The 144,179-nt window shown below is 43.8% G+C and overlaps 1 protein-coding gene across 1 annotated transcript; it reads left to right on the top strand.

Annotated features, from left to right (window-relative positions):
- The first annotated feature begins 98,045 nt into the window (after window positions 1-98,045).
- Window positions 98,046-143,854, top strand: ADRA1A (adrenoceptor alpha 1A). The gene is made up of 2 exons (XM_033171880.1): window positions 98,046-99,761; window positions 142,909-143,854. Exons 1-2 carry the CDS (start codon window positions 98,873-98,875, stop codon window positions 143,430-143,432), a joined length of 1,413 nt encoding a protein of 470 aa, XP_033027771.1. The 5' UTR covers window positions 98,046-98,872; the 3' UTR covers window positions 143,433-143,854.
- Window positions 143,855-144,179: the final 325 nt, after the last annotated feature.

Below are 144,179 nucleotides of genomic sequence, written 5' to 3'. Positions count from 1 at the left end.
GCCCCTTCATCTTTTGCTCCCTTGTACCCGTATCTGAGCAAACAGACCTTACCACATGCCCAGATGACTTATAAAAATGAGTCAGGCAGAATGAAGCTTTGGGAAGAGTTCCACTCTGAGAGTTTAAATGGGCATTTGATTAATTTTTCTCACCTCAGATTCTCCTCTTCCCCCACCCTCCTCGTTTCCATCATCTGCATTCTTCTGCTGACAAAATTGGGTATTACCTCTCCTTCCTCTTTTCATGGAATGCTAACTGCTTCATAAAGAATCATAAATATGGAGGTATGAGGTAGACTTAGGGACAGGTGTATCTTTTTTTAAAAAAAGTTTCTGAAGGTGTTTTCCAGCTGCTCACAGTGCCAGAGAACTACTGGATTTCCTTTAAGTCTGTTCTCCTAGGTAAACATTAATTGAAGTATACTCCACCATTGATGACAGCAGTCACGAAATTAGAAGACGCCTGCTTCTTGGGAGAAAAGCAATGACAAACCTAGACAGCATCTTAAAAAGCAAATACATCACCCTGCCGACAAAGGTCCGTATAGTTAAAGCTATGGTTTTCCCAGTAGTAATGTACGGAAGTGAGAGCTGGACCATAAAGAAGGCTGATCGTCAAAGAATTGATGCTTTTGAATTATGGCTCTTGAGAGTCCCATGGACTGCAAGAAGATCAAACCTATCCATTCTCAAAGAAATCAGCCCTGGGTGCTCACTAGAAGGACAGATCCTGAAGTTGAGGCTCCAGTACTTTGGCCACCTCATGAGAAGAGAAGACTCCCTAGAAAAGACCCTGATGTTGGGAAAGATGGAGGGCACAAGGAGAAGGGGACGACAGAGGATGAGATGGTTGGACAGTTCTCGAAGCTACTAACATGAGTTTGGCCAAACTGCGAGAGGCAGTGAAGGATAGGCGTGCCTGGCGTGCTCTGGTCCATGGGGTCACGAAGAGTCGGACACGACTGAACGACTGAACAACAACAACAACCACCATTGGAACAATTTACAAATACTCTCAGAAGCAACCAGTTGGCACAGCATTGCACATCTCAACAAATCAGCCATCAATAATTACAGCAATGGACAATGCCTCATGATAAACATTTGGATTAATGTGGCTCGGTGCTCTGTGAAAGCAGAAATGTGCTTAGCTTCTGATTTTTAAAGCCTCTTTTAAGTTTGAAAAGAAGCTGCAACTTATCGGAAGCAGAAAGAACAGAAAAGAATGCAGGTATTTTTCACCAGCCTGGTAATCTAAGTAGAGGCAGCAGTACTAATAGGAATAGTAGGGAAGTAGTAACATGTACAAACTCTCCCCCCACCCCCATTGCATATATAATATATTCAAAAAATGTTTACAAAGTATATACACCACTGCTCAGATTTCTGAAGAGCAGCTTTTGTGATGGATGTTATGCTACAGCTTTTATTATAGTTTTGGGGGTATGGTTTAGATAAATTGCATGTGAATTTTAACATTGGGGTGTGACAGCAAAGGGGGGGGAACCCCAAAATGATAGATTGCTGAAAAACAGCCATCCAATTGATGGGGGGATGGACATTTCTGTTACCCACTTGCAGCTATTGCTTTCTTTGATCTGTAAGAAGCCCAAACTTTAAGTGCTTTACTAACAGCAGTAACAATAAAATTCCCTAAAACAGCTCGGTTGATTCCAAATGTTGCTTTGACACATCAGCTTTAATCTTATGCCCTAAGGAAGGTTATGATGAACCAAAATGTGTTGTTTCACAAACTGTATAAGCTCACTAAATCTTCAGATGCCTTCTAGGGTCAGAAACCTCCAAAATTATGCTATTATAAGGGCTGTTCAGGTGTTTCTGAAGTTCTGCTCTGGCCAAAAGTGGAAGGGTGTTTGAGCATGCTAACTGTCCTAGTCTCTGCCATCTTTGCATACTCAAGTTGGAATCAAACATCACCATTATAGCATGTGTGCTAAAATGCCATATCAGAGTATCATGGATTAGAGGACAACATTCATCTTTGTCCCAGAGGCCATTGAGCTCTTGCTTAAGAATTCTTATCATGCAGTCTTGTGCTTTCCTGTATCTTGCAAGTCTCTAGCTGTGAACAGCTTGCTTACTGAGTCTGCCTTAACCGTTGTTCCTGTAGTAGAATGTTGAAAGTAGCAGGCAAAGATGATATTGATTTATTCTCATCTTAAATTTGATTCAGTCCCATTGGTTTTTCTGCCTTTTCACTTCATTATTAGTCAAGTCAGAGTTTCAGAGTCATAAAACAATATTTGAACTTTACCTAAAGATCCTTGTGGCACAAAACTATTGACCGATAAGGAGTTCAGCTCAGAAGAAGACAAGCTCTATTTTTAAAAAAAATTAGGAACATGACAAATGGGTTCAGAAGAAGACTGGTTGATTAACAAGTAAGGTTGATTAACAAGTAACCGTAAACCAACTGACCGACAAACATACCTACATACTTCTAGCACACGGGTGTCAAACACAAGGCCCGGGGGCCTAATCCGGCCCGCCAGACCTCGTCATGTGGCCCGCGCGCGCCTCCCTCCCGGCGCCCGCCCGCCCGCACCGGGGAGGAAGGGCCCACGTGCTCACTGCACGCACGCAAACACACATGCACAGGCGCGCGCACACAGAGCAACCTCCTTCCCCTTCCCCCTGATCACGTGCCCCACTGCTGCCGGGACGGTCACCAGCACCACCCCCTCCCTGCATCTACACAAACACACACACACAGCCGCGCAGCTGGCCTCTCTTGTTCCGTCCGCAGCCGGCACAGGCGCTTCCTCTCCGGGAGCCTCGCAGAGAAAGAGGCGCTGCGGCGGGGAGGAAGAGAGAAGTAGCAGCCGGCGCCGATCTCCTCCTCCTGTTTCGCCACTGGCGGAGGATCCTTCTCCTTCCTGCTCCTCTTTCCTGCCGCCACCGCCACCGCCTGGAGGTAGCTTTTCTCCTTGGCGTTGCCGGCTGGCTCTCCTCCCTTTCCCCGTGCACCCTTGCGCCACTCCCTCGGGGGGCCATGGGGCTCCTGTCGCAGGGCTCCCCGCTGAGCTGGGAGAAGACACAGCGCCACGCGGAGCACGTGCGCAAACTCGGCATCCTCCAGTTCCTGCACATCTACCGGGCGGTGGGCGAGAGGCACAAGGACATGCTCAAGTGGGGCAACGAGGTGAGTGAGGGCCGGGGAGATGGAGCTGAAGACCGGATGGATCCAAGAAGCTGCCTTCCTTCCTTTCCTCTCCTCTCCTCTCCTTCCTTCTTTCTTTTTTTCTCTCTCTTCTTTTTTTCGTCCACCCACCATGGCGCGCTTTTGCTGCTGCTGCTTCAACTTCAACACAACAACCTTGGGAGGTAGACCGCTGGCGGCCCTGCCCTCGCCCAACTCCACTGCACGGTGCACATGTTCATAGCTGTCAACTTTTCCCTTTTCTTGCGAGGAATCCTATTCGGAATAAGGGAATTTCCCTTTAAAAAAGGGAAAAGTTGACAGCTATGCATGTTGCATGGGGAGCGAGTTTACTGGGCGTCGACGGGGTTTGCCCTGAGGAAAAAGTTTGGGGTTGTTATGGTTGTTATTGTTATTTGTTAAATTTGTTTGCTGCCCTTGGATCTCAGGATAGTTCATGACATGAAAAAGCACAACATACATAATAAAGCAAACCAATAAGACACACACACGTGGGTTCCCTTGCACCCCCAATTCTGCTGGTTCACACTCAACCGAGACCATTTTTTGCAGTGTGAAACCTGTGTCACCTTGGAAAGCCACAAGCACATCCGATTTAAAGCTTGTGTCTCACATTCGGTTTCAGAAGTGGTTTAAAAGGCTTGTATAGCATCACTTATGAAAATGCCCTTCAGCTTCCCTCCTGCATGTAACAGATTGCTTTGTGCCTGGGTCTTCTCACATGGTGACTATTCAGTAGGCATGGTGCTTGTTTACTAATTAATGTGTTTGTGTATGCTAGTCCTATCAGAAGGGCCATGATTTACACCAGTGCCACCGTGCTCTCCTTTCACCCCGAGTTAAAATGATTGAAGTAGTGCACGGAGTGGACACATAGTCCTACAGATAAAACCGGCCCTTTGAGGGTGACCAAACTGCTGATGCAGCCCCCGATGAATTTGAGTTTGACACCCCTGTTCTAGCAGGAGAACTCCCTGATAGTCAGGAAATCTCCTAGTTTCTCCTCTTCTCCATGGAAACAGCTCAGGGAGATTGGGTAATACTTTTAAGGAAACAATAAGCTCCTTAGAATTTTCAGTAAGCTTCTGAAAAATCTATTTGTGTTTTTCTATATGTTCTATGCTCTCAAAACATACCTTGTTATTATGTAAACATCATGTTTTGAAGTAAATTTGTATAAAGGCCTTTTCTCATGTCTGATTTCCTGGAACACCTGTTATAACTCATAATAAAGGACAGACAGGTACACATGGGAGATAGGAAGCTGCCTTATACTGAATCAGACCAATGGTTCATCTAGCTTCTGACTGACAGAAGCTCTCCAGGGTTTCAGGCAGGAGTCTGTCCAGCCATGCCTGGAGATGCTGGGGATCAAACATGAAACCTCTTGCATGCAAATCAAATGTGCTACCACTTACATTGCCTAATAATCTAGTATTAACTAAATACCTCTGGTGTGAAACTTTCCTAAGGTGGGTGGAAATGTGACAAGACACTTGAGGGAAGAAGGTCCAAAAACTGAGCACATTCTTTTGACTAATGGAGCTCTCTGTGTATTGTATGGCTCTGACCCAAATAGAAGAGCACATTGAGTGCCCTGTGGATATTTGCCAACTTTTTAAATTTAAAAAGCAAGCTATACATTCATTTTTGTCTCTGATGTGGAAGAAAATGCTGCCACAGCAATTCACTTGTCAAGCTCCAGCAAATGTACAGTCTCATATCCAGATTGTATATCTGTGTAGTGGATTGAAAGTGGCTAATTTCATTCTCAGCCATACTTGGAAGAAACAGAAGGCACATCAATGATTTGGATGAATGTGCCATTGATCTATTTTGGCCTGTATTTACCTGCCCTGGCTCTTGGGAACATAGGAACCTGGCATGCATTGAGTCACACCATTGGTCCATCTACTTCAGTACTGTCTACATCAACACAGCAGTTCTTCAGGGTTTCGGGCAGCTAACATTACAATTCCTACCTGGAGATACCAGGGATTGAACCTGGAACCTTCTATATGTAAAGCAGATGCTCTACCACTAAGCTAACATCTCAACCACTGAGACAGCATTAAATAGTATGCTTCCCTTCCACCTTGCAGTCATGTGGTATAAATGGGCTTCTATTTCTGTTTCCAAAAGTATTTCAAGGCTGAGTGACGAAGTAACTCATGACAACTAGTGCTATGGGGACATCCTGTGTTCATTTCCAGACACTCTAGCTAGAAGAGTACGTAGAACCCCTGGCTGTTGGGACAAAAACAACCCATAAACATTTCCTGGGCAAGAGAGTCAGCTCAGCTCCCTGCTTCCTGGCGCGGTGGTCTGTACCCTTCTAGAAGTCAGCATCTGAATCTTGAAAGTGAGCAGGATTTTGCAAGCAATAAAGCTCTTCATGAGGTACGATAGTAGCAGGTACCAATATTTGAGAAGGCTTACAAGTCACAATTGTGGCAAAACAGCAATTATTTTCGATGGAAATATCTGAATGTATTTTGAAAGAGACATCCCATGCCTGAGGAAATAATTCAGGAAGCACATACTGGTAATTAATTTGTGTGTGTGGCAGTACAACTGGCATATAATGTCTGGAACAAAGTATGGAAGAATGCACATCTGAGAAACTTGGGCAAATGAGACTTCCCAAGAACTGTTCAGCTGACAGGTTCCAATGAATGAACATGTATTTCTGCTTATTTGGATCTCACTCACTGACCTACCCCCATGTTTTGTTTTGTTTTAAATCATTTCTTTAAATTAACAGTATTCTGCCCTTTTTCAGAATACTGTGGGGCAAATAGCAACATTCTCATAAGAAAAGCCTGCTGGATCAGGACAATGGCCTATCTAGTCCAGCATTCTGACTTTATAGTGGCCAAACAGATGCAAGAGCATTTTATCCACTTGTGATTCCAACCAACTGGCATTCAGAGACATTCTGCTTCCAACAGTGGAGGTAGCCATTGAATCCCCTTACCTTCTTTGAATTTGTCTTGTCTCCTTTTAAAGTCATCCAAGTTGGTGACCATCACTGCCTGTGGGAACAAATTTCATAATTTAGCTATGCTTTCTCATCAAAACAAGAACTACATTCCTTAAGTCAAAGATCTCATTACCCAGAGACTTCACAGAAGAAGAACGTCTACAGCTGGTAAAGTTAACTGGAACCAGGTTCATGTTTGAGAGAATATTCCAAAGCCAGAGGGTTCAGCTAAGCTCTATGGATAGCAAATTATGTGTCCCCAAGAAAGAGAATTGATCAAAAGCCCAGTCCACCCATCAATGTATCATCTGGGTTTCTCTACTCTTGAGCACTCTGCACTTGAAAATGTGTGAAGGCTAATTTAATAGAAAGCACCATTTCTGACTTACTAAGTTTTGTGAACTTCTATCTGGTTCAGTGAGTAACACACTCAAGTCACCACCTAATGGTATCATGATGAAGATGCATGAGCAAACCATTGTCAAGTGGTCCCTTGACCAGATTTTAAAGAATAGCGGTTGTTGAACCTCTGATTATCTTGATTATATTAATCACCATATAATTATCTCTGCAGATGGAAGTGCCAGCAGATGATATCCTAGTCTGCCTTTTCCTCTCTGGAAGTCCCCCTCTAATTCTTACTTTCCATTAAACAAACATAGCCATCCTTTAGCACTTTTCTGATGTTTGCAATGCAGTTCTCCAGCCAAGCAATAATAGTATAAAAATGTTTATACTAGGGTAAAGTGTACATAAAGGTAAAGGTACTGTAAAGGTACCCCTGACCGTTAGGTCCAGTCACGGACAACTCTGGGGTTGCGGCGCTCATCTCGCTTTACTGGCCGAGGGAGCCAGCATACAGCTTCCGGGTCATGTGGCCAGCATGACTAAGCTGCTTCTGGCAAACGCCGTTTACCTTCCTGCTGCAGCAGAACCTATTTATCTACTTGCACTTCATGCTTTCAAACTGCTAGGTGGGCTGGGAAAGTGTACATAAAAATGCATATATTAGTGCAAATAAAATGCAAAAAAATACACTGTGTTAGGCAAAATTGCCTTGCGAAAATGTGAATGTTAGGAAAAGTTGCACACAAAGATATGTATTGTAGGAAAAACACTAAAATGCTGAATAATTTTCACGAGAACTTTTAAAAATGCAAATTGATATAGAGAACTGAATTTATGATGGTGGAAATGAGAAACTGAAATTGACAGATTCTACCATCCCTACCTAGATCATGTCAACAGAGTACTTTGTCTGTACACCTGGCATCCATAAAGGGATGTAGCAGGAGGGACAGAGTCAGGTCCCGTCCCCCCATGACCATTCACTGGACTTGCAAACTGAACGCCCGCATTGAAAAAAATGGGTTGTATCAAGTGCTAGTTCTACTAAAGTAGACCCATTAAAGTTAATGGACATAAGTACCGGTAACTTAACTGGAAGCAATCCAAACTTGTGGTAACACACACACACACACACACACACACACACACACACACACGTGCAGACATTAATTTCCTCTCTTTGTATGTTCCAACAAATCAATACCTATGTGTAGACTACAATTATCTTAAATTTTCAGCTTATGCTGAAAAACTGAACCATCTACTGGAAAACAGGTGGGGTGACCATCTCATCAGGGTCTTGTCCAACGAAAATGAAACAAAAGAAAAGTGACTCAGGGTGCTTCTCACAGACTTAAGAAATGCTGGTTGCTCCAAATTGAAGGTAGAAATGGGGGGGCATACAATTTATATCTTGATCTGATTTTTTCCTCAGCTAATCTTATTTCAGTGCTGCTTTGTATTGTCTGTGATAATTAAATCAGTTTGAATGTCTGTAAAGTAATTCTATCAAATGAAAAGGTTTGATTCTCACAAGAGAAAACAAAACCAAGCTGCTTTTGGCAGAAGGTGACACTTTTTGCATTCTTATCAAGATGCTGTATTCTTTTCAGGAAGACATGAAAGAGGTGCCACAGCTTTGTTTATCGGTTGAGTGTGGGGGGGCACACATGTGCATATATAATGTGAACCATAGCAGCAACACAAAATGCTTGTTTAGACCTTTTACCTTTCCCCGAAATAAATTCACACAGGAGTCAGATATTTGGTTTGGTTTTTGGCAGAAATTTAGGCCACAACTTTATTGATTACAATCAAGTGAGTGGTTGCATAGGTTCTGGTTCGACTAGCTCCAGAGCCACGTTCGTAGGACAGCCATGGATGAACACCAGGGACAGCTGATGGAGGGGACACCAAACAGCCTCCCTGATGTCCCCTGGACTCGGGCGCAGGCCGAACCCCTTCTGGGGGACGCCAATCCAGTCCCTGGATTCCTTTACCGGAATATCCTGTCATTGCATAGGCGTGGCCACATCACATGCCACACCTATCACCTGAACCAGAGCCTATGCACAACCTTACAAGTTGTGACAATTTGCTGCGCAGCAGGCGAAACCCAAATGGCACCAGCCAATCAGCCAAGTGGGGGAAATTCCTACCGTGCCCCTGCCCCAAAAACAGACGACACACAACGGCATAGCAAGGTCAAGCACAAGCCCTAAATATAGGGAGAGTTGGGTGGGTGTTCCGATGCGATAGCCCCAAAGAGGAAGCTCGTAAGCCTTGCATGGGTTTATATAGGTCGCACGTTGCTGCTTCTTGAAGGCACCCCATTGGCCAGATTGCACCCAAACAACATGGGACCCACCTATCAGGAGTTGTGGCTGTTCCAAGATTACCCACCCACAACACCGGGTCAGGTGGCCAGGTCACACCGCAACACGTGCCCTCTTTAATGGAGGACCCGATTTAAAGCACATGACTTCCCCCAATGGTACTTGCTCCCAGGTACCAAAGATATAAGGGGGGAAGAAATGTTTTCAGTGTGTGTGTTCTGCAGATTCATTTTCCCTTCTCTCATACCTGGACCACTGTTTCCCAACCTGGTGCCATCTGAGACTTCTCCCAACGCTCAAACTCTTAGATTCAAGAGGTATAACCTTGGGTTCCATGATCACTGCAGACGGTGACAGCAGTCACGAAATTAGAAGACGCCTGCTTCTTGGGAGAAAAGCAATGACAAACCAAAAAGCAGAGACATCACCTTGCCGACAAAGGTCTGTATAGTTAAAGCTATGGTTTTCCCAGTAGTAATGTACGGAAGTGAGAGCAGGACCATAAAGAAGGCTGATCGCCAAAGAATTGATGCTTTTGAATTATGGTGCTGGAGGAGACTCTTGAGAGTCCCATGGACTGCAAGAAGATCAAACCTATCCATTCTCAAAGAAATCAGCCCTGAGTGCTCACTAGAAGGACAGATCCTGAAGTTGAGGCTCCAGTACTTTGGCCACCTCATGAGAAGAGAAGACCTGATGTTGGGAAAGATGGAGGGCACAAGGAGAAGGGGACGACAGAGGATGAGATGGTTGGACAGTGTTCTCGAAGCTACTAACATGAGTTTGGCCAAACTGCGAGAGGCAGTGAAGGATAGGCGTGCCTGGCGTGCTCTGGTCCATGGGGTCATGAAGAGTTGGACATGACTGAACGACTGAACAACAACAACAACAAACCTGAATCAGGAGTTTGTGTCAGGACTTCAGAATTCTTTCTCTCATTTATCCTGGGCTATGAACCTGGTTAAAAGGTCTAGGAGTTTACATTGGAAACCATCAGATGATGTGGATAACACAAAACCACAGAACCAGAACCTTCTTTTAAAACTTGAATCTACTACAAAAATTAAATTGGATTCCATGAGTTGTCACAACAACTGTGGGGAAATGCAATTTTAGAAACAAACAGAAGAATTACTTGCACGTTTTTTCCCCTGTTTTTCTTTTTTGTCTGAGTTGCAGTCACCACCAAGCTATGGGAATTGAGAAAGGCAATTTGTTTCTGTCCTTGAACACTTTTCAGCCCTGACATCATGGCAGTCTAATCAGCCCCCACACACATAAATCGTCCCATCAAATTTAAGCCAAGCAAAGCCCCCGTAATCTTTTGCCAAAGTACATACCCTGTTTCTCCTAAAATAAGACATAGCCATAAAATAAGCCATAGCAGGATTTCTATGCATTTGCGAAATATAAGCCGTTCCCCAAAAATAAGCCATACCCCGAAAATAAGCCATAGTTACGTGGTACCTCCCATTGAAACAGCCTGGAGAGGCATGGCTATGCAGCGTACCGATGCGACGCGGTTAAAATAAGACATCCCCTGAAAATAAGCCATACTGTGTTTTGTTGGGCGAAAAAAAATATAAGACGGTGTCTTATTTTAGGAGAAACACGGTATACATGCTTCTAGCCTGAAACTGAAATTTGAATCGGGTCATTACAACTCCTCTCAGTACCTTTCATTATTCTTTCCCACCTTTGTGCAGTTGACCTCTATAAAAGTTAATCTTCATATAAAACTTGCTGTCTTCATGTCATAGTGTTACATCGTTAATTCCCCCAGTCTCTTACTAAGGGGATCCAAGTTGCTAGATAACAAGGTTTTGTGGCATCTGGAGATACACAAACCTTCCATGGTGTAACAGTAATCCTTAGGCTATGGAGTTCACAGACCCTTAAAAATGCATGATTTATAGCAAAATCATTGGACAAAGTGCTGAGCTTAATAATCCTGGTGTCAAAAAGTACAACTGCTGTGCTGGTGAGACTGGATAGAGACAGAAGTACCATTGAGTGTGGACTTCAGATTTGATCGTGTTGTGGAGGCTGGTGGTGGCAGTGGGAGTGCACTGGGGTTAAGTAGCCCAGCTGAGCTACTAGCCTCTCCCAGGCCATGGCTTCAAGAAACAGCAGAAACAGCAGGGAAGAAAGAAGGAGGCGTTGGGGGGGGGGTAGTTTTATAAGTTGTGTGTCTTTGTTTCTCAATTTGATCCTTTTATATGGTTTTGTATGTATTGTGGTATTTTATGCATTGTGACTTATTTTAATTGATCATAGTTTAGTAGTTAATTGTTAATTTCAGTTTAATTATTATTTGCTGATGTTTTGAGAGTTAACTTTATTGTCTAATATTATTCTCTAATAGATTGTTGTACATTACTTTATTTGATATGAATTGTCCCATTTTAAAGTTATGTTTATTGTGACTTTTTGTATTGGATCAGATAATTATAAGGTATGTGTTCTTTCTTGTATATTTTGTCGTTGTAAACAGCCTTGTGTATAGCAAAATATAAAGATGGTATACAAATTAAAAGTGGAATGAAAAAATGAAAATGAAATAGAGATGGTTATTCTCACTTACCCAACAGGCCCCAAGTTCATTGCCAATCTCCACCAAGTAACAAAAGGCCTTCTCTTAATCACAATCAATTAATTGCGTCAACTAACCTATTAACACTTGCCCAAAGTGGGCTTGCTTTAAGCACAAATATTAATTTGCTTCATAGGATCTTCCTCTGCAGTCACAGCTCAAGGTGTAAGTCAGGCCCACGGAGGACTTTCTTTTAGTTTGGCACTTCTGATATCACTGTGATGATATACGACTGGCAGGGGGGAGGCCTCACCTATCTGTCAAAATGGAGGGTGGGGGAGGTCAGGATTCAACCCGCTGGCCAGATCCTGTTCCCCACCCCTTGCAGCACTGCTAAGAGGTATGGGCTTTAGTGGACATTAACAGCTGTTCCATTTTTCATATCCATTATTATAGCACTGGGTATTTTAACTTGTTGGTTTCAAGTGTGTGTGTTTCAAAGTGTGCTTACCAGCCCAGCCTCTAAGAACATAGGACTGAATCCAACTAAATTCTTCTTAGAGTTGACTCATTTAAATTAGTCATATATATTAATTTCAATAGATCTACTCTGAATATGAGACACACTGGCTACAACCCATAGGAAGTCCATTAAAACAAGTAAGTGTTTGAGGATTGGAGCTTTTCAGACAGGAATAGGATGCAAGCAATCACATCTAATCTTTGAACTCATTGCTGTCCATCTGTCCATCTGTAAGGATGGGCAGCAAAGAGTTGAAAGATTAGATTTTAAGGAATTTCTACTCCCAAGTGTTTTTCTCTTGCTGTTGTTGTGAAAGCATGTAAGGTCATTAATTATATTGCCAGATTTTGAAAGCTCCTTTTGTCAGTTCACCTCATGCTGTGAGTTATCTGTGACATTTATCCAGTTATCTAGGACTATTACGATGTTTCATAATTGTCCTACAGAGACTCCTCCACATTCACAAGCATGCCCTACTCCTTAACTGAAATACAACTTGCAGACCAAGAATAAAATGATGTAAAATGGCATCTCATCCATCAAAGAAGAAAAAAAGTTAAATGAAAGTTAAAAGGAGTTACGGGTAAGTGTCTGATATGTGTTTTTAAAAAAATCATTTTAGTTTCCCTTAAGCAGTAATAAGAAAGTGTATTGCAGGACCTCAGAAACTAGCAAATTTAGTATGGCACAAGTTTTGTGGGTTAGATTAGAAACAAACAGGCAGTAAAGAGGTCCAGCTCTGAGGGCCTTCTGGCACTTCCCTCACTGTGAGAAGTGAGGTTACAGTGAACTAGGCAGAGGGCCTTCTTGGTAGTGGTGCCAGCTCTGTAGAACGCCCTTGAAAGATACTCGGAGTCCAGTGTGATTTTCATGCTCTTTATTCAGCTCATAGTAGTGAGGAATGAAGTTCCCCCAAAACGTTTGCTTTATATACACTATTTACACAATGGGCCCCACGTGATTGGCTAATTCCGGGATACTCCTGTATGCCAATCAGAGTGCGGATTCACTTCCACCTGGAGCTGGATTGGGTGGCTCCTGCAGACCAATCAGACTGCTGCAATCTCAATCCTATTGTTCTGGGACCAATCAGACTGCTGCAATCTCAATCCTATTGTTCTGGGACCAGTCAGACTGCTGCAATCTCAATCCTATTCAACTCAGTACATAACAGCCCTCCTATCAGATGTCAAGGGAATAAACAACTATCTGACTTTTAGAAGACATCTGAAGGCGAACCTGTATCAGGAAATTTATAATGTAATGTTTTACCAATTTTTAATATATGCTGTAAGCCGCCCAGAGTTGCTGTGGAAACCCAGCCAGATGGTCAACGTATAAATAATAAAATATTTTATTATTATTATTGTTATTATTATTATTATTATTCATGCTACAACCTCTTATCAAGCAATATGGGAAGTCAAAGAAGAACAACAATGATAACTTGTGATACACTTAAGATGGGCTATGTGAAAAGTTAATACAAGTTAATCCCCTTGTCCTATGCCCAGAAAGTACAAGTTTGAGTAGTTTTCTGCTTATCCTGTACTTTCTAGGCATGGGTCTGAGTAGTTTGCCATTTGCCCTGCTGCTTTCTCTGGGAAAACCCACTCTTTACTGCTAAATCAGAACAAACTTCAGTCCACGGAAAACTTAATTGATGTTTGCTCTGATTCAGCAACAAAGAGTGGACTTCTCTGAGGGAAAGTAGTGGGACAAGCAGAAGTGTGGAAAAGCCCCAAACTCAGATTAAAAGGTAAACTTAGCTAATTCACAGTTTCCAAAACAATCGTCTATTTTAAGTCTGCAGATTTGAATTCTTCTTGTTTGTTTGTTTTTTTTTACTTTTGAACACTATTTTATTATTGATTTTATGTTTCCTGCTTGAGTATTCTCTGAATGCAGAGTGCTTTATACATTGTGAAATGAATAAACATAGGGTTCTCTGGGCAATCAAGTTCTTCTCAAGGGATTCTTAGTCTTCCCAGGAAGCTCAATTTCAGTTCCCTTGGCTGCTCTTGTAACAACAGCACTGGCAGAAAAACACCCCAAAGGACAACAGTTGTAATTACACTGGTGAGCGTGTATTTCTTTAATGCCACAAGGACCCTGCAGGCAGGCGTCTACATGACAAGAACTATCATATGCAAGGTAGAGCAATGCAAATCCAGAGGCAGAAGAAGGCTTCAGTTACTATCCTTAAATTGATTATGAAGTCAGCTTAATAATTTAAAAATAAAGGGAAAAAACACATTTCTAGCTCTATCTGGCATTGCCCCGTCTCCCTTTTCCATTTGTGAGTATATGGGCAGCACCAGATGACAGAACAACTCAGCCCCAGGGGCAAAGGGTCAGACCTATTAACTGAACAAGTTAGGCCCCAGTATGCGTTTGACAACAGAAATAGGACTCTCATCTTCTGATACTAAATCACTGCTTTCCAAATAAACAAACCCAATGGTTTTCAACCAGTGTGCCTTGGCACCCTGTGGTGCCTTGAATGATGGTCAGGCATGTCACGGGCAACACTCTGGCCTCTAAACCTCTTTCCTTTCCTCCTTTCTCAGATTCACTCTCACATCTCTGCCTTCCAAAGGCTGTTTATTGCAGCAGCCCTGGCTATAAGCTCTGCAGGCAAATGGTGCCTCTTGGAGGCACCTCTCTTTGGGGTGGGTGGGAGGGAGGGCAGCTCAAGGACCAGGGATGGCAGCAGTGGCTGCCCAGAGGATTCCCAAGGAGAGGGGAGAGGAGGCTGAGGGAACACTCCACAAGGGAGGGTGTTGGAAAAGGGGTGAGAGGCTGCCAGCTCTCCAGGCAAGAGGTGATATAACTGGGCTCCTGAGCCACACAGCGGTGCTGCAGAAAGAATGTAGTTGGTCAAGGGAGCTGTGAACCCAGAAAGGTTGAAAACCTCTGAACAAACCCGTAAAATACTTATTTATTATTTATTATTCATTTCAATCACACTTCAGTTTATTGACCACTGAACTTTGTAGCTTCTATGTAATGTACAATGAGATTACCCAAAAATTTACCATAGAGATAAAATCAGTTAAATGAAGTATTTTTCTTTCTTTCTTATTTTACAGTTAATTTTATTTTAAACAAGTAGAAAGTAAAAACCCAGAAGGGATGTGGGGGCCATTCAAAGGTGAATACATCAAATTTGCACTTACTGGAACATCAAGAAAACCCAAACAACAGTCATCCTTTGATATTTACACTAATCCACATTTGGAGGTGCAGCTCTCCAACCAATGTTTACAAAAATGCCTATATTAACAGAAAGTGTGCATTAAAAAATATGTTGATGAAAAATGTACAAAAATGCATTATATTGGGGAAAGTGCTCGCAAAAGTGTGTACATTAGTCAAAACTGCATTAAAGGTGTTTTTGGAAGAAATAAGGAATTTTCATGAGGATCTTTTACTTTTTTTAAAAAAAAATCTCAAGTTGCTGCAGAAATGTGGGGAACTGAGTTTAAGACTGGGAAAATGAGAAACCAAGGGAAATGAAGGTGGCAGGTCCTTCCATCTCTGCTGGAGGCCAGGGTAGCTGAATTGGAAAAGCTGAGTCCACGGCTCCCTTAACCAACTACATTTTTTTCCTGCGGTACATATGATGTACCTCCCACCAGGGAAGAAGGGCTGAGTGAATAACTACATCAGGAACAAGGGGGTAAATAAAGATCAACATGGGGGAAAGCAAATCATATGCCTTACACTCAAACATTTAGCGGAACAATCGAATTCCTTTGTTACAGAGATGATTAGGAAGAAGACCTACTTTGAGCAGAGGATGGATGGCCTTCTGCCAAGGATGAAGTTGTTGAATCCTGAATTGAAGAGTCTTCATTGAGCAGGGGGGTTGAAATAGATGAGCCACAAGGTCTCCTCCAACTTGATAGGTCTATTATTTCTAGAGCAATTAACCAGTGGTTGTTAATGGCAAGCCTCTGAAGGGTAGCAGTTTGGACAGAAACCAGCAAAAATTACCAGTGGTATTTCCCCCAATAAAAAGAAGAGACAGATATTAAACATAGCATAATCTAAAACTACATTATAAGTATGCCAAGTTACTGTCTTCCTATTAGAGCAGGATAATCCCACAAATGCAAAAAAGAAAAGAAAAGTACAGTTAAGGATTGACTTTAATGTTCTTTTTGGATAAAGGTGTTCGTCTTAGATAAGCCCAGACACCACATTATTCAAGAGATAATTTCAGGGACCACCAGATAAGGTCTTGTATGTTTTTTAATCTCTGTTCACCTCCATCATTCTCCATCCAAATTGTTCTCCAGTTATAAATACTCAAGTATCAGTGGAACAAGTTGACACTTGATTTAGACTTTTGTTGTTTTGTTTCTGAGAAAGACTTGAATTGATGGTGTGCTATATGCTATTCATTTGTCTCTTAGCCTTTTGTCATTAAAATTAGCAGGCAGAAGACACAGATATAAAAATAAGAAAGCTAAAATGCTTCTCCCTGCCACTTCCTCCTGCTGCCAGTGAAAAATACTGTAAGATCATGATTAGTGCATAAGGTTATTTTAGTTTGAAAGTCACAAGCATGGAATGTAGGCAGGGGAACTAGATAAATAATGGCCATTGCCCAGAAAATCACAGAATGTGCTCCCCACTATATAATTTAGTAGTTTCCAGAGTGTCACAACATCGTTACTTTAAAAATAACATTCTAGTCCTCATGGTGGCAGGAAAAATAAATATGAAAATATGCAGGAGTGTCAACCAAAGTTTACCTTAGATTACGGAGGGAGACATCACAGAATATGAGAACTATAAAGAAAATATGTACAGTTGCAATTGAATTCAACCCCTGTTGCAAATTGGGTTGAGCTATTTCCATTGCATTTGTTTGATTTGCTCATTGCAAACAGCTGAAAGTCTGTAAATTTTGGTCATATACCTGATTTGCAATGGTGGATGAATAATTTTGATTGCAACTGTACAATCAGAGTGTCATTCTCCATGATGATTGGACCAGTGGAAAACTGATGACCCTTCTGATATTCCATGGGACAACATGGTCAGCATTTTTTCCACTTCTTAGTACTGTTTGGATGATATAATTGGCTGTTTTTTTCTCTTGGTCACAACTGCAGATGATGCACACTTGTAAATCAGGCTTCACATGTAAGCACCTAGTAGGTGAAGCAGGGGCACCAATTTGGGTCCCTGATTATGGGTGCCCAATAGCACTCACACTTTAATGTGATGTCATGACATCAAGTTACATTGGCATGCTGCAGTGGTACTTCCGAGGCCTTGCAGAGCCTTGGAGGTCATGTCTGAGGCCTCATGAGACCTTCAACACGACTTCCAGTTTCTACCGGAAGTTGCATTGGAGGCCTGACAGGGCCTTGGACGTTGCTTCCAATGCCTCATGGGGCCTCAGAGGTCATGTCCAAGGCCTCACAAGACCTCCAACAGAACTTCTGGTTTCTACTGGAAGTCTCCTTGAAGGCTTCACAAGGCCTCAGACTTCACCTCGGAGGTCCCCCTATAGTTGACGCCAGTGAGGTGAAGGGACCCTATCCTAAGTTACCTCTTAATACTACCCAACTTGAGCAGATGTGGGAAGGGCCCCTAGCAAATGACAGCTCACCAAACACTGACTGGTCACATCTGTCGTATCTGTTGAGGTCAAATGGAAATACGTTTTCCCTAGTATCCATGTATCATTTATAACAGGATGAAGACATAAGCATGAACTTGTGCTATTCGTCTTCCCGGTAGCAGCCATTGTGGTGTTGCAAAACCATACAGCCACTCTCCCGAAAATGGTGTCACTGCAGCTTTCTTGGATGGGGTGGGGCAGGATGGCGACAAGGTTATGGTGACATGTGGCACACCAGGAGACATGACTGGCTTCACTGGGGTGCCCATGCAGTCAGTCTTAACCTTAATATCACCCTTCTCCATTGCAACCAGGGATGCTGCAGTGAGAATGGTGTTGAGCTGCACAGCTCTGACTCACTGCAAAGGCTATAAACATCACCATCATCCATCATTATCAATTGTTCGCTTTTATTCAGAACCAGGGAAGCTGCAGTTACTCAAAGCAACTTAGAAAAACAGACGTTAAAAACGAGTTTAAAAACAAGAGTAAAAATAATATAAGATGTTCTAGTGCATCTCCTCTAATTTCAGATGGAATGCAGTGGAATTAACAATCTTGCCAAATGTCTCAGATCGTGCCTGCAATCCATATCCTGCTTTATGAGGTGTATAACAAGTAAAGAGACCTCCCAGCATTCTCGCAAGATCAGCGTAAACAGTTGGGCGGATGAGCACTTACTTTTCCCAACCGTAACCCTGCGGGAAGCCATCTAATTAGACTTTAATCTGATTTTGACCTGTTTTTAGGAGGTAATTTAATTGTTTGATTTTATACCAATGTTATATATCTGATGTTAGCCGCCCTGAGCCCGACTTTGGCCGGAGAGGGTGGGATATAAATAAAAGTCATTATTATTATTATTATTATTATTATTATTATTATTATTATTATTATGCAGCTTTAAGGACCGAGATTTCATAATGCAGTGTGACTTCAGGTTAACCACAATGTAGGAGACTCCTGAACAATGATGCTCAGCAATGACTAAGGACCTCTCCATACATCCCTTTTATTGCACATCATTAATGAATTGTGATCACAATGCTATTGGGGCCGTCATACAGGATACTGCTTTCAATACTAATTGTCTAGCTATGCTCTAGACAGCAATAATGTGGTAACACTGGGGAAGCATTGCTAAACTAACAAAGCAGAATAAACAAAATAGAAAATTCTTTCCAGTAGCACCTTAGAGACCAACTGAGTTTGTTCTTGGTATGAGCTTTCGTGTGCATGCACACTTCTTCAGATACACTGAAACAGAAGTCACCAGATCCTTAAATATAGTGAGGGAGTGGGGAGGGGTATTACTCAGAAGGGTGGTGGGAATGGGTGATCAGCTGATAGGTGTGGAAAACCTGTTGACGACTCTTAACAGCTGCAATTAGTCTTGCAGGGAAAGGCAAGGGGTGGGATGGCTAAAGATAGCTTTGTTATGTATAATGAGATAAGAATCCAATGTCTTTGTTCAGACCAGGTTTCTCCATGGTTTTAAGTTTGGTGATTAGTTGCAATTCAGCCACTTCTCTTTCCAGTCTCTTTCTGAAATTTCTTTGTATTCAGACAGCTACTTTGAGAGCTTTTATAGAATGTCCTGGGAGATTGAAGTGTTCTCCTACTGGTTTCTCTGTCTTGTGATTCCTGATATCAGATTTATGTCCATTTATCCTTTGGCGTAGGGTTTGGCCTGTTTGTCCAATATAGAGAGCTGAAGGGCACTGTTGGCATTTGATTGCATACACAATGTTGGAAGATGAGCAATTAAATAGTCCTGAGATGGTATGAGTCGTCAACAGGTTTTCCACACCTATCAGCTGATCACCCATTCCCACCACCCTTCTGAGTAATACCCCTCCCCACTCCCTCACTTCTGTTTCAGTGTATCTGAAGAAGTGTGCATGCACACACGAAAGCTCATACAAACTCAGTTGGTCTCTAAGGTGCTACTGGAAAGAATTTTCTATTTTGTTTCGACTATGGCAGACCAACACGGCTACCCACCTGTAACTGAAAGCAGAATAAATTATCATCTGAGAAGACAGATAGGTTTTGCTTAGCAATCTGAAGCCATCAGACAAAGAAATGGAATTTCCTCTTGGGGTTAACATTTATATACATGTCTTAGTACAAGTGCTTTTCTTCTAGGGGAAAAAGGTCCTGGTGTTGCATACTCTCGAGTAACCCCAGAAAAAAGCACTGCTTAGTACTCAGAACTGTGGGGAATTCCATGCCCTTTGGATAATAAAAAAGGCTTTCCAATTTCCAAATCTGTAAATCCAGCTGCAAATAGTATGTTTTAAATGAATATTTAAAATGGACATCCTCCCTTTTCTTGACTTGCAGATGGGAATTAAAAATGTAGAGCAAGAGTCATTCACATGAATGGATCTGGAGACTTCTCTTTCAGTTTCCATAGAAATATTGTCAGGTGGTGCAAGTTGTTTTTCCATGTGCACAAAATTTGGCTTTGTTCAGTAAGAAGCCCAGTGGGCCAGGAGCCAGTTCGTAAGGTTTTCCAAGAAGTAGATAATTCTACGAGGATTTGAAACATAAATATAGTTTGTAACTTCCTTAAAAAGTAAGAGGCGCCTTCCTGGGTTGGAGTCCGGGCAACATTATGCAGATTTTTGTACACAGCAGGGAAATAAATAATCAGCAGCCTGTACAGTTTCATTTTGATTGCAATTTATCAAGGTCCATGCCCCTGCAGGGAGGCCACGGCTGCCCCCTGGAGCCTCCACTTCCAGCTTCTCTTGCTCTTTGCTCCAATATCTCTTTACCTGCTCTCTCTGAGTAAGGAAGCAATAGCAAGAGTTAGGAGACGGAGCAGTATCCTTATGATCTTCCCCAGATGATTGTTTGCTGGTCCGAGAGCCAGTGTGGTGTAGTGGTTAAGAGCAGTAGACTTGTTATCTGGGGAACCGGGTTCGCGTCTCCACTCCTCCACATGCAGCTGCTGGGTGACCTTGGGCTAGTCACACTTCTTTGAAGTCTCTCAGCCCCACTCACCTCACAGAGTGTTTGTTGTGGGGGAGGAAGGGAAAGGAGAATGTTAGTCGCTTTGAGACTCCTTCAGGTAGTGAAAAGCGGGATATCAAATCCAAACTCTTCTAGAGCATGGGTAGGCAAACTAAGACCCGGGGGCCGGATCCGGTCCAATCGCCTTCTAAATCCAACCTGCAGATGGTCCAGGAATCAGCGTGTTTTTACATGAGTAGAATGTGCCCTTTTATTTAAAATGCATCTCTGGGTTATTTGTGGGGCATAGGAATTCATTCATTCCCCCCCCCAAAAAAAAAATAGTCCGGCCCCCCACAAGGTCTGAGGGACAGTGGACTGGCCCCCTGCTGAAAATGTTTGCTGACCCCTGTCCTAGAGGGAGCAAGTGAGGTGTGTGCAGTGGTTAAGAGTGGAAAGGAGACAGTGGGTGAACTCAGAAAGGGAAGAGCTCTGTAGGTATCTTGCCCCAAGCAAACAAAACGTGGAGCCAGCACTGCTCTCTACGCAGGTACTGATCTCCCAACTTGAAATTTCATGATTATTATTTCTGTCTGTTCAGAGTGAAAGTTAGGAATGTAGGAAGCTGCCTTATGCCAAGTCCATAGCCTCCAACATCTTGGTGTAGCATCAGTTCCTTTAGTGACAGTACAATGCAGCTCCACAGCTTTGCAGTTACATACAGTTGTAGTTTACAGTTATTCCAGCAACATACAGTCTGTTTGCAGTGTTCTGACACAGATTAGGCTCTAGCCAAGGGCAGAGATTCCAGGTATCAGATATGGGGCCTTCTGCATGCAAAGCAGATGCTCTACCACTGAGCTATAGCCTTCCTCCCCCAAAAGTTATGCGGGTTTATTTTTCAACAAACAGGAGGTATTTGAAACAAAATTTCAACAAAACTGTTGAACTGGCAACAGTTGACTGGCAACACAACTGCTCCAGCAAGTGAAGCAATATAATCCCAGAGGCAATGGTCCCCAGATCATCCTTTGACGGGAAGTACATAAAATAGTGGAAATATCTGCTTGAAATGCTACAAGAATAGTAATCCTTCCCACACAATTCCTTCACAAAGGGAGCCGTTGCCAAGGCTTAAATTTCTGAAATGAATGCCGTCAGGTTTCAAGCCTGATTACCTTCACTTGGAGAGTCTTCCCTATAATTCTGTATTTTTATGATCCGCTTGTGATTATCCAGTGATGGCAGGAAGAGCATTCTGTACATGCTCTTTGGCAAAGCAAGCTAAGGACAATGATGCTTTCATTGAGACACAGTATTTAAAGCAAGGCATTTGTCAGAAAAGAAGTTCCTAGCACATTTTCTTTGAACACTTTCTTTTTCATGCTTTCCCTGAAATGTAGGAGGATTTCAGTCCACCCCCTTCAAGTGTATAATTGGCAAAATATTCCCCCCACTCACAAATAGGGTAGAGTATTTAAAGGACAACTGTGGATCTTGTTTTAATTATGCGTGGAAAAGGAAGTTTGTTCAGTGTGCATCGTAAAGCAAACTGCATTATTCACACTTCCCAGACTAACACATGGATTAGAAAACAGTTGTTCAGGTTGTGTAATTCTCTGTGTTGCACACTGTTCTCTTGGCTGAAAGAATAAATAGAAAAATATTTATTTTACGAGCGGTTCAAATCCCCATGACGGATTGAGCTCCCGTTGCTTGGTCCCTGCTCCTGCCAACCTAGCAGTTCGAAAGCACGTCAAAGTGCAAGTAGATAAATAGGTACCGCTTCGGCGGGAAGGTAAATGGCATTTCTGTGCGCTGCTTTGGTTCACCAGAAGTGGCTTAGTCATGCTGGCCACATGACCCGGAAGCTGTACACTGGCTCCCTCGGCCAGTAACGCGAGATGAGCGCCACAACCCCAGAGTCGTCCACGACTGGACCTAACCGTCAGGGGTCCTTTTACCTTTACCTTTTACTGGATTTTAGAAAGGGCTGCAAGACATAGTCCCCCACCTCTTGACCCCCATCCAGCAGTTTGTCTTGCTGACTAGTAAGTCCCCCCCTCCAGAGGACGCTGTGTTATTTTTCTGTTCTTTTACATTTCTTTAAGGTTTATTTTCTGATGTTGCCCTGAGTCTTGAAAATCTGCCAGATAAATGTTTTAATTTTAAATAAATGCAGATGGAGACATGTTTTAATGGCCTCAATAGCTTTACACAAGATGGAGGGAATTTGTTTTGCCTACTTTGCAGACCAATCCGCAGATTAAAACATTTCAGGGAAATTCATATTTAGAAATGTGGCTTTGCTTTGCAAAGAAGGGTTTTGTTCCTCAGCAAGAACTCTGGAGTCAGCATTGTACAGATTATATCTAAGATCAGATCGCTAATAGCATTCTTCAAATAGATAAGTGGCAATACCTTTGAAAGGATTTGGTAACAAACATCAGTAGAAAGCAGTATTCTGAACAACACTGACATTGTAATTGCTCAGTTTTACGTGTTCAACCAAAATAGGCAATATATTGTTCCTGATAAAGATGGTTTGCCGTCGAGTCTTGTTGGGCCACCTGTTTCAAGGCTCATCCACACTTTGTTTCATGCCTAGGCTCCAAGAGTTCTCCTGTGCTTTCCAGGCATGACTCCAAACAGTTTTCTATTTGCTCTGCCATTTTCCCACTGATGTGGAGTAAATATTAATCCGTGGGAAATGCAATTGACATTTGCTCTGATTCAGTGGTAAAGAGCATGTTTCCTCAGGGGGAAGCAGCGGGACAAGCGGAGGTGTGCATGAACATTGAGTTGTGTTTTGCTTCTGTTGCAGATCTGAGGTAACAGAGTTTGGGGGTGCAAGGGCATCCATAACCTCTAGAGTTAGTGAATGTTAGAAATTAATAAATGGTAGAATTTAGATAATATTTGGAGTATTGAAGGAAAGATGATTGGCCAGTGGGAAAATACAGGCTACCCTCCCTTTCCAGACCAGGGCCTCACCTGGGATAGAAGTCATAAAGCAGGACAAAAGGTGTTGACAGTGGCGTAGGGAGGGGGGCGAAGGGGGCGGGGAGCCCCAGGTACCACCCTGGAGAGGGTGACACTCTGGGCGCCCCTCCCTGGCTCGCCTCCGCCCAGACGGGCTTGCTCGGGGCTCGCCTGTCAGCAGCGTGCCGCTATGGAGCGCTGTGCGCCACCGGCGAACCCCAAGCAAGTCCGTCCCGGGCTGGCTCACCAGCAGCGCACCGCTCACAGCACACAGGTCATACACTGCACCTGTGCATGCGTCGCACACTGCACCTGCGCACTGGGAGCGGCACACTGCTAGCGGGCCAGCCTCGGGCGGGCTTGCTCAGGGCTCTCCTGCCGGCAGTGCACTGCTACGGAGTAGTGCACGCTGCTGGCAGGCCCTGAGCAAGCTGCAGAGTGGAGCCGCCCCACCCAGGGTTTGCCCACCGGCGGCACACCACTCCCAGCACGCATGCGCAGTACGAACACTGCGCATGCGTGCTGGGAGAGAAACCACGCCCCCCGGTGCTTCCGGGTTTGCCGCCCCGGGTAGCCGGGCGGCTTCCTCCGTGCCTGGGTGTTGATGGCATTTGCAGGGAAATCCTTGGGTCTGTGCTAACAAAGACTGCCAAGGTTACATTGAGCAATGATGTAGGTTATAGGAAAAGTATCACCTTTCAAAACTAGGCTTGGAATAGCAGACAGAAGGGGAGCAGTTGCTTGGCAAGGGGTTTTCTGGAAAGGAGAAGCAGGAAGAGGGGAGAATGCCATGGAGAGTTCACTAGCTTTTTTGTTCTTTGGTTGGTCTTATCCAATAGGCCTTACATGAGGCTGCCTACTGGGAGTGGGTGGCGCTGTGCTCTAAACAACTGCTTTGTTGCTCTGTCCCAGCTCCTGCCAACCTAGCAGTTCAAAAGCATACCAATGTGAGTAGATAAATAGGTATCACTGCGGTGGGAAGGTAAACGGCGTTTCCGTGCACTCTGGCACTCATCACATTGTCTCATTGTGCTAGAAGTGGTTTAGTCATGCTGGCCACATGACCTGGAAAGCTGTGGACAAACACTGGCTCCCTCAGCCTGAAGTGAGATGAGTGCCACACCCCATAGTCAAGTTTGACTGGACTTAACAATCCAAGGGTCCTTTATCTTTCCCTTTCCCTTACATGAGGCTGCCTAGACTTCTGTGTGCGGAGTTCTGAAGAGCTCTAGGTTTGTTTGTTTGTTTGTTTGGTTGGTTGGTTGTTGTTGTCAAAGCAAAGCAATGTAAGATTATTATTTTTTAAAACACCTAAATGAAGGTTTCAACTTTTAAAAAAAAAACTTTGTTGCTGTGCTAAAACAAAACAAAAAATTTAGAGCTTCTCAGTGTTTTGCAGATAACAGCCTCGCTTCCTGGGTTAACAACTTGTTGCAACAAAGGTTTAGAGCAGATCTTTTAAAGCCTACCAGCCCAGCTTCGTCTCCCACACTCTGTCCCCTTGTCAATAACTTCTGTTCTTAAAGGGTCAACTATCTGCTCTGAAGATGGGCACTGTTCCTTTGTTCCATGGCTTCCCACCTGGTGCACTTCCTTTAGGAGGGTTATGTTTCCCCAGGCTCAAGGGAAGACAATCCTGAGAGTCCCATACAGGCCCTGGTGGTATGGGAGGTTCTTCTCGGGGCTATTCTTTGCCAGACTCAGGCTCCGACTCTGCCAGACTCAGACCACTGCCTCCCAAATCCCAGAAGCAGATTCAGAGCCTTCGACCTGGACTGACTTCTTGTCTGACTCCTTAGCTGGAGACTGCAGCCTCCAATAGCTCTTGGACTCCAGGGAGGGGTCATGTTACCTCCAGTCCACTCTCAGCTTTACATGAGCTGGATTTGAGGGGAGGGGGAGGGCTAAGACCATTCTCAGTCTCTAAGCAAAATGGCAGAGGTCACCTGGTGCCAGACGAGATCCCTACATTTGAACTTACGCTCTGTGCAGTAAGAGCAGCAGCACACAGGATCAGGCTGCTAAGAGGGGTGTGTATTCCCCCCCCCTCTTTAGAAGTGTCATCATTGGTGCTTTTCATCTGTGAACAGCTGAAGAGGCTATTGGATGTCACAACCTCCCGAAAAGTGAGATGCATAAGTGCCTGAGTGAAGTATACCCTTTGAAGTATTCGGCCAGCACATCGCAGATAGAACAAAAACAACGCCAGTGATGCTGTCTTGAGGAGGGAGCCTTTTGCCCACTGTACTAACAGACAGCAAGGGATTAAAAAGCAGGGGGGATAAAGTTGCACTCCCCATATGTGCTCCTTTTAGGATGGACGATGAGCCTTGGCAACACCTTGACATTCCTTTTACATGAACTCTGCTTGTTTACACTGTTGCTCTGCCACGCATTGCCTAATGAATCAAAGCCAGTGTGCGTTTAATTTTAGCTCTACTCACTTGTTATGATTAATGATCTTTTTCTTTCTTTTTTATCATCCCCTCTCAAAGCCAAAATTCTGGGAGGATAACCTCAAATTAAATGCATTTTTAATTGAACCTCCTCCTCCTTCCAAATTAGAGCACACACCAAACAACAGATCATATATCTAAGTTGTAATATGACCCACATCTCCAGCTAAGGTTGAGGCACAGGCTTTGCATGCAGAAGGGTCCAAGGTTCAATCCTTGGCAACCCCAGGTTGGGCTGGGAGAAACCTCTGCCTAAAACCTACTGCCCCAGAATGACTTGACTTCAAGGTTATTTGGAGCAAATTCAATAAACTGGCCAGAGGTTCCCTGGTGCAAGAGTACCAGATTTATTTATTTATTTAATCTTAAAAATGAGACCCAAGGTAGCATAGGAGCCAACTCCATACCCAACCATGCCATTTTTACCAGGAAATCCCAGATCATATTAGCAAACCTAGGCTCCTGTTTTGATCTCAGAATGTCCCGTTTTGGGGGGTTTGGTGCTCTTTCAAGAACACCCACAAGCCATAGAAGAGCTATGAAAGCATTAGCAGTATATTGCAAGGAGGGCAAATTAGAACTTAACCATCAGAAAACTAACACCATGGCATTTGCCAAAAGGCCCAAACCCCTCCTATGGCACATTGATGGCCACAAGACTGAGCAGGTTACTTGCTTTAAATAACTGGGGGTAGTCTCCTGGTAGTAATGTATGGAAGTGAGAGCTGGACCATAAAGAAGACTGATCACCGAAGAATTGATGCTTTTGAATTATGGTGCTGGAGGAGACCCTTGAGAGTCCCATGGACTGCAAGAAGATCAAACTTATCCATCCTTAAAGTAATCAGCCCTGAGTGCTCACTAGAAGGACAGATCCTGAAGTTGAGGCTCCAGTATTTTGGCCACCTCATGAGAAGAGAAGACTCCCTAGAAAAGACCCTGATGTTGGGAAAGATGGAGGGCACAAGGAGAAGGGGACGACAGAGGATGAGATGGTTGGACAGTGTTCTTGAAGTGACTAGCATGAGTTTGGCCAGACTGCGAGAGGCGGTGAAGGATAGGCGTGCCTGGCGTGCTCTGGTCCATGGGGTCACGAAGAGCCGGACACGACTGAATGACTGAACAACAACAACAACAGTCTTCTGGAAGGGAAAAAAGCCCATGGTGACTGTGATGGTGAGAAAGCACAGAGAAGTGCAGCTGCCATACTTAAATATCTTAGAACCAAAGGTGGACATTATATAGTATACCCTTAACCTTTAAACTGTTTGAAGCCAGGGGTCCTTTACCTTTACTCAGGGGTGTAGGTAGCACCTCCAGCACCCAGAGCGACGGGGGAGGGGTGAGCCACCCACAGGGACAGCACAGCGATCTGCGCACAGGGGAGGGGCGTTGAGCCGCCAAGGGTGGTGGTGCGGCGAGCTGCCCACGGAGTCCACCTGGTGGATGCAAGCCCCACGTTGCCATTTCGGGCAGCGTGGGTCCCCGAGCCACCGCGTCACTCCCAAGAGAGACGCATGGCTCGGGTGCGCTGCAGGCCAGGTCCCGTGGTAAGTGCCGCCCCCCGTGGTGTGCCATTTTGTCACCCCCCTCAAGGATGATACCTGGGGTGGACCGCACCACTGTACCCCCATCTTATGCCCCTGCGTTTACTACCTCACCCCCCCCAAAAAAACTAATCTTGAAATACCAAAACAGAGAAGAACTTTCACTCTGGCTCATTGCCTGGCTCTTGCCTCAGCCATCCAGGAAGGTTATTTCAGAAAGACACCTTGTGAGGAGAGAAAATGCCCCTGCAGCTCTAGACACATAGAAACAATCGAACACATTCTCTTCCATTGCCAGCATTACACAGACATATGTGCTATGCTTATTCTGCCAATAACACACAGATTTCCACGACACACAGGGCAGTTCCATATCTCCTTACTGCTGTAATTCTGTTATAATCAGTTGCCAAATATTGTGCTGCCATTACTGTATTGGCATACGCCAGAGGATGTGCCACACAGCAGGTCTAAAATCGAAGGATTGATTTACCTGTTTTATGTGTTTTTATCTTAAGCTGGTCTACTGCATCTGAGAGTACGAGTAGGTGTACCCTCTACTTCTGCAGTTACCTTACTGCCTGTCTAGTATATTTCATTTACAGTATGTATAGAGGTGCTTTTATCTTTTTCTGGTCTATGACCGTAATAAGGATTTGGATTGGTTTGGTGCTCTGGTGCGAGCGCTGGACCAAAAGACGTTCGCACACCAAACTTCCGTCCCACGCAGTGCTGTGGTGTGACTCTGCTGGTCACCAGAGCACTGGGCTCTCTGGGTGGGTGAGTGGCACAAGCAGGTGGCAAATGTGGGGAGGGCAAGGGTGAGCGGCCAGAGTGGGCAGGGGGGCAGCAAGGGGGATGTCCCAAATTTAATTAGGAAAAAGTTGGAGCATATGCAGCTCCTAGGCTCCAAGGTCCCTTCGCCGCCCCCCATAAAATATTTGAGGGGGCCTGCCCCCCAGTTGATATGCCTTGCCATTCAAATGGTGTGAGTGTGCTGCATCTTGTGACTGATTATGCAGAGCATAGGGACATGTTCTGTCAGGGCACCTGAGCCCATCAGTTCCCTGAGTGTGATTTGTGCAATCACAATACCCAAACTGAGTCTTTAAAAGGTATGTCAAAAATTCACTTATTCCTTCTATTTATGCCACCAAGGTCCCAGAGAGTTTTCACAGCAGAACAAAAAGTATTCAGCATTAACAGCCATTATATGGTAATGCTAAACGAAGGACATCAAATGACTTTTTAGCTTCCTAATATGTAGATGCAGCAGGCTTCACAAGCTCATGAAAATGTGAATTCCAGAAACACAATTAGGTACAGATGAATATTGTTGACTATCAACATCAGCCCACCATTATTTTCAATTCTTGGTTTGCAAAGGCTGAGTCATTTTACAGTAATTGTTATAGCTGGGAAGGTTTATCATGGAATTCGTTGTACAGTTCAAAGTGTCCCTCATTTTCAGCAAAACACACTGTACTCTTCTAGAGTATTTATTGAAGTAATCATGGAGAGGATGGAGTGATGTGCAAGGAGAGTACAATTGGATATGGTGACATTGTTCATTTGCTGTTTTGCATACGATTATTTTATTTTACTTTACTACTTATGTATATCGTTTAGAGAGATTTGTTGCTTAATTGTGTTATTTAATATGTAAAATTGTTATTTTTTGCAGTTATGTCAAAGTTTGTGTCTCTCTGTGTGTGATCCTCCTGGAAACTGCAGCTAAGGGTGGAAGGTAAAAGTAGCATTACTCCAGGAAGATCATTCCCTTTTAGCAATTAGACTTGAAAATCACTAAGGAGGAAGAGGAGGAGGAGGAGAAAAACTTCAAGCATAATTGCTGGGGTCAAGGCTTCCTGTGTGTGAATATGTGCAGGGATGTAAGTGTGTGGGATGGCCACACCTACTTTTGTCTTTGCCACTCCCACCATTGGCATGTGGCCCTCAAAGTGTTGATTAAGAGAGAATGCAGCCCCCCACCTCAGTATGCAAAACACCCCCCTCTCCCTATTATAGGGGATTGAATAATTGAGGTTACCCTCTTGGTGGCTTGATAGAAAGAAACTAGGTCTCTGAGAAGTGGAACTAATGGGATAGTGATTCATAGCTGACCGTCTAATTAATTTATCTCTAAGCATCTATCTGTAACAGCTGCCACTGACATTGTTCTTAATCACTTCCAACCATTCATAGGCATTACGGTAAATGGAGAAAAGTTTATGTGCTGTTATTTTTAAATTGTTTATTCTCAGTGAAACAACTGCCAAAGATGATTTGTATATATCTCCTAGGCTGGATGCAATGGCTTATGGCACCATAATGTGGTACAAAAGGGGGAGGAGAGGTTAACTTGCCCCACCAGAAAAAACATTTATGGCTGTGTAACTAAGACCTATTTGAGGAAGCACAAATATTTAGGGATGCCTTGGTTTCTGCAGTGTCTTGCAGAGTTCACACACACACACACACACACACACACACACACACACCCTGGGTGTTGAAAGAACATATGAGGGAAATTGCACAACCATGAGGGCTAGTTCCACTCTTTGGGATGGACAAATCTGTTCATTTCCATTCCTCTCATTTTCTTGATTCAATATTGAAATCAGCTCTCCACAGTTTTGATTTATTTGTTTATTTATTTGTTTATTAACAAATAACCCTAACCCTTAGAAAGCCTTGCTAACAACAAGGCCAGTGGAAGTGATGATATTCCAGCTGAACTACTTAAAATCCTAAAAGATGATGCTGTTAAGGTGCTACACTCAATATGCCAGCAAGTTTGGAAAACTCAGCAGTGGCCAGAGGATTGGAGAAGATCAGTCTACATCCCAATCCCAAAGAAGGGCAGTGCCAAAGAATGCTCCAACTACCGCACAATCGCACTCATTTCACACGCTAGCAAGGTTATGCTTAAAATTCTACAAGGCAGGCTTAAGCAGTACGTGGACCGAGAACTCCCAGAAGTGCAAGCTGGATTTCGAAGGGGCAGAGGAACCAGAGACCAAATTGCAAACATGTGCTGGATTATGGAGAAAGCTAGAGAGTTCCAGAAAAACATCTACTTCTGCTTCATTGACTACGCAAAAGCATTTGACTGTGTCGACCACAGCAAACTATGGCAAGTTCTTAAAGAAATGGGAGTGCCTGATCACCTCATCCGTCTCCTGAGAAATCTGTATGTGGAACAAGAAGCTACAGTTAGAACTGGATATGGAATAACTGATTGGTTCAAAATTGGGAAAGGAGTACGACAAGGCTGTATATTGTCCCCCTGCTTATTTAACTTATATGCAGAATTCATCATGCGAAAGGCTGGGCTGGATGAATCCCAAACCGGAATTAAGATTGCCGGAAAAAATATCAACAACCTCAGATATGCTGATGATACAACCTTGATGGCAGAAAGTGAGGAGGAATTGAAGAACCTTTTAATGAGGGTGAAAGAGGAAAGCGCAAAATATGGTCTGAAGCTCAACATCAAAAAAACTAAGATCATGGCCACTGGTCCCATCACCTCCTGGCAAATAGAAGGGGAAGAAATGGAGGCAGTGAGAGATTTCACTTTCTTGGGTTCCATGATCACTGCAGATGGTGACAGCAGTCACGAAATTAGAAGACGCCTGTTTCTTGGGAGAAAAGCAATGACAAACCTAGACAGCATCTTAAAAAGCAAAGACATCACCTTGCCGACAAAGGTCCGTTTAGTTAAAGCCTTGGTTTTCCCAGTAGTAATGTACGGAAGTGAGAGCTGGACCATCAAGAAGGCCGAAGAATTGATGCTTTTGAATTATGGTGCTGGAGGAGACTCTTGAGAGTCCCATGGACTGCAAGAAGATCAAACCTATCCATTCTCAAGGAAATCGGCCCTGAGTGCTCACTAGAAGGACAGATCCTGAAGTTGAGGCTCCAGTACTTTGGCCACCTCATGAGAAGAGAAGACTCCCTGGAAAAGACCCTGATGTTGGGAAAGATTGAGGGCACAAGGAGAAGGGGACGACAGAGGATGAGATGGTTGGACAGTATTCTCGAAGCTACTAACATGAGTTTGGCCAAACTGCGAGAGGCAGTGAAGGATAGGTGTGCCTGGCGTGCTCTGGTCCATGGGGTCACGAAGAGTCGGACACGACTGAACGACTGAACAACAAAATCCACTGCTGGTACTGAAGCCTGCAGTGGCCATGCACACAGTTGCTGGCTTGCACAGTCACCATCCCATCATCACTAATACCAACTCTGCTTTTGACCCATGTATGCAGGAGCTAATGGGTGCACACACAGTTCCTCTAAGCAAGAGGGGTTTGGACCAGGGAGGAAAAAATAGAAGCTTATATTGAGGTATAAACTGGCATACTATATAAGACTTTGGGTTGATAGAATTAACTCAGGTTGTGTGCCACAGAGAACAAGGGCTCCACTTTACTTTACTGGAACCATGTGAAACTGTCTGATACTGTTGATATGATTTTATAATATATTTTGATTTAATTTATATTGCATTTTGGTCTATACCAAATGCCACAGTTTGCATCAGGCTTCCCCCATTTGGTACTCTCCAGATGTTTTGGACTTCATCAGCTCCATAAGCTTGACAAGGCCATTGGTCTGGGGTGATGGGACCTAGAGCCCAACAACATCTGGAGGCCCCAGGTTGGAGAAGGCTGGTTTTGGATGATATATTGTGATGTCTGCTGTGTGTGTGTGTGTAATTTCTTCTTTTTCAAATAAAATATATTTAAAAATGGCAGAAAGTGAGGAGGAATTGAAGAACCTTTTAATGAGGGTGAAAGAGGAAAGCGCAAAATATGGTCTGAAGCTCAACATCAAAAAAACTAAGATCATGGCCACTGGTCCCATCACCTCCTGGCAAATAGAAGGGGAAGAAATGGAGGCAGTGAGAGATTTCACTTTCTTGGGTTCCATGATCACTGCAGATGGTGACAGCAGTCACGAAATTAGAAGACGCCTGCTTCTTGGGAGAAAAGCAATGACAAACCTAGACAGCATCTTAAAAAGCAAAGACATCACCTTGCCAACAAAGGTTCGTATAGTTAAAGCTATGGTTTTCCCAGTAGTAATGTACGGAAGTGAGAGCTGGACCATCAAGAAGGCTGATCGCCGAAGAATTGATGCTTTTGAATTATGGTGCTGGAGGAGACTCTTGAGAGTCCCATGGACTGCAAGAAGATCAAACCTATCCATTCTCAAGGAAATCGGCCCTGAGTGCTCACTGGAAGGACAGATCCTGAAGCTGAGGCTCCAGTACTTTGGCCACCTCATGAGAAGAGAAGACTCCCTGGAAAAGACCCTGATGTTGGGAAAGATGGAGGGCACAAGGAGAAGGGGACGACAAAGAATGAGATGGTTGGACAGTATTCTCGAAGCTACTAACATGAGTTTGGCCAAACTGCGGGAGGCAGTGAAGGATAGGCGTGCCTGGCGTGCTCTGGTCCATGGGGTCACGAAGAGTCGGACACGACTGAACGACTGAACAACAACAACAACAAAAAATGAAAGAAGAGAACTGGGCTCCAAGTTCTCTCTGTTTCAAGACCCATAGAATGATAGAGTTGGAAGGGACCCTGAGGGTCATCCAACCCCCTGTAATTCAGGAATCTCAGCTAAAGCATCCATGACAGATGTCCATCCAACCTCTGCTTGAAAACTTCCAAGGAAGAAGAGTCCACAACCTCCTGGGGGAGGTTTAAAACATGAAATACTTTAAAGTAGTGCTTAAGTGCATATAGAAACTAGCCTACTGTATAAAGATAAATTTCACATTTATTGTTCTGACCTCTTTGCCTCTGCTCCTGCCCACGGTTGTCATGTGGCCATGGAAGGTTTGCAACATGGGAGTTGGAATTCAACATCAGCCGGACGGCCCCAGCTTGTAAGGTGATATAATGATGGGAATCACTATATTGTTGATATTTGCTTATTTTTCTGCTATTGAAAGGGAAATGAATCTGTTGATGGAGGGCCTGGCCTCCCTCTCATACAGGAGATTCTCAACAGAAACGGGTAAGATGTATGCCTACCTCTTCAGGAAAAGCTATCAGGTCCTTTAAGTTCAACATCTAGTTGAAAATCCAAGGGCATCTGAATGGCAGCTCAAGGTGTTATTTGCCTCCTGCCGTTAGTCACAAAATCAGTGCTAATGAATAATGCATAGGGGGGGGGTGCTGACAACCTGGCTTCCTTCACTGCATAAATGATAAATGCCTTGACTTTACAAAGTGGTGGTACTTAGTGCAAAATTAAGTCAGTGGGAACCATTGTAATGCAAATGACTGAACTGATTCTGATTTGCATAGCCTCTGAGATGTAACATGCCTAATATGTCTGCCCCCCCCCCCAAAACACATTGATGAAATTGTATTAGTCTTAAGTGGAGGGACATTTTTATGACTACTTGGAGTTTTGCATCCCACCCCCTTTTGTTTTTTCACCACAGCATAATCCAGAAGATGTTTAGCACATTTCAGACCAGTTGGAATGAATGAGACTAACACAAGAGGCCCTAGACAGTGGCGTAGGAAGGGCGGGGCATAGGGGGTGCTCCGCCCCAGGTTCCAGGGGAGGGAGTGACACTTAGCCGCCCCTCCTGCCACTCCCTGCCACCTGGCACCCCGTCCGTGCTGCTCCACGGATGGCTGGGGCAGCCCCACAAGCCGCCACTCGCCCAGCGGCTCCCCTGGTCACCGCGGGAGCAGCGGCACCAGACGGGATGCACTGCGCATGCCGGGAAATTCCAGGCATGCACAGTGCATCTGAGTCGGCGCTGCTGCTCCCGCAGCGACAAAGTGAACTGCCAAGCGAGCGGTGGCTCGTTGGGCTGCCCCATCCGTACAGAAGCACGGCCGGGGCAGCCCACAAGCCGCCGCCCACCCGGTGGCCTGCCCGGTTGTCACGGGAGCAGCAGCGTTGGGGTGATGGACTGTGCATGCGTGGCATCTCTGCACATGCGCAGCCTGCCCCGACGCATGCGCAGTGACGTCGCAATGCCCTGCCCCCAGAGTGGTGCCTCCGCACGCCGCCCCGGCCAGCGCAGAGGCTTCCTCCGCCACTGGCCCTAGACATTATGCAATTGCACTGTGCTCATGCCCTCTTTTCTTTGGCCCCTTATAAAAACTCGGGTCTAGCTTCCCACCCTTTAGAATTCTCTTCCATTAAATATTAGACAGGCACCATCTCTGTCATCTTTTTGACACATACTGAAGACTTTCCTTTTTCTTTTAAGTGCAGATCTTTGTCCCAGCCCGCATCTACATTGGGATTGTGTTTGAGATGTAGATGTTCTAATAGCAGAGCTGATCAGGCCCATGGGTCCACAGTTTCCTGTTCCCACTCTACATAAATAAACAGTGAATTGATTAAACATGTTAACAATAAAAATAGATGACATTCAAACATTGCCACAAAACCTCAGATTCACTCCCAGTGTCTCATTCTATCCATCTTATATGGGTTTTATGTATAATTTACTTTTACTGTATGTTTTAGTGTAAACCCCTCTGAGTTGTCTCAGGTTTTTAAAATTTGTATGGATGATTGTGTTCTGACTGACGGTCGAATAAATTGTTATTGATTGATTGATCTATCCATCTTATTCAAAATGTCTTCATGTAAATCCAATCTTACATGTCAATATTTTTGTGTCTTGCACAAAAAAGACACACACCAAAATAACATGAGAAAGATAGTGATGGGTGAATTTGTATAATTTGCAATCTGCTAACCGAATTATGAATCCAATACAGTAGAATCAACGCTGATGAAAGTCAGCCCTTGTCATGAGATTTTGCAGTATCTTTGAATTTTTGCAAATGTGTGGCAGCTCAGCAAAATGCATTTTAGAAACTAGTGTGTATAATGTGGTGTTCTTTACCACAGTTCTCTGACCGGGTGTTATTACCGGTACATGAATTTTGTCTTTTGTTGCATGAATTTTGCTTACAATAGTAGACTGAACTGGAGTGGGAGATACAAGCAAAGGCATTTGCTGTGAATGCAGACCAAACACCAGCAATGAAATTGCATATCACTGGACTCATTATGTTGCTGGTACTGTCAAGGTGAAAACTCAAGAGTTAAACAAAATTCATTTTGTGCCTATATGCACAGAGGTTAGAGCAGCAGTCCCCAACCTGGTGACCTCCAGATATTTTGGACTACAACTCCCATCAGCCTCAGCTAGCATGATCAGGGAAGATGGGAACAGAAATGGGCAAATCTGTAAATTTCAGTTTCTCATTTTCCCATATTTAAGTTCAGTTCTCCATGTCCCTACATCAGTCTGCATTTCAATGAAGATTTCTTCTGTAATTGGCTTCTGGTCGATCCACACAAGAAGTGACAGTTGAACTCCTAGCAGATAAACATCCCATGGAGGTTCCCCAGCCTCCCACCACTGCTCTGCACCCAGCCAATCCATGACATCCAGGTTTGTGAAGGTTGAGTTACAGCCAGGGCCGTCTTAAGCCTATCCGACGCCCTGGTTCAAAGATCCCTCTGCCGCCCCCCCCCCCGCGCCCTGTCAGCTTGGCACTTCCATTTTCACTCATGGACCCTGCACTGAGCTCCTGCATCTTCATCCACTGCAAAGCAGGCAGCAGCTCGCCAGGTGCAGCTCCCCCCTTTCCCCCGTTGGTAAACAGCCTTCTCGTAAGGCGCAGCAGGCAAGATCCCGCACACATCCGTGGCTAAGTTGGCATCGATGGTGACAGACAGGAAAAACGGGCTGACCTCCCTGGCCGGCTGCTTGGGCAGCTGAAAGCTTAGCACAGCCGCCTCGCCTTGGAGGAAACGGGTGAGGGCAGCACTGCCAGCAGGGTTGGAGGGCACTCCTTCGGCAGGGGGGAGGCTCGCGGCATGGCGGGGCATCCGAGGGACTCGAGGCGGGCGGCGCAAGCACCCGGCCGCCCGTGGGGGCGGGGGGAGGCCGCCAGCGGGGCCGTGCGCCCCCCCGCTCGCTGCGCTCGAAGACAGGGCTTGGGCGGCCGGGGAGCAGCCGGCCAGGAAGCAGCATGGGCAGCAGCGGCTGTGCCGCCGGTGCACGAGCACGCGCCCGCCCGCCCACCCGCCCATGGGGTCGGGTTGGGGAGTGGGGCGCCCGGTATGCCGGCGGGTTCGCAGGGGCGCCCCTGGGGGGCCCGGCGCCCTGGTGCGCCGCGCCACCCAGTCTCTATGACGAGACGGCCCTGGTTACAGCACAAACAACTGGCTGCTACATAGGTGCAGAAATATAAATTATTTTAATTATGATCCATTACAAAAGTATTAAAGTTCTTGATTCAACGTCGGGACGTGTAACACATTTGAGAATTGCATACGTACAGGATTCAACTTCCAATCAATTCAGCCACAGTTTCATCAACATCACTGCATAAAAGTTTTTCATAATTCACCAAGAACAACAGAATAATCCTGTTTACTCAGAAGTCCTGCTGTGGTGTAATGGGGTGTTAGAGAAGGGGTAGCACCTCTGGTGGAGGACACGTTGTGCTCCTGCTGGGGAAGTTTGTCCACCTTTGGTCTCCATCATGCACTTAACTCTCGTCTGTGGCTCCTAGAAGCTGTCAGAATGTGACATCAGCTGCACCCCAGGAACAGCTTTGACTGGATAGCTAAACCAGGTGAGGGTAGCCAATAGGTCTAAAACCCTTGGTGAGTTAGGGACTTCCCCTGCATGTGAAGACAGGCTCCAGTAGATTGTGCAGACCAGACCAATAATTGGTCTAATGGTCAAGAAGCTGGTTTCTGATGTAGAGGGAAGTGAGGGGCAGATGATTTCTCATCACATGGGAAGGTAGCCTATCTAGGAGTAGGAAAACTCTTATCCTAAACCTCTGCTGCTTTGTGGGAGAAGAAAAAAGCTGGAGAAGAAAAGCTAAGGAGCAACCATACACAAATCGGAGTGGAGTCCCTAAGATGGTTTGATAGTGCCGGCAACTCCTGCAGCCAACCTGGTGCTAAACATGTTGCTCTTGTTTTCCCTTTGGACACCATCAGCGAAACCAAGAGAGGGGATATTGGCACCTGGGCAAGCCCAGGACCTTCATACACAATGCCAAGGCCTTGCACCTTGGCGGACGTGACTTCGGTGCAGCTAATGCGGTGGTTTGACTTCACCCCTGGTGTATCTCCACTGTATCTTACACTCCATCCAGATGGATGCCAGCAACAAGTCCTTCTGTGTCTGATGGGCCTTACTCCCAGAGAAGTATGCATAGAACTGCAGCCTTTAGGAGGTAAGATTTATATTTGCTAAAAGGAAGGAAGCTTTGAGAACAATGGCAGCATTTGATGTCATGCTACAGTATATCTTTTCCCCAGAAGGAAGGTTTTTTTTGTTTTTTTTTTACATATACAGTAATAATAAAACACACAAGAGCTGATATCAACCAGCTGCAATAAAAATGGCCCACTTTGGCATTTAGGAGATGGCTGTCAAAGCTTTTAGTGACACCTCTGAGGTAAAATTGAGGTGCTTCAGTTGGAGAAATATGCCAAAGGGTTAACTCTGAACATCAACACACAAGGAAAGAAACATATCAAAACCAAGATTAGATCAAATATTTGCAGAGTGGTGTTGGGCCTGCTGATTAATATTTACTCCAACTTTGCAAATGTCACCTAGACATGCTGTGTGTACAAAGATGTGTCAGGTTATGTGTGAGAGAAAGTGAGAGATTTCCCATAAAGTTTAATCTATTCATTTTTTAAAGTATTTTTATTAAAGATTTCTTGATTTACAAAAGTATGTGCAATGTCTCTCTCTCATATGTATAAAGCTTTTGTTGTCTTGTATAGATGATTCATGATCCAGCACAATTCCTTCTGAATACTTGGGTTACCATGTGTCCTTATCCCCACATGCAAATGCTTGCACACATACGTGTGTACTGAACTTAATATGCATACGTTTCGGTCTTCAGTTCAGAGTCAAGGCATGCCACTGGGCAAAAAAAAAAAAAAAACACATTAAGAAGTCAGAAGAGTCCCACTAGAACAGGTCAAAGGCCCATCTATTCCAGCATCCTGATCTCACAGTGGCCAACTAGATGCCTATGGGAAGGTTTGTTTCCTGTCTCCTTTGCCATAAATTTGTAAATTCCAGGTTTAAATATAGGTTTAGAGATTGATTGATTGATTGATTGATTGATTTGGTGGGGGAAAGTAAAGTAGTATAGAAATGCTTCAAATAAAATGATTTATTTATTTTAAAACTATTGTGCCAAATGTTTCCACCACCACAACAAAGGAGGCACTGAAGGAAATGACAAAAAGATACAATGTTAACATTTAAAATAAATAAATAATGTGGAAACAGAGAGGAAGGGGGACATAAGAGAGAAGCTGTTATGGAAGGATTTAGTATGTTTCTAAGTACTGCTCGAAGCTACTAACATGAGTTTGGCCAAACTGCGGGAGGCAGTGAAGGATAGGCGTGCCTGGCGTGCTCTGGTCCATGGGGTCACGAAGAATCGGACACGACTGAACGACTGAACAACAACAACAAAAGTACTGCTTTTTTCTGGCGGTACTCAAAAGTATAGGGACGCGGGTGGCGCTGTGGGTTAAACCACAGAGCCTAGGGCTTACTGATCAGAAGGTCGGTGGTTCGAATCCCCGCTACGGGGTGAGCTCCCGTTGCTCAGTCCCAGCTCCTGCCCACCTAGCAGTTCGAAAGCACGTCAAAGTGCAAGTAGATAAATAGGTACCGCTCCAGCGGGAAGGTAAACGGCATTTCCGTGCGCTGCTCTGGTTCGCCAGAAGCAGCTTAGTCATGCTGGCCACATGACCCGGAGCTGTACGCCGGCTCCCTTGGCCAATAAAGCGAGATGAGTGTCACAACCCCAGAGTCGGACATGACTGGACCTAATGGTCAGGGGTCCCTTTACTTTTTACTCAACAGTATGCAGTACTGGCATCTTTTTTCCTAGAAAGAAAGAACTGATCTTTACACTCACCAACAGCAAGGAGGGAAAGGGCAGCTGCTCAGCATGCTGTATGAATGCCAAATAGGACCCTTGTTCCCTCTGTTAAGTGGCACATCTGTCTCCCCGAGCGAAAACCTCTTCTCCCAGCCTCTCAGGTGGATTGGAGGCAAATCCATGCACCAGAGCAAGCGTGAAGTTTGGGCCGGGGCACTGCTGCTGAATGGACTGAGCATGCTGGTGGGGGGGGGGGAGCACAAGTGGTCCTCCATTTTCCCACCAGAGAAATTGAGCTGCAGAAGCATTGAGCTGCAGAAGTGCGCTCATAGAGGGCAGCCAGGTAATGTTGCTCATGGAAGGGGCTGCCGGGTGGCAGGAAACACTGATTTGCAAGCGGAGGTCAACTGCAGGCTGGATGAGGGCAAAATCAGTGGGCACTCTTAGGAATAACACCCTCCAGCCTGCCTGTAATTGGCATGCTTCTGGTGACCTCGCAAAGCCATTCCCAAAACCTGTGGTCCATTTGTCGCTGGCCTGTTCATCGGCAAACAAGTGACGATCTTGGCTAGGGAAAAGAGTGGTGTGCCTCTGAGAACATGCAGAGGGCCTCCTCTGCCCCCTGCTTGCTGCTAAGCAATACTGACAGGTTTTTTCCAGAAAAAAGCACTGCTTTTAAGAGTCATTGTGTAGCTTATGAGTAAGAAGTCATGTGTTGCCCCAAGCCCATCGGCAGAGCAATTGTGTGTTACAAAGATGTGTGCAAACATGACATGAATGGGTCTACAACTCCTGAATATAACATAGGATCCTCCACCACCCAAAAATGGCAATGAATTATTGGGGCACCTTTTATCAATAGGCTGAATGTTCTCCCAGCTCTGTTTCCATGCTTTATGTTCCTGAAGCTGGTCTCTTTCCCCCTCCTGGTTTTTCTTTTCTTTTTTCCAAGCAGATAGCTATTTGTAATGAAGGAGATTAATGATTTGCCCTTTAGGCAAGAAAAAAATGGGAAAAACAACCTGGCACCTGATTTGCATTTATTTATTAAATATATATACAACAGAGTTGTGGGAGGGAGGGAGCAGAGACCACTTGTCACCTGCTATTGTTTGCCTGGCAGGGAAAAAAAAAACTTGACAGCTGATACCCTTTTGTTTTCACATTTGCAGACAGGCATAAAGGGAAACACGTGCTTTGGATTTCTAATCCACCACAAACTCTAAAATCACAGCTCTTTTTATTCTGACTTGGTGTGTCAACACAGAGCAAGTACACAATTATATGCAAACATTTGGAAACATTTGCTCTAGGTAATTTTGCTTTTGTTCTTGTTTGCTAGTTTTGACGGACCATTTTGTTTTCCGCCTTCCACTCTCCCCCATCTGATTTTTTCTTTTTTTTTTAATAGAAAAGATGAAACGCTTTGCCAAAGGAAGTAGAATGTGTGTCTACATGATCAAAGTTTATGCATTTTTCAAAAGCACCATAAGCAAGCTCATTGAAGGATGAATTTTAGAGACCACGATTTATTTACAGCACTTAGAAAGGAGTAGTATTTTATGTCCAGTATTGATTTTATCTGTTTGGGTTGTAGTCTTATGCACACTGACTTTGCAGAAAGCCTAGCTAGACTCAGGGGGATTTATTTCCAAGTAAACATGAGTACGAACAGGCTTCTAATCTATCCATGGAAGGGGCAAACTATCTGCTTTGTATGCAGAAGGTACCAGATTCAGCCCCTCGTTTATCCAGTGCTGACAAAAAAAGCCCACCCCCACCTTGTGCTGAGTTTGACAACGAACAATTTCCCAAAATATAGTAGATATGATATAGTAAATATAGTAGTTATAATTGTTTGGTTCATCTTTGTTTGCTTTGGTTTTCTTCTACATCTCTTTGGTTTGCTTGCAATTACCAAAGTTTATCTCCTTTTCTTCTTCTCTTCGTTTGAACAAAACTTCAGTTTTCAGAAGGAAGTCTTCCTGGAATAATTTCCTTCATTCCGCTCATTAGCCATCCTCTTGGGCCTGGTGGTACCTTTCGTCATCTGTGGTATACATTATATTACTATGGATTTTTTGAACAACTGCCAAGAATTCTGGCACCTGGTTGGTCACACGATTCTGGACCAGATGGGCTTTGGTCTGATGTAACTGGGCTTCTCCTATGTTCTTCCAGGTTGTTTTCCCATTTAAAAAGAAATCAGGCCCATGAATCGTGGAATGCTCATCACATGTACAGTGGTACCTCGGGTTAAGAACTTAATTTGTTCTGGAGGTCCATTCTTAGCCTGAAGCTGTTCTTAACCTGAGGTACCACTTTAGCTGATGGGGCCTCCCACTGCCGCCACTGCCGCGAAATTTCTGTTCTCATCCTGAAGCAAAGTTCTTATCCCGAGGTACTATTTCTGGGTTATCAGAGTCTGTAACCTGAAGCGTTTGTAACCCAAGGTACCACTGTAGTTCAGCCTTTAGCTTCATTCTAAACGAAATTGTCCTTGATCACTTGAATAAATACTCTAGGAGAAGCACTGAGTTTTTTAATGCTTCACATTTCTGATCATCCCAGAGATAAGCACTGTTAGGAATTGATTGCTAGATGTAATGCCCCAACTTTTCTAACAACAAAAATATAGGTTGAACTAGAAAAGTAATCACATGTGGGAATAATCTGTAATGTTTGTTTGTACATTGAAAATAGATTTAGTAGACATGACCTGATTTTAACTCGCTAGGAAGATTTGTTCGGGCTTTATTAAAACTCTTGAGTTTGTTTGTTTGTTTATTATACTTCTAGCCTAGTCTTCCTTTTAGAAAGCTCACAGTGGATTATACAAAGCTCCTACTGGTCTCTCTACCTTTGCACCAGAACACCCTAGAAATCTTAGAATCATAGAATCATAGAGTTGGAAGAGACCCCAAGGGCCATCCAGTCCAACCCCCTGCCAAGCAGGAAACACCATCAAAGCATTCCTGACAGATGGCTGTCAAGCCTCCGCTTAAAGACCTCCAAAGAAGGAGACTCCACCACACTCCTTGGCAGCAAATTCCACTGTCGAACAGCTCTTACTGTCAGGAAGTTCTTCCTAGTGTTTAGGTGGACTCTTCTTTCTTGTAGTTTGAATCCATTGCCCCGACGCCCCGTGTCCGCTTCTCTGGAGCAGCAGAAAACAACCTTTTCCCCTCCTCTATATGACATCCTTTGATATATTTGAACATGGCTATCATATCCCCCTTAACCTTCTCTTCTCCAGGCTAAATATACCCAGCTCCCTAAGCCGTTCCTCATAAGGCATCGTTTCCAGGCCTTTGACCATTTTGGTTGCCCTCCTCTGGACACGTTCCAGCTTGTCAGTATCCTTCTTGAACTGTGGTGCCCAGAACTGGACACAGTATTCCAGGTGAGGTCTGACCAGAGTGAAATACAGTGGTACTATTACTTCCCTTGATCTAGATGCTATACTCCTATTGATGCAGCCCAGAATTACATTGGCTTTTTTAGCTGCTGCATCACACTGTTGACTCATGTCAAGTTTATGGTCTACCAAGACTCCTAGATCCTTTTCACACGTACTGCTCTCAAGCCAGGTGTTAACTCCATTCAGATAGGTTCCAGATTAGCTTAATATTTTTTCTGGGGGAACTCTGAAAAGAAGTAATGGTGCCTCAACAAGACTGCTAACACATTTGCAAAGCTAAGCAGAGTCTGTTATGCTTTTAAATTGGATGGGGGACTGCATGCTGATATTCCTGCATTTCAAGGGGTTGGACTACCTGTAGATGACCCTTGGGGTCCCTTCCAACTCTACAATTCTATGTCCCTGCCTCAAAAAAAATGTTCTTTTCCTACTCATAATGTTAGTATATATGTCACCATGGTATTGCATGGGTGCAGTTTATTATATTCCAATGAACTGTAGCATTCTACAGAAGTGTGCATTGAAGGCAGACCAGTGAAAGACTGGGGGGGTGGGGGGGTTGGCATAATGCCAGTGATGGACCTCCATCACCACCCCAACCAGCATTGTGGGCAAGAGGAATTTATATGAGGAAAATAACCTAGCACCACAGCCCTGATCTGAAGTGTTTCCTTTTATCCCCCCATATCATTTTTATTAGTTTTACAAGAATACTTTCCATTGCAATATCTCCTCTTATATTATACATTTTGGCTTTTTAGGGCCCAGGCTTCCTTCAAACCTTCCTTATAATTTTCTATCTTTCATTTCAAATTTCTGCATTTTCACTATTTAACCACTGCTTTAAAATCAAAAGCATTAAAACACCATACATTCTTATTCTTATCTGCAGTGGTTTTTGTACCTTTCCTTACAAAGCTTCTTGCAATCCTACCAACGTAGTTGATTGAATACAAGAATCTGAGAACAGCGGGACCAGAAGTTCATCAAGGACTGGACCAAATTTGTAAATTATTTGAAAGACAATTGTATTTGATCTGAAGTGTTTCCAGGCAGTGGCAGAGCATCCCCTGCCTGTGTCTGGGGCGGGGTGTGCCATGGGGGCAGGACCATGAGTGGGGCATTTGTGGGAATGATTAGGAACGTGGATGAGGATATATTGTCAGATATATCCTATCCCAGCTTGTGTTAGCAAGCTCCAAACTTAGCAGAGTTTCATTCCCTTTTAAAACACACACAGCAGACGCGCTTGCAGAGGCTTGCTAAAGCCTAAAATAATATATATATATTCCTGGTATAATTCCCCTATATCCCTCTTTAAAAACTGCACACGACACAATGTCTCTTAAATGAATAAAAAGAGTTTACTCACATTACTTCCTGAGTTACACAGCGTTTCTCAGAAGGCAGGCATGCTTAGTAAAAGTATTTACATGTGGTTGCTACTTCCATAGGGAAAAAAGTAGTTTCCTTTGTTTTCTTGGCTGAGAGCCATGAGAACATGCTTGTTGCTCATTGAAGAGATAGGAGAGAATGGTGACTGATCTTGGGATCTTGTTCCCAGGTGAGACCACACCTACTTCTGGTTACAGAGGAAGTTAACTCAGTCCAGGTAGCAGGAAGTTATGCCTGGAGGACTGAGTTACCTTCATGTCCACTCTAGCAATGTTGAGTTTGACTGCTCTCTGTTTACATCCCACAGCATGCACACAAACAACCCTTGCCCACTGCTGCAAAGTGGGTGTGAGCCCAGCGTCCCTTTGCAAGAAGAAGAAGAAGAAGAAGAAAAGAAAGAAGAAGAAGAAGAAGAAGAAGAAGAAGAAGAAGAAGAAGAAGAAAGAGGAGGAGGAGGAGGAGGAGGAGGGGAGTTTGGATTTGATATCCCGCTTTATCACTACCCAAAGGAGTCTCAAAGCGGCTAACATTCTCCTTTCCCATCCTCCCCCACAAACACTCTGTGAGGTGAGTGGGGCTGAGAGACTTCAGAGAAGTGTGACTAGCCCAAGGTCACCCAGCAGCTGCATGTGGAGGAGCAGAGACGCAAACCCAGTTCCCGATTATGAGTCTATATACCGCTGCTTAACGGCACTACACCACACAAAACGACGTGGGACGCCCTGAGGAGGCATTGCCCTGGCCCTGGCAAGCGCAGCGCTGCTTTTGTGAGCTTCAGGGAGGGCACTGTGAGAAGGACGCAACACAGCACCATAACACCAGGTTCACAGAGGCCAGGGCACACATCTGTTGTGTCCTTCTCAGTTGCCCTCCAGCTGGAGGTACAACTGCTCAAGACAGGGCAGGGCATCATGAGCGGAGGGATTGGCTAATTGGTCTATAGCCAGTTAGAATAAAAGGCAGCTATTTTTCTTGAAAAAGATACTGGAACTCACCATGAACATCTCCCTTGTTCTCTTATAATGGCAATGGCGCCTATCTGAGAGGTGCTGGGACTGAGTGAGTTCCAATTACAATACACATTATTGTGATTTGTTGTTGTGGTGCACAATGTACAATGTATTGGACTGTGTACAAAGTACCAGTGCCTATAAACTTAAACCCAACCCACTAGTCTAAAGTGTTAGAATGACAGACACAGAAAATCCACAACAAGCTAGACTGGAAGCACCAATCCCTGAACCTGGATACCAAGACTTGAAGAATTCAGTCAAAACATTTTAGTGTGTGAGGGGGCAAGTCTTGAGTTATATTCACTGGGTGATGGAGGTTGTGAATTCCTGAGGAAGTGAGGCCAAAACAGCTCCCATTATTGGCTTCCTCACTGCTTTGCAACTACTTTTGCATAAACATGGACCCCCAAAAAAAAAGGAAAAATATAATGTTAAAATATGCTTTTTAAAAAGAACGAGGGTGGTGGAGGGGGGGGGAAGTGAATCCTCCCACTTCAGTTTGTTTTGCAGTTGAAAAAGTCTGGAAACATCATCTGTCTAGTCTGAAGCCAAATGGTCCAAGTTTCAAGTAGGTTTGCATTCTCAGCACCCGTTGTAATATATCGTAACCAAAGAAAAATGCAGTTCAAGATCCCAAAGCTTGAAAAATGTAAAAGGGGCTCAAAAAGTACTCCTTTATCCCTTGTTTAATTTCCTGATTAATTTCCTGGGTTATTCGGTTTCAGTTATTGGTAACCTTCTTTGGGCAATCACTCATAGTCCAAGTTGTCTTCTATGAACACAGTCTTAACAGTGAGTCCGTAAGTGACTTGTAGAGGCCAATTCGGATTCACACATCCTTCCACAGTGGGGAAATAGGTTTTCCAGGTGGAACTGATTGATCGTGTAAGGGTTTTGCCAAATGTGCCTTCCTCTTACTCATTCATCATCCTGAGTTCAAGCGTCTTCAAAGTCCCTGACACCTTTGGTAAAGCTGTGTCTCCAATTGGAGCGCTCGCAAGCCAGTGTTTCCCAGTTGTTAGTGTTTATTAATACTCATTTTTTTTGTTTAGATTGCCTTGAGAGAGTCTTTAGACCTCTTTTGATTGACCCACCAGCATTACACCTTCCATTTTTAAGTTTGTAATAGAGTAGTTGCTTTGGAAGACAATAATCAGGCATCTGAACATGACCAGGTCCAACAAAGTTGATGTTGAAGAAGCATTGCTTTTACACTCGTGACTTTGCTTCTTCCAGTACAACTGACATTATTCGCCTGTCTTCCAAGTGATGTGTACAAATTTCCGGAGACACCATTGATGGAATATTACTGATTGCACAGCTTTTAGCAAAGTAATATCCTTGTGCGCTAAACCACTTGGCAGTGGTGTATCATAGCCAACCCACCCACAAGGGCTACTTCAGTCTTAGTGTCTTCCCTTTTTTCTTTTCTTCACTACTCCCTGCTTTGCTTCCCCCTCTTTCTATCTTCTCCCAAAACCTACAATCCAGATTGACTCTGACTTACTTGGCAGTGAGTCCCACTAAGTGAGTGGAATTTACTTCTGATAGAGATGGTGAAGGATGCAGTGTCCTGTCAAAGCTAAGCTCCCACCCCTTCCCATCCATGCCATCCCAACGTTTTGCCTCAAGACTTGACAGAATTCTGATCCGCTATCTCTAGGTTCTTCTCTCTCTTCTCTCATCTCTCCCATTTTTTTAGGCAATCCTAACTTTTGACGAGGGTGGCGCTGTGGTCTAAACCACTGAGCCTAGGACTTGCCGATCGAAAGGTTGGCGGTTCGAATCCCTGTGACGGGGTGAGCTCCCCGTTGTTTAGTCCCAGCTCCTGCCACCTAGCAGTTTGAAAGCAGGTCAAAGTGCAAGTAGATAAATAGGTACCGCTCCGGTGGGAAGGTAAACGTGTTTCTGTGTGCTGCTCTGGTTTCACCAGAAGCATCTTAATCATGCTGGCCACATGACCCAGAACTGTAGGTAGCTGTAGGCCGCTCCTCGGCCGTAAGGCGAGATGAGCGCCACAACCCCAGAGTCATTAGCAAGTGGACTTAACTGTCAGGAGTCCTTTACCTTACCTTTTAAAACTTTTGAATGTGTTAGTTTTCTGCCCAGGAAGCTACTTTAAAGGGGAGCGAACAAATTTGGAAGTGTGCTTGCAGTGCAGAAAAGCTGTTTTGCTGTCTTGAGAAGTCCGGAGGAGGAGAGAAAGCTGGGGGTGGAGTTGGAAGCGGAGTTTGAGAATACGGCTGTGGGATGATCACAGAATCACAGATTTGGAAGGGACCTCTGAGGGGCATCTAGTCCAACGCCCTGCAATGGAGGTGTCTCAACTCAGGTAGCCTCAACTTAAAAGAACATAAGGCTTCCCTGCTCCATTTACCCCTATTGTGACACAGAAGGTACCCCCCCCCCCCAAGCCCCATCCCACCAACCTCTCCCTTTTTATCAAAGGGAAGGGGAGGCAAGCAAGCAGAGCTAGCCTCCTTTAATTTTTTTAAACCTTCCCTTTAATTTTATTAAAGGTTCCTTTTTAATATGGAGGTAACAGAAAAGCTAAACACCCCCCCCCCAAAATAAAACATTCCTCTCCTTTTCTTTTTTGCTGGTGGGGGTGGGTGCAAGTGAAGCAAACTGAAGCAGCAACACATAATGATGTATAGGATTGGGGAACCAAATGTGTAAAAAGACAAAGGGAGAATTGGAAAGAGTTTATGGGTAAAGGAAGGGAAAATGGGGAAACAGACAATAACACAGAGAGAAAGGAGGGAGGGAAGGCAGTCCAATGTAGCTCACAAACACGCAGAATGGAGGAAAAGAGGTTTTAAAGAGAGCCAGTGTGGTGTAGTGGTTAAGAGCAGTGGACTCGTAATCTGGGGAACCGGGTTCGTGTCTCCGCTCCTCCACATGCAGCTGCTGGGTGACCTTGGGCTAGTCACACTTCTCTGAAGTCTCTCAGCCCCACTCACCTCACAAAGGGTTTGTTGTGGGGGAGGAAGGGAAAGGAGAATGTTAGCCGCTTTGAGACTCCTTCGGGTAGTGATAAAGCGGGATATCAAATCCAAACTCTTCTTCTCTTCTTCTTCTTAAAGGCAAGACAATTTCCCACCACCACCACCACGCTTAACTTTTAAGCAACAGCCTCTGTCTGGGAGAGTGAAGGGAAGGCTCAAGGCAGCATCCTGCTTTCTGCCGTCTGGGTAGCTCAGCTCACAAGCAGGCACAATGCAGCAAAGGCATGAAAAAGTGCTCCTTCTTCCTCGTGAGCAAGCAGGAGAGACAGGGTGGCTTGCAGAGCTGTCGTGCAGGGAGGCTTCTTCCCTGCACCTCAGCTCTGCCGGTCCAAAGAGCAGCCCTGCCTCTCCGGCTCAAGCAAGCAAGCAGGAGGAGCAAGGCTGTTTGCAGAGCTGAGGCAGAGGAAGGTTTCTTTCATCAGCTGTTAGGCGGGAGAGTTGCAGCAAAGCTCTCCTACACCTCAGGCTCCCGAGGAGACCCTCTCTGGAGCTGTAGCGGATGATTGCTTCGGCCTCTGGGGAGCGTCTCCTCGTGAGCCAGAGGTGCAGCGGGGTTTTGCTGAGGCTGCTCGGGTCTCTCCCCCGCTTCCCGGCCCCTTGAGAAGTTCTGGGGCGTTCCGTCTCAAAAACAAAAAAGCCCTGGAGGGGAAGAATCATGCACTGTGGGTGAAGCCATGCACTTGAACTGTATGGCTATGACCCTCCAGCTTCTGTCTGAAGTGGTGCAGCCTGGACAGAGTTTTGCCAGCCACTGATTTTCATTTGTTGATGAAAATCATAACTATAAGGGGCGACAGACAATTCCTGTGTTTACAGAGAATGAGAGTATTATTCCCACAAGTATGTGGTGGTTATTCTGCTGCTTTTGCAAGCCTTGGTACAGTGGAAGTGAAAAATAGATCTGACCCACATTTGAATAATTAACAGAAGAATCGCTGGGTGCCTAGATTCAAATCACAGGGCTTTGCATTTCTTTCAAGAAACTATAAGTATCCAGCAAAGGGGGTTGTTTGCTGAAGAAGCTACTTGTCTAACACTTTCCCTGCTCTGGTGCCAACAGTACAAATACACTATGCACATCAGGAAAAACAAACTTCTAATTACCGGTAGGTATAGGCAATCTGTGCATTTTAATTCTGCACAAGTTAATTTATCTCTGCACATCAGCAGATGCAATTTTGCAATGTCATAATAATATAAGGAAAGCCCTACTGGATCAAACCAAAGGCTCATCCGCTCCACCATCTTGTTTTCTTTGTGGTCAACCAGATGCTTATGGGAAGCCCACAAGGAAGATATGAGGGCCCTACTTGTGATTCCCAACAACTGGTATTCAGAGGCCTGGTGCCTCTGACAGTGAAGGGACAACATAGCCATCGCAGCCAGTAGCCACTGACAGCCTTACCCACCACGATATCTCAAAAGGACCTAGGACACACACAAACACGTAAACACAACCTTGCCAATTTTACCATACTGTAATATAAATTCACACTTAGTTCAATTTGTATGAACAGCCTATCTCACTGAAACTTGCTGTAGGAGCAAGCTAGTGCTCCTTTTTTCTTAAGCTTCTCCTACATGAGAAAGAAAGTGTCAGCTATTTTGCGTGCACACACACACAGAGAGATCTATATTCTTATCAGATGATGCAGGCAATTATATTAGATAGCTTAATTAGTTTAGGAAAGCAAAATGAGCCTGGAATGCACAAAGTTCCCAGCAGCCCAAACTTGGTATGGATGATACAGAGTAGTCCAGAGGAGTTGATTAATGTTGGCTGTTATTGAGTGATCTCTTTCAAGAGTGTAGTGTTGTGCTACTGGGAGGCCATTTGATGCTAGATCTAAGAAAAGACTCAATTTGAAAAGGAATAAGAACAATATTAAAGCCTAGTTTTTTAAAAGAATATATATGTGAGCATATAACTCACACTGAAATGTGAACTGAAGAGTTGAAAAATGAGAAATTGAGAGAAACTGAAATTGACAGATTAGCCCTTCCCTAGTGCTAACATCAAGTGACTCCGGCATTGTGCTATCTATATAAACCCAAATGTTACAACAACAACACCACAGATCTCATGGAATTCTTTCCTCTGGAACTTTTTGCCATTTGAACTTTGTACAGTTTTTATGAAGCAAGGTAGTTTTTGTTTTTTTGTTTAAAGCTGATTGATAAATCTTGGTTGCCCCCAGCAGGGGCGGAGGAAGGGTGGTGGTGGGGGCAGTTCTCCCCGGGTGTCACCACTGAGGGGGGTGACAAAATGCCGGGCAGCACTCACTGCGGGGCCTGCAGCGTGCCCGAGCCACACGTCTCTCCTGGGAGTGACGCGGTGGCTTGGGCGCTCACAGGCTCTGCGGTGCCCCAAATGGTCTGCCCACCACCTCCCCCTCAGCTGTAGGGCGGCTGAGTGGGAGGAGGCAGGCAGACTCCTCAGAGATCCTGTGGAGTGATCTGTCCTGGCTTGCCTCACCCCGAGGGCGACAGGCCCTGGCTCCACCCCTGTGGGCAGCTGGCCCCACCCCTGGGCGCAGGGCACGCGTGCCACCCCACACGTCCAATCGGCTTGCTCCACCACTGGCCCATAGTCTGAGTGGTCCAGGCTATTAAAAGCTACACAAGAACAAAAATCCCTTACACCTCCGTGGATTAAGCTCTACTCGCTTCACTTCACTGGATCATCATTGCCACTCTCCTCTTCTTTGTTTTATTGCTACATTACTCCTTTTAATATATTCCTAATGGTTTCAGGAGAGGACAAAATTTACACATGACAGGTCTAATTTGTTTTATTGAAATATTTATCTTTGCCTTTCAAAAGAAGATGACATTCACAGGGGCATAGCAAGGGGGCGGACCGTCCCAGTTTCCATAATGGAGGGGGTGATAAATTATCAAGGAACAATTACTGCCCTACTAGGGCAGTTTATAAAAAACTTTTTTTTAAAATGCCTGCTTCGAAGGTCTTATCTTACTATACTAGGGATTATATACCTATATATGAAATTTCATGCATATCGGTTAATATCTTGACCCTCCTCCACCAAAATAGCTGTTCACTTGGCTGTTTTCCTATGTCGTGAAGGTTGAAATTTCAGTTCAGTGGAGCACTTACTGTTCCCAACCCTAACCCTGTGGAAAGCCATCTAATTAGACTTTAATTTGATTTTGAGATGTTTTTAGGAGGTAATTTAATTATTGTTTGATTTTATACCAATGTTATGTATCTGATGTTAGCCACCCTGAGCCCGACTTCAGCCTGGGAGGGCGGGATATAAATAAAAAGTTTTTTAATTATTATTACTTGTTATTATTCCTTTGTAAGAAAATATGAAATAACGCAAAACCATTTTTGCAGGTGGGGGAATCAATGGGGGGGGGGTGACAAGAAATTTTCCGCACCGGGTACCACCTGACCTTCCTACACCTCTGGACATTCAGAACTTTCTGAACAGTTAACCTTTTTTTGAACTTGATTAAGCACAGAGATGATATAAGTAGACTGAGATTTAAATGTTGACATTGCTGGCTGAAGAGTGAAACAGGAGCCTAGGTGGAGCAAATGTCAAGCTGTATCCCTGGTAGTCTCAAATTGCTTTGCTTGTGTAAATATTTATTTACTTGTGATCTTTCTTTATCAAAGATATGGAGAGACGTTCCATAACCTACAATCAGCATTTATGAATATGTGTATATATAAGGTTAGGGTAAAGAATGTTCGGAAATGTTTTCTATAGTGTTGTTACTATACTATGATTATAATCCAAATGTAATCTCAGTCTAGCTATAAACTCTTGGACCCTCCAGATGACGTCTTTATTGAGCTTTCATCCTGATTTCCTTGCACATGGAGGTCAGACTATCACTGGCCTTTAAGGAGCATTCACGATGATTTGCTAGCATTGTGCTTATACTGTACATCTTCCAGTTAACCATTTGTTCATCCTCAATGCATTTCCCCTTCACTTTTCTAATCACAAAAATGTGTCATTTTTTTTCCAAAAAAGTGAATTTGTTGGGCTGGGGTGACAGACCACTTCAATTCACATTATTTGTGTGCACCTACAGTTACGCATGGTGGTTTGTGGGCAGTCTTTACTTCCCTTGCAATATCCCTTCACTTTGATTATTCCTTTAAAAAATTCCCTCCTGTTTATTAAGAACTCATATGGGCAAAACCTCCCACATGGTAGTTTTTATATTCCAGTTCACATGTGCCAAAGCACATCACTATCAAACACTTATTTAAGCAGAAGGGCAGAGGAAGGAAAGTGTGTTATACAGCAGTTTCCTAGGGATTCGGTCAAAGAAAGGTCATTCCCACCACTGGCTCCCTGATCCTTTCAGCTGCAGGTGCGTGTCAGGGATTGAACCTGGGACTTCTGCATGTGAAAACTGTCCTCTAGTACATGTCTACCCTGCCCAAGACACAATGGAACTTCTTAAAGTGCAACACCTCCATTTTCAGGGTCCCCCCTCCCCCGTTTCAATGAATACGGTTATCTATAATGAAAAAATATCGGCCCGGTTATCTATGTTGCCAAAATAAAAATGCATCTCTAGAGTAACAGCTTAAATGTTCATGCACCATTTCCACAGTGTGCCACAAATTAAATAAGGGACACAGTTCTTTTTTTCTTTTTGTTCATGTTTGCACTAAAACTTTAATACAAAATTGCTCTAGCTCTAGCTAACTTTGATGCTAATAGATTCAGCACAGATAAGACTGTGCTTGCAGCAGCCCAATTCTCACAGAAAAGATAATTGCCTGAGCTCCCTCCCAACTCTGAGTACTTGCTGCGCTTGCAACACACTGTCCTGCAGTAGTTTCTGAAGCAGGTGCTACAAAGCAGTTTCTTTCCTTTCTGTTAGGTAGGTAGGTAAGTAGATGAGACCACCCGGGAGCATAACACTTTAACAATGCAAAACAAATTGAATCTGGACTCAACATCTCAATAGGCAGTTCCAGTGTGCAGGGTGGGCTGGGACACAAGGGAAGCCAGTGTACTCCATAGTGCACGTATTCCTAGTGGTAAGCACTGTTTGGCAGTAGAAAAGAGTGCCTCAAAAGGAGGTGGCCATACCTTCATTGGAAACATTTAGGTAAAAACCATCCCTCATAAGGGTTTATGGAGGGAAAATGAATACGTTTTCCTTTCTCCACAAAAATCCCTAGACCCATTTGTCTGCAATTTGGCAGGCTTAATCCATTCTGCTAGAGCCCAGTAGGCCTGTAAATTTCATCCACTTTAGCCAAAAGGGGGGAAAGGTTATATCTGTTTTTAGATTTCCTCATTGTAGTGAATGGAGACCAAAGAGTTTTATACAGAGTAGTTCAGAACCTGAAATACAGACTGAGATGGAGAGATCACACAGTAACTCAGTCTGCATACACTGAATGGTTTGTTTTCAAGTGTATATACTAGGGGGATAATGCAGAAACAATCTAAAATGAACTTTTATTTTAGGAATAAAACCAGTCTGCCAAGAAGCACTTTTCAGAGGCAAAAAATGTGCTAGAGGTCTAAGATTGCTGCCTATCAACTAGTTCTGATAACTGGCAAAGTACCTCCCAGGCTACATGTCAAAACTTTTTGTTGTTGCCCTTGGTAAAAAATGCATGCCGATATAACATGTCTTGCTTGTTAAAAATGAGTAGAATCCCCTTGCATGCTTTTATTGGACTAGGTTTATCATCATTTCCCTGAAAGTCCTCTTGTTTGAGTGCAGTCTTAATTTTAGGCTAATAAAACTGACATTGCACACCAATAAAATCTACCGTGAAGGAAACACAGAAAGAGAGGCATCAAGTAAATACATCAAGACCTTGTTCAAATTAATTCTTGAAGCTGAAAAGCTCTTTAAAAATACTTCTTGAGCAGTCCCTGAATTGGTATCTTCCATTAATGGAAGAGGGGACACTTTTTTCACCCAATGCCCATTCTTCCTGCGCCTCCCTCAGTGCCATCCACCATGCTGTCAACCCTCAAAACTCATTTTTAGGGCACTAAGGGCTGCAGGGGGAGTAGCAATCATTTCCACCTGAACAGCAGTTTGGAAGCTAAGAAGAACCCTAATAGATCAGAGCAAAGTCCCATCTAGACCAGCATCCTGATCTCACAGTGGCCAACGAGATGGGACTCTTGCGAGCAGGACCTGAGTGTGACAGCAACCTCCCCTCTTTTGATTCCCAACAACTGGTATTCAGAGGCATGGTGCCTCCAGCGCAGGAAGTAGAACATACAGAGGCTTCATGCCTTACACCCATTGATAGCTGCATCATCCATGAATTTATCTTTAAAGCCATCCAACCTGACGGTCATCAGCATCTGCCTCCTGTTAGGATTTCCTACACCCCTTCTGCAAACTGGAGGGAAGACAGTATCTAGGCTTGCCCCCAGGGAATGGCTGCTTCCATCTCCTTGCCCCATGCTTCAGTCATAAAGGAATTCATGCAAGAACATCTGGGTCTAGGTATGAAAGTTGGAGGCTGTTGCTAGGCACTATTGCCATGAGCTTCAGGGTGACATTGGGATGTGAAAGTCTTGGAGATTCAGACATACAGTATGTTGTTGTTGTTGTTTTGTTTTAAAAACCTGTTAATTGTTAAACAGTTAATGCTGTGGAGATGTTGGGTTGTACCCAGTGCTTTTTTTCCTTGAAAAAGAGGTGCAGGAACTCCCACCTTTTTTTTTTTACAGACAACCCTAAGTTGTTGAGCTTCTTTTAGGAGGACGCCGAAGTGAAAATGAAATAATGGAATCTGTTAAAATCAATGGATGTCTATACTCTTGCTTATGTAATTTGACCACCGGTGTGTAATTCCCTGCACATGCATAATCTTGAAAAGAATGAAGGAAAGCAACACGTTTTCCGATTGCTGCACCAGCTTGCCTTGGCTTTAATCCACAGTTGGTTCCCAGATACACAGATGCCTCTGGGAACATTTATGGAGGTGCGCTGAATTCAGAGCTGAGAAATTGATTTATGCTGTCATCACATACAAGCTTTGTGGATACAGTTTCCAAAGTGAAAACCTGCATGGGGTGAGAGTGCACATGGAGGAACAAACAGTAAGGAATTAAAAGTGCAAAGCAGATTAACCCATCACCACCTCTGCATGTTCTCAATTATAGAGAGAGATAGAGAGGTGTGACAAGGGTGAGGGAGTTGATGACTCAAAGCAACAGTTCTCTGCTTAAATGCTTCTCTCCCTCTCCCACTGGGGCATCATAGAATAGCACAGGCAGAGAAATCGCTGCAGAGAAATGTCATTCATTTTGCATTCAGATTCAATACCTTATCTCTCACAGCAATGACACCATATTATATGTGTCAGTTTCCTATTAGGACGTCATCCTAATTTGCAAAAGACCACTTCCATCATCCAATTGATCCAAATTTCTTATAACTGTTGGAAGCTTCCCATTTTCAAAAAAATGGCAAGATTCTTTGCCATTGTAATGTAACCTTTATGCGTCAGAATAACTAAACACTCATTTGAATGTTTCTGGCATAACAAACACAAGTCCCATAAAAAATGGTGCCACTACAGGGTCAGTCATAGCACCAAACAATTCATGTTTCCTCTTCATTGGCATTATTGGTAATTTGCTGCCTTTCTCTGAAGCAGACGCCAGCAATCTCGACTTTCCACAATGATGATGTTTCAGCCTGGTGATATGCTCAGCTTTTGTTCCTTACACCACTTTCCTGAAAACAAAGAGACATTTTAGTGTCAGAAATGTTAGAAATCTTGCATATTACAAGTAAAAATTAGGTTGTGGCCTAACAGAGTCTCAGGTCATTGCTTAAAGGCTGGAATGGAGGTTTTATGGTCATATTTGCAGGGGATGCAGAGTCTGTATGCAAAGTCCAGTCCAGTCCTAAGGTCAGGAGTATCTCAGTTAATGTAGTCAGACAATCTGGGGATCAAGAAAGCCAAAAGTCCAAGGTCACATGGGATAACATGCTTTGAGCCTTCAGAATCCTAGTTTTTTGTTTTTCCTGAATCATTGAATCATAGAATTGTAGAGTTAGAAGGGATCCCCAGGGTCATCTAGTCCAACCCCTTGCAATGCATGAATCTCAGCTAAAGCATCCATGACAGATCGCCATCCAACCTCTGCTTAGGAAGGGGTCTGTTCAGGGCCGTCTCATCATAGGGGCTGGGTGGCGCGGTGCACCAGGGCGCCAGGCCCCCCAGGGGCGCCTCCGCGAGCCCGTCGGCATACCGGGCGCCCCCTCCCCAACCAGCGCCCGCCCCGATGGGCGGGCGGGCGAGCTGCAAGCCGGCTGCCCTCCGGAGCCCCAGCTGGAGCGCTGGGAAGGGCGCGCAAAGCCCCGTGCCGCTCCAGTACCATGCCCCCATCCCCCGCTCGCCCACCTCCCTCCCGCGCTGGCTGCCCCTCGGGGGATGAGGGGCGTGGCGCTGGAGCGGCGCGGGGCTTTGCGCGCCCTTCCCAGCACTCCAGCTGGGGCTCCGGAGGGCGGCTTGCAGCGCCACGCCCCTCATCCCCCGCTCGCCCACCCCCCCCCCAAGGGGGGCCAGCGCGGGAGGGAGGTGGGCGGAGAGACGGCCCACGGGGGGCACCGAGGGATCGTTGCACCAGGGCGGCCGATCCCTTTAAGACGGCCCTGGGTCTGTTCCACTGCTGAACAGCTCTTACTGTCAGATAGTTCTTCCTAATGTTTAGTCAGAATCTCCTTTCTTGTAACTTGAAGCCATTGGTTCGAGTCCTACCCTCCAGAGCAGGAGAAAACAAGCATGTTCCCTCTTCCATGTGACAGTCCTTAAGATATTTGAAGATGGCTATAATATATCCTCTCAGTCTCCTTTTTTCCAGGCTAAACAGACTCAGCTCCTTCAAGCATTCCTCATAAGGTTAGTTTCCAGACCCTTGATCATCTTGGTTGCCCTCCTATGCACACGTTCCAGCTTGTCAACATCCTTCTTAAGCTGTGGTGCCCAGAATTGGACACAGTACTCCAGGGGTGGTCTGACCAAGGCAGAATAGAGTGGTACTATTACTTCCCTTGATCTGGACACTATACTTTTGTTGATGCAGCATAGAGTAGCACTAGTTTTTTTTACTGCTGCGTCACCTTAGTGTTGAAGACAGGAGTGCCTGGTGTGCTCTGGTCCATGGGGTCACAAAGAGTCAGACACAACTAAACGACAACAACACCTTAGTGTTACTGCTCCCATAAAGTTGTCTTGAATGCTTTTCAGGGTTGCTGTTTTAATAAATACCATAAGAAAATATTCTCATTGGGGAATTTGTGTTTGTTAACTTGTAGTTCCACCCACTAAATGTCACCACTATTCCAGCTCTTTTAGGATATCTCTCTCTTTTATGAAAAGTTCAAAGTCTTGATAACTGTGACATGATTGCACAGCCTATATGAAGTATTATCAATGCAAGTGGAAAAGTATGCTCAATGTAATATGCAATGCTACCCATTCCACCCCCTCCCAGACTATTGCTAAATCCTTCGGCTGGCTTTGTCTCCCACACCCCTCCATTGAACAGACTTTCTGCAATAATTAACAAAGGTTCCTGGCAACCTAAAGTCCTATGTCAAAAAGGTATACATTGTAATTAGAGTAATTATAACTATTTAGGAACACTTATTCTAACTTTGAATCACAAAGCGCAAACAAGATCAGGAGGCATCAAGCGGTAATTATGGCCTTTGGATTGCTGTGCTGTGGGTGAGTGGAGGTGGAGAACAGCAAAGGATGGAAACCAAGTATTACTCTGTATGTGAAAAATAACCTTCCAAAAAATTGTAAGAAATCGGAACGCACAAGGATTCTGTGGTGGGACAGAAGAAGTGTCCCTTACACATAATAATTTTGTTACCTACAACTCTTCCAATTCTACAATTCTATAACTCAATCTACATAAATGCATCCCTTGAGTGGGTGGGACTTTTGTCTTTAGCCTGATAGAACTGTTTTCACTGGTCCTTGATCCATTCTTGAATCAATTATCAGTCTGAAGCCATATGATAATAATAATAAAAACCTTTCAAATTATCCAAGACTAATTACAGGATAAGCTTTCATAGACTAGACCAGGGATAGGCAAACTACAGCCCTCCAGATGTTTGGGACTACAATTCCCATCATCTCTAGCTAACAGGACCAGTGGTCAGGGGTGGTGGGAGTTGTATTCCCAAAACATCTGGAGGGCCGAGTTTGCCTGTGCCTGCTCTACTTCAATAGGTGCATGGTGTGGCAGCTTCAATGACAATATGCAGGGGTGAGGGATTATTATTATTATTATTATTATTATTATTATTATTATTATTATTTCTGGCATTTATCCAATGTGGCATTAAGTAAACCATAACATCAGTGCAAGGATTTACTCTCTCCGCACGCACTCTGGGTCCTACCCAAATTGAGTCCAAAGATTTGGGAGGAACCTGGAAAAAGGGTAAAATCTGATCCATTTTCCCAGGGAACTCTGGGGATGGTATTTCTGTGAAGGGAATATGGGTCTTCTAACAACTTTAGCCACCCTTAACAAACTACAGTTCCCAGGGTTCTTTGGGGAAAACTATAACTGTTTAAAATGGTATGAAGCCACTTTAAATGTGTAGTGCAGATGGGGCTGAAGGAAAGACCCACATGATCAGTGTCCTACCATTGTGTTTGAATCTTTTAGATGTTTTCCCAGTTGATAGTTATGCATAGAGGTATAAGGAAATCTGAGATTTGTGGATCTGCAAGTTTTGAGATGCAGTTCTTCAGGAAAATAATGTGTGTATTAGGAGAAAGTTTGCATAAAAATGTTATTAGAAGTGAAATTAGGGTACCAAAATGATTATAGTAGGGGGAAATCACTCCAGAATTGCAAAATAAAATATGTACATTAGGAAAATCCATACTAGAATGCTAATAAATTTTGATGAGAGCTTTAAAAAAATGAAATTGAAAATTGATGTGGAAATGTGGAGAAATGAGAAACTGAAACTTTCAAGCATGATGTTGATTAGCTGAATGATATTCTGCCTGGATTAATATCTTTCTTACTCTGTTGCATTGTGTATATAGTTCTTTTTTATATAGGTCTTTTTTTATTTAAGAGGGTGCAGGTGGCGTTGTGGTCTAAACTACTGAGCCTCTTACACTCGCCAATCAGAAGGTCAGCGGTTTGAATCCGCATGACGGAGTGAGCTCCCGTTGCTCTGTCCCACCTTCTGCCAACCTAGCAGTTCGAAAGCATACCACTGCAAGTAGATAAATAGGTATAGCTGTGGCAGGAAGGTATATGGCATTTCTGTGCGCTCTGGCACTCGTCACGGTGCCCTGTTGCACCAGAAGCGATTTAGTCATGCTGGCCACATGTCCTGGAAAGCTGTCTGTGGACAAACGCTGGCTCCCTTGACCTGAAAAGCGAGATAAGCACAGCATCCCATAGTTGCCTTTGACTGGACTTAACCTTCTAGGCATTTGGGTAGGCATTTGCCCAGAAAAGCAGCCTAAAAAAACTTAAAATAAATAAGTAAGTAAAGAGGCTGCAAAGCTAACCCCATTTACATGGTAGCAAGCCTAAACCACTGAGCCTCTCGGGCTTGCTGATCAGAAGGTCGGCGGTTCGAATCCCCGGGACGGGGTGAGCTCCTGTTGCTCAGTCCCTGCTCCTGCCCACTTAGCAGTTCGAAAGCAAGTCAAAGTGCAAGTACAGTCGTACCTCTTGTTACGAATGCTTCAGGATGCGTACATCACGGGTTACAAATGCGCCGAACCCGAAAATAACGGAAAGCGTTACTTCTGGGTTCGGCTGTCCGCGCATGCGCAGATGCGTCAAATGATGTCCTGCACATGCGCAGAAGCGCCGGATCGCATCACACACATGCACAGACACGGCGCTTCAGGTTACGAACGGGGCTCCGGAACGAATCCCATTCGTAACCAGAGGTACCACTGTAGATAAATAGGTACCACTCCGGCAGGAAGGTAAATGGCATTTCTGTGCGCTGCTCTGGTTTTGGTGTTCCGTTGTGCCAGAAGCGGCTTAGTCATGCTGGCCACATGACCCAGAAAAACTGTCTGCGAACAAATGCCAGCTCCCTCGACCTGTAAAGCGAGATGAGCGGCGCAACCCCAGAATCGTTTGCGACTGGAATGAACTGTCAGGGGTCCTTTATTTTACCTTTAAGCCCTACTGAAATCAATAGGACTTAATTCTGCTTAGACACGGTTAGATTTTCACTGTAAGCCAGAATCAAACATCTTGTTTCAGACCTTATAATTGCTTCCCTGAATCATGTAACCTTCTTGACTCTCATAATAATTTTCTTTTCTTGGATGATTGTTTCTGAGATCCTGATTTGTTCCAGATGCATTTTTTCCGTTTCAGAAAGGAGAATGGCCAACAAACCTGCAAAGGATACCAGGAAACAAGTTTGTGAGTGGCAGCTGACAGATGAGGATGGAACTGGCACAGAGTGAATTATCTGAATAGATTTTTTTTCCTGCTTGTGCATTCACTGTACTGGGATGAGGTCATCATTCGCAGAATGGGACGCATATTCTTGAGCTAAGGTGCTATTTACAATTGGAACAACATAGAACAAGTTAGGAAATGAAGGCAATGAAAGCAGTAACTCAAAACAGATGCATATTCCCAGAACTCCCTGGGAACTCAAAGGAAACTGATATGAGTGTATGTCAAGGAAGCAAAAAGAAGTTAAAAAACAAATTCTCTCTCTCTCTCTCTCTCTCTCTCTCTCTGTGTGTGTGTGTGTGTGTGTGTGTGGAGGGAGAGGAAAAATGAATATGCTACATTAAAAAAGAATTTTCAGTGGAGCATGAAAGCATTAGCATTCTTATATTTAAAAAAAACAAGAGTAATAATCACTATAATAACCAGCACACTATCAAGGGATGAATTGACTTCTTGGTTGATCTGATTTTCAATTATTCACAGACTTTTTAAACTTACTCATCTTCCACTCAAGGAATTCTTTGCTTACAGCATCTTTCCAAATAGATTTATTCATGCCTTCTGTTTGGAGGGAAGAAACCTGAACCATAATCTAAAATGAGTTTAATCTCGCCATTAGAAAGGAAAACAAAATCTGCGGGATCAGGCCAAAGTTCCAAAATTGCATCAAACCTAGCCTTCATCCTGTCATGGTGGCCAACAGAGAGGCTTCTGGGAAGTTCATAGAAGTAGCTCTCTCCCTCTATTGTTTCCCAGCAACAGCTGTGGATTGGTATTTTGGCTTCTGAAGAAGGACATTCAGTAGCACTAGCATGGCTAACAGCAATGGATATGCCAATCCACCATGAATTTATCAAATTATTTATTTGTTTAGTTAATGGGCTTCTAGGCTGCTTTATCAGACACAAAGGCTATATACCAGGGTATAATAAAATTATGTTATGCATATCAATACAAATACAGTTCATTTATGGTCCAATGGCCAAAAATAAAATGTTGCAGAATTTAAAATATGTAACACCACAAACATACACACACCAAAAACCATCAGAAAGCAAACATTAACCATCCAAGGGAAATTGCAACATTGAGAAGTGCATTTGATGGTAGTCAGAGTATCTACTTCAAGAAGGACTAGCAGTAGATATCACCCTTAGAAGCTTTACAACTTGCTTAGTAATTAAAAAATTAGAGCCATTCAATAAAATGATCCATAAAAACGATCAGGAGGCTTCAAAGAGACTCCGAAGAACTGTTTAATAGGATACATGATTGTTTCTCTAGCCCCCTGATGAAAACTTCATTTTAAAAGAGCACACGACATTGACTTCACCTCTTTGTTATTACAAGGGCAGCATCTGTTGTTGATAGGAGCATTGTTTGATAGCAGCAAAAGTTTGGAGGATAAAGCAATGTTTTGAAAGAAACTGAAGAGGCGTTTGTTTTCTCTTAGTTGGACTTACTGCCCATCAATGCCATTGGGGTAACCTCATTTATGTCTCATTTATGGAACACCCTCCCCACACTGCTTTTCTCCCCCACTTTTAACAGACATGAACAGTGATGATGAGAATGTTGTATGATACTGCCTAACACTGAGCTTTGTTGTTATTCCAAGTGGGACCTGCAACAAGAATTCCAGTGCAGGGTGCTGTTACTCAAGACTCCAGCCACCCCATTCCATTACCCCTTTCCCAGTTCTCTATCCACAGCAGCTTCCCATGGCCAACATGCACACTATTCAGTATACCTGAAGGAGCATCTCCACCCCCATCGTTCTGCCCGGACACTGAGGTCCATCTCCGAGGACCTTCTGGTGGTTCCCTCCCTGCGAGAAGTGAAGTTACAGGGAACCAGGCAGAGGGCTTCTCAGTAGTGGCTCCTGCCCTGTGAAACGCCCTCCCACCAGAGGTCAAGTAAATAAACAACTATCTGACTTTTAGAAGACATCTGAAGGCAGCCCTGTTTAGGGAAGCTTTAAATATTCGATGAATTATTGTATTTTAATATTTTGCTGGAAGCTGCCCAGAGTGACTGGGGAAACCCAGCCAGATGGGTGGGGTATAAATAATAATTTATTATTATTGTTATTATTACTTACTCCTCAATAGGCAGTTTGGAAGGTATCGCTCACCTTTAAGATCCCCCCCCCCCACACACACACCTTTTTGAGTGTGTACTGTTGTAACTTGTGGGAGAGATTCCAAATACTTCTCTCTTAAAGCATGGGTGATGCTTTTTGGCTTAATAAGCACATTTTGAATATTATAATGAATTGAATTATTTCACATGGGTTTTGTGCCATTGTTGGTTTATGGTTTTAGTTTTAGTTTCATTCTTTCAATATTTTTAAATAGCAGTTTATGTTAGGCAATTTGTGCTTAAGGAATTGAAGAAATGTCATGAACATGGTTCATGAGGGATGCCAACTTAGACATCCATATTTCCTCATTTATCAGTAGCATGGGATGGAGCGGGAGATTGTTCTTATCTCAGTTCATTAAGCATCTTGTCCCTGGAACCTAGTCTTGCCATGGGTGAGCTAAAGAGGTGCAATGCTGCATCATGCACAACAATACAGTGAAAATACAATTTCTGGTGTGCCATATGCTCCTAGTTACCCCTTTCAATCTGGAAAAAAACTTAACGTTATTCAGTGATTGTCCATAGATGTTCACTACACAATGGAGAGAAGGGGAAAACATAAGGCAAAGAAAGAGAAGTGTTGCATTTAGAATAAATAATGCAAAGTCTGCACATCTTCATAAAAGTCACAGCATTTGGTCTGACTATGGGATGGTTTGCACAGTTACTGCTACTGATTATGCAAATCACTTACCCTTCACAGGAATATGTGTGAAAAAACATCCAAACAGCAGTGTACCCTATGCAATTATTTTTATAGGTGCGGTATCTCATAAATTCTGCTGCGATCTTGGAAATTGCTCCAATTCAGTTACCTTCAGCTTACACTATGGGGGAGGTATTTAATTCACTTCACATTTAAAAGTCAGTTTATCAAATATGAGAGCCAGGCAAAATGCAGTCATCCTTCAAAATTTGCACTTATCCAAATTATTTTACATTGCAATTCTCTGTCCAAGCTATGTGTAGTAAAATGCAGATATTGGGGGAAAGTGTACATTAAAAAAGGATATATTCATGAAAATAACACGCAATAGTTCGTTTGCAAGTGCTTGCAAAAAAAAAGGACCTTAGTGAGAACTGCATACAGAAATGGTTACAGGTAGGTAGCTGTGTTGGTCTGCCATAGTCAAAACAAAATTAAAAATTTAAAAATTTAAAAAATCCTTCCAGTAGCACCTAAGAGACCAACTAAGTTTGTTCTTGGTATGAGCTTTCGTGTGCATGCTACTGGAAGGAATTTTTTTATTTTTTTTTTGTTTTGCATACAGAAATGTTCTTAAATGGGAGAAATTAAAAACAACAACCACAAATTGCTGCAGAAATGCAGAGAATTTAATTTAAGCTTGGAGAAAAGATAAATTAAGAGAACCAAAATTGACTTAGCCTTTCAATCATAGTTTACACCCCACTTCCCCCCCAGCCCTCTGTCCCATAGAAAATTATGTGCTGAAAGCTAACATCTTCCCCAGCTACATCTTCCCGGTATTTGTTTGTATCCCTTTTATGCCCCATGAATCAAAGTGTCACATATCTGCTTCTTAGGTCCCTAGGATTCTCAGAGCCCCCTCTGCCATGTTTATATGCATGCAAAATTGTGTACTCAGATGTGTTATGTGCAGGCTGAAAAACTCCGCTAGAGACAGAACCAATCACTACTTTGGTGTTGTGGCATAGAGCCCTTGTGGGGTGGGGAGGGATTAAAAATTCAAAACTGTCATGAAGACAGGAAGGCTGCTTTCTCCCTGCTTGCCTCTGAACTGAAGACTGGGGAAAAAGAAACTGAGAAAAACCGAAATTGACAGATTCTCCTACCTCTATCTCTGCCTGAGCTTTGTGCAAACAAAGCAGGATGAATGCTCAATAAACAGGTCATCTGGAAGTGCCCTTTATCTGAATGGATGCACACTCATGCTGAACTTTTGCATTTGTTAACATATGTTTATGCAATGGGTGCTACCCCACCCACTCCATCATTGCCTTATGATGCAATGATCAGCGTTTAGCTGAAGCAAAGCTTCTAGACTAGGGAGCATAAAGGGTATGTGCCAAGTACTTGTGGGAGTAGTTTGGGTTTCCCATGGATTGCTGTTTGCTCTGATTGAGCAGTAAAGAGTGGGTTTTTGCAGGGAAAGAGGTAGGACCAAAAGAAGACGAAGAAGCTCTCAAACATGGAAACCCCAGATCTATGCCTAAAGATGCAAAACAAAGGTCAGTGTGGACGAACCCTATGACTCCTCAGAAGACTTTAGTGGTCAGGAACAAATATAAGGGATTAGGTGGTCTTTGAGGTATATTACACCAAGTTTTTAAGGGCCTTGTAGTGTATGGGCCACCAGTGCTAACGTTTGAGCTTTTCTGCAATGTCTAGTGTTGTTTTCACACTTTTATTGCATTATCTTCGAGGCACGTTGCTGAGTTGGTGGCTGACACCCATGTATTCTCATGAGCAATGACTTTTGCAGTCACTCAGGTGATCAGTATGAGTGATATTGAAGGGGACAGTTCAAATAGCTAAATATCCCATATTGATTATAAATGCCTTAATTGCTTTTCTAACCTGTTTAAAATATAATTTTTCTGTATTGCTGAATATTAAGAGAGACAGTCTCTTAGAGGCAGAGACCTTGGAAAAGGAATGTGCCTAATGTTGCTTCTTCAACTATTTCTGGGAAATCAGCCAAAACTAGCCAGCAGCTTCAAGGTTGTGATAAACAATGGCCTGTTAATACAGAAATAGCACCTTGGCTGTTACCATAGAAACACCATCACGAGAGAGGGGGACGGAAAGCCCATTTTAAGGAATGTGCCGTTAATTGTGGTTAGCCTTTAATGGGCTTAAGAGCTGGTCTTGTTGATTGATCATACTGGAGGCATCAGGCTTGTTGGAGTTGTGTATCCATTACATGTATTGGTATGTATTGATTTATATTTGTGTATTGTTCCTATGGGTCTTTGGGAGAGGGGCAGCTCTGAGTTGTGTGAGCAAGGGGGGGCTCTCAGCCTTGGACGGGATGTATGCGCTTTCTGAGCAGACAGGAGGAATGCAGCTGGAGTTGGCTCCTGCCACCTGTATTAATATTATGTTCAGTCCATTAAGATGTAAGGTATTTCCTAGTTAGTAGACTCATCCCCCTGCAGGGTATTATTGATTTATGCTTTGGTAATTTTCCTATCTAATGCAACAAGTATTATTGGCCGGGTAACTGAAGTTTATGCTTTCTTGCTGATTAGGCACACACACATGCCTTATGAATAGGTTCAACCTTCAGCATACAATAGCGGATCTGTGTGCTACAAGCTAGGTGATGTTGCTATATTTCTGGGAAAGTCTGCCAAGTACATTCAAAGCTCGCCAGGTACACATTCCAAGCTGGGAGAGCGAGTTGGGGAGGCTTTGGAGGTTGTACTCCTAAGGAACTGTGAACCTTGAGCAATTTCGGTTTCTATTTTCGGTTTCTGTATTGTCTTTATAAGCAGTACGCTCCAGTCTCTCAGTGCTCAGTCCCAACTTTTGGATTGTGCCTTTTGCTTTACATATGTAACTCAAAATAAATCCTGCTGAACCCTGCATGGTGTTTTGCCTCTTCGTGTTCCTGAATCCACCGCTCAACGAGCTCAAGAGCCCATTATGGTCTTACATTTGGCGTCCCTGGGTGGGCCAGGGCTCTTTGAGTGTTGGATGCTGACATGAAGGCAGGTCTGTGCCTTTTCTGGTCTGGCTTGTGGTCGCTGTAAACACTTGAAGTTTCTGTGCACGCCAGGCTACCTTTGACTGGGAAACTGAAAGCCGTTTCTGTGGCCACTGCCTTTCCGCGAAGGGACAGACACAAGGAACAGGAGAAGGAGCAGCGCTGAAGGGCAACCCGCGGGAAGGGTAAGTAAGGAATCCCCCTGGGAGAGGGATAGGGAAAGAAGAATTGATCATTCTTCTGGGAGGTGGTATAGGTTTGTACGAGTGGACCCGATCAGTCCCATAAGACAACTGAAAGCCACTCCCTAGGGTAAGGGTGGACGTTTTGAACACCCAGAAGGGAACTAGGACGTCTTGGAATGTCTTAGAAACTGGGAGAGGGCTAGTGGGCACGCACAGGTATAAGACGTGACCCAACGCTGCTCTCAAAAGAGGAAAGGGAACTGGGAACGTCTTGGATGTCTTAGAAACTGGGAGAGGGCTAGTGGGCACGCACAGGTATAAGACGTGGACCCAACGCTGCTCCCAAAGGAGGAAAAAGGGTTGGACGTAGGTGAAACGTCCAGAAGGGAACCAGAGATAGGTTTGGGAAGGTGGTGTGTGAGGCGCCTGTGTGGTTGTAAAAGAGTGTATGAGTGGGGGAACGTAGAGGAAACCCAAAACTGAGTGTGGATCTCTGCCTTGGCAGAGACGGGCCTGGCAAGTAGTGAGATTCCTGTGTGCAGGAGACTGCCCAGGCCCGAAACCCCGGGTGGCGATGTGTGTGTGGCAAGCACGTTTGAAAGGCGCGGGAAATGGGGGGAGTTCTTCGACCCCACTGACCCCCGCTCCAGTGCATTTTGAACAACTGGAAGTTAGCTAACAAAGGCAATAACTATGATATCAAGCTAGACAAGGAAAAGATGAGAAGTCTTTGTGAAGTGGATGGGCCAACACTAGACACCGGATGGCCATCTGAAGGATCCTTTGATCCTGTGAAAGTGAACCCACTGTGGGCAGCAGTAATCCAAACACGTTTGATCAGATTCCATATGTAAATATATGGAAAGGGTGTATAGACCAGAACCCGAAGGAACAATTGCAAAAAGAAGATAATGCCATGCTCTGGAGAGAAAGCACCGTTGCAAGTAGCAAGTGATCTCGACAGAACAGATGTAGACATGTTCAGCAGACAACCCCTTATGTTCCCAGTGCTCCATTCCAACCCCCACCGAGGTCAATCGCCGCGAGGCCAGGCTCCAAGGGCAGTAGAGGAACAAGGAGGAGAGACAGAGGCAACAGACCCCAAGGCAGTTCTTCAAACGCCTAAGAAAAGTGTGTATCCCACCCATGAGTTAAACCAAGAACCAGAGGATTTGCCATGTACCCCTGGCATCCATGCCAGAACCCCAGAGGACACTGCAGTAAATTACCAAAGGGCTAGGCTGATCATGAAGAGGTGGCAGGCTGCTGCAGGTGGGTCTGATGGCTTTTGAGGGCTGGCTCAGATAAAATTAAAGAATCTGAGGAGTATTTAAGAGCCTTCCTGAGCACAAGCGAGCTGGTGCTAAATTATGAGGAACAGCGGAGACTAAAAGAAATGGAAAGAGTGAAGGGAATAACGTCTAATTTAATGCCGCTCCGCCAGGCATGGGATGCGCCTGGGCCTGCCCCACAGGAAGGGGAACCCCTGCCCAGAACTAGTACTTTCCAGCATATCCCACTTTCTACCACTGACCTGAATACTACCCCTACTTGGGAAGATTGCCAGCAGACATTGCAAACAAGCGAAGAAGTGCAGAGAGTACGTACTGAGGCTCGTCGCCTTCTGGCAGACGACAAAGTAGACGAGGGAGAAAGATTGCTTCAATATCCTCTCACAGATCCCAACTGGGACTACAATGAGGCAGATGCCAGGCAGAAGCTCAAATCTTATAGGAGCACTTTGATCCAAGGGCTCATTAGGGATGCGCGAAAGCCCACCAATATGGCAAAGGTTTCTGAAATTATCCAGAAGCCTGATGAAAGTCCTGCCATGTTCCTGGAAAGACTGAAGGAGGCATTTCGAATCTGGACACCCCTAAATCCAGAGGAGGGGAATAATGAGATATTATTAAAAACTACCTTCATAGCCCAATCAACCCCAGATATCCGCAAGAAAATACTGAAGAAGGGTGGTTTAGAAGGCCATTCATTGGAGTGGACGATAGCAACTGCTCAGCGTGTATATGATAATAGAGATGAGGAAAAGGAAAGGGAACAAGAGAAGTACAGAAAGAAGGAATTGAATATGTTGGCACTGGCTATAGGGGAGAAGCAACAAGGAGAAGAGGAAATGAGGAAGGGAAGAGGACGTGCAACTGAAGGAAGAGGCAGAGAGCGCGGAAACTGGTTTAGGGAGAAACCAGTGTGCGTTGTGCAGCCGAGAAGGCCATTGGATTGGAAAAGGGATGGCCCAAACAGGAGAACGGGCGAAGGCTGGAACCAAGGGGAACCGAGCCGAGGAAGAAGAGGAACCAGAGGAAGAAGAGGAACCAGTGGAAGAAGAGGAACCAGAGGAAGAAGAGGAACCAGTGAAAGTCGCTACTCCTATCATACAGACCGATGGAATAGCGGACAAGGAGGTCCAGTACTCATGGGGCTGGCAAAGTTTTGAGAACCAGCAATAGGGAGGACCAGGTTCACTTTAGGGTTCCCCTGAACTCATGGCCCAGATGTAAATAGGGAACCAAGTGGTCAATTTTATGGAGAATTCGGTAGTTCCAGTGGCAACTACAGCTATCAGCATGCAGTCAATCAAAGTTACAGGGGCAACAGGGACCAGTCAAGTAAAACCTTTTCTACAGCCCATGGAATGCGTGATTGGGGGCAAACGCTGACCCATCAATTCCTAAATATGTCAGAGTGTCCCATCCCTTTGTTGGGTCGAGATCTCCTTACAAAGCTCCAAGCCCAGATTTCATTCTCCGATAAAAGCAGCTTTGTTCAGAATGGGAGGAGATTAGCGAGATATGAAACAGTTGAAGCAGGTCCTTTGGATCCGGGAACGTCAGCTCAGACAGCTGAATTAGTGGCCCTCACCCAAGTACTATGGTTGGCCAATGTACGAACTGTAAACATCTATACAGACTTTGAGTATGCTTTCCTCATACTAACGAGGATGAAGCTATATGGAAAGAATGTTGGTGACTGGAATCAGATGGGCGCAATGTGAAACGCCGAAACCAGCTAGCAGAACTGTTGGGAGCCGTTTGGACCCCTGAGATGATAGCCGTGAGGCACTACAAAGGGCACCAGAGAGGAAAGGAACCTGTGACCCAAGGGAATAGGGCGGCCGATGGGGCAGCAAAAGGAAGCTGAGCCTCCCTGTGCCGAAGTTTTTGTGTTTGAGGCACCTATCCGGAGCAAGATAACTGCAGTTCCAGTGCAGAATGCAGCAAATGAAGTCAGTGACCTAGGTATGGCCGAACATGCCGCACTTGGCTTACTACCAGAAAGCACAGAGAATGTTGTAGTTGAAATCAGAAACCAGTATTTCCAAAGGTAGAGGCAAGGCAAAGGCAAAGGCAAAGGCAAAGGCAATGGCAGAGGAAAGGCAAAGCCGAAGCCAAAGCCAAAGGAAAGGCAAAGGCAAAGGCAAAAGCAGAGGTTCTTGCAAAGACGTTGAGGCAGAGGACTCCACAAAGCAAAGAAGATGGCATCCTCTATAGAAACAGCAGAAGGTGATATTATTCTTAAGGAAAGGAAAACAGAAGCCCCCATAGAAAAGGCAGCCCTCAAGGCTGGTGTGAAGGTATTTGCAGAGAAGGAGGGCGCAATGTGGAAGTGAAATTTCCTCCTGAGAAGGTGCATAAGGAGATCTTTTCAAAACAGTCAGAAGAATTATGGAAGCGGAAGCCGCAGCCACCGTACAGCCAGGACTAAAGGAGATCCTGCAGAATGTGGAGAATGAGGTCGGTTTCAACTCTGAGGTAGAAGATACTTCAGACTCCCTGGCGACATGTGTTGAGGTAAATTCTGATAAAGCCTCTGTAATTGGTGACAGGACTGAAGCTCCTGAGCAGAGGGAAATGCAAGATGTTTATGCAGTTGTTATTGAGGGGCCTTCAATGAATGAAGTAGAAGATGACCCTGCCCTAAAAACATCAACAGAGCAAGCTGTAACTGCGAGATCTATGGAGAGGGGAGTAGTTGAAGTCTCAGCACCTGATCTAAAGGTAGTGAATGTCATCCAAATGGATGTAGCAGATACCAGCCATACCTTGAGATGGGCAGGCACGGAAGAAAGTTGCAGTTGATGTTCCAGAAAGTAATGAACCGAAGGATTTCACGCTTGTAACTGCAACTGAAGGATCTTTGCAAAATGGCAAGGAAGGTGCACTTACTTTGGGATCAAAACGCACTAAGGCCGAGTTAACAGAGGATGACACTGTGAAAAGTGAGTCAACTGTGGATCCCCCGAGAAGAAGAAGGGAAAAAAAAGAAAAAGAAAAAAGAGAAAAAAAAAAGGTTGGAAGCATAGAGCTAGCTACTGAAGCGAAATTCACAGGAATGGTAGCAACTGCATCAGTAAAGACCAAAGGTGGAAGCACCCTCACCTCGGACTCTGGTGCTTTATCAGAGGAAGGAAAGAGTTCTGTCACAGAAGGCAGTGAAGCAGGTGCTAGTAGCAGAAGAACAAAAAAAAAAAAAAATCAACAGGAAAATGTACTTTGTGCAGCTCCAGTGCAGCAAGAAGTAACCACATAAGCAATTACAGCTAGAGAAGAAACTTCAGGAGTTGAAGAAGCAGCTGAAGTATCCTGTGCTGAAGAGACAACGGAAATGGTTTCAGCTGTTTCGAGAAATGTTATAGATATTGAGCATGATGTGCAATCACTGTCTCAGATTTTTGTCTTTGAACAGGTGGACCCAGGCTAGAACGCCTTGTGTGCTGGTGGAACCGTTGCCGCTATCGAACCAGGAGCCGAGTGTGGGTCAACATACCGCCCCATTCTGCGAGGCCTGGCGAGGGCAGCGTACTGTTCTCCTGTCTATTCCAACGACAGTGAAAGTTACCGGTACCATCCCGTGGGTCCACCGTCCGCGTGTGAAGGAAGTTGAAGCAGACTGGACAGTGATTCCTGATTATTTCTCGATGTCCGCGAGACGACAGCCCTGCTGGTGCCACACCCGGGAAGCTGGCACCTCTACGCACGGCAGAAGAAACTGGGAAACATCAGCAGCTGAACGGTATCAGGACAGTTGGACAGCAGGACAGTGCTACCATTGGTTTGTCCAACCAGTCAAGGCAGGGCCTATAGGGCCACTGGGGAACAGGAGTGGGTCCATAGACCGTTCCTCCTAATCCGGAAGGTGGGCATCACACACGAGGTGTATTGCTTTACAGGAATCGCTATAGCCACAGGGGCCAAGCGATATACCAGGACCATCTGAGTCAGGAATTAGAAAGGAGGTGTGTACGGTGCAAGTCAGTTTTCTCTCGTCAATAAATGGAAGGGTCATTCCCTCAGGTGGAGGTTCCAGGAACCCAGGGTCAGGAAGAAACAGTAGTTAAGCTGCTTGGAATACTTCCAACAGCAGGAAATCTTCCTGTGGTACGTGTGGCCTATACGTTGATCCCCAAAGGTGGAGAGCAGAGAAATGATGCCCCACGAGAACACCACGCAAAGAGAGAATACACTGAGTTTTCTGGGTGTTAGCATCATGTTAACTATACTTTACATGGTGGTGGTATTTCTTTTCCTATTGAGGCACCTACAGGAGCGTAGGTTGCGGGGAGGAACCCGAAGGGAAATTGCTTGGTACGCATGTCAGGCCCCATAGATGCAAAAGGTGGAAAATGCCTTTGATACCCATCCCATTGAACCTGATTGCTTTAAATACGAACATGCATACCATTGCGGGAGAGTTAATGATGTTACTACCCCTATAAATGGAGAGGAGGTGCTACCTGATAGTGGCTCACAATTGGTCTCCATGGCCGAGGACCATATCTGTTTGTTATTTTGTTATCCATTTACATGGCCCCTTGTTTAGCCCAATGTGTCCAAAAGTGTATTTCTGATTCTGTGCAAAGGATAACTGATCCCTATAAAATGGCCCTGTATCGCAGTTTGGCTCAGGAGGATTCGTCAGACGAACTCGTACTGTGAAGTCCGAGTTGTCTGAAGAGAAAAGGAGGGAATGAAGGGGACAGTTCAAATAGCTAAATATCCCATATTGATTATAAATGCCTTAATTGCTTTTCTAACCTGTTTAAAATATAATTTTTCTGTATTGCTGAATATTAAGAGAGACAGTCTCTTAGAGGCAGAGACCTTGGAAAAGGAATGTGCCTAATGTTGCTTCTTCAACTATTTCTGGGAAATCAGCCAAAACTAGCCAGCAGCTTCAAGGTTGTGATAAACAATGGCCTGTTAATACAGAAATAGCACCTTGGCTGTTACCATAGAAACACCATCACGAGAGAGGGGGACGGAAAGCCCATTTTAAGGAATGTGCCGTTAATTGTGGTTAGCCTTTAATGGGCTTAAGAGCTGGTCTTGTTGATTGATCATACTGGAGGCATCAGGCTTGTTGGAGTTGTGTATCCATTACATGTATTGGTATGTATTGATTTATATTTGTGTATTGTTCCTATGGGTCTTTGGGAGAGGGGCAGCTCTGAGTTGTGTGAGCAAGGGGGGGCTCTCAGCCTTGGACGGGATGTATGCGCTTTCTGAGCAGACAGGAGGAATGCAGCTGGAGTTGGCTCCTGCCACCTGTATTAATATTATGTTCAGTCCATTAAGATGTAAGGTATTTCCTAGTTAGTAGACTCATCCCCCTGCATGGGTATTATTGATTTATGCTTTTGTATTTCCTATCTAATGCAACAAGTATTATTGCCGGTTAACTGAAGTTATGCTTTCTTGCTGATTAGGCACACACACATGCCTTATGAATAGGTTCAACCTTCAGCATACAATAGCGGATCTGTGTGCTCACAAGCTAGGTGATGTTGCTATATTTCTGGGAAGTCTGCCAAGTACATTCAAAGCTCGCCAGGTACACATTCCCAGACTGGGGAGAGCGAGTTGGGGAGGCTTTGGGAGGTTGTACTCCTAAGGAACATGTGAACCTTGAGCCAATTTTCGGTTTCTATTTTCGGTTTCTGTATTGTCTTTATAAGCAGTACGCTCCAGTCTCTCAGTGCTCAGTCCAACTTTTGGATTGTGCCTTTTGCTTTACATATGTAACTCAAAATAAATCCTGCTGAACCCTGCATGGTGTTTTGCCTCTTCGTGTTCCTGAATCCACCGCTCAAGAGCTCAAGAGCCCATTATGGTCTTACAATATGCCTTATGCATATGGGTTCTGGGGGGTCTTTTTTGCATTTAGTCACATTGATGTCAGTGAAACGGCCTTTATTTAGGAAAGGGGGAAAAGTTATATGCACAAATCATTGGACCAGGGACAGACAGAATAGTTGGAGACACAGAAAAATATAACATAGTGATGGAACAATATTTGTGCCAGGGGCCACCTCTGCAGCCTGGATTATGTGGTGGCAGGTAATGGCAAGATGTCTGCTTACCTTTACTAGTCAGGCGGTGTTGTGGTGTGGCTGTGATCCGGCAGCCAGCTGGGGAGGATTGCAGCCTGTCTGGGGACTGGCCAATTGCAGGCAGGCTTAGGTGCAAGAATTTCCTCGGGGGTGGGCCTAACCAGCCAATGGGCATAGCTTCGGTCCATTCCTGGCACAGCCCTCCTCCCCAGTTCATCGCTGGATATCGCACCCTCCCTCCCTTTTTTATGTTTTACTTTCATACCTTGCTGTGGCCTGTGCTGGCCACCATATTTGGGGCCAGACAGGAATTTTTCCACTTGGAACTCCAAGTGAACTCCACCAATTCAAGTTATATGGTGTTCTGAATTTGTGTTCAGCTTGAAATGAGGTTTGCCCCTCAAAAGCAAGTCTTTCCTGTCATTTCCAGAGCCTAAAGTCCAAATTAACCACTTTTCTCTAACAATGCACCAAATGCAGTGAATATATGGGGGGGGGGGAGTTTGTTTTGAAATGCATGGAATAGTCCTAAAGATTATTAGACTAGATGTAATTGTTCTTCCTTAATGCCGTCAGTTCCAGGAAGAAGCTGGTTCAGTGTCTCTTTTTTCTCTCCCCCTTAGTACTAAAGTTTCTTTAAGTTTGGTTTCATAAGGCAGAACAGGCTAGGAAAGTCAAATTAGGCCATAGCTATTGGCTTGCTTGACAGAAAATAAATTATTACAAAACTCTTCTCATTAAATTGTGATTCTTCCACCTCCTTGTAGTTAAAATGAGTTATTTCCCCCCCTTTTAATATGACACATGGTGGGAGGGTAGGGGCGGAGGAATTAATAGACATTCCAATAAAATTCATTATGAGAACAACAGTTGCATTTGTTTTTTTCTCTGAGAAACTTACGGTTAATACATGGGAATAAAAAAACTCTCTCTCTCACTCTCTCTCTCCTCCCCCCCCCCTCCATATATGGGTTCAAGCTGGAAGAAATAGGAGCACCTCAGTAACTAAGTGCAAATTTATAATCTTTGGGCTCCCTACCCCTCCATTTAAGGAATGTCTGCACTGTCAGAAGAGGGACAGCAGGGATTATTTACCTTGTAATTTAAGGGTTAATTCAGTGACTGTTAAACTCAACAAGCAAACAGGTGGATGGTTAGAGGTGTTGCTTAGCAACCAAGCAGAGCAGCATGTTCTTCATTGAGGTAGCATGTGCTAAGATTGGCTGTGTAATTGAGGGAGCTTTTCCTGTGTATGTATGTTTGATTGAATTTCTCCCTGTTATGTACAAAGCCTGAACTAAGAAAGACAATACCTCTTTGTTTATTTTCCCTCAGCTTATGCACTGTTTTATTCCTCAGTAAAGCACCATCAGTACTTTCCTCTTTCTGGACTCCTCCATCTATGTTATTTAAGTGACTTTGCTAACATGCACTCTACATTCATAACTGTCACCAGTCAGTGCTCTCCAGTCATGAAACATGTAGCAAGGCATTTTAAACAAAGAAAACTACACACTCTTGTTAACTCCACAGTTCCCTGAGCAAGTTGTCTGTCTTCTTATATACCTAACCAATCACTGCAGTCTGCAGGAGACAGCCTTCTGTTGATACTGCTGTTTGTTCTGATTTGGCACTAAAGCGCAGGTTTTCTGGAGGAAAGTGGTGGGGCAAAGGAAAACCACTTGGACCCATGCTTTCTAGGCACAGGAAAAAGTGTGGACGAGCCCTAAGCTAGCCTTGTGCCTTCAGATGTGTTGCAGGATCTGAAGGCACAGATCTGTCCCCTTGTCAGTATTGGAATAAGATTCAACAGCCAGTCTGTTCAGCTTCTGTGTGTGAAATGAGGAGAGATGGCATCTTGTCCTTCACCACATGGAGTAAAAGGTATTGGACCAGCTCTGTTTGTGGTATGTTTTTAGCCAAACACAAACTCAGTTTCAAACCAGTTTACACTTGCAATGTATGAGTCCCCTGAAACTCTGCATTGCTTTGAATGCAGAGGTGTTCTTACATAGATTCAGAAGATAGTCACAAGAACCCTCCAGGAACTCAAGCACATGCACAAGGCTATGTTACTCCAAGGGTGTGCCTGGTGCAGAGGAAGGCCATGGAAGGGGCCTCAGGCCTGGTTTATCCATGCAGAAGCAAGGGTATGCGGTTCTCTACCCCACTTTAACACCACAACAAGGTCATTGTGAGGTCATTCAGGCTGAAAGAAAGTGCCCCAAGCTGACCCAATAAACTAGAGTCTGACAGCACAATTCACTGTAAATAAATCGACCACTTTCCTGACTGACAGAATAAGTGAATCCACACAGCTTTGTTTGTTGTTTTTTTTGATAAGAATTTATTGGATTTTAATAAAAGCATACACAAAATACAAATACAAACAATACAAAAACTACAAAACAAAATACACACAAACAAAACACTTATTTATCCATCCTTATCCTCTTTATAATCATAAATTTGGGACTTCCTCGCATCCTCTCTTCTGCGTTCATTTCTAATCTTCTTTAGTAACTTTGTAACATTGTAAATCTACTTTCTAACACCTAATCTTAATCTTACAATTATCATCCACATATCTTAAATCTTATTCTTGTCAGAATCTTATTCTTATCATTAAAAACCACCAAATCAATCAAACAAAACATCAAATTCCACAGAATCCACACAGCTTTGTAAAAGCACTTTCTTGGATGCAAAACTGTCTGAAGTTGTAAAGAAGCACGGAAAAGTGATGAATATCCCTTCCCAGTGTTTTTTTCTGGGGGGACGCAGGGGTACATTTTGTGAATCTTTGTACTTTTGTCCATTTACTGTATTTATTTTTCCCGATTTGAGCTATAAAATAGTGATTTTCTTGAGTCCAAATGAGAGTACCCCTAAACATTTTTTTTAAAGAAAAAAGTACTGGCCCTTCCCCTTTTATGGTATTCTCCAGCAGTCACAAACAGCCCATCACTTCAGCAGAGACATCACATGCTTTCCAAATTAAACTGCTGGATAATCTGTAGGACATGGAAGTGGTTGAGAGTCAGTTTTACTGCCCTATATAGACTTCAGTTAGCGTGCAAGAAAATAAGTTAAACTACATACCTTCCCCGAAATGTTGACTTGGTAGTCAAACAAAAAATGTTAGAAAGGTTTTGTTTTTAAATTAAAAATATCCCATCTATTACCTGCACTTACATATGCATTCAATCCAATCATAGTAAGGAGCCACATTTTTATTTTTCCAATTCATCAGTCTTTTTGTCATGGTAAGGGCACAGAGAGTCCACTCATATTGTCCTTTTGTAAGATTCCATGTGCTGGGCATATAATTCAAAAGGATATTGCATTGGCACTCCTTAGTCCTTGATAAGAGCAATAATACATACTTGAATCAAATATTGTCTAAGAGACCACCCCTAATTGCTTAACTGTGGTTCATTTGCTCTTGAAACGCTTTAACCCACTTTTACAAGGTTAATTCACATTGTTGTGCTGTTTTCTTCTCCTGCTATTCATAGATTCTGGTACTCATGTTGAATGTTGATTCACAATTCTACTTGCAGCCATTAAATAATAATTTGGAAAGTTTGCAGTAGCAAGTGGGATGCAGCTGCATGTATGGATGCATGAACAACCTAGACGGAATTTCTCCAAGAAGTCCACTTCCCTATCTCAGCTAGGAAATTTTGGTTTCTCTCAGTTTCTCCTTTTTTTAATTCTTGAGTTCAGTTCTCCACATTTACACATCAGTTTCCTTTCTTTATCTAAAGACCTTAAAAATTCTTCAGCATTTTAGTGTGAATTTCTCCTAAAATGCACATTTTTTGTATGCAATTTCATTTAACATATATGTTTTTGCAAGCAATTTCACTTAATGTAATGCATTTGGTATTTATTTTCACAATGGATGCATTTCTATGCATACCTTACCCTCATACATGTATATATATATATTTTTACACATTACTTGGCTGGAGGACTGCACTGCAGAATTTTGTTGTTGTTCAGTCATTCAGTTGTGTCCGACTCTTCGTGACCCCATGGACCAGAGCACACCAGGCACGCCTGTCTTTCGCTGCCTCCTGCAGTTTGGTCAGACTCATGTTGGTAGCCCTGAGAACACCGTCCAACCATCTCGTCTTCTGTCATCCCCTTCTCCTTGTGCCCTCCATCTTTCCCAACATCAGGGTCTTTTCCAGGGAGTCTTCTCTTCTCATGAGGTGGCCAAAGTATTGGAGCCTCAGCTTCAGGATCAGTCCTTCCAGTGAGCACTCAGGCCTGATTTCCTTCAGAATGGATAGGTTTGATCTTCTTGCAGTCCATGGGACTCTCAAGAGTCTACTGCAGAATTTGGAGAAGTGCAAATTTAAAAGACCTTGTTTCACTTTGCATACATTTGCAAGAAGTGAAAAGTAGGTAGGTTCCCCTTTAAATGTGGACTGAACTGAATTTCTCCTCATTCTCTAACAACAGCATAATAGATTACTACCAAAACCCCAAACATACTGAATTGCCACTGGTCTTAATAGCACTCTTACACTCAATTGTGTTGGACTTACTCCCAAGTGAGTGATCTTAGAAATTGCAGCGCTGGTTGAAGTCAAGTTGAGCAAGTAATTGCCTCTTCACACTCCTCCAGATCAGGGCCATTGCCCCCAAATCCACAATTATTTGTGTGATGTAATAGAAATATTTTCACTTTGTAAGTCTCTTGAGGAAAATTATCTAAAAATGCAACTGGAAAAACACTTTACAATGCTAACACCAAAGCTCTTTACATGTCAAAATATGTTGCCTTTGTGGATTTAATGAGCATTTCCTCTCCCTGCTGGCATTTTAAGAGCAGGATTCAAATGCCGCTCAGTTGGAACACCATGTTTTGTTTTTTGGTTTGTCATGAAATAATCATGTGTAATTATTAAAGTGTTCTCTTCAGACAAGGTTTGGCACAGAGAAAGAAAAGGATCAGTCTGGGAAAGATTGGAAGAAGCAAGGAGCCAGATTTTAAAATAAACAAAATGCTTAATGTAAGAGGAGCACGGTGAGAAAAATAAGAGAAATGGGTCACTAAAAATCCCATAACACGAAGTGGAGGTTGCAATGATTTGCTTTTAAGGATTAGCTAAAATTCATATTTGAGCCCCTGTAGTTTAAAAGTCTTCCATTCAGATATGAAGGAGCGTCCCCACCCCCATCATTCAGCCCGGACACTGAGATCCAGCACCGAGGGCCTTCTGGCGGTTCCCTCACTGCGAGAAGCAAAGCTACAGGGAACCAGGCAGAGGGCCTTCTCGGTAGTGGCGCCCTCCCATCAGATGTCAAAGAAATAAACAAATACCTGACATTCAGAAAATACCTGAAGGCAGCCCTTTTTAGGGAAGTTTTTAATGTGTGATATTTTTTGTATCTGATTTTTGTTGGAAGCCGCCCAGAGTGGCTGGGGAAATCCAGCCAGATGGGTGGGGTACAAATAATAAATATTATTATTATTATTATTATTATTATTATTATTATTATTATTATTATTATTATTAGAATAGAGTTCCCTTTCTATGCAAAGCAATTACAGAAAATCAGTGGAAATAAGTAAGAGATTTTTTAAAAAAAATTAAACAGAATTGAGTTGGGGGGTGGGAGTGGGACCCAGCCTACAGCTCTGAGAGTTTGGAATATGTTTTGTGTGGGATATGCAATATTGCGCACCTGTGCTTTGAATTTGATATAGAACAGCAAGGAACAAGGGCACAGTGTAGCCAAGACTACCAATGTTTAAGGCTGCAGTCCTAAAGATGCTTAAGTTGCAGCTCAGTGTCCACATAACTAGAAGTTAGCCTCACTGAAATAATTGGGACTTGACCTCTGTGTAGATGTGCTTAGAATTGAGTTGTGCTTCTCGTTGATGCCCATAGGAGAGAATTAAGAATGGATAGGCGGCAGCAGGTACTTGTGGAAAAACAACTGGGATGGAGGAGAGGCTGGCTCAAGGTGTGTTGTGGGCTTCACCCAAATTGTGCTCACAGCAATCAAAAGAGCTTCTTGCTGATGATGCAAGTACACATACTAAACTTCTCACAGCCCTGTAATCCCTCATTATCCAGTCTGAGCTTTGTTTACAAGAGAAATGGCATCCATAGAGCTCTGTTTGTAGACCGAACTGTGTATCCAGTGGTGCAGTTAATGCTAGACCTTAAGGTTGAGCATTTATGTATAAGAGCTGCCCCACAGTCCATAGGGCAGCTCTTTTAAATTGCAAAAAGCTCTGCTCTTCCAGATGCTGTTTAAAACTCAGTAACATGTTTGTTCTTTGGAATAAAGATATTCTTAAGCGGGGGGGGGTGAGCACACAAGCGTCACCATTCAAAGCAGGCCTCAGCTACTGTGTTCATGTGTACCGGAGACAACGAATCCACTTTCAACTGAGAGATTTAACTTCTAGAAACACTGAGAAGGGAGTTGAAACTTTAGGAATGATAAGTCTAGTGAGATAGATAGAAGATAGATAGATGATGGATGGATAGATAGATAGATAATTGATTTTCCAATATTGTTCCAATAATAAGCTCATTATAACAATACCTTTTAAATCCAATTAATACAACTATTAATGCCAATTATTCAAATGTCAAATTACACAATTTAATTAAACTGGCCCCCTCTCATGCTAGACTTGTTGAGTTCATTCTTCTACATTTTTTCTGCATTCCAAAATTTTAATAATTTCCATTACATTACATTCAGATATAATATGTTGGGTTTGAAATTATACCTAAGCCGGTCTGATGTCAGTACTGTTTGTTTAAGAAATAGAAGTAACAGGTGCCGGTGTTTTGTTTTTAATTGGCTGAAGCGTGGGTGTTACTCTGAGTATATAAGGCTCTTTTGCAAAGCGTTTAGTGCTCCTAGCTTTGGGAGTTGATGGGGGTTTGAAGGCTGGGAGTATGGGAGTGAAAGTTCTTAGACAAAGTACAGTTGATTTAGTGTAACAGAGTCTCTGAAAAAGGCTAGATAATCCCTTATATAACAGCTACAATCTTGTGATTTCAATTTGTGTTGGTATATTATATAGGTAATATATAAAGTTTCAAGTGAGGAACTTTAGCTGTAATCCTTATACTTTCTTGCGTGTGACCATTTTTTTCCATGACATTTTTTTCAATCCATATATAGTGTTGTATCCTTTATTGCTGCAACTGTTGTTGGTTCCTGTCTTGTCTCGGGAGAAGCTGTTATCTCACTGTTTCCAAAAGCCACTGAACTGCTTTGTTTTGGGAATTGTGGTGGAAACTGTGCTAGCCACTGAACTGCTTTGTTTTGGACATTGTGGTGGAAACTCTGCTACAGATTCCTACCCCCCCCCCCACCGTGCTACAGTTCCCAGGAGTTAATGGGTAAAGGGAACCCATAGAGGATATTGGTGCCCACTGAAGACAATTTTATTCCACCAGCCCTTTCCAGAAGGATAATCCTGGCCTGTTAATTTTGGAGCAGTATAATGCTATTTTAGCAGGATTTTATCAAATTATCAATATACCATGTTGTATTGATTTCTGTTTTGTACATTAATTTGAGGTTCTTTTGAATACAAAGCAATTATGAAATTTTCTAAATAATGTTATCAAGCCTGTTTAAGTCTGCAGTATCTACAGCAGTTGCAGTTGACGTGGTGCCTGGCAGATCTGGTTGACTCCTGTCATCCTGGACCATCAGTCATGCCAGCTGAGCCTGATAGGAGTTGTAGTCTAACATCTGGAAGACATCGTGTTGGTTATTGCTGACCTACAGGCCAATGAATCCTGGCTGCCTTACAGAAACCAAAAGAAAGGGAAGTAGAATTTTGCACAAATAGTTGATTTCATTGAATTTCCCACCTTGGTGTTGTTTGTTAAAATTCTGACAGTCAGACATTTCTTCCATTTCTGTTCCCTACTGTGATTCCAAATGCTGTCATTAAATCAAAAGGGGTTTTTATAAAGGGTTATTTGTGGAAAGAGGCAATGAGTCATCCAGCCCCGAAAGGATTAATCAAATACCACATTAAACACACACACACACACAGAGAGAATTATACATAGCTGAAATGTCATAATGTCCTCCATTGCACCAATATCTTTAACTAAGGACTTCTTATATTAGAATGATAGATTAAATAGAGGTCAAAACTTCACTCACACACAGTTTGGCTTTTTAAAAAATTGTGACATTTGCTTCTTCCGTTTGGGACCAAACATATGAAGGTGCCTTATACTGACTCTGACCATTGGTTTATCTAACTCAGTAACTCAGCATTGTTTACATAGTCTTCTGTTAGCTCCCCCATACAAGGGATTGGATCTGGAACCTTCTGCATACAAAGCTTATGCTTGACCACAGAGCTATGACCATTCATCTAAATAGGCCAAAATTATTTTTATCTTGATATTGAAGATGAGGAAACTAGTGAGCTTATGGTTCTGGTAAAATTTGAATCAGGGAGTCTGTTGCTATCAAGCCCAGCTTGCAGGAAATGGCAGTGGGAGAGTGCTATTGTGTTCGGTTCCTGCTTGTGGGTTTCCTAATGAGGCATCTGGTTGGCCACTGTGAGAACACGATGCTGGACTACATGGGCCACTGGTCTGTTCTAGCAGGTTCCTCTTTTGTTCTTATGCTTCTGGAATTTCAATTTTTGAGGTCCACAGGCATAGGCAAGGTTCTTGGACATGTATAATCTACTTATTGTAGGCTCAGTTTTCTGGCCTATAATGTCAAGCCGAAAAGGGTTGACTAGTACAGAGCTGAATTGCCTTTTTCACCATTGCAGGCACTACCCATATAAACTACAGTATATCAGTGTTCACTCTGAACTTCTTAAAATTTCCAGGTAGTAAGTGACTTTGGGTCATATCCAATGTTAGTCTTATTCTGAGTAGAGCCATTTAAGTTAATGAATGCAACCATAGTAGTTGTGTGCACCCCTTCCTTTTGCAGAAGTTCATGCCAGTAGCTTCTCTTTCTCCTACCAACACTACTATCACCACCACTATTTCTCTTTAATCTCCTGCTATTTGTCCTCCTAATTTTCCTCTTCCTTCCTTCCTTGTAAAAGAAAGAAAGCACCAACAGAAGCACTTCTCCAATCCAAGGGCATGTCATCTCACAGTGCCTCTGTGGAAGCATCTTTCCAGCTGTATTGTTCGGGCAGCAAGGTGTATCTGGGAAGGGAGGCTCACTTCCTCAGAAGCATTGTGAGTAGATATGGCCCTGGAACATAGGAAGCTGTCAGTATACCTTATCAGTATTTTGTCTGCTGACTGGCAGAGGCTCTCCAGGGTTTCAAGCAGAGTCTTTCCCAGCCGTACATGGAGATGCCCGGAATTAACCTGGGACATTCCACATGCAAAGCAGATGCTCTGTCACTGAGCCATGGTTCTTCTAGGGGCATTGGTATATGGCTCTGGATTAAATTAAGAGTCCTGTGGTGTGTGTGTGTGTGTGTGTGTGTGTGTGTGTGTGAGAGAGAGAGAGAGAGAGAGAGAGAGAGAGAGAGAGAGAGAGAGAGAAGCCCCTCAAGCAGCAAAATAAGACCTGTCACCCCTGCATATACAAAAGTAGGCCCCCACTCCCCTAAAGATTTCTTTTAACTGCTTGCTCTGCTCACCTGCACTTTGTGGGCTTATTTATCACTCCCTATCACACACATCACCCTTGCAAATATAGCAAGAAATGTTTCTTTGGGATCTTCCAGCAAATCCTTAGTTGTCTGACTGGGTTCAGGGGTTCATAAATGTTTTTCTCAAAATAGGGCAATATTAGCTGCCTTGAAGGAGAGAGCTGTGTGGCTGGTGCTGAACACACACTTTTGATCCAGATAATTTTAGGAAATATCAACTGGTCACTAAGACTCCTTTCCTGGGCAAAAGGGTGGTTTGATTCTAGGGACTCTTGGAAGAGACTGATTATCTGGATCTAATTCAATCAAGCTTCAAGCTTGGGTTTATTTATTTATAGTTTATTAGGACTTTCGCCTTTTTCATAATAAAATGGTTCTGCCTCTTCTGACCCCTTCCCTCTCCCTACCCCACAAATTCCCTTGCACAGTTTCCTCCCCTTTTCACAATGATATTTTCATTTATGCCATGCAATCATTTGGCATGTTGTATTGCTCAGATTGGCACGTTCAAGTGAGGATGGGCAACAGCCATTTCTGTGTCCAGTGTCCAGCTTAGCAGATGCTGGGTTGAGGGTGAACAGAAGCACCTTTGGAGGATGGCTTGAAATAAAATAAAGAGGGGAATGCAGCAAATTGAAAGTTTCTCATTTTTCCAACATAATATATACTTTGCAACATTTCTGTGTAGATTTGTGATTTAATAAAAAAAAATCCCATTGAAAATTCACCGGTATTTTAGTGTGAATTTCTCTTACCAAACACAAATTTGTATGCAATTTTACCTAATACAGTATACACCATGTTTGCAAAGCAGTTTTTGCTATTATATTGCATCTCTGTATGTTATTTTCATCTATATATGAAAATATTATGGACACATTACCCAACCATGTGCATTTTTGTACATATTACTTGACTGAGGAACTGCACTGAAAAACTTGGAGCAGTGCGAATTTCAATAGAAATGGACCTGCTCGGATATGGACCCTGAAGATCCATTATAAGTTAAAACTTATTTTTTTTCCCTGTCGGGTTGGCACCTGTAACCCTGTTGGATTCCTACCAATCCAAATGGAAAGCTACACTGCACGAAAAGCTAAGAGGCTTGGGGTTTTTTCCCACAGGCCCTGATAGCTGTAGGTTATGAGAAACAACAACAGACAGTCACGGTATCTGTACCTCAGAAAAAATACAAAACCGTGTATATCACTGGAATAATTGCATAAATATGAAACTAAACTGACAATATCATAATGCAAAGGGCATTTATAAATATTTCATCAGAGGCAAACCTATATATGCTTTAAATCATCAAAGTACTAGTACAAAGTGCAATTTACAATGCAAAAATACAAAGTGCCATATAATATTCAATATAATGATGAAGGTGGTATAGCAAATGTCTATCAGATGCGTAGGTCCATCCTCACAATGTTGGGGAAGGTTATTCAGAATCCCTCCAACATGTGGGTGTGTTCTCCCGACGGGTGGCTAGCTTCAAACTTCCCGTTTCACCAGCGGTTTCTTCAAGGTCTGGACTTTTCATCAAATCAGAACAAAGAAAGAAAACATAACTCAGCTATTCACAGTGCCTCAGACTCCCATCCTTCCAATACAGCTAATGGGGTTATGAGAAAGCTAGAGCAATAATCCACCAACGAATTTGGGATGTGGAACTGCAATGTCATGTGAGTGTGATGAATAAACACCCAGCAATAAAAGACAATGGGAGAGGTTTCACCTCAGCAATACATCTGTCCAAATTACAAATACCTAAACACAGACGGCCGTTTACCCTCCCCAGGTTCAACGTGCTGCCACCTGCCTTACTGCAGGGCAGATTCAATGGTAAAGCATACGTGGAACGAGTCTTGCCCCTGCGGCTTGATGGAGGTAGAAACTGTCTCTCATGTCTTGCTACGCTGCCGTTTCTATGGGGATATAAGCTCGGTATTTACCACCCCTGTTATACAAAAATCTCCAAATGGGTCCGAACTTCAATGTCTAAAACTCCTGGTAGTGGACAAGGATCCAGAGATCACACTAAGGGTGGCCAAATTCTATGCGACTGCCATAAAACTTAGGGAGCAAGCTGTACTACCAAAATGATCAAGGTTTTAAATGACAATTTTAGGTTATATTTTAGTGATTAAGATTTAATTTATATATATTTTAACTGCTGCTATATCTGTATTTTCCCTGTTATACCCAATTGCAATTCAATATATCCCTATCGTGTTTTATGGTTTTCCTGATATTGTAAGTGAGCCAGAACTGGTCTTTGACCGTAATAATAAATTCATTCATTCAATAGATGGCTTTGCTTTGGTTCTTGTTGTGGAAAGTGTGAATGAGGTAGGCTTACTTTTAAATGTGAACTGAATTTAATTTCTCTCACATCTCTATAAGAGCCACCTCATGCCTTTAAAGAAGCTGCTGTCAGAAGTACGACAATGGTAATTTTTCCTTTGATAAAGGTCAACCCTGAAACTGCTTTTCAGATTCTTTAGGGCACAGACTCAAAGTGCAAGCAGAAACTGTGCACCAAAGCTGGTTAGCTTCTTATTGAAAGGTAGTGGCTCACACAGCTATTTGTTTGGGACTTTTCTGCTTTAAAGGAGTTTAAGCAAGATATATAGTCAGCAACTAATGGGAAACCATATTTCTTGACAAACTTCGATAAATTGGCCATGCTGTACAACATATCATGTCTCCTTTTTAAATACTATATAGCATAATGTTGCTGACACAGAGCTGTTCCCCTAAAGGTAGTGTTGGCAAAATTGAGTTTTGAGCTTGCATTTTTTTAAAAAAAAGAATTTAAATGGTCAGTGCACCTCTTGGGGTGAAAAGCGATCTGTCTATTTATTGACGTGCCTTCAACAGTTTAGAAAAATAGGCAGCCCAAAGTTGCTATTTAGACACAAGCGGGAGATGGAAGCTTTAAAGGGAAGACAAGACAATAGCTGTATATTGTCTGGTGATAGAAATATTGGGTGGAGCAAAGCCACAAAGTTCTAGAAAGATGAACCTTGTAGCCACAAGGATGGCAAAAGGTAAGTATTAATCTCAAATTGAAAGAATAGCCTTTTGCAAGAATGATCTGCAGCTAAAGTCAGGCTTCATCTGAGCTGGCTAATCACTGACTCAGCCAGGATGCAGGAGTTACATCAGTGTTCCTTCGACTGAGCCAGCACTTCACTTGGCTCAGCCCAAGCGCCCTCTATTCCAAACTCACTCCTCCCGGTGGCTCTTGGGTTTGGACAGCAATGAATTCCCATACATCTGCATCAGAGAGAGCAAAAAGGCCTTTCGATTCTTGCACGCGTATGAGAACACAGATGCTTTGGCAACGCCGCCCCACTCACGTTTCCAAAGCGCAATCCCATTCCTCCCTTTTGATAATTGCTGTCTTCCCTGTAACCGTACCTGTGTTTGTCAGTGAAACATTGCAAGTGTCATTAATCTCCGTGAAATGAAGTAATTACTTAACTGAGAGCACTCAGCAGTTCCTTTGAGCCTAATGATGCTGCAAAAGAAAAAGAAAGAAAAAATAAGATCTCAGCAATACCATGTAAGGACAAAGGAGCCAGGAATGACTCTCAGCCTTCCCATTCGACTCCCCACACTCCCCCCCTGCAACCTGCTGTGCAGGCGGACACTGGTGGTCCCCTCCTATGGAGTTCCCACTGCAGGGGGTCCCCTTTCCTTTCTCCTGGACCCAGCTGCATGCAGGATGAGTATGACATTGGGGGAGGATGCCTGCCTGCACGTTAATTAAGTTCTCAAAAGAGAGATGATGGGGCAAGTGTACCTGCCAGGAAACCATGTGCTCTTGGCCTGTCAGGAGCTTTGCCCAGTAATCACAGGGGCTGAAAGGCTAACTGTGGTTGCTCACTGGTGAAACAAATGTACAGTACTCTGCACCTAAAGGATCACTCCTCTATTAGAAAGCTTCAGGGCTGGGTCCATGGTAGTTCCTGAGGCTCAGATGAAGTCTTGCAGTCACAGTCTTGTAGCAGTGTCCAGTCAGTATGGTGTGGTGGTTTATAGTGTCAGACTAGGACCTGTGTGAGGCACCAAAGGGATGGGTCCCTTTCACTCCACAGTTAAAGTCAAAGGTTAGAGTGAGGAGTAGGTGATGGAGAAATAGAAGAGCTGGAGGCAAGGTACAATGGCTACGCCTCTGGGAGAAGCAACACTCTCTTGGAGTGCTAATGCTATGAACCCCTCCAAAACAGTCTCAGGTTGTATATATGTGTAAATAAGCCACATATCATACAGACACCACAGTCTCCTCTGTGTCTCATTTCCAAAAGGAAACATGGGGTAAGCATGCCTGGAATCCTTGGAATCCAACACCACTGTGGAGATTGGGGTGTAACATTGGTGGCAGGCAACAGTATATACATGAAGTTGGCATGTGACCAACAGTGCATTACATCAGGAAGATTTCGTGAATTCAGTTTCCCACACCTTCCCAACTTAGAATAGCATCCCAAGGATATAAGAACCTAAGAAGAGCCTACTGGATCAGGCCATTGGTCCACCCAGGCTAATTGCCCACACAGCTTAGATTTTTAAAACATTAAGTTGTATATAAATGCTTCAAAAACATTCCAGCATCCTGTTCTCATGGTGGCCAACCAGATGCCTATGGGATTCCCACAAATGGAACACAGAGCACAACAGCACTCTCCCCACTTCTGACTCCTGCAACTGGTATTCAGAGGCATACTGCCGCTGACAGTGATTGCAGAACATAGTCGTTGTGGCTAGGAGCCATTAATACCTTTATATTCCTTAAATATGACTTTTTAACCAAAGTGGTTATTTTTCAGAGAAAACACACATAGAAATGCACCTTTTGAGAGAAAATTCATTTAGAAAAATTTGTATGTGCATTTTAATGCACTTCCTTAAAAAAAGAAATTACAGAATAACACAGAGATTACTCATTGGTGCACATATGTGGAAATGACTGATGTGTCCATCTTTACAATTGAGTAGTGGTCTGTAATGGCAGTCACTCAAGAAACCAAGGAAACTTCCCCACTGACACGTGATGGCCTAGTTTATGCCTGGAGGTTGGCGGAAATATTTCCATCAACTCCTATAGATGGTTCTATCAAGTGCTTGTCTTGCTTTCTCGAATGTAATATTTGCTACAAACTGCATACTGTGGACATGAAACCCAGAGATTCTCCCAATCCACGCAATCTGGGACATCATCACTTGCTACATTTCCAAGCATTTGAGCAAAAACATTAGCTAGGCTTTTGACCTTTATAGGAAATTTTTGTGCAGAAGGTTTTCAGACAAAAGAAAAACCTTCCTTCGACTAGTCCTTATTTGTCTGGATTTTGTTATATAGCATGCTCAGTATTCAGGACAAGGTCTCAAATATATTTCAGAGAGAGAGAAAAGAAAAGATCTTAGATTTGTGTGGTTTGCTAAAAAAATAAAAATAAAATCAAAACTGAGACAGTGCTGGAGGCTCATTTTTTTTTTCTTGAGCTCCTTTGTAACCAACACTTCTTCCAAATGACTCAGGGCATAACTACATATTACTCTGCAGCTGCATGTAAAAATGTCTCTCTTGCAAAACACCCTTATAAGAAGAAGCCACTTCTACATTAACACTCTCGCCCAGTGGGCTTATCTGCAGGTGACAGAAAGCAATATAAGATAACCTGCCCACAACATCCCCATCACCAGCAACCCCACCCGAGACCCTTATCCACTGAGTGGGAAGGTCCAAAGAGGGAATCCTCACACACCCAGCCAAACACACTTCAAATCCTCTGGATCATTGGGAATCTCAATTGTGCAGGGTTCCCAACCATTTGGAGAACTCCAAGATGCACACCCCAAAACCATTCACTTCACAAGCAGATGCTTGAGGCTACAGCCAGTGGGGACAGGGACACAGGGTTGAGAGCACTTCCTCCACATGTTCTGAGAAAGCTGCTGATTGCCTTCTCTCCCTTTTTCATATTTTACTACTCAAAATCATATGGCAATGTATTATTAATTATTGTTAATACATAGATGATAACAGAACAAGAAATTGATATGAAATTGCTGATTGTGCCAGGAGACAGCAACTACACCTAATGAGTCAACCCACTAAAAGTAAAACTGATAAAAGTTAACAGAATAACAGAATAAGATCAGGACTATTTTCCAAAGCACATTTAAAATTAGTAAAGGCATGCACTGTGTGTACTGCAATGCTTGCTGCTTACTACCAAATTTACTACTTACTACTGACTATCAAATTTAGAAGACATCTGAAGGCAGCCCTGTTTAGGGAAGTTTTTAATGATTGATGTTTTAATGTATTTTTAATCTATGTTGGAAGCTGCCCAGAGTTGCTGGGGAAACAACAGCCAGATTGGCGGGGGACGAATAATAAATTATTATTATTATTATTCTCATGAATACATTGTGAACTCAAAACATATGTGTGGTAATAAATGGCATCTTTTACTGTAATCAACACACCTTCAACTTTACAAAAAAATTGCCCTGCCTCCCTCTTCCTTCTTGATATTTTAAGAAATTTGTTAGCTTGGTCCTAGCAAAAGCCTATATTTTATCCATCCATTCTTTGATTTGGGGTGTTGCATATTATGTCAACCAGTTTGCAAAAGTATACAGAAGTCCCAAAAGGTTGGTGATCCTACACCTATGCATTTCCATCCTTGGCTACTGAATCACAGAGTTATGGACCTGAATAGGACTTTGCAGGTCATCTATTCCAGCCCCACCAATGCAACTCACCTTTTAGGGGAAGTGCCTTAGCTCAATGGTTACATGCAGAAGACCTCAGGTTCAGTTCCTGGCATCATGGGAGAAACCTCTATCTGAAATCCTGGAGAACCCTGCTTAGTCAGTGCTGAACTAAATGGACCCTTAGGAAGATTGCAAGGTTCCTGTATCCAATATTACAACATTATTTTTAGGTGGTCATTGAGCCTCTGCTTTAAAACCTCCAATGAAGGAAAATACACCAGCTATACACTATTCTCATACAGCCTATTCACCTTCATTTTTTCTCTACTGTTTGGTAGAAATCCCCTTGTCATTTGAGCCCATTCCTTTGAGTCCCACTCCCTGGAAAAAGCAGAAAACAAATTTGTTCCATGTGACAGCCCTTTACATATTGCCTGTTACTTGTTTCTTATCCAGGCTATTGTTTCTTACCTATAATTGCTTCATAGCAGCTCCTTCAGTCATCTCTCCAGGCCCCTCACAATCTTTGTCACCCTGCTCTAAATACACTCCGGTTTATAGATATTCTTCTATGGTGCTGAGAAAGCAGTACTGATGCAATCAAAAAACCAAAAACAGAGAGCATTAATCCTATGTGCCATTCTGTGTAGTGAATTTATAAATTAAATCCAGTTCAGATCTGTTCCTCAGGATCCATGTGTGTGGATCACTTGATAAGCCTTCTTTCATCCAAACCAAACTCTGCCCCAAAACCACCAGATTCATGCATTAAGAACAGGAAATATAATGCTCACTTTTCCCTGCTTGAACCACATTACTGGCAGTATACAAATTGATTCCCATAAGAAAATTCATCATTTGATGACTGCAACATCAAGTGATAACTAAGAACTAGAGGGTGTCCTCAGCTTCCTTTGCCTCCTGAATTCTGGTTTAGCGTTGGGAATTTCTAGGAATTGGAGCTTGCCTGGCTTTCAGTTCCTTCAGTTAATTTGTATTGTTTTATTTTTATTTGTACCCTGCCCATCTGATTGGGTTGCCCCAGCAAGCTCCCGGCATTAGCAAGATGCATCAGTGTGCATCAATATTCTTTTTAATGCAGTGCTTTCCTGTGCAAATAGGAAATAACTTAGGACTGATCTTAAAGCTGAGCCATGTGCTCACTTCTGGCACTGGATCAAACCATCTATGTAGTGGCTCTGATACATTCTGTTGGTCAGCTTTTTCACATGTCATTGGCATTTCAGGATTTCGAAGCCCTCACTTTGAGTGCACAGAAATCCAGTCCCCATTGGGACTCCAGTGGAGCTTTTCAGCCTCCCTTGCTAGAGGGTGCTGCCTTACTCCCAGGTGCCGGTTCAAAGAAAGAAAAAGGCTTGTGCGAGTTTTAGAAGCTAAAAGGGAATCGATCAATAAGGGTTTTCAATTACTGTGGAAAAAGTAGAGAACATGAGGTACTCAGAATAAGCAGAATCAGATGGATGGTCTTCAGAGCACCAGCATGGGTGGGTGGGTGGGGGGGCAATAATGCCCAGATTTTTCTTTTCTTTTCTTTTCAACTAGTAGTTTTCCTACTCGGAGAAGAAGCTTTTATTCTTTAAATGAATTCTTTTAAAGCAAGCCTATTATCTTCAATCAAGCAAGTTGTTTGCTGGGGTAAATCTGGTGGGAGGGGCTGGCCCCAAATTGCATGTGGGGTTGACAGCCGCTTTAACACATCTTGCCAGCGAATATGCACTGCAGTGCTGATAGTAGGGGAGGGTCACATTCATCTCGTTGTTGTTTTTTTTTAATTAACGGCACTTCCAAGCTGCTGATATTTTGAGGACGATTCAATCGCATGCCAACAAATTCAGGCTGCTCCATTACAGCTGACAGGGAAGTCTTGCACAATAAACCCGTTTCCCTGAAAGATAGGACTTTTGAGATAAGGAAAATGCGCCGCGGAAGTGTGCGATGGCACTTGGTTGATACAATATAATCAGACCTTCCTGCAAAGAAGTCCAGAAAAATGCTTATGCTCGATAAACAGGTCCTCTGAATGTACTCTAAAGCACTGGCAAGAAAGATCGTGACAGTTTCCTCTGCGTAAAAAAAGAAGAAGCTTATTTACAATAGTTCTAACATCACCCCCTCCGTTCTTTTTTTCCCTTTCCTGCATTTCCCTTTTCTTTTTTGTATTACGCGAGCCCGGTGTGAATGTGTACAGGTCACAAACATTCCCCAAAGATTGTTGCTATAATATTATTTTACGAGAGGCTACGAGAGGCAGCTAAACCACCAGATTCTGTGATTGCTTTTGCAGCTAATAGGTAGGAGGAAAGGGAAAGAGAGGGAGAGTCAGCAGAAAGAGACGTTGACAACTGTCAAACGTGCTCTTTACTATGCTGCAATACGGTAAGAGGCGGGAGATTACGGTAAAATCGAACGGGATACTATACACTCAGCCGGCTGCACCAGCTCGGCAGCCGCGAAGTTGCTGCTTCTCCTTGACAGTGTAAAGCGGAGTATTATTCAGCTGGGAGGAGGGGACGGGGGGTCACGAAGCTGGCATCCATCCCCTCTCAGCCATTGGGACAGAGGGAATAAGTGTAAATGTGAGTCATCAAAATACATGGTGGGGGGGAAGGGGGGGGAGGATAGTGCTTGTATGGTTTTCTTTTGCTTCCAAGCAGAATGTCCCACTGTGTGCTCGAGATGTCCGCCTGTCATCCTCCTCGCTCGCGCGCTCTGCAACAGGAGGTCTGCAGCCCTTCAGCTTGAAGCGAAAGGAGAAGGTGGTCGCATCTAGAGACCCGCGTTCCCCGTTTGCATCTCCCGGCTGCTTTTTTTCCTAGGTAATGCAGACACGATTTGTTTGTCCCTTTGGGGTTTGTCCACCTTACACCCATTCGCAATTTTCTCGTTTTAATTTCCTGGTCCCCCCAATAGGCACTGTTGTTGTTTGTTTAGACTTGCTTAGACTGGTTTGGAGCTCTACTGGGATTTGGTGCATTTTCTCCTCCCAATTTTGTATATGTTTGTGGGGGGGGGGGAGAGATACACTTCATGCTCCAGTTTTCCCACTTGTTATGAAATATCTATACAATTTGAATGAAACTGTGTTCGTTATTTGTCATCATTTCCCCCTCAATAATTTTTACCTCATAACTTGAGCATCTTAGAACTCACCATTTTGATACGCTTTTTCTTTTCTTTTCTTTTCTTTTCACAAGGAAATAACTTCAGAACAGTCCAAGAGGCTGCTTTGTATTCATATCTTGACATTTTAAAACTAAAACTGTGAAACTACTAGCCTAGGGAAAATTCAGCAGTATTTCTCTTTACTGGTAACTAGCATGTGTGAAGAAGAGGGAAATGATGCTTTCCTGATTGCAATTTGTTTTAACTGTTTTTAATACTGAATTTTAAATTGTTGTAACCTACTCTGGGACCTAATGGCCCCAAGTGATGGTGGTAGTAATATTATTATTATTATTATTATTATTATTATTATTATTAACAGAGAGACTTGTAGCACTCTAAAAACTAACAGATTTATTGTGTCAAATACATTTCATCAAATGCTCAAATTGTTTCCTCGGGTAGCCAAAATATGTGTGCCTGAGTACACATGTGGACATCCATGTACAGCTGGGGTGTGTGTGAATGTTGGGACCAAAAGGTCAGGAATCGTACAAGTCTAGTCGATCTGTAGCAATTTTATGCAAAGCTTAAATGTATACATTGCCTAGATACAACCACCAATAGCTAGCTGTAACATAACTTTCCAAGCTTGTCTGTGTTAATTTCATCCCTATTGTGGCTGAAAAATCTCAGGTCTCAATAAAGTCCTAAAATGAAATAGAATTTGTGAGGTTTAATATATTGTTTCCCAAAAGACAAGGAAGTGTTGCATACTGGGAAATTGGACAATTACTAGTTACAGGAGGCATTGTTATCTGGTTGATACCTAATTTTTGTGTTTCCAACCGTATAAATTCTACAAAGATTGGGTCCAGCACTTCTGTGATTTATTTTATCTGCATTAGTCTTAGTAGAAGCCTTTTGGGAAAGTCGCAGATGAGTGACAGAGGACACATTTTGCAATGCAGAAGGTCCTAAGTCCAGTCCCTGAAATATCTAAGTAGGGCTGGAAAGATGTTTGTAAACTTAGGCAACCAGAACAGTCAGTACACAGAGCAGACAATATTGTGAGTATATTGGTCTCAGTTTGTACTCTGACATCTCCATGTAATAAAGAAAGAACTTGGGGAGCAAGACTAGGAAATATCTCTGCCTGTGATTCTGGGGAGATGCTACCATCTCTAATGGGCAGTTTGGGACTGAAGAAATGGATGAGTTGCATGGTCTGACTCAGGAGAGACTTTGGAATCTCTTAGCAAGTGAGGGAAGAAAGCATGTTGTACTTTCTGCTCCTGTGTTTATTTGTTCGGAACATTCAAAGCTTACTACTACTACTACTACTACTACTACTACTACCCTGCCCATCTGGAGAATATGTCCTCTTTCCTTACTTGGAGAGGTGCACATGCTGCTTCAATACCTGGAGTGTACACAAGTCTCATACAGAGTGAAAATCACTGTTTTCAAACTTCTAAAAATGCTTTTGCTGCAAACTATTTGTGGGACCCAGGTGGCGCTGTGGGTTAAACCACAGAGTCTAGGGCTTGCTGATCAGAAGGTTGGCGGTTCGAATCCCAGCCACAGGGTGAGATCCCGTTGCTCGGTCCCAGCTCCTGCCCACCTAGCAGTTCGAAAACACGTCAAAGTGCAAGTAGATAAATAGGGACCGCTCCAGCGGGAAGGTAAACGGCATTTCCGTGTGCTGCTCTGGTTCACCAGAAGCGACTTTGTCATGCTGGCCACATGACCTGGAAGCTGTCTGCGGACAAACGCCGGCTCCCTTGGCCTATAGAGTGAGATGAGCGCCGCAACCCCAGAGTCGGACACGACTGGACCTGATGGTCAGGGGTCCCTTTACCTTTACCTATTTGTTATATCATTGCTTTAGTTTCTTTAAAAAAGGGTCATTGGGGTTCAAATGTACCCCAAAGTTATTCATTAGATCTATGAATGCCCAACACCCTAATCATAGGCTCATTTTGAACATTACTTAACTCAAAGCATCTTAGGAACTGTAGTTTGTTAATTCAAATGTCTGGGGTTGTATCCAAAGTAGCACTATGGGAACAGTCCAACAGTGCAAGGATTTCTGCTGGCACAATGAAATGTTCTCCCTCCATTCTCCCACTGCACCTCCTAAAGCTGTTCTATGGGTTCCCACAACCCTCCAAGGCAGATTTAGGGAAGGCATGGGGTGTACATGTAGGGAGAAGTGAGGGTTCATTGCACAAGCATAAATCCTTGTGCAAATGCAAGAATGGGGACCCTCCAGCCCACAGGCCAGTCTCAACCTAGGCTCCCCCATTTGGCCTGCAAGGCCACCTACCCTCCCTACACCCAACATCATGCAAGTAAGGACAGGGGTTCACCAAAAGGGTGGATGGGGGTTGGCAAAGCCTGCTTGATTTGCTTCTAATTTGCCCAACAACCAGGCTTTGAAGCACTGCACAGAGCAGGAGGCCAGGGCTATGCAGGATCAGCTCCCCCCCCCCCCAATACACACACATCAACTGATGCCAACAGCAAGTGATCATGCTTCATCTGCATATCTGGGAGGGCACCCAAACCCAGCAACCTCCCCCTGTCCATCAGCTGATGTGAAAGGAGGACAGCCCTCTTGGTCTGGGTGTATTTTCTGCCTTCAATTCGGCAGTTGTTTCACTGCAAAGGGGGTTTCAGTGAAACAGAAGCTGAAACAAGGGGGAGGGCTTCCTGCTGGTGCTTTTTGAAGCCCCAACCTCTGGACCTCAGAGCACCAAATCACCTGGTGCCATTTGTGACGTCAGATAATTGATAGATGCGTGGCCCCACTCACCTGTCAAATTTGGCCCATGCAGACAAAACGCTAAAGGAATGAGTGACTTAGATACTGCCCATAGTCTGACCAATTTACCCATTCAGCCCATTATTCTGCTTTGACTGGCAGTGGTCTCAATCAGAGTGGAGTCTTTATAATTAATGTGCTACCTGATCATTTTAAGTGGGGATGCCAGTGATTGAAGCAGGGGTCTTCTGATTTTGCTGTATCACTGAACCATGGTGCCCTTCTCTTATGCGCAAGGGCTGGTTGTGATCACTCATTACTCAATGCTGAAAGTATTCTACATATGGCACAGAGCTATATGTAAGCATTGATAGAGGGATCATCCCTAGCATGGATCAGGCCTTCTTGCAAAACATTGGCTGTAAAAAGAAAATGCAGGCTGAAAAAATCCCTACAGAGTAGCCATGGCATATTCATATCTAAGAGCTGAATCAGTGTAAAATCTATCTCGCTCACTATTTATGCATATGTGGGACCATTGCTAATGCGGAAGAGAAAGTGGGAGATCATTGTAATTCCAGTTGCTCGTCTGCGTTACAAATCACTTTGAGCCTGTAGTGTGAAAATGTCCTTAGATTTGTTCTCACTGTGTAGCCGCAAGCTTTTCTGTCTTCATCAGATGAAATAGGAAAACACACAGAGACTTCTTTTGAAATATGTGGCATTGTCCCTATATTGAGACTGCAGGGTTGTGATCGACAAAACCACCAGGCAGCAATAGCATTCTTGCACTGAGAGTCAGAAAGGATGACGTAGCGTGGGGAGGGCACTGAGGGGGCCGTTGCCCCTGGTGCTGTTTGGCGCCCTGCCCCATTGTGAGCACATGTGTCCTCAGCACCCTCCAGCTAGAGGGCAGCTGAGAATGATGAAAAAGGTGTGCCCCTTGGCCCCTGTGGGCCCAGCGCTGCTTTTCCAAGTGGTGCTGCTTGCAGGGAGGGTGCCCTGGGCTGTTGCGTCCTTCACACGGAGCCCTCCAGCTGGGGGGCAGCTGAGAAGGAGGCAACAGGCATGCGCCCTGGCCCCTGCAAGCAGTGCCATAGTGCTGCATTCACAGGGACCAGGGCACAGGCCTGTTGTGTCCTCAGCCTCCATGCAACTGGAGGATGCCATGAGAAGGACACAAAAGCTCATGGCACCCTCCCTGTCAGCCCAGCACCGCTTGCTAAAGCAGCACTGGGTTCTCAGGACCTGCTCGCAACACCCCACAAGCCCAGTACAGTATTGTTTTTGTGAGTCTTGCAAAGCAACACTGGGCTTGTGGGGCACCATGAACTCATCCCGTTTTGCAGCAGTGGGCAGGGGTCCCTCCTGTGGTGCGCCCTGCCCCTGTCCCCACAGTGTGCCCTGCATGTGCCCAGGTGTACACCTGCCCTGGACGCAGGTGGGGGATGCTCCACCATTGGTCAAAAACAGTGGGGTTGAGCAACAGCATCTACTGAGCAAGCAATATACTAGTAAACAGCAGTTAGTGCTGCAGGTGATAAGGAAAACTCAGTCGAGTTGATTCCCAGATCCCAGAAAACCTTTGCAGTCAGGACGTTACAGCAGCAGGTAGCCATGGCTTTTGAAATAAGCTTCCTTTTTCTTTTTTTCTTATTTAGGAGTTAGCATATCTGTCCTGCAAGGAGCACAAGAAGAAGTCCCTGTTTGGAGCTATGACCAACATTTGTTAATAAGCTTGCATCCTGGAGGCAGTTGGCACAACGCTGAGAATCTTACGGCTTCAGCAAACTTTGTTCCACATCTCAAGACTGTGATGCACATCTCTGATGATAACAAAAGCAAACTTAATTGGAAACATCCTTGTGGTCTTCCACTATTCCAACTTTAAACATATTTGAAAATCAAGTATGATAATGACCCAAATAAATGGGAGAAAAGAGCATATTCCTGCCATTTGTGTCTCTCTAATGAGGCAAATTTAAATGGACACACTTCAGATGTTGATGGCCTTTCCACGAACTCAGACATTTTCCTTTGCTACAAACCCAAACATTTTTTCCTTGCTTAGTAGCAGAAAGCATTCTGTAACCTGATGGCTCTTTTTTTAACAACCCAACAGAAACTTGGGAAGAGATCTTTGACCCCTTCTGCAATACTGTGTCATCAAGCACCCCACAAGGTCCAGAGAACATCAAGGAGAGTGTCCTAAAGAGAGTCTTCCAAATTGCAGCGGCATTTTTTATTTGGCCTAACTGGAACAGATGCCAAGGAATAAATGTGGATTTTCAAATAAGTTTCCCAGTCTGGGGTGTCCCTCCAGGTTCTGCATTTATAAAGCAAGAACCACATTTCCAGTTAGTTTTTATCAACAATGTGGAAGTAAAGCTTCTTGCAACACTACCAAATATTTGTTCTTCGCTCTTTCAAAGAAAGGGCAGAGCGAATCACAAACAACACTGGATGAACATTAACCAGTATTGATATAATGGCTTTGAACTCCGAGAACATCTCTGCCTCTGACTGCTTCAACTGCACCCAGCCTGTGGAGGAAGTAAACATTTCAAAAGCCATATTATTGGGTGTTATCTTGGGGGGGCTGATTGTTTTTGGAGTCCTGGGTAACATTTTGGTTATCCTGTCGGTAGCCTGCCACAAGCACCTGCAAAGCGTAACTCACTATTACATTATCAACTTGGCTGTGGCCGACCTCCTGTTGACTTCTACCGTCCTCCCTTTCTCTGCTATTTTTGAGATTTTGGGGTATTGGGTTTTTGGGAGGATCTTCTGCAACATCTGGGCAGCTGTGGATGTTCTATGCTGCACAGCTTCCATCATGAGCCTTTGTGTCATCTCTATAGACCGATACATTGGGGTGAGCTACCCGCTAAGATACCCAGCCATAGTGACTGAAAAGAGGGGCCTCCTAGCCCTGCTGTGTGTCTGGGTACTGTCCCTTGTGATATCAATAGGCCCCCTCTTTGGCTGGAAACAGCCAGCTCCAGAAGACGAAACCATCTGTCAGATCAATACCGATCCTGGTTACGTATTATTCTCTGCCCTGGGCTCCTTCTACCTCCCCTTGATCATCATACTGGCAATGTACTGCCAGGTGTATGTGGTGGCAAAAAGGGAAAGCAAAGGACTGTCTTGTGGCCTGAAAACAGAGAAGTCCCAGTCAGAGGAAGTGACTCTTCGCATCCACCGCAAAACCACCACAGAATCCACTGGATCAACACCCAGCACCAAGCACAGATCCAATTTTTCTGTGAGGCTCCTGAAGTTCTCCAGGGAAAAGAAAGCAGCTAAAAGTCTGGGGATTGTTGTGGGATGCTTCATACTCTGCTGGCTTCCTTTCTTTATAATCATGCCCATTGGTAAGTCAAGCAAATGCATTTGGTCGTGAAGAGGGTGGGGTTGCGCAGCTATTGTGGTGAATTGCACTAATGGTTCTGCATCAGATCCTCTGGTGATTGTAAATACGGTATTTGGTGCTCCTGTAACTCTGGAACAGTTAGGGAACAAATTCATTGAGGATAAGGTCAGTGCTTTATTTTTAGGGGGAAAGGTGCCACTACTCACCATGAAGTTGTTACAGTAAGTGACACATTTTTAACATTGGGGGGGGGGGGTGATGGTGCTGAATACCCTTGAGTAGCCCCAGGAAAAAAGGCACTGGATAAGGCTTTCTGTGGCTACAGGCCATCATGGCGAAGTTCCTCGAAGGCAGTATGCTGCTGAACACCAGTTGCTGGGAAATACAAGCAGCGTGAGTTTTGTCACACTCAAATCCTGCTTTGAGGCTTCCCATAGGGCAATATGGTTGGCCAATACGAAAAGAGGAAGCTGAACTGAATGGATCTTGGTTTGATCCAGTAGGGCTTTTCTTAAAGTTAGACTAAAACTAGACGTGACAGCCACTGCGGCATTTTAGTTGCATGTCCTTCTCATTCACATCTAAATTGTGGTATGTGGGTTCTGTTTAGAAGGAGTGCACAGCAGAGGGCAGGAGTGCCACCTTGGCCCCTGGGGCCATGGGTGCCATGCACTGTACATGGCCCTGGCACCAAAATTTGTGGGTGCCTAGTCCCTTCATGGGGAATTTTGTGGGTGCTCAGGCACCCAGGGCCCCAGGGAGTTGGCACCTATTGCAGAGGGAAACTGAGCTCTCCCTTTCCTTTCCTGTGGTCCACAGGCTCTTTTCTTTCCCAGCTTCCAGGAGCTGGAGAAAAATGGGAATGCACAACTTTACACAACTAACAATGGGGAAATGAGACAAGGAAAGGGGATGGTTCTCCTCTACTCATGCTTGGCCCCCTTTTGATGTTGGAATAAGATCTCACAGTCTATTTGATATGTTAACGGCATGGGCATATGACTGAACTGCTTTCATTGTGCTGAGTTTGACCCAAAGAACGAAGGATGTGATTCTGTGCGTGCCTATATAGGAATAAACCCCACAGAATGCTCTTGCTTTTGAGTAAAGAGACCTAGGACCAAGCTGCAAAGTATTGACTCTAGGGTAGATCTGTGTATTTTAAAACTAACCTGATACAACTAACTGGCTGGAAGCTATCCTCTTTGTGGTTTTCAAAAGTCCATCATTGCCAGTGCAGTATCAAATCTGACTTGGTACCTTATTCTAGTGCCTATGAAGGAGTGAATTTTCTTGATTATTTCAGAAGAAATATTTCCTTGATAATCAATGAGTTTGGGATCAGACATTTGCTCAATGTACAATCTGTGTGTGTCAAACACTCAAATCATAAGTCTGAATGCAAGCTGGTTTAGGCTTTCTCCAAATGGATTTGCATAGTCCTATTTTATTTATTTATTTATTTATTTATTTATTTATTTATTTATTTATTTATCTATCTATCTATTTATTTAATAAGTTTATACACTGCTTGATTGCAATAAATCTCAAAGCATTTACAAAAACACTTGCTTTCTCAACACTTGATGCTTATAGCTCATTGGACTGCTAAAGTGATTTTGGATCTCTTACACAGTGCTGTAAGCAAAAAAACATACATGTGTAAACCAATTTGGCTTGACCTTTAGTTAATGGCCCCAATCCAGACATATGTGAAAGCAGCAGTTCTTGCAAATCCATTACCTTCTTGAAGAGATAATTGGCAAGGTTGTGAGCAGAGTGTACCTGCTCTGAATTCAACTCCTGTCCCAACACATTAATTGTTTCTACAATTCTTTGATTGGGGCTAGAGCTATGTGTACAATCGGGGCCACTGGATATGAGGAATCTCTCTTCTCCTCTGCCTTGGCCACTTGGATACAGAACCTTGCTTCTGTATGTAAATCACCATTTACTGCTATCAAAATGCACAGGTTTTTAAAATGGGAAGCTATATATAGTTTACCTGAAGGTGTAATAAACAATGACTGAATTATCTGAATATGCTGTACTTGTTGTAAATGTCATATTCTTGGTGATTATTTTCAGAAAAGGGGGTCTCTTGAATTTTGAAACTTGGAGACCTAAATATATTTTCACATATCTAGCGAATAGCTTTAAAAGGATCATCTGTGAAGTTATGTTTCTGAGAAACATCAGACTTCTTCACATTATGGGTGGAAGGTGCTATATAGAAGCAAACCAGTGGCATGCACCCATAATTGAGATATATTATCCTAACTGTGCTTATTTTAGATCATGGGAAAACAGAAGGTATGTTGAGTAAGTTGTCTCAGTCTATTCTCATTAGTATAATCATTACAATTTTAGAAAATTTAGGAAGTGAGCACAATGGAGATTTTCTGTCTGTTTTTTTTTTTTTAAGTATGCCAACGGAAGAAAATACAGATTTCCACAAAACTAATTGCTGGCCAAGAACTATATGCAGATTTTTCTCCTATTTAGGGAATAGTCTGAATGAAGAATTGCTTACTAATCCTGGATATTAGATTAGTTCTAGTTTAAACTTGTTAGAGCACTAGAATTGCCAGCAGGCTAAATCCTTTAGGTTGTGGCCAAGCGAACTGCTGTTCTTTTGCAGGGAGGGGGGAAATTAAACAGCTTTGAAATGCTGTAATGTAATTCTGTACAGTGCTAATGCCAAGTCTGATTTAACAAGGCTGCTCACAAGTGGTCAGACTCAATTAATTTTAAAGAAACGTTAATCTACTCTCTTTCACTCTCCACTTCTTATTTGTTCATTGGTTTTATGAATTTTGTGGCTTGGAGATCCTAGGGCTGGGGTGCTTGGGAGGGTGGAAGGACACTTAAAGGAAGACTCTTAATCTCAGGGTTGTGGTTTTGAGCCCCTCATTGGGGACAAGATTCCTGCATTGCAGAGGGTTGAACTACATGATCCTTGTGATCCCTTCCCATGCTACAATTCCGTGATATAGTTTATCTGATTTAACTGTCCTGAATAAAGTCAGACAGAAATTATTTAACTCTAGGTACAGTTTCTTGGTGAGTAATTGAGTTCATTATTTTCAGCTGAGAGTATACATAAGCGTTTTCTGAATTATTTATTGATTTTAATTAATATTCAGTTGTTTGGCATCCTGGGGTATTCACTCTGTGACTTTTTGTTTGTTCATTTATCGCCTCCTCATCTATCTATCTATTACAGAAACACCCCTGAAAAAACATGTAACATGAATAAATGTAACTGCTGTCCCCCCCCCACAGAAAAGTACAATTAAGCTAATATTTGAAAAAATATTTTAGGCAGCCCCATAGTTTTGCACCATCTTAATCACAAAGCAGAATCATATGTGCCTCCAACAAGATGAAATAGGGAATTTTTTGTTCTTTTTGTAATACAGGAAGAACAGTTCTTATCTGGATAAGTTTTTCTGTTGGTTGACAATTATCAGCTAAATTTCTTAAAGTGATCATTTCCTTATAATTCAAGGTAAAGAAAAAAATACAAGTTATTGAGAAATATTATGCTAATCAACCTGCCAGCCTGAGAAACTTATTAACACACATAAGAATTAATGAAACTTATCAAAACCCTCTTACACTGCAATCCTCTGTGTGTCTACTCAGAAGTAATTGCCACGGTGGTTCTATGAGGATCAATCCCATCTCTACCAAGTACATTTAGGACTGCACAAAAACATTTACTTCTAATAAGTCTAATTTGAGCATATTTATTTCTTCATTTCACAGATGCTCACTTTTATAGGCTTTACTAACAAACAATTGATATCTATTGACATTTACAAATGAATTGGCACAATCCTTGTGTGTATTTTCATGTGTAAGACCCATGGAAGTGGACGGGAAATATAGAAGGGCAGGGCAAAAAGGGAAAGCTGCTTTATACTATTGGTCCATCTAGCTTGGGATTGTCTACACTGACTAGGAATGACTCTCCAGGATCTCCAAAACATCTCTATAGATGTTATCAAAATGGCAAGGCAGAACCCATTCAATACCCAATTGCAAATAATTCATACTTGGCTTCATATAAACTTACATGATATCTAACAATTTTTGTTTTTATATCGATTCCAACATTTCTTTTCTGATATTTTTATATTAAATTTTCTGATTTCAATGCTGCATATATGTTTTGCCAACACTGAAAAGAGTCTCTACATTTAGATAGCGCCTTCCCAGACATTCTTATAATATGATACCTTACTGACAAACTGAATTGATGATTGACAATGATGGTTTATACTGTAACCATAAGGATTTCCAGTGATATCTGTAAGTTGTTTTTTTCCAAGAAAGACAGCATGCCTTTCGATTACATGTTTTCACTTAAACACTCAAAGAAGCTTAGAAAGTGAACAATTCAGCTATTGAATCCAAAAAGCTGTAATCACATTTCACATTTCATTCTTTAGAACAATCATTGGGCTCTGGCTAACAGTTTGTGGACAAGGTTTGCTCTGCTCTGCAGAAGGTAAAGTCCTGAACAGACTAGCTTTCAATGCCCGGGCTGTAATGATGTTGGAATGCTGGTTGCCAAACAGCCACAAACATACCCAAAAAGGATTAGAAAGAGAAGGACAGACATAACATTCCCCCTTCTATCTGCTTACATGGAGCCTGCAATCAAGCTGTTGCCATAGAGTCCTTGGGTTGAGCTTTAAGAAATCTTCCTCAATTCGAAACTGACCTCACATCTTTGATCCCTTATAAGGGCAGTTGCCCATGGTTTGTTTCCATCTCTTTCCACAACTCCTGTGTTATTTTAGAATCACATCGTTAGTCTTTTCGGAGTCTTTTTTGCCCTTTTGTAATGCAGAAGATTGAACTCAACAGTCAGACTAACATGATGAAGGCTATCCCATTAGAAATAACTGGCAAATGTTGATCCAACCAACAAGCACAGAGTTCCATAACTCAAGTTTGCAGGCTTCTCATTAAGAGAGACATCAACAAAGTGAAGTTCTGTTCTTAAAAATCACTCATTTTGGAATAATCCTATTGATCCTTAAAAACTTCATACAATATAGTTACTGAATACTGTAGTTAAAAATCCTTCTCTAAACACCCAGAAGCATTGTTGCTGGGGTTAATAACAACAGAAGTGACTAAAAAAGTGAGAAACTTGTTCCTCTACGTAACAACAGCTGCACCTGTATTACTAGCCCCCAAATGGAAAAAGAAGAAGAATGGCGTATCAAATTGTTAGAATACATGGCGTTAGCAGGTATGACCACTATAATAAGAAATCAAAATGATGAAAGCTATAAGGAGGACAGGATATTTTTTATTGAATATGTGGGAAAATATAATAAACTAACAATTAACCTAGCAGGATGGTAAGATTTTCAGCAGTGTAAGAAAAAATTAATGTGTATTTACCGGTAAGTAGTTACGATAGATGGGGTGAGAAAACGTGAGGAACAAAGGAGACAAAAGGAACCATGGAAGGAGAGGATGAGAAGTCGGTGGAGGAATGCTTTCTGGTTTTCTGTTTATTCTTCAATATCCTAAAATTATTATTTCTTTTCTAGTTCAGAGTTTTCTTTTTTGTGTCCTTTGCATCATTTCCATTCATTTCTTTGATATGGAATTGTATAAGAAACACAAATAAAACTAAATATTTGTCGGGGTTTGGGTGCTGGAGCTCCTCGTGCACAGCCTTGGACTGGTTGTGCACGAGGTACCAGTTGCGGGGAAAGCGGCCAGCGTTCCGCGTGCTTTTGAGCACGGTCGCCGGCCAAGTCTCACAATCCGAAGGAAGCTGAGTAAGCCAATTGATGACTCCGAAGGTGTATGAGTTCCTAATTGCCTTCTTAATGAAAAGTTGCCTCGTGAAATAAAATATACCCTGACTCTGAATAGATGGACCAACTTAAAGAAATTAAAATTTTTACTTTAAACCTTTTACTCCCCCCTTTTAACCCCAAAGGAAGACAGACACCGGTTGTATCTTTAGTGGCTTCGGCAGAACCCGCATAGGCTCGTCCCCTAAGCTAAGTTCTCCTAAGCTTAAAGTCCCTGCGCGCCCAGTCTTCCGCGAGGCTAGCTAAATAAAACTAAAACCGAAATATCTTCCGCGGGCCTAACCCTAGGCTAAACCTAAAGGGAACCTATCTAAAACTAAACCGAATGATCTTCCGCGATCTAACTCTAACTAAAGAAAACCCATCCAACCCGTCCAGCCCGCTCCCAATACCCTTAAACTAAACCCTGAACTTAAAGTAAGAGAACGTGCGACTAACCAAAAAGAACGTGCCTAAGCGGGGTGCCTCTGCCTTTTATTAGGGAACAAACGTGACATCATCATCAATGCCTCAACCAATAAAATCACTGTTGCTGCCCTCCAAAAAGGCGGGAAGCAAGCTTAACGCTCATTAACAACTTTGAACATGACCGGAACTATAAAATAAAGGCGGATTAATCTCATAAGTGAACCACACTATTCAGTCATGCTTTCACTTTCGCTTTTGTGCGTAATTATACCAAAAGTAGATCTCGAAAACCTTATTAAATAACTAAATGAATATGAATCCATGGCGGATCCGTGAAACGTATTCCGACAAATATTTAAAAAGAAAGAAACCTAGATCATTCCTTGCATATTATTAGGTACCAGGTCACAATGTTGCTGTTTATTTGACCTAGACAAGTGGCACAATTATTCTTGTAATTTTTTTGCCTTCACTTGCATATCTTCACTTTGTGTTATTGTCTTTTGATATTAGTGACAACTTTAGTGTTAGGTACCATCTGTAGTTAAGTTTCAGAGTGAGCTCTCTCTTTCTTGCTGATATGGATTTAAATGATGGTTCTAGACCACATTTTTGAATACTGGGTAGAGTTTATTTTGTATCCTATGTTGTGTTCCCATTTATTTTTAATTGTGTTTAGGGGTTTGGTGGTGCCTTGGAGTAACATTTTATATATTGTAGATATAGGGTCGTCATATGTCTGGTTTTCCTGGACACGGCCTCTTTTTCAGGGTTAAAATTTCTGCCCGGGGGGATTTTTAAAATTTGGCAAAATGTCCAGGGTTTTTTGTTTATTAGTAAAACGAAAAAAGATCCCTGAGTGAGTTGAATTGCAATTCATTCAGAATTTGGCTTTGCAGAATCTGCTGCTTGTGTGAATAATGCCCATTGTAAAACCAAACACCTCTCCCCCAAGCCTCCGAGTGACTTTCTTCTGTTTCTTTCTTCTTCTTCTTCTTTATTTCACTTTAATACATCACAAAAAAGAGAAATACAAAAATAAACAAATATCCATCACCTCCTGACAACTAAAAAACAAACAAACAACAACACATTGAAGTGTTCACATTACTTTTAACATAAAAATGGTCTTTTTTCTATATACCTGACTTCCCGTCTACTCCTTACTTGTATTTCTCATCAATTGTTCACTGCCATATCATTTCTTCTGTTTCAATCAGGAGGAGCCAGTAGGCTGGCTCTCCTGACTTGCCTGCTCTGTAGCTGCTTTTGCTGGCTTCTAATCGCAACTGCAGACATGGCCACTCTTTGAACATGCATTGTGGGTGCTGTTTAATTTCTTCCTCCCTCTCATCCTGAATCACTATACCTGGTCCTTGAGGTATTGCAGTCCTGAGCCGTTTAAGGCTTTATAGGTCAAAACCAGCACTTTGAATTGGGTCCGGAAACTAATTGGTAGCCAGTGCAGTCAGACCAGGATTGGTGTAATATGTTCAAAGTGTCTTGCTTCGGTGAGCAACCTGGCTGCTGTATTCTGCAATAGCTGAAGTTTCCAAACCAGAGGCAGCCTGATGTAGAACGCATTGCAGTAATCAAACCTTGAGGTTACCAGAGCATACCGGTAGATGACAGTAGTTAGGCTATCCCTGTCCAGATAGGGGCGTAGTTGGGCCACCAGCCGAAGCTGATGGAAGGCACTCCAGGGCACTGAGGCCACCTGAGCCTCAAGCGACAGCAAAGGATCTAGGAGTACCCCCAAGCTATGCACCTGCTTCTTCAGAGGAAGTGTAACCCCATCAAGAGCAGGAGATCTCCCACCCATCTGGTCTAGGGAACCACCCACTAACACTGCCTCAGTGAGTCTTATCTGGATTGAGTTTCAGTTTGTTGGCTGTCATCCAGTCCATTACCAAGGCAAGACACTGGTTCAGCACTTCCACTGCCTCACCTGCAGATGCAAAGGAAAAATAGAGCTGAGTGTCATCAGCATACTGGATTTGGACTGAACCACCTTTCAAGTAAAAGACTCTTTCTTTCCAGGGGCGTAGCTAACTGCTCCAGCACCCGGGGCGGTGGGGGTGGGGTGAGCTGCCCACGGGTGCACCGTGGCAAGCTGCGCATGGGGGTGCCGTGGCAAGCTGCCCATGGAGTTCACTTGGCAGACACAAGCCCCATGCCGCTGTTTCAGGCAGTGCAGGGCCCCGAGCCACCGCGTCACTCCCAGGAGAGATGTGTGGCTCGGACGTGCTGCAGGCTGTAAGTGCCGATCGCTGCAGTGTGCCATTTTTTCACCCCCCTCAAGGACCGCACCCCCCGCACTCCCCTTCCTACGGCCCTGCTTCTTTCAGAGGGCTGTGCTCTGACAGCTCTACAGATAGAAGATTGTTCTCTGTAAAGTCAGACACATGGCTACCCTAATCTTATAACTAACAATGATCTGTTGTTCAGACAATCACCCCCATTTCACAGGGAATTTAGTTTGAAAGGTAGGAGCTTGAACAAGGCTACTGGAAGGAGACTGGATTGTCTTAGGACAGAGATTTCTGAACTTTTCATGTTGGTGACACACTTTTTAGACATGTGACACAGTAATTCAGTTTTACTAGCAAACTGGAGGTCAAACTAACCCTGTGAGGAGCGCAGGGAGCATTCATGCGACACACACTGCAGCTGACACACAAATGTGTCGCGACACACAGTTTGGAAAGCTCTATCTTAGGTTATGAACTGAGCAAACACCCAGCCTCTGAAGGCAGGTTTACATTGGGCTGTACATTTCAGCTGTAGGTGTGCACTTTGATGTCCCTTTAAGTTGCATAATTCAAATTTGCATAATACTAGCCAGATCATGTCCATTGTCAGGTTTCTCCCCCTCTGCTCATAAAACCAATCCACTTGCTAAGTGAGTCAAATGGAATTTGGAATAGGATCCAGCCTGTGCTGGCAGTATGGGATCTTCCCTGCCCCAGCTTTTTATTTGATACCTGTGATTTGCACAGCAACCTAAGAATCAAACGATTGCTGGGGGCTTTTGTAAAACTACGGGCTGATTCTTGTGCTCCTTTTCCAATATGGTAAAGCCACTACAAAGTTATTTTATCAAATCTTTTTGACAAGGATACCATTTCTTCTGCATACTCCCTCAATTGATAAGATCCAATTTCAAGCTGTCTCATATTGACCAAGATCACTGGTGTTTCTAGTTCAGGACTGTCTATCCTGACTGACAGCAGCTCTCCAGGGCCTCAGGCAGAAATCTTTTGCACCTTGCTAAATGAATTCATTTTGATGCAAGGGATTGAACAGTAGGGTCTCAAATTTCAGCGGCATCCTGTGTGAAGCCCACATCCGGCACACACACAGGCCTTCCAGTCTACATAATAGTTGTGCCATCTCCAAGGCTCCATGCCCAGTGTGACTAAACCAGTTGTGTTCCCCTAAAACCCACCTCTGTATTGAACTTGCGGCCTTCTGTATGCAAGGCTTGTGTACTGACTTATCCATATTACAGTCAAGCCTCCGTTTACGTAACCCTCTGGTTATGTAAACATTGGGATGCGCAAGTGACAAACCCAGAAGTATTTTACCAGGTTTCACTGTGCACAGGTGTGCAGGAGCGGTCCTCAGGTTGAGGAAACCTCGGGATCCGACCGGACCTCCGGAACAGATCCCGTCCACAACCAGAGGTACCACTGTAATAGGAAACAACAGCACTTTGTTCCATTTTCACATTTCACACACCAATTACCTGATTATTTTCACATTTTACGTGGTCTTTCACACTGAAAGAGAATTGAAACGTGGCCAATTGTCATTCACCATGTACAGATTCTCTCACATGGTTGAGATTTGTAGTTATTTAGCACTTGTTCCAACAAGGCAGTGAAACTGGTTAAGAAAACACGAAGTTAAATGATTCAGACAAGAGTCATCTCCTGACTTGGTGTAAGTGAAAACTGCATGTAACAAAATCTTAGAAGAGCCTGATAAAGCTTCAATTGTAATTGCTCCAGATATGTTGTTTATTACTCGAATTCTGAGCAGACACCAGAATGAGTGTGTCACTGCCAGACATGGCTGATAATTTGCGGATAGTCTGGCTAGAGATTGTGTGTGCCAATGTGAGGCTCGCCTTGACCACTGGACTTTGGGACATTTGTCCAGTCTCAGTAATACATTTACTTCTTAGGATGTCAGCTGTAATCAGCAACTCCTTTGCATGATACTGGCTGCATCCAGACAGCACTTTATTCCATTTTCCTGACATTTCCTTACCTGATAATTTTTATGTTTTATGTGATCTTTCATACAATGTAAAACTCACTTCTGGAAATCTAATGGAACCTAGGAGAAGTTTACCATTTATTTCTGCATGAATTGCTTCAGGGGGGTGGGGTGGGGAATCTGTTTGCAACCCCAAAAAGCAGGGAAATTGTGGGAGTTTAGCACTATGATTTTCCAATGGTTCTCATGATCACACAATGTGATGAAATTTGGAATGGTATTCTGGTATACAGTTCTTCCCCACCATTTTCATGTGTGAATCATGGGAGAACAGGTACAGAGAGTGTGGTGGCATGCCCAGTGATGTCCACTGATGTGTCACACCATGGCCACTGGTGTGAATGAAATTTAGTGCGATATGGGGGTAAATCAATCAAAAAGCCACAATTCCATAATGTGAAATGTAAAAGGAGCACCAGGAACGGGGAAAGTACTAGCAGTAGAACCAGGAAAACTAATGCAATAATCCCCACTTCTGAATCCATCATCAATGAGGCTGTCTTCTGAGTAGACATAGAATTGTAGAGTTGGAAGGGACCCCAAGGGTCATCTAGTCCAACACCCTGCAATGCAGGAATCTCAACTAAAACATGTTGCAAAAGGCCATCCATCCTCTGCTTAGAAACCTTCAAGGAATGAGGCAAACTATTCCACTGCTGAACAGTTCTTACTGTCAGAAAGTTCTTCCTGATGTTTCATTGGAATCTCGTTTCTTGTACTTTGAATCCATTGGTTCAGGTCCTACCCTCCAGAGCAGGAGAAAACAAGCTTGCTCCATCCTCCATGTGACAACCTTTTAGAGACAGTATTTTAAAATGGCTTTCATATCTCCTCTCAGTCTCACCTTTTCCAGTGTAAACATACCCTCAGCTCTTCCTCATAAGGCTTGGTTTGCAGACCCTTGATCATCTTTGCTGTTCTCCTCTGCATGCATTATAGCTTGTCAATATCCTTTTTAAATTGTGGTGCCCAGAACTGGACACATTACTCCAGGTGTGGTCTGACAAAGGCAGAATAGAACAGAACTGTTAACAAAGCAGAACATGTAATATATTGAATTCATAATATGTCTTAAGGTCCTTAAAGTACTGTAGCATTTTGAATATCATTACAATTGTCTGCAAAAGAGACCTGGGCCTAAAATCCCAAGATTCCATGGGAAGAATCCATGACAAAGAGACATTGCTATGTAACCAAGTCACGCTTCTATAAATTCAGTTTCTGAAATCCTCCACATCTGCCTACGTGCTTGGCTGCATCTAGATTCTAATCATTCTTCCATGGGCTCCATGAAGATTTATGACAATGTCCATTTGCAAAAATAAATAAATAAAAATAATCACAGGAGCTGCACCACACACAAAAAATAAAATGCCTTTTTTAGGGAACAAGCTCCATCTATCTTCCTTATGGCCAAAAATATATAAGCAATGCCAGAAATCTGAAAGTGATTGTCACGTCGTTGCCTTACAATGTTTTAAGTTTGGTTTTTCAGAAGTCTTTGGATACTGCTTGAATCCTTTTAGCCCATAGGGATTTTGCAAATAGCTCTGCAGACCTTGCTGAAAAGTCCTTGCACCATATTTGATGCACTCCACTTGGGAGAATGTCATGTATCTGGCACAATATTTCTCCAGGCTCTTAACAGACGTATCAGTCATTTCATTGAATTTTTGCTTGTGGGAAGAGGTTTTCCAGCTCCTTCCTGCCAAATCTGAGTAGGCCAGAAATATACAGGCCAGGACATTCTTCTCCATTGCCTTATAGCTGGAGCGTAAAGGGGCAAGGGGCAGGAAGGGAGGAACGGGGCAGGGGCCAGAAGAGAGTCAGCTGCTGGGCAGGGGCCGGGGGGGGGGGCAAAGAGTGAAGTGGCTCCAAGATCAGAATAAGCCCAACTTGTGGGGGAGGGGGTGGAACTATCCAGACACAAGCTAGGTCAGCTATAGCTTAAGGCCTCACATTTATGAGGGATCTCTAAATGCCCAAAAGTAATGGATTCCAAGTTTTACATTATTGGTTAAGAAATAATGGAAATAGAAAAAAATCCTCTAAAACATACACATCTGACATGACAAATATATATTTAATGGTTGCACAATCATTTGCCGTACTGTATTTATAAATCTTTTCAGAAAAGCTGTAATACTAGTACTCATAATTTATATGCTAAGTACGAAATCAAAAGATATTTTCATTTAAAGGTATTTCATATGCAAATAGTCTTATTGCAATATATGTTTTAGTTTGATTGCTTGTTTTCCATTGCATCCTCACCTTATGTATATCTCCAAATATAAAAGCACTGTACTATAACAGAATACCCCTTCATGGATCACTGCCTTGTCGTGGCGAAGGGGCTTGAATTACTCAGGGAAGCTATGAGCTATGCCGTGCAGGGCCACCCAAGATGGACAGGTCATAGTGGAGAGTTTGGACCAAACGTGATCCACCTGGAGGAGGAACTGGCAACCCACTCCAGTATCCCTGCCAAGAAAACTCCATGGACAAAGACAACAGGCATATAAAAGATATGACGCTGGAAGATGAGCCCCTCAGGTCGGAAGGCGTCCAACATGCTACTGGGGAAGAGCGGAGGACAAGTACAAGTAGATCCAAAGCTGATGAAGCGGCTGGGCCAAAGCCGAAAGGACACTCAGTTGCGGATATGCCTGGAAGCGAAAGGAAAGTCCAATGCTGTAAAGAAAAGTATTGCATAGGAACCTGGAATGTAAGAACCATGAACCTTGGTAAGCTGGATGTGGTCAAAAATGAGATGGCAAGAATAAACATTGACATCCTAGGCATCAGTGAAGTAAAATGGACGGGAATGGGCGAATTCAGTTCAGATGACTATCATATCTACTACTGCGGGCAGGAATCCCGTAAAAGAAATGGAGTGGCCCTCATAGTCAACAAAAGAGTGGCGAAAGCTGTACTGGGATGCAATTTCAAAAATGATAGATTGATCTCGATACGAATCCAAGGCAGTCCTTTTAACATCACAGTAATCCAAGTTTATGCACCAACTTCCAGTGCTGAAGAAACTGAAATTGACCAATTCTATGAAGACTTACAACACCTTATAGAAATGACACCAAAGAAGGATGTTCTTCTCATTATAGGGGATTGGAATGCTAAAGTAGGGAGTCAAGAGATAAAAGGAACAACTGGCAAGTTTGGCCTTGGAGTTCAAAATGAAGCAGGGCAAAGGCTAATAGAGTTCTGTCAGGAGAACAAGCTGGTCATCACAAACACTCTTTTCCAACAACACAAGAGACGACTCTACACATGGACATCACCAGATGGGCGACATCGAAATCAGATTGATTATATTCTCTGCAGCCAAAGATGGAGAAGCTCTATACACTCAGCAAAAACAAGACCTGGAGCTGACTGTGGCTCTGATCATCAGCTTCTTATAGCAAAATTCCAGCTTAAACTGAAGAAAGTAGGAAAAACCACTGGGCCAGTAAGATACAATCTAAATCAAATTCCTTATGAATACACAGTTGAAGTGAAAAACAGGTTTAAGGACTTAGATTTGGTGGATAGAGTGCCTGAAGAACTGTGGATGGAGGCTCGTAACATTATACAGGAGGCAGCAACGAAAACCATCCCAATGAAAAAGAAATGCAAGAAAGCAAAGTGGCTGTCCAATGAGGCCTTAAAAATAGCGGGGGAGAGAAGGCAAGCAAAATGCGAGGGAGATAGTGAAAGATACAGGAAATTGAATGCAGATTTCCAAAGAATAGCAAGGAGAGACAAGAGGGCCTTTCTAAACGAGCAATGCAAAGAAATAGAGGAAAATAACAGAATGGGAAAAACCAGAGATCTGTTCAAGAAAATTGGAGATATGAAAGGAACATTTCGTACAAAGATTACCACAATTAAGGACAAAAGTGGAAAGGACCTAACAGAAGCAGAAGACATCAAGAAGAGGTGGCAAGAATACACAGAGGAACTATACCAGAAAGATATAGAGGTCTCATACACCCCAGGTAGTGTGGTTGCTGACCTTGAGCCAGATATCCTGGAGAGTGAAGTCAAATGGGCCGTAGAAAGCCTTGCTAACAACAAGGCCAGTGGAAGTGATGATATTCCAGCTGAACTATTTAAAATCCTAAAAGATGATGCTGTTAAGGTGCTACACTCAATATGCCAACAAGTTTGGAAAACTCAGCAGTGGCCAGAGGATTGGAGAAGATCAGTTTACATCCCAATCCCAAAGAAGGGCAGTGCCAAAGAATGCTCTAACTACCGCACAATTGCACTCATTTCACACGCTAGCAAGGTTATGCTTAAAATTCTACAAGGCAGGCTTAAGCAGTACGTGGACCGAGAACTCCCAGAAGTGCAAGCTGGATTTCGAAGGGGCAGAGGAACCAGAGACCAAATTGCAAACATGCGCTGGATTATGGAGAAAGCTAGAGAGTTCCAGAAAAACATCTACTTCTGCTTCATTGACTACGCAAAAGCATTTGACTGTGTCGACCACAGCAAACTATGGAAAGTTCTTAAAGAAATGGGAGTGCCGGATCACCTCATCTGTCTCCTGAGAAATCTCTATTTGGGACAAGAAGCTCCAGTTAGAACTGGATATGGAATAACTGATTGGTTCAAAATTGGGAAAGGAGTACGACAAGGCTGTATATTGTCTCCCTGCTTATTTAACTTATATGCAGAATTCATCATGCGAAAGGCTGGGCTGGATGAATCCCAAACCGGAATTAAGATTGCCGGAAAAAATATCAACAACCTCAGATATGCTGATGATACAACCTTGATGGCAGAAAGTGAGGAGGAATTGAAGAACCTTTTAATGAGGGTGAAAGAGGAAAGCGCAAAATATGGTCTGAAGCTCAACATCAAAAAAACTAAGATCATGGCCACTGGTCCCATCACCTCCTGGCAAATAGAAGGGGAAGAAATGGAGGCAGTGAGAGATTTCACTTTCTTGGGTTCCATGATCACTGCAGATGGTGACAGCAGTCACGAAATTAGAAGACGCCTGCTTCTTGGGAGAAAAGCAATGACAAACCTAGACGGCATCTTAAAAAGCAAAGACATCACCTTGCCAACAAAGGTCCGTATAGTTAAAGCTATGGTTTTCCCAGTAGTAATGTACGGAAGTGAGAGCTGGACCATCAAGAAGGCTGATCGCCGAAGAATTGATGCTTTTGAATTATGGTGCTGGAGGAGACTCTTGAGAGTCCCATGGACTGCAAGAAGATCAAACCTATCCATTCTCAAGGAAATCGGCCCTGAGTGCTCACTAGAAGGACAGATCCTGAAGTTGAGGCTCCAGTACTTTGGCCACCTCATGAGAAGAGAAGACTCCCTGGAAAAGACCCTGATGTTGGGAAAGATGGAGGGCACAAGGAGAAGGGGACGACAAAGGATGAGATGGTTGGACAGTATTCTCGAAGCTACTAACATGAGTTTGGCCAAACTGCGGGAGGCAGTGAAGGATAGGCGTGCCTGGCGTGCTCTGGTCCATGGGGTCACGAAGAGTCGGACACGACTGAACGACTGAACAACAACAACAACATAACAGAATGCCCCATCTTTCCCATTGGTCTAACATAAGGCTGAGACACTTGGTACCTGGTTGTACAGAAAGCTAGACATCAGCTCCCCTTCTCCAGCTCTCAAGCCTACACTGGTTGGGGGCACAAGCAAACTCCACCTTGCCCCCTGCCCCGCTCTCAACTATTCACACCAGGTCAGCCTTCTCATCCTTGATTATATCATGCTTAAGGGATATCTTATTGAGAACCAACCTGGCATTTATAAGCAGCCCCCAGAGACCTGCGGGTAGCCTGGCACAGCCACCAACAAACCTTCAGCTGGAAAAAGTGTCGGAACAGAACACAGGCTGCGGCTCCCTGTGCCATGGTCCAGGCTAGGTGAGTTCCCCTCAACTTGACACACCCTTGATCCAACTCCAAAACTACCCCTCATCCAAGGCCACTCAAAGTGGACTCCCATCTACTGCCCCCACGTAGTCCAAGGTACGTTTTCCCAGGCACATGACAGATTTGATAAATAATTCCTGGCTCCCTTACAAAATAACACACACACTGACCAGCAGATAAATATAAAACACAGATACCCACCCCTTAGCTCAGAAGTCAGTTCAGCAATGTAGCTCTTCCCCCCTCAAGGCTGGCGCTGGCAGCTGCAAATTGGGTTGGTGGGTGCAGGTGTCTTCCAGGGATGAGCGAACATCTCTCTCTTCCTGAAGAGAAAAGCAGCAGCTAAAGCAGAGCAGGGACAGATGGCAAAAGTTTGCCTTTCCTGTAGTTGTTCTGGATGCTGCTCCTCTCCTGCAGCTGCTGGAGGTCCATTTTCACTGTCCTTTCTGTGAGAATAGTGCACTTAGCAGTGGGGTAATGCTATGGAGTAGGGTCGGATCAAGACCTTTAGAGGCCCTAAGCACCTAAAAGATTTTGGTGTGCCAAAAATCTAATTCAAAGTATCAACAATAATAAACCATAAAAGGGATGGCTTGATATCTTGCAGGTTGTCCTCCATTGGCACGAATCACTGGAAAGATGTGCATTGGATCAGTACTAAAGTCTATTTGTCCCAAAGCTGCTTCCAAAGCTTGAGTTCTGCAGATAGGTTGCATTGCTGTTGGGTCTGTAGATGGCATCAGTGAGTTTAAATCTTCTTGATGCTTGCCAAATGATGAGCCACTAGATGGTGCTAATGAGTCCTTGACATCTGGATACTTTGAAGATGGTTGACTATGAAGACAAGATGGCTGACTTGAAGTTGGATGAAGACAAGATGGCTGACTTGAAGTTGGATGAAGACAAGATGGCTGACTTGAAGTTGGAGCATAAAATTGTTGACTCTGTGCTGCAAATTCTGGCATCTGGATCATCACTGTTTGGGATCTTTGCTCTTGTCCTGAAGTCTGCATTGGCATCGGTGGTGCTGAAGGGCTGGTAAATTGATGCTGTGTTGCTTGCATCGAGGCGTTGAAGTAAGCTGGCAATGATGACTTTGGATGAGCAGGCTGTAGTTCTGCAGGCAAGGATGCTGTTGTCCTCAATGGAGTTTGCATTGAAGCTTGGATTGTTGTTGATTGGAAATCGGCTTGCTGTAGAACTGGAGCTGCTGGCTTGAGCGTGGCCTGCAGGGCAGCAGGGTTTGCTGGCAAAAAGGCTTGCTGCTGCTGCTGCTGGATCGCTGGCAAAAGCGCGGCTTGCGATGGAAGAAGCGGAACCGTTGCTTGGAGCGAGGTCCGCGGCTGCTGTGGCTGACTTGAGATCGCTGGCTGGTAAAAGGCCTGCGATGGCTGCGGAGCGACTGGCGGCGAGGCAGGCTGCGGCGGGGCTTGAAAGGCCGACGGCATCTGCTGCACCGGCACAGGCGGCAACGAAGCTGGCAAAGACAAATTGGACAAGGGCGAGTGCGTGCACAACAACGGGGCCTGAGCTGGCTGCTGCGAAGGGGCCGAAAATGGCACAACCGCGAGCGGCAGCACAGGGGCACTACTAAGAGCAGCACTCCCAAAATTTCCAGTCCCATCAAGCAGAACATTTCTTGGAGCGATCTGTTGAAAACAGGTTCTTACTTTGCTCCATACTAATTGTACAGGAATTCCGATTTTTGGGTTGGCCATAAATTCCACCCCAATCCTTTCCCATGAAGCTAAATCTTTCGTTCCCTCCTTAGGAACCCAAGGGCAAACTTCTCCAATAGTTTTAACTAAAAGCTCTATTTCTGATTCAGAGACAGGGTGACCATTCCTTTTCAAAAGGTACAATAAATCTTCACAGAACTTAATTTGAGCAGATGAGAGTGAGGAGCCCATATTTAACACTTATGCTTTTTTCCAAAAAAATTCCTCCCCCACCCGTAGGCTTCTACTAGGGGACACCGGTCCTACCCGTAGGCTTTAACCGAAAAAACCTGGCACCCGTAGGCTTTCGCCAGAAAACCTCCACCCCCACCCGTAGGCTTCTACTAGGGGATACCGGCCCTACCCGTAGGCTTTGACCGAAAAACCTGGCACCCGTAGGCTTTCGCCAGAACCCTTCCCACCCGTAGGCTTTAGGGAAGACCTCACCCTGCCCGTAGGCTTACACCGGCCCTACCCGTAGGCTTTGACCGAAAAACCCTGGCACCCGTAGGCTTTTGCCAGAAAACCCTTCCCACCCGTGGGCTTTCGGGAAGACTCTACCTGCCCGTAGGCTTAAACTAAACTTCTTGCCGCTCTACCCGGGGACCCCTTGGGGCAAAATTTACTTTACTTTGGGCAAGCGGTGGACTCGCGCTACTGCAGCGATATCCTGGACGAACCGGGCCGTTATGCCTCACCTCTTTACAGTTGTTTCCGAGCTACTTCCGATATGTTGCCTTTAACCGGAGCCTCCGTGGAAGCGATTCCGACTCGCTTCGCCTCAGAGAGGGGCACCACTTGTCGGGGTTTGGGTGCTGGAGCTCCTCGTGCACAAACTTAGACTGCCCATGCACGAGGTACCAGTAGCGGGGAAAAGCGGCCAGCGTTCCGCGTGCTTTTGAGCACGGGCGCCGGCCAAGTCTCACAATCCGAAGGAAGCTGAGTAAGCCGGATGATGACTCCGAAGGTGCATGAGTTCTTAATTGCCTTCTAACTAAAATATTGCCTCGAGAGTAAGCGGATACCCTGAATCTGAATAGATAGAATCAACCCAAGGAAATTAAAAAAAATTACCTTAAACCTTTTTTACCCCTTCTTCCCCAAAGAAAGACAGACACCGGTTATATCTTTAGTGGCTTTGGCAGAACCCGCGTAGGCTCGTCCCCTAGGCTAAGTCCTCCTAAGCTCAAAGTCCCTGCGCGCCCAATCTTCCGCGAGGCTAACTAAATAATACTAAAACCGAAATATCTTCCGCAAGCCTAGCCCTAGGCTAAACCTAAAAGAGTCTAACTAAAGCTAAACCGAATAGATCTTCCGCGAGCTAACTCTAACTAAAGGAAAAACCCATCCAACCCGTCCAGCCCACTCCCAATACCCTTAAACTAAACTAAGGAAAAACGTCGTCTAACTAAACCAAAAGAACTTAGGAAAAACGAACCCAGAAAAACGTGCCTAAGCGGGGGAGCCTCAGCCTTTTATTAGGGAACAAACATGACATCACGATCAATGCCTCAACCAATAAAATTACTGTTGCTGCCCTCCAAAAAGGCGGGAAGCAGGTTTAACGCTCATTGATAACTTTGAACATGACCGGGACTACAAAATAAAGGCGGATTAATCTCATTGGTGAACCAAACTATTCATTCTTACTTTCACTTTTGCTTTTGCGCGTAGTAATACCAAAAGTAGTTCCCGAAACCTCATTAAAACAAATGAACAAATGCGGATCCTATAGCGGATCCGTGCAACGTATTCCGACAGGTGGGCAGATGTGGCGCAGATGGTCATTAGGCAGCCCATAACCGCCAGGACAAAGGCGCCTAGTTGAATGCAGGATACCCTGCACAACAGTCGGACCGGGAACGAACCATTATGCGCCTGGGGTGGAACTTCACCTTTCATACTGGGAAGGCTGGCGATAGAAGGCATGCTGGAGAAAAACACAGGCAAAAGATAACCGTTAGATACCTAGGCATAGTATCATATGGACATCTCCTAAAGTTTGAGCAAATAGTGATGTGCAGCTAAAACAATGCCATCATTCTAGGGCAAATTCTGCATTTCGCACCTTGAGACGTAGGAATGGGAAAGTCTGCTGTACCTGCAATCATAAGTGCCAGGAAGCAGACTTCCCCAGGAGTGAAGAAATTGCAGAACCGCACAACCCCTTTTGTTCTATGGGCCCCCTCCATGCAGAGAATTGGGCTCTTGTCTAGTCCACTCCTCCTCTGCATTCCTCTGCTCCCCTCCCTTCCTTCTCCTTTGGTAAAATGTCAGGCATGATCCCACCTTGAAAGAAAGTTTGGTGCAACAGACCAATACAGCTACTGTTCAGGAAACAATCCTTTCTGACTTTAGCCCCCCCCCCCTCACACCCACACTGTGAAAATGCTACCAAGTGGCTCTCAGACAGGAGAAAAGGAAATTTAAAAAGTCAATTTGTTCTTATCTGAGAAAACAATGCTATGTTGGTGGGGAACTGAGGAGCACTGCATATATGCACCTACGTTAAATCTGAAGTATCTGAAGAAGTGTGCATGCACACGAAAGCTCATACCAAGAACAAACTTAGTTGGTCTCTAAGGTGCTACTGGAAAGAATTTTTTATTTTATTTTGTTTTGACTATGGCAGACCAACACGGCTACCCACCTGTAACTGGAACTACGTTAAATCAGTTATTCAACCAGTCTTTTTCCAGGGCAAGGGCTTCCTTCTTCCAGGTTTTTCTCTTCCAGTGTCTGACCTAACAGATCACCTGTGAAGAGTGAAGCTGGTCTGTGCTCTGTATCAACTGCCCCTTGGAGTTCTGAGGCAGTTAGAATGCAGTTTGAACGCTCGGAACAACACAAGTCATAACTCCAGGGTACTGGTCGTTGGGAACATTGGCAACTGCTTGGAGGCAGTATGCATTCAAATACCAGTGTGATTCTGCAGCTTTTAAAGGACACTTTTTTGTTAGATGTAAGCTTATGGATACAAAATGTGGAAATAAACACCCCAGCTGCCAGTTCCAAAGGAATGAGAGAGCAAGATTTGAAATAAACAAATACTCAAATAAACAAATATTTAGTTGTTTCCATTGGGTTTGAACATTACTTTGAGTTACAGCAACTTTATTCAATAGTACTGGTGGATCTGACTAGTCCAGTATCCCTTTTCTAAAAATGAAAAGTTTTATAAAAACTCTATGGGGACAGGCAAGTATTATCTCCATATTAGTCTGGCAGAGGTGTAGAGACATCTGGTACTGTGAAATAATTTCTTGCTTAAGTTAGGGCCACTTTGTAAATTCATGATAACTTTGACTTTCCCAGCTCATTTGTTGCTTTCCTGGTCACCCGAATATCAATTCTCCTTACAGTCACTGTGTTGGTAGCGGGGCGGAGGGCAGGATGCTCCGTGGGGCCTCTTGAGGAGTTTGCCTGCCTCCTCCCACTCATCCACCCTACAGCTGAGGGAGAGGTGACGGGTGGACTGTTTGGGGCAGCATGGAGCCTGCAGGCGCCCAAGGCACCGCATCTCTGTACGGATAAGAGTTTTGCCGTGTTGTACAGGGAAATCTGTTCCTAAATACCTGTGGTCTTCTGTCAAAATCATTCCTTGCTGTAAATCACTGTGGGAAAGCTGTTAAGGGGCAGAATAGTATTTAAGGCAGCAATAAAAACTGGAACTCACTTCCGGCACCTCTTGGGTTGGCACTGTTGCCATTATAAGGAAGATGTTTGTGGTGAGTTCCAGCACCTCTTTTTCTAGAAAAATAGTACAGTTTTCTAGAAAAATAGCACGTGTTTGCCATTCTTGTTCTTCTTGATGTTCCAATTAATCATTTTTTTAGCTGAATTTCAGTCTTGGGTCATGCATGAACCCACTCGCACTTCATATATTGTTCTAAAGACCTCCCTGCAAAGGAAGCAATCAAAGGACTAATAAATCTGGTCCTTTTGTCAGTATAAAGGTTACACAGTACAGTAGTAACACACGCAGTACAACTTCTAACTCTTCACTACCACACAGACCTAAATAGTTTGCATATAGTGGAGGAAAACACTGCTGTGTCAGCTGTGCTAGCTTTTGGGAGGCAGAGACACAAGAGGGCATCAGAGGAGGGAGGGAAAGAAAGAGGTTTAGAGGCCAGTGTTGCCCGCGGCACCCCTGACCATCATTCAAGGCACTCCAGGGTGCCACAGCATACTGGTTGAAAACCACTGAGATACACAATTGGGAGTTTATTTCTTTATTGACAGAGCACTTGACTACATCAGTTCCTAAGGTGCAAGAATTACATGCACTGCTCCTGCTAAATAGCCAGCTAGGCATCTTCTTTTTCTGACTTGTCCTCTGACCCAGACAGTTGGACCAACACCTCCATCAGCACATTTAAACCCTTTCTTCTGGCATAGTGTGCACGGGAAACTGGCAACTTCTCTTGCGCAGCTCCTGTCACATTAAACCCCTCCTCATCTTTGAAACAGTGGGGGTAGGGGATGGAGGAGATTCTAATGGCCAGACTCTGTCTGGGATAATCTCTCCTCCCCTCTGCACCTTCATGCAACTCTACCCCTGCCTCCCCTTCTCCTATCTCTGACTGTCCAGACTCTTCCTCTTCCTTCTGCCTCATGGGTGTCAACAAACCCCACAATTCACTGGCCCCTTCCCCTAGACCATCATCCCACCCCCTGTCTCCACTGCCCACCTTTCAGACCCCTGCCTGTCCCTGATACTGCAGCACAACGGGGGTGGGGGGGGGGAAAGAGAGTCTCTTCGTCTTCACCTTTTCATAGCCAGAATTCACCTTAAACCATTGGTTTTCAACCAGTGTTCAATGGCATCCTTGAGTGACTTGAGGAATGTTCAGGGGAGCCCAGGGTGGGGTGGGGGCTCCTTTCATTAACTTGCAGCCCATATCTTTCTGCATCATCTCTCTCTCCTTCCCTCTGAGGAGCATTCAGAGGAACCGGTAGCTTTAACTTGCAGACCATTATCTTCACGAAATAAAACAGTTGCCAAGAATAAATAAAGTAAGGAAACACTTTTGCTTGACTGCTTATCTTCTTAAAATCTCCCCCCCCCACACACACAAACAAAAATCTCCCCCAGCTTCAGTAACTAACAGTTCCTTAGTTTTAGACACAGGGCATGAGAAATGCAAGAAAATAGCAACGGTAGCTTGTTGGTGTGTGTACTCTGTAAGGAGGGATTTAAAAATAACCTTGAAAGTGGGGAGTGTCTTCTGTGTTTCTCTCTCCTTCTACCCTCAACATCCCTCCCCCCCTTCTCCTTTACCTCTCCCTCCAGGAAACCCACCCCCCCCCTCCTTAACAGTCACCCATCTTTATGGGGACAGGAAGAATGCTGCAGGAAAGGACCATGTCTGCAGACCAGGACGTCCCAAATGGTGTGGCCAAATGATCCCTACCTAATGGGCATGTAGTTGCATTAATTGGAACTCTGCAGCGCTTCTTCCTCCTCATTCCATTGCCTTGCCATTTTAACTCATCTCTACATGAGGCAAGGCATGATTGTTGAACAAGCCATAATCACAACTTCTGTGTAATGTATTTGCAGAGGAATCAAGGGATGCCACCAAATTGGCACTTTATCGTCAGGAGGCACATGGAAATGTTACAGCTGTCAGCTCAGAGCAGTAAACACACCCACACACCCCTTAGCTGCAGAATAATAATAAAAAAAAACACCAGCAAAATCTTCCACTTTTATGAAAAGAGGGCAGCTCCCAGGAAAGCAGATGTACCAAAAGAAAAAAGAGGGGATTGCTTTGGTTTTTATTAAGAGCCAGTTGAAGCACGTTGAAGACTCTTAATGAGCCTTTTAACTCTGATGTTGGGATCCAAAACACAACTTTGCTGAAGGACAGAGTGGCCACATCTACTTTACGGAGGACAGTCCTCTGTTTGAAGGAGTCCTCAGCGGGAAAAGCTCTTTGAGAACTTAAAGATAACTAATGGAAAGTGCCCAGCCTTGCTTCAGAATGGTAAAAACCCCACAAAAAAACAGTGCAGTTTTGAAAGGTTTGGTCTGCCACCTTGAGTGAAAATAGGATCCAATTGTATTGAAATGTAGACAACTATCATCAAACAAAATTTGGTTATGCTTTCAATGAAATAGTTAAATATGCTATGATCCATTGGGCTAGGGATATGGTACATAAGATTAGAATCATGGGAAAAGTTGTAGAAATCCAGGTTGAAATTCACAGCATGTTATACCTTGAGGGAGAATTTTATAAAAATGATATATAGATGGTTCCTAACACCTAGTAAATTAACCCAAATGTATAAATCAACATCAAATCTTTGTTGGAAGTGTAAAGTAGTAGAAGGGTCATTTTACCACATGTGGTGGGCGTGCAAAGTAGCTAAGGACTTTTGGGAGATGAAAAGGTGCGACGAACCTCCACTTCAGACTCTCCCCTCGTTACTAAGTGAATTTTTAATCAGGTGTTCTGGGTCAAATTACAATGCACCCCACCTGTCCCTCTGAGGTCCGTCTGTTATTTCACTTCCCTTTGATTAATAATCTGGGAATTTCTTAGTAACGGGAGTTTTCCTGTCCAGCGGCCGTGGCCGGTTATATCCTCTGCTCAGGGCTTCAGGGGTTAACCTCTCCTTTGCCTACAGTTTGGGGTCTCTCTTTCATTAGATCCCTCACTATATCAGTTAGCTAAGCCCTCTTAGCAACTCTGTGGCAATACCAGGGTTTCCGCCCGCTAGCCCCTCCTGAGGGAACTCCAAGACACAAACTATCCCCCTTCAGTTTAGTTTTGTCCTTTCCCTGAGTTCACCTCCTCAAGAGCCTATATAACTCGCTGGACCAAATGAACGACGATATTTTCTTAGCTCAACAATAAGAGGTCTTTATTTCTTACAGAACATAACGGTTTCAGTGATGGTTCATAAGCTTAGTTTCATAACAGTGTAAACTCTTTCTTTCAGCAACATATACACATCTTCAACGATCCTAACCTAACCTAAACCTAACCTGGCCCCACACCCTCCTTCTTCCAGTCACCACTCTCCTCACACGGCTGCTCCCTCCTTTTAAAGAGCGGAATGTCCCGCCTCCCAAGGGGTATCTGCCACTCAAACTGGGGTGCCCATTAACTCCTAAAACACAGTGGGTTTCTGAACATCCCCTAACTTAGATCTGATTCATTACAAAAGGGTATTTCACTTTCCCAAAAGGACCAGAACCTTTTTTTAGTAGGGAGGAGATATCCCCCCAAAAAGATAAACCTATTTCTTTACATAACAGCAGCAGCACAAATATCACACGCACAAAAATGGCATAATGAGGTGTTACCTACTAAAGAAGAATGGCAGTTGATATTGATACAATATGTAGAATTGGGGAGTTTGACTTGTAAAACTTGAGATCAGAGACTGATTTTAAAGAAGATTGGAAAATGCAGGTTACTTTAAAACTCTGTGTAAAGGTGTTAAAACGCAAATAGGATTTGAGTAATAACAGCAGTGGGGGTGAACATTGTTTTTATCAGTCAGAAAAGGTAAAGGTACGTATACTATAGAGCAGGCATGTCCAACAGGTAGATTGTGATCTACTGGTAGATCACTGGACGTCTGTGGTAGATCACTGCCCCCCCCAAAGAAACTCAGCAACTTTGGCTCCCCTAAAAAAAAGCTCTACATCTTTGCCCTTAAGCCCCCCCCCCAAAGGGTTTTCCTTCCTAAACAAAGCTCAACTTTGATGCGAACCCCCCAAAACATGGATGGCTTTCCTTCCTAAAAAAAGCTCAACAACCTCAACCTGAACCCCCCCCCCCAAAAGGGGGTAGATCACTGCCAGTTTTTAACTCTGTGAGTAGATCGCAGTCTCTTGGAAGTTGGCCACCCCTGCTATAGAGTAACTATAATATGCAGCATAAATTGAAATTTTGAGGGAACCATGGAGGGAGGGAGGGAGAAGTTGTAGGTGGAATGATTGATTACTAAATTTGAAATGTTGAATTGTTTAATTGTTGAAAAAAATTAAATAAAATTGTTTTTTTAATTGGTTATGGTATCTTACTGAGGCGTAGCTAGGAGGTGGGGTGGGGTGCACTGGGTGCTACACTGTGGGGGCGGCCCGTCGCCTCCCCCTCAGCTGTAGGGTGGCTGAGAGGAAGGCAGTGGGCGGGATCCAAAGAGGCTCTTTGCAGCGCCCCTGCCCAGGTTGGCCCTGCCCTGTGGGTGGCTTGAGCCGTCCCCATGAGCAGTTTCCCTGCCCCCAGGTGCCTGAGCAGTTAGCTATGCCGCTGGTATCTCAAGAGCTGTCAAAATGCATAGAGAACAGGTAAAGAGACAAACGGCTTTCCTAACCATATAGCAGAGTAATCAGAAAGGAGAGCAGGGATCCTGAAGGCAGCCATTAGCAGTTAGCACCTGGCAGCAGATGAGCAGGCACACAACTCACCTGGCCACAGTTTTTACCACTATGGCGAGAGAGATTGTATTTTAATTTAAATTATAACAATTATTTCTAAATTTGGCACCTATACACATAAATTAGCTGATGCAAATCAGTCTCCTATTCTGTCTTCTTTATTAATAACTAGTAGACAGTACCCAGCACTTTCTAGAAATTCTAAGAAACAAGAAAAATACTAAGATTTATATATTTACAATTTAATTTTGTCTAGCTTCTTAAAGACAAAATCTATTTTCATTATATATTCATACTTTTGTTTAGCTTATTAATGACCCCCAAAATGTATTTTCATTAGAGCTGTGCACAGTCCCTACCATGTGACCTGGGAAATATCACCCTATCCAGCCCCGTCTCTGGTCCTGAGTAAGTTCATGGGGCAGGACTAATGTGTAGTTAGGATTTTAAAACCCAGATGAAACCTAGAGACATTAGAGAACAAGACTGGGGCGCTCCCCCTCTCCCCAAGAATTGCCCCTTCTTATTATCATAATTAAGGCCCAAAATCTCACACCAGCTTACCCTAAAGAGGACAGGCACAGAAAGTTTCCAGATGCTTTATTTTTCATGTTACAAGCACAGGGTGCTTCAGTACACATCTTATACAATATAATCACATTGGCTGAATATTAAACCCTGTTTGGGTGTGGGTGGGTGTGTACGTGCTGCAATCTAGCCTTCCTTTTTTCCAAGTGAAGACAGTTCCTCTGGAGCACTGAAGAGTCCCAGAAAATTGAACCTCCTTTTGCTGCAGTTCTGGCTGTCATCTCTCCAAAGCATTTGGTTCAGCAGAGCTTCATCACCTTTGAGCATCTATTTATAAAGTTCACTTTCTTCTCCTTCTTTTCCAGACTTTGCATCTGTCTGGCATTGTGTGGTACGCTGTGAGGCATTCATGTGTGTTTAAGTAGTAGCAAACCCCCTTAGCAGTGAAACCAGTAATTAACTTGGCAGCAAACATATGGATGTGGAAGAATCCTTGCACAGAGAATAATTTAATGTTGTCCCTTGTCACTCCTTGGGAATTAATTGCTAAGAGTAGCTTCTGCTGATGCACTTGAAGACCATGGGTAGAAATGACCCGTGAGTAACAAACAAACTGCACAGGCATAATTGGACTGGTGTAAGTGAAGTTATTGTCCATCAAAATAGGAAATATCTCTATCCTTGACATCAGTTAGAATTGAGCCATCATAGTCATCAAGTAAGAGAGACAAGTTAAATGCGAGCAGATTTATATGGTAAAGAGCAGTCCTTCAAATATTATGGTTCCAGGCCATTTAAAGGGTCTGAAGGTTGAAACCCTTTTAACTGGGTCTAGAGTGAAAGTGGACGCCAATAAAGCTGAGGTAATATCACTGTTGTGTGTCCCCCATGGCAGCTTCCAGTTAGATTTTCAAGACATTTGAATGGAAGACATTTGTTTGGGAGGTTTACTTCTCCCCCAGGCCTGGGAGTCATCCTGTCAAAGGAACGTCCTCCAATCTACTCTGAAAACAAATAATCATGGTAAGAACCGATTTCTGCATTTCTTCTCATTACAGTTTGTACCAGCAGGGCTGGCCCTACCATTAGGCAGAGAGAGTTGGCTGCTTCAAGAGGCAGGTGCTGGGAAGTGGACAGAGCTCTGTGAGCCATGCCTCAGATGTGGTGTTACCAGTGTTGAAGGAAGCATCCACAGCTGGTTTGGTAGCCTTTGTCACATGGAATGAAGGAGGCATCGTGTTGCCCTTGCCTCATTAAAGGTAAAGGGACCCCTGACCGTTAGGTCCAGTCACAGACGACTCTGGGGTTGCGGCACTCATCTTGTTCTACAGGCCGAGGGAGCAAACGTTTGTCTGCAGACAGCTTCCGGGTCATGTGGCTAGCGTGACTAAGCCGCTTCTGGCGAACCAGAGCAGCGCACGGAAACGCCGTTTACCTTCCCACCAGAGCAGTACCTATTTACAGTATCTACTTGCACTTTGACATGCTTTCGAACTGCTAGGTTGCCAGGAGCAGGGACAGAGCAACAGGAGCTCACCCTGTTGCAGGGATTTGAACCACTGACCTGATCGGCAAGCCCTAGGCTCTGTGATTTAGTCCACAGGGCCACCCACGTCCCTCCTTGCCTCAGTAGGGATGGACAAATCTATCAATTTCAATTTCTCATTTTTCTTATCTTGGTTCTCCACATTTCCACTTCAGTTTACTTTTTTTTTAAAATCCTCATGAAACTTCATCAGTATTAGATGCTAACTGTTGAGGGACAACTTCAATGCCCCCTTGCTCTCCCTTCTGATGGCTCTTGATTTTTACTTGTACTCAGACAGTATTCAAAGAGAGGACTCTGTTGTGCAAAGTAGGACATGTGGCTACACTATACTTATTGAGACAGTAAACCCGTTTCTGGGCTGTCCCACTTCAGACTGCAGGTAGAGCCTCACATGATGTAATGTCCCTTACTACAAAAATACAAATAAAAGATTCTGCACACAGAAAATCAGTGTTGTGGCCTTCCCTGAAGATTCTCGTCAGGATGGTGGATGGGAGCAACTGGCCCTGGATCAGAGCCCTTCCCCTCAAGCCTCTGGGCCCTCCCATTGAGACTCTCCCTCTAGAAGTCTCACAGCCCCCCCCCTTCCTTGGCTCAGGGGTAGAAGCTGGGTCCATCCAATGCCAAGGAGACCCCTGCTAGGCTATGAAGGAGGAGGAGTTCCTCAGCATGGACTGAGCTGTCAGGGAAGGAGCAAAGCCATGCATTTTCTCCAAGGCAACAGAGGTGCCTAAGAGGCAGGAACAGAACGAGCCTGCAAGAAGTGGTGCCCATCTTCAGGTCAGGAACTCTTGGTGAGTCAGGCATTTCCCCACCTCTGTTTAAAATCATTTGAGACAAATGGGGCTGATTGTTGAAACAACTTCCTGCTCCTGTGAGGCCTCAGATCAAAGCTCCTGGTCCTGGAAGTCTGCCCGCTGCCTTTAGAGACCCCTGGAGCTCCTCTCCTGAGGTGGTTTGATCATTGTCATTGCTGGTGCCTCATGGCACCTGAATTACTTCCTGCTCTTCTCCTGCCAATTATACACTCTCAGTCCACTAGAATAAATCTTGGCTTTTTTGCTTACAAGAAAGTAAAGTAAATTTGTGGCTGTTCTTAGGCAGGCGTCTGAAGTGCTAGCACATCATGGAAAATATTTAGTTGGAACTGATGGCTAGTTTCCTGGGTGGGTGAATTTTTATTTTAATGGACAACTTTAGCCCCACTGTTTCAGTGTATCTGAAGAAGTGTGCATGCACACGAAAGCTCATACCAAGAACAAACTTAGTTGGTCTCTAAGGTGCTACTGGAAGGATTTTTTTATTTTTTTATTTAGTCTGAAATAGTAAAGCCTAAACATAGGTTTACTTCTTCAGTGAGTGATCAGTCAGGGATGGCTCATTAACATATACAGTACAACTCAATGAGTAATAAGTATCCTTGTGAGGACTATGAGAACATAAGAGCCTTCTGGATCTAGTCCATAATCCTTTTCCCACAGTGGCCAACTAGATGCCTCTGGGAAACCCACAAACAAGCACAAGAGCACTCTCCCCTCGTGAATATCAGTTTCTGGAAGCCACAGAAGCATTACTGTCTCCAACTGTGGAGGCAGAACATAGCCACCATGGCCAGTAAGACCTCAAGTCATAGCATTTTCCAGAAACATTTCCCAGAATCAGGATTCAGTTACAATCAAGATAATTCAACTTTATCAGTCAGATTTTGCACTTTTAGCTAATGGTGGTATTTGCACTGAGCAAAGGCTCTTTTGCCAATTGAATGAGGAGGGGTGCATTTTTGTTGATTTCTCCTGCAGGCCCTTCACACAACCTCCTCCCCTGCTGTTCCAAAGGTGACCCCCCAACTCTTCCAAGCAGATTTTGGGGGAGGGTGAACTGCAGGGGAGATGGGGAATCAGCAAAAATGATATCCCTATTTGTTCTGTTGATGGAAGCCTGTGCAGGATCAGAGAGCCTTTTAGCAGCTCAAGGGTCATCACTGGATGGAATCCTTAGGAGACACTTTCTTTTCGCTGGAGGCTGTTCCATTTAGGCGAATAGGACACTGCCCCACCAACTTGACTTCATTTAGTATATACCATTTAGTATATTTGTTTTATCATGTGATAAACTCACCAGATCATAAAAGAGAAAGTTGGACACATTAAAAAATGAAGAAGTTAAAGAAAATGTGTGGTGGCACAGTTTGCGTGTTCTTAATACTGTTTTATTTGTGTGTGTTTTCATTGAGCGCATGCTTCTTCAAAACAGGGCATTTCAACACTGAGGATACGCCAATAAGTTTGTATCTTGCTCTCTCCCCTGCAACCAAAAAGAATGGGTGATCTGTCATCACTATTTTTAACAGACTTTGGCAGCATATCAGGATTCCACTTAAAGTTTGCCAGAAGTCACAGCACAGTTGAATTACTGGGTGGTGGGTTTTTTCTCCTTCACCAACAGCTATGAGACTTTTAATAGATTGTTCCTTGCAAAACATCTGAGCAAAACTAAACTTGAAACAAAGGAGAAGTAGTGAAGTTAACACTGGGGAAGTCTTTTTAATCTCCCTACAATTCCAAATTCCTGTCTCCCCACCCCCACCCTACCTTTTCTCATGAAAATTCAAGTCCACATTGGTAGATGACATTAGAGACACACACCTGCAAAACAGATGTTTTGTTTTATTTTATTTATCAACCATTTTGGGCAATTGGCATATCCTCAAGGCTTAGAAACCTCACGAAGCTTAATTAGAGCTGTACACAAGCCTGCTGCATCCTGATATATGATCTCAGCTTGACTGACACTTCTGTCCTTTAAATTGACATTTGGGCTAATTTAAACCATGAGCTAGAGTCTTCTTGACCAGAGTTTGCTTCCATTGTACTCCACAGCTACAAGGGTGATCAGTTTTGCCACACACAGAGATTCATGCCAAAAACTGACCTAACACCATGCATACAGGAGACTCCCAATTTTCACAGTCAACCTGCAATTCATGAATAGTGACTAGAATGATGGTGGCGGGAAGAGGATGGAGAGACAAAGCTTGCATCATTATTCCTGCTGACCCTTACAATAGGGAGTTTATTCTACAAAAAGGGCGGTTGATTTGAGACCCTCCAGATGTTGTTGAACTCCAACTGCCATCAGCCCCAGGCAGCATGGCCAGTAGCCAGGGATAATGGAAACTACACCTAACAATATCAGCAGGGTTAGATTGGTCATCAGATTCAGCTGCCAACACCTGTAGTGCTGACAGCCTTCTGAACAAAACAAGTGGGCCGAACATTATGTATAATTTACTGTGCTTTACTACTGTAGGGTGTTAACACTAACTTGTAAAAGGAGTTTGTTTGTTTGTTTTAATAAAGTGCTGTCACAGTCTTACTGTGCAAATATTGTGCAAGTGTGGTGGGTATCAAATAGGGTTGCCATATTTGGAAGAGCAAATCTCCCCCCCCAACTTATACTTTTAACTACAGATTGGACTTTTAACCCAACAAATGGCAACCTTAGTGTATGTGTCTGTATTTGTGTATATCTATGCACTCATAAAGGGACCCAGGTGGCGCTGTGGGTTAAACCACAGAGCCTAGGGCTTGCTGATCAGAAGGTCGGCGGTTTGAATCCCTGCCACGGGGTGAGCTCCCTTTGCTCGGTCCCAGCTCCTGCCCACCTAGCAGTTCGAAAGCACATCAAAGTGCAAGTAGATAAATAGGGACCGCTCCAGCGGGAAGGTAAACGGTGTTTCCGTGCGCTGCTCTAGTTCGCCAGAAGTGGCTTTGTCATGCTGGCCACATGACCCGGAAGCTGTCTGCGGAGAAATGCCGGCTCCCTCGGCCTATAGAGCGAGATGAGCGCCGCAACCCCAGAGTCGGACACGACTGGACCTGATGGTCAGGGGTCCCTTTACCTTTACCTATGCACTCATATAAGAGAGGAGGGGTGGGGTGGGGTGGGGTGTAGAGGAAAGAATAGAATGAGAGGATAGATGAAGATTAAAATGAAAAGAAAAGGGAGGGAAATGGGTAGGGGAGAGGAGAGGGGAGGGTTAAATTATTGAATGAGGGTAAAGAGTGCAAGTGTGAGAGTAGGAGTAAAGGTTTGGAGGCAAAAGTCAGAGTTCAAGACTCAGAATCAAGTTAAAAATGGCAGCTTAAGTTAAAAAATCAAAATGTAAACACCCCCCTTTCTTTGAAGTTAAAAAAGCAAAAGCAAAATGGAGATTCAAATTAAGGTTTGAAAGTTAAAAGGTTAATTTTTTGGAGGTAGAGTTTAACAAGCTAGTGTGAGGTTCTCTCTAGCTCTGGGTCCTGGTGTACTCAGCTGAAAGTTAATGCAGCTCTCTCCCGCCTCCTCAAATTGGCAGAGAGGGTGGGAGGGAAAGGGGGGCGAATATTTAGCTAAAATAAAATAATAAGAAAACAAAAATAAAAGGGGGAATAGTAACAATCTTTAAAAATTAGAGGGAGAGTGGGGAAATCCCTTTTTAAAAAGAGAAAAAGGGAGGCAAGGTGGCAATTGCCATGGCCTTGCAGAGCTGTGAGGGACCACCAACACCAACTGCATGGTTTGGCTGGTCCCCATGCCACCGACACCAGCGCTGCAACCGCCACTGCCACAACAAACAGGGAAGAGCCCAATGCAAGAACCGAAGAGGCTGCTTGGACCCCACCCCCTTCCCCAACAATCTCAGCCCCAGATCACACCAGCGTGTAACTATAGTGTAACTATGAGCTCTGTGAGGAACTTCTTCCTTTTGTCTGTCCTGAATCTTCTACCACTCAACTTTAGCTTTATACCTGGCTCATCATCTTATTTGCTGTTGGGGCCATGGGGAAGATCAGGGATTTCTAAAAGCTAGCCAGGAACCCAGGCAGCTGGTGTGGGGACCTCCAGCCTTGGGATAGGAATGTCCTGGTCCAACATTTCTTCAGAGTTATTAGTGGTGCGGATATCTTCTAGAGGACCCCACCTGCTTTGTTCCTCATATGATTTTGAGATCTGGGCAGGGATCAACCCTGACAGGCTCTAGGACTGTAGCTACTATTCCCAGAGTTCCCTTTGATGGACAATTGACTAATAAACCACTCAAGAAATTGTGAGGGGGATTGGGTTGTGTGTCTCCTAACAACTCCTTAGCAAACTGCAGCTCCCGGGACTCTTTGGAGAAAGCCATGACTATTTAAAGTAGTGTCATAGTGCTTTAATTGTATGGTGTGACTGTGGCCTAATTTAGGTCCATTAATTTCAGTGAGCTTACTCTAAGCAGGATTTAGCTGAATGCAACCCATAGTGTGCTCTGGAACACTGGACTCATGGAGATGTAACACTCCCAATCTTTTAACCTTGCTGGCACAACTCAGTTGAGCAGATTGTTGAAAGCAGCCAGGAAGGCAAAGTTAAGCATGCTGCATAATGTGTGTCATGATAACAACCCCGGGATATCAAGCCTAAGAGAACACATCTAAATCTTTGGAGCCTCAGCATTCAATTTTTGTGAGCCAACAGATGGACCCTTGTGCAATATGGGAAAATGACGTGTATATATAATTATATTGAAATAATCAGACTCAAACATCCTCAGTGTTAAACAATAAATTCTCAGCAAGATGTCAGGGTGGGGGGGGGGGTCTGGCTGAGCTTTTTATAGACCAAACAGCTGCCCCCAGGAACCAATGAGATATTAAAATATTTGGACATGATTCAGATCCATCTTGCTCTTCGTGGCCCACAGCATGGAATGAAACCAAGAATTGGTTGTTTACTGTTGAATATCTGCTGTTGCATAAACAAAGCAGCCAAAATATTGCTTCCCTTAGGATTTCACGTTTAAGTCAGCGTAGTGGATAGATCTCGGTGATGACAGCAAAACAATTTTTTCATCCAAATCAGTGAAAATTGCTACAACCAGGTTATACAGTATTTGGAACAACACAAGCACATGATGAAAGGTGTACATCTTTTGAAAACTTTTAAAAATATGCTGGGGAATGTTGGGTTATAGCCATGGAGTGCTGGATGGTGGTTGGGAACTGAAGGCTCTCCAGATGGTGTTGTGCTCTGAACCCCCTTCAGCCCCTGCCAGGGATGTTGAGAGTCATAGTCTAATAAGATCGGAGGAGTCACAGGTTCCCCTTCCCTGCTCTAGATGAATATTACTCTTCCAAAATGAAGACTTTGAGGCAAAATAACAACAGTAACCTTATCATAACTAAACTATGTTCCTTCTCGTGTATCGGGAAGTAATAGCTTCTAAATTAATGCTCCTAAGTTTGGGGTTGTGGCAGGCCCTACCATAAGGCACAGTGAGGAAACTGCCTCAAGTGGCAGATGCTGGAAAGCAGCTGCAACAGCCCTCTGGCTGTCACTCCTAAACCTCCCAATTATTTCCCTCTGTTGGATGACAGGCCTGTGTATGGTATGTACTCTTGCCTACTCCCACCCCCCAAAAAACCTACCTTAATGTCGTAGGTACTGTTCTGTTACCAGTATTGGAGTAAGATTCAGTGGCCAGTCAGTTTCTGTACATGGAATGGCGTGTGTTCCATCTAATCTTTCACCTTTGGGTTGGCTCTGTTTGAGATCAGTCAATAGTGAAGCAGTTAGGCACCATTCTCCATTCTGCCCTATAGTCACTACTTGCAGTGCTGTTTCTGTTCCACTGCAGTTCATCTTCTGCCAAAAATTACAATATTTTTTCACTGTCCACTGTGGCAAAATTATATAACTTTTGTAAATTAATTTACATAACTAATTTATGTAAATTACATTCAGGGCCCCCGAGAAAGAGTTTAGGCCCCAGGCTGGGGAATAATTCCAGGGGTCCCACCAAGGGTAGACCAGCTAAAAATCTTTACATGGGATATAAAATACATGTGTGGTGTCATTTGTGTGTTGATAATAAATATGATAACATTCATCCCTGTAGGGAATATTAAGATCTTAATGACTAATATAAATAATATAAGCACCCACATGATTATTGCTGGACTAGCCATACATTTTTAACATTAAACTTGCATGTGTAACTTAACACAGTGTATATCACACAACAACTTAGTTGCGTTTTCAGGGTGCTCAGTTATGAAAACATACAAATGTGACCGTGTGTAATTAAGATGAGACTGCATTGTCATACTGTCTAAGAGCAGAAGCAAATGTTCATATAGAGTCGGAAATACTTGGAAATGCTGAATTCATGACACACGTTTGCAAGCCATATTTCAGAACTGTGCATGCATTGAACATGAAACATATATTTCATTAAGAATTATATAAAACATATGCAAGATTGCCAAGGGCCCTTCTAGACCACTGGGCCATTTTAATTTGTGCTGGCTTCCCCCCACCCTTGTCGACATTGATTAAATTGTCATTACATTATTCCACCCCATTCATTTCAATGCAAAGGAGGTGCAATGCAAAAGGGTGCCACACATCATTTGTGGACTGCACACAACAGTAATGATGAATACCTATTGTATTCACTAGACTGAGTTCTCTTCCAGAGATGGGACAAATAAGTGAACACTGGCAGTTGCAGCTGCCATTTCCATTTTCTTCTCCAACATTCCTATCAGTCAGTGATCACCACTGTCAAGCACAGCTCTTTGAAGAGGAGCATCACCTTACAGTGGGCCTCTGACCACTAAGGCAGAATGTCTGATACATTACTGGAAACCCACCACTAAGGAAGATGGGAACTTCTCCAAGTCTCAGGCTGGATTCCTCTGACTCATTGAAATCTGATTAGGACCCATATCAAATTAGTCTTGCTCATGCTCTAGAATTTCCCAGTCGAACTTGCAGTTCAAACATTACTCACAGTCAGGCCACAGGGCTGACCTTAATTTCAAAGGAGTTGGTCAACTCTGCATAAGAGAACAGCCTTTCCATTCCCCTTTGGATTCACAAAACGCCCAGATGTCAAGGCCATGAAAAGAATTAGTGCATAGGTGTAAACGTGCTCAAATGTTCTCTCATGTTGTAGGGTTTCCTGTCCATATACAAATAGCACATCATAAAAAACACTTTTGCCTGACATGCTAGCTTTCAATGTATAAGCAGCTATTTGCTGTTTTTATGAAGGGACACCCAGATCTCATGTGCAGCCTGAAATGGTACAGTCCAGGGAAAGGTTTACCACTTTGTTCTGCCAGCTTTGGCAGAATACCAAAGAGAACATATGATTTCATGCATAGAATTCAGCTACAGTATTTCAAGGACTGGTGAATTTGGGCCCTATCTTTTGGGAATGTTTTGGGAAGGAGGGGAGTTATAATTTCACAAGTATTATCCTGCTACTGTAACAATAGCTTTGACTCTGAATTGACATTATTTCACAGAATCATAGAATTGTAGATTTGGAAGGGGCCACACAAGGGTCATCTAGCCCAACTCCCTGCAGTCTTTTTGCCCAGCATGGATCTCAACCTCACGATCTTGAGATTAAGAGTCTCACTCTCTACCAACTGAGCTATCTTATTTCTCCTAATATACACCACAATTTTTCCTAAGTGAAGCTAGCATGTAGTCAAATCTGTTCCATTAAGTAGCATTGTGTTATCATTCTCATCCAGATGTCAGTTGCTAAGTTTGCCCATAGTGATGTCAGCATGTAGCCAAATGTGATTGGTTATGCAATTTCTCTAACTGGGCATCTAACAAAGCCCATATGTTGCTCCCAAGGTGCCTTTAACTGGTATATAAACATTGGCACACAGTATTTTAAACCCATTTTCACTGGGAACTCTGGGAAGAAAGATACTGTTTCCTCTGCCCTCACATTTAGACTTGTCAAGACACACAGAGCCCATCGACCCCTTCTTCTTCCCTTGCTATTAACTCTAATAGATGGCTGGGAGTAGATAGCATATCCTTGCATTGTCATCTCTTCCACCCGAGTCTCCTGCAGGCAAATTACATTAAACTGCTTAAGATACACTGTATTCTACAAACCCACTATCCATCGCTTTGTATGAGTCATAAACCCTTTGCTTTTCTTATTGGCCCATCTTGCCAAATTCCATGTGGGGATATTACGATCTTTCTGGTGTCTGCTAAGTCAATACTGCGAGCTCTCTGGTGGTCTCCCCATAGTGCCAGCATCACTACACCTGTCCATGTCACCAGCTTTACATCTTGAGAATACCAAGTTTTTAGCTGTGAATCTATTATAGCATCGGGCAAGTGTCAGTTCCCCTTCACTAGATGAAAACCTCCTGCACTCAGTGGGTTTCTTAGGTTGTGTCTGAGTGTTATTTGAGAAGGTGACAAATGCTGGAATCTCAGCTCTCCATTCCCCCCTCCCTCTGCTCCTTTGACGTCCATTTCTGGGCCTGGGTCTCGGGGCCCCAACTTCCATTCAATGTTGGGGGGCCTTCTGTTCCTCTGTTTGTTCCCAAGCTCTGTTTGATGCCCTTTCAGCTCAAAAATAAGATCTCTGTTTGCCAACAAATATATTAGGGACCAGAATCTTGAGATTCAAAATCATGAAAAATCAGCTCAGTGCTGCCCCACTGCTTGTATAAGGTAAAGGGACCCCTGACCGTTAAGTCCAGTCGCGGACGACTCTGTGGTTGCGGCGCTCATCTCGCTTTACTGGCTGAGAGAGCCAGCGTTTGTCTGCAGACAGCTTCTGGGTCATGTGGGCTGCATGACTAAGCTGCTTCTGGCGAACCAGAGCAGCTCACGGAAACGCTGTATACTGCTTGTATACATCCACCCAATTACAACAGAGGTCATTATATAATTTCAGATGTGTCCCCAGAATATCTTGGACATCCTGGATTATTTCAGTCTCAGATCTCAGTGCTCCTCTAAAGTTTTGAGCTGACCAATTGTGTATGATGACTTTTGGCCTCAAATTCTGGGCAGCATCATGGTGTTCTGGGTGGGACCCCTTGAGATTTGAGTCCTTGAGAGTAGTTTCTATATCAGCCTGTGAACATTCAGCTGGGCCCCACTCCCCCTCTGTCACTGGCAGCATCTCTCCATGATGGAAGGAGGGGCTGACTGACTGCCAGGGGAAGTGCACTCACTATCAAGTTTGGCACACCATGTGTGCCAACTGAGCTCCCCTGTCTTAGCCTCATCTCCAATTCACTGCTAGGCTCCAATAATTCATCTACTTACAACAGCCTGGGATCAGAGAGGGTCAAATCCAAAGTATTAAATGAGTCCAAGATATTAGATGTGTGATCCAGGACCAGAGGTGCTGATTTGGACCCCAGACTCAAGACATTGATACGTGCATGTGCCCCAGCACCACAGAAGCAACTGGGTGCTTTATGAGAGGGGTTGGGGCTGGGGAATAGGGCTGGATAAAACTGCCCATCACTTCTGATTTGTGTTGCTATTCACAAAAAAAACGAGCCAGCTCTCAAGGGTGCAAACAGAAGGCGCTTTCTTCTTCACTGCTTGGACTGGAGTCTATTCTCATCTGTGCTTTTGGAGAGCCAGGAATGAGGAGCAGGGGAAAAGGAGGTTCTGGCAATGTTAGTGCAAGCTCCCTCCAACCCATTGCTCTCACAGCCTCTGATTCACTTGCCTTTCTGGCTGCAAAAGTTGCCAAAGTTCCCTCACCCCAACAAGCAGTTTACACGTGTTTCAGAGCCGGAACATGCAGGTCGCTGTCCTTTCCACCACCCCAGCTGCTGAGGTCTCTGTGCCATCGCAATGCTTACAACATTTTATCTTACATTGCCCATTCATGGCAAGGTGGAGGAGGCCAGGAGACAGTATAAGTGCTGCAGTTCTGAAGAGCTGAGTGGGGCAGTTTGCATCCCCATATCCTCTCGAGATCTACACCCCAAGAGAAGATGGAAGCTGCCACAACAACCTGCCCAGGGTGCCACAAACATTTGAATGCAGTCTTGGTAGCTATATGTTGGCTATGACTTGTCATATACCCAAACTATATTGTAGAATCATGATATCTTCCTTTTTACTGCTTGCACCCTAATTGGCCAGTATCAGCTAAGCAAATAATCTTGGAAGATGGAAACACTATATGAGGAATAAAAATTGTAGCGGATCAGAAAACAATGGCAACAAACAACCCTGCATTAGTTGCCTAAAAAATAAAATAGGAGAACATTTGGTACAGCTCAGTTCTGCATCTGTTTTAACCCAAAGGTGTATTCCTTGTTGAAAGATGCACAGAATCCAAAATGCTTTTCAACCTCTGCAAAGGCACAATATAAAAGAATGGGGTTGTATCCTATGCTAATCCTACTCCGAGTAGGCCAACTGAAATTGTTCACTAATTTTAATGGGTCTACTCTGAGTAGAACTTAGTTGTTTAGCCCTATAATTTGCAGGCCTCTCTGGCACTGTGCATGCATGCATTCCCATTCATTTGCTTGCTATATGCTGGTTGAACTCTACAGTTATTAAGGGTGGAAGAGGCTGCTTGCTCATTCTTGCGTTGTGAGCACTCTGAACAAACATTTCTCACTGAAGTTATTTTACTTCTAACTATGACTCGTCTGTGCCTGGCTTTAGCTGCAGAAATCGGAAGTCTGTTTTGGCTTTGAGCCACTTTGCTCTTCCCGTTTTAATTACTTTGGTGGGAGAAAAGCTCGCAATTCAATCACAGCTGAAATTACAAACTGCCTTGGAGCGCTAACAGCAGAGTCAGGCAGAGACAATGGCAATGCTGCAGCAATGTGGAAACGGGGGGGGGGGCATAGCTCAGTGGGATACTGCATGCTTTGCACAGAGAAGGTCCTATGTTTGATCCCAGTGATTTCCACCTCAAAGGGCTTCCAGGCAGCAGAGCTTGAAAAGATTTCTGCTTCCTATCTTGGAACGGATGACTAGTAAAAAGTAAACAAAATATACATGGTGGACAGATATGCAGCTCCACAGAGATGAGCTACTGGGAGAAGAAACAGATCAAGGGGGCTGTTGATGTTGGTACCTTCCCCCCTGCCAGGGTGTGGGGTTTTGGCAGGTGCCCAGCCATGCCTACCTCTGACGCCAGCTCTGAGTACTTTCTTTTTCAGCCTGAGGGCAGCATTCCCTCATGGGGAACCTTCTGGGAGCCCCATGTCAGTGGTTGGCAGGGCTAGAGCAATAGCTGGCATATCAATGGATGTGACTCTCACATACAGTAGGCTACGTTCCATGCAAAAAGGCACACACATCCTTCCATCTTCCATCCAGGCAAGCATGAGGCATTATCACAGTTGAAGGATACAACTGGGCCCCCGATAACCATTTTTGTGCCCTCCAAGTTTGCCATTTTTAAGGGGGGAAGTTTGTTTTAATAGACTGCTCCTATGGGTCCTCTGCTGTAATGCCATGATGCCAAAAGCTGTGTGTGACAGACTGCCAGCCAACCAAACCATGGATGATTTTTTTTTAAAAAAAAAGGTCATACCCATTGTTACTATTTGGTCACACCCACTTTTATACTTGTCTCATGCCCAGTTTGACATGCAAACCCTGGCAGGGTGACCAGGAATTAATGTAGCCCTTTGCCTGAAAAGGGTTAGCCGCAGGTGCTTTAAACCACCTTGGACTGGTCAGCAGCTCTTTCAGATAAAGCGTTCTCCATGTGGCCATCCTAAATGGCAGACAAATCAATGGGAGATGCTTTGAGTTCACTCCCTTGACCCTGTAGTGTACCATTTGAGGACATAATTACCGGCATGCCATTTGCTTTCCTGCCCCCACCAATGGTAGCCAGAGATGAGGAAACCCATGATGTGTTGAGTACAGGCATTGTGAGAGCTGGGGGAGAAGGCATGAAGCTGGGATGTACTATGTCTGCTGCATTCCCTCCTGGAAAGAGATGAGTTTTGCCACAGTTATACATGCTCTGGCACCATCACTTTTGTCTTTTCCAGGTGCATGAGAAAGAAGGAAACTGCCTTATCAGTTTCAGATTATGGGTCCATCTCAATATTGTGTACACTGACCTCTCTAGGATTTCAAACAGGGGACTCTGGCAGCCCTGCCTGGAGATTGAACACTGGACCTTCTGCATTCAAAGCAGATGATCTGCAACTGAGCTATTGTGTGTCCTGTTCTTTGGAGCCTTTGATGGGCTGTTTATGATAGTCAATTTGTTTAAATTACCTGATTTTAATAGCTTTTTTTTTATTTGCATTGGTTGTCTCTTTCAGCTGCCAGGTTACTGAATATGTATGTGACTTCCACTGTTTGTTCATTAGAGCATTTATATTTCATTCTAGTTTTAATCATTTTATTGTAAGCCACCTTAAGGCTGTTTTTATTTATTTCTGTGGACAGTTCTATCCCACAAGGCATGAGAGGGAGGGAAAAAAGTAATTGAAAAAATGAGTAACTAAGTAAATAATGCATGGACCTGCCTTATAAAACTTTGACTGATCCAGAATATATCAGCTAGGTTAAGCACTCAGACTCACCAGAAATTTATTTGGGGAAGACAAGAACTCAGTGGAAAAGAATTTGCTTTCCATGCAGAAGGTCTCAGGTTCAGTCCTTGGCCTCTGCAGGTAGTCCAGGAATGTCCTCTGTCTGAACCCTTGGGAGCAGATGCCGATCAGCTGCCTGGTTTGCATGTCACAGTAAGTCAAACCATGTTTTAGTGTGGATGTGCAAGTTTGTGGCCTCCTAGGAAGGAGACCACAGCTGCTTCAATGCTCCTTAGCTGTTCTGCTGTTGCACCATGCTGAGCTAAGCCATAGCTGGATTAGAACATCATATGAACATTGGCTCAAAGTTTACCTTTTTCCAGACTTAACCACTAGCTGTAACCAAGATTTGTGGATTTAGTCTCTGTGAAATGCGTGTGCAATGTCATACCCTCCAACATTTCTCATTCCTCCCATTTCATCTGAGTAATGTTGGAGGGTATGCTGCCCCTTTGCCATATGTGTTTCTGCTCCCCCCCTGTAGTTCTTAATCACCCCAGCTGACCTTCATTGTCCCCCACTTGTTTGGTGCCCCTCAGCCACCACACAGAACATTTCCTACCAGAGGAAGGGTGAGTGCCAGCACCACACCAACGGGATGCAGCACATTCATTACCTGAACAGGTACTTCTGGGAGTGGGACGCCTTCCACCCACCCCCTCACTGCCTCACAGTATGGGATTATGTGACAAGCGGATGGGTATCTGTGTCTGAGTGTGTGTCCGTCTCTCTTCCGCCCTGCAGCTGCCCCTGTGTTTCTGTGTTTGTGTTTCTGCTGCCTCACCCCATGAGGCACCTCACTCCCCCTCCCCAACTGACCCTCCTCAACCCACCATTTTTGTTCCCCACCCCACTCCACCCTGCAGAGCATTTTAGTGAGCGAGTTATGCATGTGCTTCAGTCTCCCACAGTGAAATAAACAGGACTTAGAAGCTGAGCTTTAGCCATCTTGTTCTCCAGAGATGTAATTGAATAATGTGGTACTGGTGGGCACAATCAAAAACTTTATCCACTGCCATCACTTCTTTCTTAACTAGTTGATCATCAGGAATTGTGTTTCTATTGTTTCCGGTAATGGTTCATATATTTTCAATTCCAGGTTCTTTCTTTCCCGAGAGCAAGCCCTCAGAGACAGTTTTTAAAATCGCATTTTGGCTGGGATACCTGAACAGCTGCATCAACCCCATCATCTACCCTTGTTCAAGTCAAGAGTTTAAAAAGGCATTCCAAAATGTTCTAAGGGCCCAGTGCCTCCCACCACGGAGGTACTCGGCCAACAAATATTCCCTCAGCTTCAACCTCAATCATGCAAGCAACCACGTCGCTGAAGCACCAAAAGACGTTGTCCGCATCCCTGTCGGCTCCGGAGAAACCTTCTATAAGATTTCCAAATCGGACGGTGTTTGTGAGTGGAAACTCTTCTCGGCCATGCAGAGTGTGTCCACCAAGAGCACAGCCTCAAGGGATAAGGCCAGCTGTGTGACAGCCAAAGTCAAGAGCAAAGGTTTCCTGCAGGTATGCTGCTGTGCAAGAACATCAGGGGAAAACATCGCAAAGGACCAGAAAGTGCCCACCATTAAAATACACACTGTCTCTGTCAGCGATAATGGAGAGGATATTTAAAGGCATCCATCATTCTGGTGGGACCAGAAGAGGTTTACATGCAGTAGTTCAATATCGGCAACCTAAGGAGGGGGTTGCTTTTAATGGGGTAATGCAGAAGGGAGAATGCCAGCAAGGGAATGATGCTAAAGTGGAACAAAGCATGTGAGCTTCGACTGAATCCAAGTTACTGGGGGAATCTCAGGCAATGTGATTTAAATCCCATTGAAACCTGTGGGGTTCAGAAATGGGACCACTTGAGGCTGGACTTCTTCAAGCGATTCTGCTATTATTTCCTGGCTATTTTCAAGGCTCCGTGGTTCAGTTAGTTTTATTTACAATTGTTTAGCCATTGCGTTCTTAACTTTGCGGGGTGGGGTTGGAGAAATGTGTCGTGGCGTGTCCTACAATAGAAATCTATGAATATCTGTTACTGGTTTCAACACAGGAACTTCTTTATGGCTCTCAGCTTTTATGTCGTGGAGTAACCATACACCTAAAGGGGGAATTTGACAAGGCAGAACCATGAGTTAATCGGAGAAATGTGATGGTCTTTTAACTTGACTCCTTTCTTTTTGTTGATTCCAATCCTGTGAAACTTTGGACCATATAGCTTAAAAGACACCAAAGGGTTAAGGGTGGGGGACTTCAGTCCCAGGAGCAGAATGCAGCCCCCTAGGCCTCTCCAACCAGCCTTTGGGGCTGTTCCAGTAGTACATCCCTTCACCCAGGCCTCTAGTTGGCCCTGCTCCATACATCCCTTAATTG

Source organism: Lacerta agilis, chromosome 15 (assembly GCF_009819535.1).
Source record: "Lacerta agilis isolate rLacAgi1 chromosome 15, rLacAgi1.pri, whole genome shotgun sequence".
NCBI classification, from domain to species: Eukaryota; Metazoa; Chordata; class Lepidosauria; order Squamata; family Lacertidae; genus Lacerta; species Lacerta agilis.
The sequence above is the reverse complement of the archived record's forward strand: the minus strand, read 5'-3'. Positions and strand labels throughout refer to the sequence as shown.

Coding starts and splice junctions, on each gene's coding strand:
- ADRA1A (XM_033171880.1), top strand. CDS start 98,873: ATGGCTTTGAACTCCGAGAACATCTCTGCCTCTGACTGCTTCAACTGC. Junction 99,762..142,908: donor CTTTATAATCATGCCCATTG/GTAAGTCAAGCA, acceptor TTTCAATTCCAG/GTTCTTTCTTTCCCGAGAGC.